Below are 117,270 nucleotides of genomic sequence, written 5' to 3' on the forward strand. Positions count from 1 at the left end.
CACACACACAGACCCACCTTTCAGCACATATATAACCAGATTATGGCTGCTCCAGCATGGGTACAGGGCAGGGGGAGAATGCGCAGGGATCCCATGCAGCAGACAGCCATCGCTGGTCTGCAGGCACTGGGGAATCTAAGGGGAGCTTGGTTTGTTCTGCCAGCAGGGCATCTTTGGGTAGGAGATGCCAGAGTCACGCCCCCCCCCCCCCACTCCTTGGCAGAGCTGTGCTGGGGCAGTGCTGATCACACCTGCTGGACAGGTGCCTGCTGCCCCTCGCACCTCCGGAGGCGTTCTGCCTTTCAAAGACAGCACCCGGGGCACGTGCAGCTCCTCCCCGGCCCAGCGTGACTGCCTCTGCAGAGCCACGGTTGTTGGTAGAGCCCAGGAGCCCCCTTTGCGCTGGGACTGTACAAACCCAGAACGAAAGGACTGTCCCTGCCCCAAGGAGCTTGCAATTGCAGTATAAGACCAGAGGCAGGCCTTGGAGCACAAGGAACCAATGAGACCGAGTTGGACAGCGGGTTGTTCGTGGATCTCCTGGCAAAGGAGAGCTAACAGGAGGGATTTAAAGGGGGATAAAGAGGTAGCTTTGCTGATGTTGACTGGGAGCTGCCCCCAAGCGTATGGAGCAGCATGGGAGAAAGCACAGGTGCTTGTTTGACCAACTGAGTCCTAACCTTTACTGGTGGCTGGCAGCCTGGACACCAGCAGCGTTTGAAAGGCTCACTGCTGTACAGCTTTCTCCGCTACCGGGTCCCTTTAACTTCCCTGACACCCCCCCCCCCGTCAGCCCGCTCCTCCTCTACGTTACATGCACCTGCCAACTCCTAGGTTCTGGACCTTGGGCTCTTCCTGGGGAGACTAGCGACACTAGGCCAAATTCAGTCCGGAAGTAAATGCCATTGACACCAATAGGGTTATGCCTGCTTACCCTAGCACTGAATTTGGCCCCTGCTGTCTGCTGTTTTCCCACCATTCACACACTTTCACTCCTGTGCAGGACACCCCGAAGCATTTGCTAAGTGGGTTTTCACAGACCCGAGCAACATGAAGGTACAGAACCCTGGCTCCTTTCGGTTCGCAAGAGCAGCGCCGTTAGCTGGAGTGTGAACTAGCCTTCCGTGGCCTGGCTGGGGTGAATCCCTTCGACAGGCCGAGCCATTCCCAGCAAACACTCTTGAATTATGAATACCTAGCTCAATTGGGCCTGTCAGTGCAAGCGTTGTCCTTGCTTTTCCAGTTCAGGGCTCTGGTGGAATAACAGCCTTTCGCACACGTGTGCGGTGTCTGCCGTTCGCACTAGTCATTTCCTCCATCCGAGCACTATCCTTGCACAGATTGGAGAGCCACCATGTACTGAGCCTGCTTCCCAATGCACGGTCAGAAACTATGACATTCGGCATCGACATTCACCATGTTAACCTTTGGAGTAAAGGGAATTTCTAATGTAGTAACAGCAGAGGCCAATGTACCCCCCCCCCCCACCACCTGCCCTGCATGTTACAAAAAGACATTGTCCTCCGGTGCTCAACGCAGCTGGCTTATGTGTGTTAGGCAACGGTTGCCTTGTAGCATCAGTCACAAAAGGCTCATTCATAAGGATCTTCATCTACATCTTTAAAGGAATTTCTGGAAGAAAGAAAATTGGGGAGGAAAGAGAGCGGCTACCACAGACTCTGCTGTAGATGCACCGACCTCCTTCTCACCTCCTGTTTCTGGTATCTCAGCAAGTACGTTAACAGAACAGAGCTTAGATAGAAACAGGTGAACTCTAAACCTTCTTTAGTGCAATATAGCCATCAATCCCCTACTACCCTGACGCTAGCATGTCCTGAGAGGTATCCGTAATGCTTAGTAATGAGAGCTTTCCCTTTTCAAACCGCTTTACAAACATTACCACAGCCCAGTGATGCAGGGCAGTAAGTAGTACTCTTCCCATTTTATGGATGGGTAAATTGAGGCACCGATGTGCCATTGCTGTTAGAGGCAGAGTTAGGTTCCTGGCTCCTGGGTGTGAGCACTAGACCAGGCCTCAAATGTAATAGCTTATTTTTAAAAAGCTAAATCTCAAGTTCCTTTATACAATGGAAAGTTCTGAAGTATACACTTGCGGTCCAAAGCCTGCGCAGCTGGCTTCAGGCCATGTTTGGGGTACCTGTTGCAATTCGATCTGACTGGGAGGCAATGCTTTTCCATCAGCAAAGCCTGGCTCATCCAAACAGAATATTCGGCAGGAATGGGACAATTCTGAAGAAACTGGCCAGGCTGGCTTGGAAACCGGCCTGTTTGCTGCTAGCTCCCCTGCCTGGCTCCTTCGCCTCCAGCCTGGCGGGCTGACTGGGAGTTCCAGCTCCCAAGCCTCCAGGCTCACAGCTCCTCAGCAGGTTGACTCTCGCTGTGTCTACACTACCCCAAATTCGACCCAGGAAGGTTGATTTTAGCGCTACTCCCCTTGTCGGGGAGGAGAACAGCAGTCGATTTTAAGAGCCCTTTAGGTCGGTGGGTCAGGGTTGGTTGTGTAGAAGCATTCATTATAAAATTGACCTACTGCGGCTAAATTCGACCTAACCTTGTAGTGTAGACCAGGCCTTAGATTCAGGGCAGTCCACCGAGTGTGTTGCCTTGGACTCAAGGCTCCCAGGCTACAGGACAGCCTGCTAAGCAAGACCTGGCTCCTCAGCGCCTTGCCAGTTCGCTTGGTGGGCTGCTGCAGACCCAAGGGTCCCAGGAATCTCTGGATTCCTGGGGGGTCCGTTGGCCAGTTCCCCACCTGGCCAGCTCCCCAGGCTGCCCTCCTGGGGGGGGGGAGGCAGGTTGACTGGGTTCCTGGCTGTGAGCTGGGCCAGCTGTTCCAATAAAATTCAGAAAAGTTTTTTTTTGGTTGTTCTGCAACAAAAGGCTTGGAGTTTTCCAGTGTTGCCAACCCCAAGCCTTCAAAAGTCATGAGTCAGGCCCTCAGAAATCATGACACTGGCTTAAAATACCGAGGTTTTTAAGAATAACAACTTTTGGGCTCCATTTATGGTCTGCTGGTGTCATAGCCTGGTGGTGTCGTAGCCTGCTGGTGTCATAGCCTTCCGGGGTCACATTTTCAAGCTTTTCTCTGCAGCCGCAAGGAAATTTCCTTGACTTGAAATGAAAGTTGAGATGCTCCCAAAACCTCATGTCTCCTGGAGCTGAGACTTGAAGAAAAGCACCAAATATTGCAAGAGTGACTTTCAAGTGGCAAGAACCAGCAGCACAGCTGCAGAGCACTGTCGTAGTTTTGTAAGCATTTTTTTCACTCAACGCCCCAAGAGCAAAGGTCAGAGGGACACAAGAGTGATGACGAGAATGGTCATTATTATGTTTAAATGGCACTCACTTTACTCCACCCCCCTCTGGCCTGGCCCCAGGTTGAGCGGTACTGCGGGACGGCTGTGACATCACAGCGTGAGGCATGCTGGGGTGTGACAGTGGGGGCTACCAGCCAGTCTAATCTCAGGAGACAGGAACTGAAATCCTAGGTTATGGGCCTGCTTCTCTGTTGCCCTGCACTTTGTTGAGTCATTTATCTCAGAGCAAAGGGTTTGCAAAATGCTACCCGATCTGAGCAGTTTTGTAATACCACAGGCACCACGCCAGAAGCAGGGCAGTGGAGAATCGAGCCTAGCGGTGCAGAACACCTGATGTAACCTGTCTCCTTTGGGACCTTTACACGCTAATTAGCTCATTCAAAAAAAAAAATTAATAATAAAAATCACAGGTCACCTTTAAATTCCTACGACTCGTGGCACATGCCATCTAGTGTCCAGGCAAGGTATTGCAACTTATTTAAGCCTCTCTATTTCACCCTCAGGAGAACAGACAGAAGGAAGTTGCTCTCAAGAAGTCTCCTTTCTCTTCAGGGAAGCACATCGGACAAACTGCCAGTGAGGTGATGTGTTGAAAACATCTGTGAAATGCCACACAGACTCTGTGGGAAAATCAGACATAATTCCAGGTAGGCTTGTGTGTGTCCAGGTGTGTTTGGAGGGGTGGGTGGGAAGGGGAAGGAGGTGGGTATGTTGTGAGGTGTCAGGTAGCATGCCCACAGCACATGTAGCTGGAGTGGCCAGGATACTAGGCTGCTGCCAGATTTGGTAAGTAGGAAGGGGAAGAGCTGTTGCTGTCACTGATCTTGCCCTTGCTTTTCAGATGTGAAATTACCTTAGCATGGTCTGAGCATGCCAGCAGCAGATGCCCATCATAATAAATGAAGTGACCTACCTCAGTTTGATCTTGAATTGTTCTGTCTGGTTAGCTGTCATTTCTAGTGCAATCTCAGCTATAAGCAGCTGCCTTAGACTGGAAAACACTTTGATTTTTTTAAACACGAGTACAGGTTGCCCAGCACAGGCTCTGTGTTACGCCATTTCCTATACAGGCAGCACAGACAGAGTTATGGGATTATTTTTCAGCACTGAACTCCGGCGGTTGTTGATTGATTTGCCAGTTCTGATTCTTAACTCTCTCCTCGGTCCCCTTTATCCTTTCCAAAGAAATACCTTTTCCCCTTCCTCGACACAATTTCATCTATAAGATGTGGATAAGAGGGAATGAATGAGAAGCTATCAGGATCCGGATGACACATGCAGTGAGCGCCTCCTGCGTCAGCTTCTTACTGCATGTCTTCACACATTGATAGAGAGAGATTTTTGTGCTGGGTGAAAAGAGCTCCTAAACCAAACCCATCGGTAAGCTGTTTTCCACCAGGTATCACCCTGCATGTATCATCTGCCATCATATTGCCCTGTTTTCCAGTTTTTTCAAGCTCTTCATGAGCTCTTTGCAAACTTCCCCGGGGTCTGATAACCTAAATTTGTATGCTCAGCCGTTTCATTAACACTCCCTCTCCCAGGTCACTAATAGATACATTGAAGAGTACAGCTCCCACTGAGCCACAGGGCAACCCGCTTCAAAGCACTCCCCATGCTGAGCTCGTGTCATTTATTTCTATTTAACTTCCTGTCTTTTAACCAGTTTTTAGTCCAGGACAGGTCTGTATATCACAGTCTGTGGTTACCAAGGGTCCTTGACAGCCCCTTCTGGGGCACTTTATTAAAATCCTTATCAAAGAGTTCTATATATGATACCCAGCCGTTCTACACATTTTATCCAGTTTTGCTAATAAATGATAGCCACCAATTTACCCTGCTGGCTTAGCCCTATCACACTGCACTGATCAGACGAGGGTTATAACTCTGTCTAATGATTTTCTCATTTAGTTTTCTCAGTACTTAGGTAGGGTTCACTGGTCTAGAATTCCTGGAGCTCCCTTCAGCATTTTAAAAAGTTACAACACTGATCAACTTCTAGTCCTCTAGAGTAATGGCTGGTTTTACTCATCACTCGGCAACTTCATTTGCTGGTACCTTCAGTGTTTTCACAGGCGTGCTGTTTGATCTTGGTGATGGATGGTAGCTTAAGGGGCTGATCCTGCAAACAGAGGCCCTGATTCAGGAAGGCATTCAGGACTTGTGTAAGGGTATGTCTACACTATGGAATAAGGGCGAATTTATAGAAGTCGGTTTTTTAGAAATCGGTTTTATATATTCGAGTGTGTGTGTCCCCACAGAAAATGCTCTAAGTGCATTAAGTGCATTAACTCGGCGGAGCGCTTCCACAGTACCGAGGCTAGAGTCGACTTCCGGAGCGTTGCACTGTGGGTAGCTATCCCACAGTTCCCGCAGTCTCCGCTGCCCATTGGAATTCTGGGTTGAGATCCCAATGCCTGATGGGGCTAAAACATTGTCGTGGGTGGTTCTGGGTACATATTGTCAGGCCCCCGTTCCCTCCTTCCCTCCGTGAAAGCAAGGGCAGACAATCGTTTGGCGCCTTTTTTCCTGAGTTACCTGTGCAGACGCCATACCACGGCAAGCATGGAGCCCGCTCAGGTAACCGTCACCCTATGTCTCCTGGGTGCTGGCAGACGTGGTACGGCATTGCTACACAGTAGCAGCAACCCCTTGCCTTGTGGCAGCAGACAGTACAGTACGACTGGTAGCCGTCATCGTCATGTCCGAGGTGCTCCTGGCCACATCGGCTGGGAGCGCCTGGGCAGACATGGGCGCAGGGACTAAATTTGGAGTGACTTGACCAGGTCATTCTCTTTAGTCCTGCAGTCAGTCCTATTGAACCGTCTTATGGTGAGCGGGCAGGCGATACGGATTGCTAGCAGTCGTACTGTACCATCTTCTGCCGAGCAGCCATGAGATGTGGATGGCATGCAGTCCTTCTGCACCGTCTGCTGCCAGCCAAAGATGTAAAAGATAGATGGAGTGGATCAAAACAAGAAATAGACCAGATTTGTTTTGTACTCATTTGTTTCCCTCCCTCCCCTGTCTAGGGGACTCATTCCTCTAGGTCACACTGCAGTCACTCACAGAGAAGGTGCAGCGAGGTAAATCTAGCCATGTATCAATCAGAGGCCAGGCTAACCTCCTTGTTCCAATAAGAACGATAACTTAGGTGCACCATTTCTTATTGGAACCCTCCGTGAAGTCCTGCCTGAAATACTCCTTGATGTAAAGACACCCCCTTTGTTGATTTTAGCTCCCTGAAGCCAACCCTGTAAGCCGTGTCGTCAGTCGCCCCTCCCTCCGTCAGAGCAACGGCAGACAATCGTTCCGCGCCTTTTTTCTGTGCAGACGCCATACCAAGGCAAGCATGGAGGCCGCTCAGCTCACTTTGGCAATTAGGAGCACATTAAACACCACACGCATTATTCAGCAGTATATGCAGCACCAGAACCTGGCAAAGCGATACCGGGCGAGGAGGCGACGTCAGTGCTGTCACGTGAGTGATCAGGACATGGACACAGATTTCTCTGAAAGCATGGGCCCTGCCAGTGCATGCATCATGGTGCTAATGGGGCACGTTCATGCTGTGGAACGCCGATTCTGGGCTCGGGAAACAAGCACAGACTGGTGGGACCGCATAGTGTTGCAGGTCTCGGACGATTCCCAGTGGCTGCGAAACTTTCGCATGCGTAAGGGCACTTTCATGGAACTTTGTGACTTGCTTTCCCCTGCCCTGAGGCGCATGAATACCAAGATGAGAGCAGCCCTCACAGTTGAGAAGCGAGTGGCGATAGCCCTGTGGAAGCTTGCAACGCCAGACAACTACCAGTCAGTTGGGAATCATTTTGGAGTGGGCAAATCTACTGTGGGGGCTGCTGTGATGCAAGTAGCCCACGCAATCAAAGATCTGCTGATATCAAGGGTAGTGACCCTGGGAAATGTGCAGGTCATAGTGGATGGCTTTGCTGCAATGGGATTCCCTAACTGTGGTGGGGCTATAGACGGAACCCATATCCCTATCTTGGCACCGGAGCACCAAGCCGCCGAGTACATAAACCGCAAGGGGTACTTTTCGATAGTGCTGCAAGCTCTGGTGGATCACAAGGGACGTTTCACCAACATCAATGTGGGATGGCCGGGAAAGGTGCATGATGCTCGCATCTTCAGGAACTCTGGTCTGTTTCAAAAGCTGCAGGAAGGGACCTTATTCCCAGACCAGAAAATAACTGTTGGGGATGTTGAAATGCCTATATGTATCCTTGGGGACCCAGCCTACCCCTTAATGCCATGGCTCATGAAGCCGTACACAGGCAGCCTGGACAGTAGTCAGGAGCTGTTCAACTACAGGCTGAGCAAGTGCAGAATGGTGGTAGAATGTGCATTTGGACGTTTAAAGGCGCGCTGGCGCAGTTTACTGACTCGCTTAGACCTCAGCGAAACCAATATTCCCACTGTTATTACTGCTTGCTGTGTGCTCCACAATATCTGTGAGAGTAAGGGGGAGACGTTTATGGCGGGGTGGGAGGTTGAGGCAAATCGCCTGGCTGCTGGTTACGCGCAGCCAGACACCAGGGCGGTTAGAAGAGCACAGGAGGGCGCGGTATGCATCAGAGAAGCTTTGAAAACCAGTTTCATGACTGGCCAGGCTACGGTGTGAAAGTTCTGTTTGTTTCTCCTTGATGAACCCCCCCGCCTCTTGGTTCACTCTACTTCCCTGTAAGCTAACCACCCGCCCCTCCTCCCTTCAATCACCGCTTGCAGAGGCAATAAAGTCATTGTTGCTTCACATTCATGCATTCTTTATTCATTCATCACACAAATAGGGGGATGACTACCAAGGTAGCCCAGGAGGGGTGGTGGAGGAGGGAAGGAAAATGCCACACAGCACTTTAAGCACAGCACTTTAAAAGTTTACAACTTTAAAATTTATTGAATGACAGCCTTCTTTTTTTTGGGCAATCCTCTGTGGTGGAGTGGCTGGTTGGCCGGTGGCCCCCCCACCGCGTTCTTGGGCGTCTGGGTGTGGTGGCTATGGAACTTGGGGAGGAGGGCGGTTGGTTACAGAGGGGCTGCAGTGGCAGTCTGTGCTCCAGCTGCCTTTGCTGCAGCTCAACCATACACTGGAGCATACTGGTTTGGTCCTGCAGCAGCCTCAGCATTGAATCCTGCCTCCTCTCATCACGCTGCCGCCACATTTGAGCTTCAGCCCTGTCTTCATTCCGCCACTTACTCTCTTCAGCCCGCCACTTACTCTCTTCAGCCCGCCACCTCTCCTCCCGGTCATTTTGTGCTTTCCTGCACTCTGACATTATTTGCCTCCACGCATTCGTCTGTGCTCCGTCAGTGTGGGAGGACAGCATGAGCTCGGAGAACATTTCATCGCGAGTGCGTTTTTTTTTCTTTCTAAGCTTCACTAGCCTCTGGGAAGGAGAAGATCCTGTGATCATTGAAACACATGCAGCTGGTGGAGAAAAAAAAGGGACAGCGGTATTTAAAAAGACACATTTTATAAAACAGTGGCTACACTCTTTCAGGGTAAACCTTGCTGTTAACGTTACATATATAGCACGTGTGCTTTCGTTACAAGGTCACATTTTGCCTCCTCCCACCGCGTGACTACCCCCTCAACCTTCCCCCCTCCCTGTGGCTAACAGCGGGGAACATTTCTGTTTAGCCACAGGCAAACAGCCCAGCAGGAATGGGCTCCTCTGTGTGTCCCCTGAAGAAAAGCACTCTATTTCAACCAGGTGACCATGAATTATATCTCACTCTCCTGAGGATAACACAGAGAGATAAAGAACAGATGTTGTTTGAATGCCAGCAAACATACACTGCAATGCTTTGTTCTACAATGATTCCCGAGTACGTGTTACTGGCCTGGAGTGGTAAAGTGTCCTACCATGAAGGACGCAATAAGGCTGCCCTCCCCAGAAACCTTTTGCAAAGGCTTTAAGACTACATCTAGGAGAACCGCAAATGCCAGGGCAAAGTAATCTTTTCACATGCTTGCTTTTAAACCATGTATAGTATTTTAAAAGGTACACTCACCAGAGGTCCCTTCTCCGCCTGCTGGGTCCAGGAGGCAGCCTTGGGTGGGTTCGGGGGGTACTGGCTCCAGGTCTAGGGTGAGAAACAGTTCCTGGCTGTCGGGAAAACCGGTTTCTCCGCTTGCTTGCTGTGAGCTATCTACAACCTCCTCCTCATCATCATCTTCTTCGTCCCCAAAACCTGCTTCTGTATTGCCTCCATCTCCATTGAAGGAGTCAAACAACACAGCTGGGGTAGTGGTGGCTGAACCCCCTAAAATGGCATGCAGATCATCATAGAAGCGGCATGTTTGGGGCTCTGACCCAGAGCGGCTGTTCGCCTCTCTGGTTTTCTGGTAGGCTTGCCTCAGCTCCTTCAGTTTCACGCGGCACTGCTTCGGGTCCCTGTTATGGCCTCTGTCCTTCATGCCCTGGGAGATTTTGACAAAGGTTTTGGCATTTCAAAAACTGGAACGGAGTTCTGATAGCACGGATTCCTCTCCCCATACAGCGATCAGATCCCGTACCTCCCGTTCGGTCCATGCTGGAGCTCTTTTGCGATTCTGGGACTCCATCATGGTCACCTGTGCTGATGAGCTCTGCATGGTCACCTGCAGCTTGCCACGCTGGCCAAACAGGAAATGAGATTCAAAAGTTCGCGGTTCTTTTCCTGTCTACCTGGCCAGTGCATCTGAGTTGAGAGTGCTGTCCAGAGTGGTCATAATGGAGCACTCTGGGATAGCTCCCGGAGGCCAATACCATCGAATTGTGTCCACAGTACCCCAAATTCGAGCCGGCAACGTCTATTTAAGCGCTAATCCACTTGTCAGGGGTGGAGTAAGGAAATCGATTTTAAGAGCCCTTTAAGTCGAAATAAAGGGCTTCATTGTGTGGACGGGTGCAGGTTTACATCGATTTAACGCTGCTATATTCGACCTAAAGTCCTAGTGTAGACCAGGGCTAAGTCCTATTGAGTTGTGCAGGTGCCATTGACTTCAGTGGGACTTCAACACATGGTTAAAGTTAAGTGTGTGCTTAAGTGCTTTCCTGAGTAAGGGTGGATTCAAGCATATGTTTAGGTCCTTTTCTGAATCAGGGCCCCATGCAGCTGGGCGTGGAAGGTGGTGGGCTACTCTTAGTAGCGAGTGCTGTGCCCATTAGGGATTCATCGTCGGATTGGGCCCTCGTTTCTCAGGTTGTTCCATCAGCCCTTTATTGATCTCTCCGCCTCTGGCCAGGCCCCACCCCTCCTGCCTGGCAAGAGTAATCTGGGGTAGGTGTTTCTTTGTGGTGAAGACTGATGCAAAGAACTAAACTAGTTCACCTGCAATCTCTGAGGCCACTTTGGCTGTTCCCTTAGTATCCACAAGGTGCAGTCACAGTGTTGGTTCTCCAGCAAGTTTCTACCTCCGACATGCCTGCAGAATTCCTCTGTTGCTGTCTTGATATCTTTGGCTATTTGTTCACCATGTCCCCTCTCAGGCCTCGCAACATCTGCTGCAGGCAGTTCTGTGCTATACAAGGTACAAGGCAGTGAGGGATCTCAGCAATAGCAGAGGTTTCCCCCACAGTATCCACCAGCACCTTGCTGTCTCTCAGATGGCACTTTTCATCGATAGATCTCAAAGGTCTTTAACAGAGGAATTCATTATCACTATCCCTATTTTACACATAGGGAAACTGAGGCACAGGGCAGTGAAGTGACTTGCCCAAGATCACCTAGCAGGCCAACGGGAGAGCCAATAATATCACCCACAACTCCTGAGTCCCAGTCCAGTGTTCTGTCCACTAGGTTACATTTTTTTCCCCTAATGTGCCCTAACCCTGATATGGAAGATCAGTGACTTCGCTAAGTTTGCCTGGCTGTAAATGAGGGCTGAACTGGCTGTGGAGGGACCACTTCCAGTGCTGAGAAGGTGCTTTCTCTGCATACCGTATTCTCCCTCTCATCACTGCTGTGGCTGTCCTCACTAGGAAAGGGGTTGCGTTGCGGTTGGGTTTCGGTAACGTGGCTGCTACGCCCAAATCAACTTGACAGTTTTCCCAGTGTAGATGCCGGTGTGACACCCTGGCACCCCAGTATGCACCATTGTCATATAATTAGGATATGATTTGCACAAAGTATGCCTTGTGAGGTGTCATTCTAAAAAGTCTTGATCTGCTAGACAGTAGTATCTCGTTGGATTGTACGTGCTACCGTCCTATGTGAAATTATGTTTATTTACTATGTATTCTGGTTTGATCTGTTTGCTGTCCCTTATAATCACTTAAAATCTATTCTTTTGCAGTTAATAAACCTGCTTTTGCTTTGTCTAAAACCAGTGTGCGTGGAAATCATAACTCGGGGCAGGAAGCTGTTGTATATTTCCTCTCCACATTGAGCGAGGGGGCTGTACAATTCTCTGTGCAGCGCAAAATGGTATAATTTTGGGTTTACACTTCGGAGAAGAGGTGCGTGTCTTAGGAACCGGAAAGTGCCCTACCTGTGCCTTCCTGTGCAGGGGCTGGTTAAAGAACCTTTCAGCATGTAACTGCAGCTGGCTGTGTCCCTACCTGCATGTGTGCTGGAGCCTGGCAGAGGGCTTGGCAGGCGGGTCATAGCAGTACAGTGTAACGGGAGCCGAGGCTGGTGGGTCAGGGGGACTCAGTGGTACCTCAGTTCCAAGTCACATCCCGGGGGGAACCTGTCAGAGCTGGGAAGCACCTTGTAGCTTGACTCAGCTGGTTGAATTCTAGCCCGGGCTCCTGCCTAGAATGAAGGCAGAATCACTGCTGTCGCATGTAATTACCAGTTGAGAAATTACAACATGATTTTAATAAGCTGAGAGTAACTTAATTTGCCCTGACATAACAGCCTTTCTATCAAAACAAACTAAACTAAAGAGCCGGATGTGCTTCAGGATATGCTAAGCAGCCACATGCTACATGCACCTTCGACACCAGGCACTTTGGGGTGTGACGCTGGCAGCCTGGATGCTCATGTCTCAACTGAACATTGACAAATACATAGTGGGAACCAGCCTGGCCCACCTGGGTGGTAGTGTTGTTAAAACAAGCATTTGACTTTAGACTTTATGGAATGCTTGGAAGTTACTGCCGGCATTAATCTCACTTGTAACATCTGTACCCTATTATCAGGAAATATCTGAGCATTTGCATTGTAAGCCTCTGTAACAGTGTAAATCACCAGACAGGAGAGAGATGTTAACTAGGTGAAAAGCTGGTCTCCAACCGAAGGTATTCTTTTCTGCCCATCCAGGAAGGCCAATGGACACCAGACAGACTAGTGTGGAATGTTAAAGAGGACAAAAGACTTTTTTGTTTACTCTCCCCTCCCCCCATGAAGGTAAGTCATGCAAGTGAATTCTTTCCATAGCTGAGGTTTGCAGCCCAAAACAGAAGGGAGGAGGGGGGGGCAAAGCCTGATAAAGAAGGAACTTTTTTTGTATGCTGCTTAGATGCTGGGGGGCAAGGTTTGCCAGGCATAAGCAAAAGATCCGCAATGTTTAGCCTGGGTGAGCCATAAAGGACATATAGAGCTTACTTATTATAGAAGTCTTTATTACTTTTTGAAACTTAAGATGGGAACTCATTTGTGCATATATATGTTTACCTGCTTTAACCTTGTACATAACTCTCTTGTTTCCTTTTCCTATATAATAAATCTTTAGATAGTTTATTACAGGATTGGCTACAAGCATTGTCTTTGGTGTGAGATCTAAGGTGCAATTGACCTGCGATAACTGACTGGTTCTCTGGGATTGGGAATAACCTAAATATAGCTCCTTAGAGACTAACCAATTTATTTGAGCATAAGCTTTCGGTTAGTCTCTAAGGTGCCACAAGTACTTCTTTTCTTTTTGCGAATACAGACTAACACGGCTGTTCCTCTGAAACCTAAATATAGCTGTGACCATTGTGTAAGGGACCATCTATCACAAAGGCACACTTACCTGGGTGACAAGATAGATCGGAGCACCCAAGGAGACTGTCTGTGACTCCATGTTAAGGCTGTTATAGTCCCTGAGGGGTTTACAACTTGATAACTGGTTGGTGAAATCTAAGTATAGAATTCACAGCCAGTTTGGAGTTTGTTCCCTGTTTCCCAACAGTCTGCCTGAGGTTGGTACCCACAATCCTGAGCCACTGCAGGGCAGCTTGACACAAGCATCTCCACACCGGCCTTCCCTGGGCTGTACTCATGTGGAGCTCTTTGGGAATCTCAGCGGGGAACTGCCTGAGTGAACACAGAGTGAGCGCCCTTTAGATGCACTTGTATCAGAACTCCATCAACGGGCCAGATCCTGGGATGAAAACCCAACAGATTCCTGCAGGGTGGCTGTGGATTGGGGAGTGCTGCCCTCTCTGACCTCACAGGAAGCCATGTGGAGGGGAAGGATGGCGGGATCCATGAGGATCCAGATCTGGGAGTCCAGGGGGACAGGCAGGCAGTGGGAAGGGGAGATGAGCACTGTCTGACACATCAACTCCCACTGTAAATCCACACACATGCCTGAGTGCTTCTCCACTCCTCACAGTGGATCTGGACCCTTTGGGGAGGGATCTGGTGGCACTGGCTGGTTTGTGCTGGTCCAGGGCTGTAAGAGGGCTGCTGTGGGTAGAGAGCAGGTACAGAGGCACTTGGCCTCTGTGCATCTCAGTCCTGCCTACTGGGGGATCGCCCGAGACCTATGCAGATCTTGGGGATGCATGAATTTGGAAGACTAAGCCCTCCAGAGAGCTTTTTTGTTGTTTTGTTTTTGGAGAGGGACAAGCCAGACCAGGGGATCCCTCCACAGCTGCCCAAAGGGATTTAGTACATTTCAGTGCACACATTTGCATACTGTTTCTATCAGCCTGTGAGTAGCTGTGAGGGCCCCAGTCCGACAGTGCAGGGGTAGGGGCTGGTTGTGTTGTGGCAGCTGGCTCGGAAGTGCAGGTGTCCCTGGCACACTGGCTGCCAGCTACTCGCAGCCCCAGCAGTCTGTAAAAACAAGCAGCAGTAAAATCCTCCCCAGAGATCCCGTTACAGCCTGGTAAAGAGGTCGCCCCCCACCCCCCGGCAACGGGAACAACAGCAGCAGGCATGGATCAAGACAGGTGAAAAGCAGCAAGAGTTCTCTGTGGCACTCACCCCAGAGGTGGGGCAGGCAGGCTGTTGAATTCAATGTCTCTGCAGCAAGCCTCCCCCATGGAAGGAGCTCACTGGCATAGCTGTGACTGGTTCAGGGTACCGGGCCTGCTGACAGCAGCTTGCTTAAAGGCGATGGGGCTGTAGCAACTTCTTTTGTGCTCAAAACAAACCGCAAAACCCAGAAAGGAATGTTTTCATGCATGGGATTGACAGTGATGGGCCTTTATTCAATCCAGTGCTGGCTAAGAGCAGGCACTCTCCTGGCTCCTCCATTGGTGAGCAACACACTCACCTCAAACTCACTGCACCCCAATCTTCGTGGGACCCTGAACCGTTACAGCACCGCTGTCAGTCCGTCTGCTCACCCGTGGTGCTGTATGCATGTGCTAAATAACAAAGGCAGACCTATCAACTCGGGTTGCAAGCCCTTTGGGACAGAGACTGCCTCTACTCGCTGGCTCCTGGGCTGCTCTGTACAACTGTTAAATAAATCATAATACAGGAGATGGGAGATTAGACAGGCAGATTCTCTCTTCTCCTGGTCCGCATGTTATTAGTGTGTGAGGCTGGCAGGAGCACTCAGTGCTGCTTTAGTTCAAAAGGCCCTGGGCTGCCCCTTGGCCAGGGGAGCCCTACCCATATTCCCATGTATGCATTAGCACTTGTCCATGCTGCATGCTCTGGTAATGTTCTACCCAAAGGAACTGGCCTGCTGCAAACACCCAGCCTGACTGGTCTGTCCAATCAGAACGATGTTTAAACGATGTTTAAACGTTTAAACGCTTTGGCCCATTATCCCCACAATCTAATTATCCCCTCTCCTGCCACTTTAGAACAGGAAGGTGGCAATGGGAAGAGGAGCAGTTTTAACCCTTTCCTATCTGTATCTATAAACTTCATGGTCACTATCCCATTTTCACACCAAATCATCCAATTGTGTCAGCAGGGGTTTAGGGCCCACTGAAGTCAAGGGGAATTAAGCATGTGCTGCAAGTTAAACACGTGCTTAAGTGCTTTGGCCTTGGTGGTGAGTCTGCCCCTGTCCCCTGGTGCAGCCCGTCTCTCGTACTGTTTGAGGACGTTGGCAGAAAACTCAGTCTTTGTTCGCTATGTGCTCATCCTGCTGCTTATTCCCTTTCTAAGGTCATCATCTTTTGATTCTGACACCACAATACTTTCCATAGACACTAATTGTGATAGATTGACCTAGAATAAACTAAGTGAGGTGTAACTACCATCCTATGGGCAGTGTTAGTAGCAGGAATGAACTTTTCAGAAATAAAGATCCTCTTTAATGCCAATAGCTCCCGTCAGAAAGAATAAGGGGGCGGGAAGTAGGAATAAATCTTCATAAAGCGGGAATAAAGAGGCAAAAACGTCCAGCTCATAGTATCTGTGTCCATTCAGGTCTTGACTCTGCTTCTGGGACTGAGCATAATGGGGTTTATTGGTTCTTGGACAGAAAAGAAAGTAGATTTGTGTAGCTACCAAGAGTGGACTTTGGTTACTTATGGAAATAGCCCCCATTACTCTGGGTTCAGCGCCCTCTCACCTTAGTAGACTTTAACAGGAATCAGTCACCAAACAGCTCCTTACCGCAATCAGATAGTTTGACATTAAGTAGCAAGTACTTTGAACTTCTTTTCAACTCTTTTGCTGCAATACAATGTGGTGTCGTTCTGCATGAGGAGTCTGAATTGTCTTCATGCTTTATTAATTTCTTGTTTACACTGGAGGAGAAACCAAGCCATAAGAACCAGCAAAAACAGCCCACACAGCTCCATGCATTGTGCAGTCAAATCACAGCCAGCGATTTCAGTTACCATTTCCAACTTCGTCTGGGTTTAATGTATGTATTAGCTAAATGCCAGAGAGAGGTGTTGTCTATTGACTGGAGACAGAAGCTTTTGAGTTCTGATTTCAGCTCTGACACTGATTTGCTCTGTGGCCTTAAGCAAGTCATTTTAATCTTTTTGGTCTCTGTTTTCTTGTTTTTACCATGGGGATAATGATACTTATCTCCTGCAGTGTTATGAGGATTAATCGACCCTGTCCGTAAACAGCTTTCAAGATTAAAAGTGTACCAAAATGTACAGCTTTGCTATGATTATCAAAGGAATGGGGAGATGGACACGTGGCATTTGGGGACCCACTTCAAATTGTTTAAACCGCTTTAAAAAATAATCAGCCCTCCCGTGCACCCCTTGCAGGCAGTTGCACTATTCTGCACTTCCTGCCCAAGCTGGCCCGTGTGGCCATGCACTGTCACAGCGGCGTTCCCCCGTAGAGACAGCTAGAGTTCCGTGGTAGGGGAAATGATTCCTTTCCATATAGGGCTAAGACATCTCATCTGCTGTGAGGCACGGAGGAGATTATACAAATGTACTTACTGGCCAGACTGCCTGGTAAGCACATAAAGCAGGAACAGAGTCATAAGAAACATCATCTCCCTCTGCCTCGAAGTCTACCTCTGCCCGTGTGTGTGATTTGGACTCTCGCTGTTGTGTGAGGGAGGGACCAGCCACAAAGAGCAGAGCTGGGAACACCCACTCTATGTAGCACCCTCCCCAGGCAGTTCTAGTTTCGGCATTCAGCAGAAACCCCTGGCCGGTGCCTGCCCCTCCTTAGGATACTGCTGAGCTGGGAACGAAGAAGCCTGTTAAGGGCTGTGTAAGTGCAGCCCACCCACTTACACTTACATCCAGGTGTGTTACAGAGCTCTGTGCCCTCCCCACAAAGCATCTGTCTGTCACTGTACAGCGCAGTTCATGGCGACTGCACCTGTATTCCCGCTCTGTGGCTCAGGAAGGGTTCCTGGCTCCTGGCCAGCACCTCTCTTGGGCAGACACCTGTGTCTCTCTCCCTCCTGAGCAGGGTTTTAAGGCTGCACAGCTGCCTGGATGACACAGTGAGGTACCCAGGAAGCCAGACTGACTAAACAGGCCAGTGACTGTGGTTTGCTCGCTCTCTCTCAGGTCTATGACCAGTGTATTGCCTGCAGTTACAAGTTACCACAGAGTTCCTTCTAAGCAAGCACCTTTATTCCTAAGGTGGAAGCATTACAGAGAAAATATGTAAAAAAAAAAAAAAGACCCTATATGCATGCTAAAAGCTCACAAGCGGCTACCCAGCCGTCTACGGTTCCCAAGAGTCACATAATACAAGGGACGTCCCTTATTTAAATAGAAAATTGCCTGTCCCATACTTCATCCCTGTACAGCAAGAGGGGGAGTTGCAGAGTGCTGCAAAAAAGCAGCAAGGAATACCCCGGTGAATGTGAGTGCTGATAATTATTATTATTAATAATAATTAATAGCTGGAGGTGGGGTGGGGCAGGGGTACTAAGAAAACAGTCCCTTATTTTTGAAAGCCAATGCTGGCAACTCTACAGCATTCTTATGGGACCTGGTAGGACAAGCCTGTCCAACCCATCCTCAAGGCTAGGGCTCCTCCTTGGGCAGAAGGGTCTGTGTGTTTGCTGGATCACAAAGGAGGCCCTGAGTCAGTTTAAACTCAGGCTATTCCTAAATTCCTTTGTGTGTAGGTTTCTAGATAATCTAGTTTGAATTAGTATATGGGAGCCTCCCCAGGTGGTGATACCTCTCTGTGAGGTAATCACCAACCACTGTTTTTAGTTTCTGGAGGAGCTGTGATAACCCTCCCCCCTGCCCCACTGAGTAGAAATGGCTCCCCAAAGATACTACATGGAGTTGCAATATCTGTCACGTCTCCCCCCAGAGAGATTACATACTGTCCCACCCCTCAATAATATATAAACTTAATACAGTACAGGCTTTCAAGGATCTTTCAGGAAATTGCTATATCTGTCACATCTCCCCCCTTAAAAAGTGATTGTAACTACGGTGCTTGACTGGCATCCTGGAGCAACCCATTAACTTACTTCCTGGACAGCATTTAAGCCATTACCTTTCATCCCTTCATATTTCAACGATGAATATAATAAACATTCTGCTAGAAAGGCAGTATGCATTTGTGACCACTATGGCAATATCCTGGACAAACCTTATTGAATTAAGGTTAGGTAGCTTAGGAGGCCATTGTATTAAAACTGCAAATATATATGTATTATTGTGGCATTGCATGGAACGTCTCTAGGGAGGAGACCTGCCTAATTTAAACTGTGAGATGTGTTATGCACTTCAGAAGACTATTTTAAATACTGTGACCTTTTAAAGGTAAGTGGATTTTCCAGGATATCTCTAGGCGAAGGTGTGTGCAAAGGTAACTCCCCCGGTTATGCAAAAGCCCAGCCTTTGAAGCTATGACCCTCAGGAGAAACCCAGTGTCTATGAATTATCTATGAATTATCTATTCACAGATCAAAGTTGTTTAAAGGAGGGACTAAACTTTTCATGGGGGTGCTCGTTCGTAACCTCCTTGACACAGAATATGTAACCACAGGAAAGCACCTTGGTGGGGTTTGAAGGACTGTTCACCTGCCAGAGCCCTTTGTGAAGTTGGAGTGATCCCTGGTAACCTTAGTTGCCTGCATGTAGGTGCTTAACATTTTTTTTTACATGTTTTCTCTGCAATGCTTTCACCTTAAGAATAAACGTTCTTCTTAGAAGGAGCCTTGTGGGCTTTAACCATGAGCATTGATGCTCTGTATAGCCTCTGAGGAAGGCAGGCAGAGCAGGCCTGTTTAGGCAGTCTGACTTGCTGGGGCATTCACAATGTAGGAAGGGAACTGTACAGCCTGGAAATACCCAGGTCAGGAGGGGGAGAAAGAGAGAGAAATGTGAGTCCCCGCCCAGTAGTGGTCACTTCACTCTCCTGGGCAGAGACCCGCATCTCACTCCCTCCTAACCCTGCACAGCTCCCTGATTTACACTGTGAAATCCCCAGCAAGCCAGACTGCCTAAAAGGCCAGTGGTTGTACATTGACGGCTGTTAGAAAGAGCTGTGCGATCGTTTGTAAGCAAACCCTTTTATTCTTAAGGTAAAAGCATTCCAGAGAAAATGTAAAAAAACCCAACCCAGTAGAAGACCCTACAGGCATGCTAAAAAGCTTATGAGAGCTCACTTCCAACCTCAGGTAGCTGTCAGTCCTTCAGACACACACAACTAAGTTGTCCTTGTTGTTACTAGTTCTTATCAGGCTTTAGAGCAGGAACCAGAAGGAAGGCTGGGTGGGTCAGTCATTTCGTTATACAGCTTAGGTCTTAGATCTTGGTCTTTTGTAACACGTAATCAGGAAAAAAAGACCTTCTCTTCAGGGCCTAGCTTCAAAAGGCTAGTTTTTTTCATAACTGGACTTGCGGAGTCAGGGGATAGCTCAGTGGTTTGAACATTGGCCTGCTAAACCCAGGTTTGTGAGTTCGATCCTTGGCCATTAGGGATCTGGGGCCAAAATTGGGGATTGGTCCTGCTTTGAGCACCGGGTTCGACTAGATGACGTCCTGAGGTCCCTTCCAACTCTGATATTCTATGACTCTATCAAGGCATTTTACATTAGGATAACTGAGGCAGCAAGAGAAAGTGTCTCACCCAATGTCAGAGTAAATCAGGGGTAGCACCGGGAATTCAGGTCTCCTGAGTCATAGGCTTGTACAATGGCCAGCAGGCCATCCTCCCACTTAAGGACATTTAGGTCAGATGTATGGAGGATGTTGTTTATGCCATGTGTATAAGCAGTGCTGTGCAGTATGTAGGATGTGTCACACAAAGGCCATAAACCCTACCCCAAAGAGTTTATAATGAATGGGTACAGGGCAGCCTGGTGCTATGTAGGTAAAAACAGAGGGGTACTGGCCAGTGTAGCTGGATGCCTTTTTCTATACGAAGTCTATGGTTAATGGTAGTAATGAGAGAAGTCCACAGCAATCTTCATGCCAAAGCTGATTGCGCACTGGGTGTGATCAGCATTCATTACCCCACTGGTTAATAAGGGCCTTGTCATCTGTAGAGGTTCTTGGTGTGAAACATCAACATCCCATGGCCAGCTGGGTGAAGCTGTTCTCAGGAACCCTGGGGAGATGCAGCTAGACTCAACTCCAGGTCAGTTGAACTGTGTTTCATTTGAAGGGATGAAATAAAACATTTAGACTACTCTTGTGTTAGTCACATGATGCAGCGTGGGGACAAGGTTAACTTTTGGAAGCCCAGGTAGATTAATGGATACCAGTCCGGGCAGAACAGCCGTATGGTTTCAGAGTGCCATGGGGTCTCTCAGACTGCTGGGGGAAGGGAGATGGCAGCATTGTCTCTGACTGTGGAGTAAGACTCCATTCTAGAGATGGAATATTATGCAGGGGCTACTCCACAGTCAAGGTTGCAAAGGAGTTTCCGTTATAATCCTGACGTTTTTTGCCCCCAACCTACTCCTCTGCCACTAAACTCCACAAACAAAAGGAATATCAGCCTCAACTTTGGCAGGTTAGGTCTGGGACTGAGGTTGACGTTGACTACCCAATGTGAAGGGAATTGGACAAGGCTGTCCAGAATTATTACAATCCTCTGAAATTACTGCATCCAGGTCTTCTAACCTCCTTGGAGCAGAAAGAAGAGAAATAAAACTTTATAGGACTCACTTAATTGTGTCCAAGACTAGTGATTAGTTACTTAGTTTTTAGTTTTAAAAGTTGTTAAGATTTTGAATACTAACATCAGATAGGCAGAGTGGCTCCAAGGCACTGAAAATAGGGTGCCAAATGACCTCTGGAGAGCTACGCTTTCATTTAAAAAAGTAAGGTTCTAGCCCTATCAGTATGAAGTGACTGCATTTTAGGGTTGTGCTCGTCTCAAGGCCCCAGCAGAGATCAGGGCCCCATTGTGCTAGGAGCTGCACAAATACGTAGTAGGAGAGGGCGGGCCAGATCCTCCGATGGTGTAGAGCAGCACAGTGCTGTGGAAGTCAACGCAGCGACTCTGACGTGCATCAGCTGAGGATCTGTCCTCATGTTGGGGGGGGGGGGGGGGAGAAGGGGCTGCGGTGAGAACCAACTTACTCTCAGCCTTATCTGCACCTGCCCCAGATCTTTTTCCCTGGGAGTATCGTGCATTCGGTTAGTCATTTCTCAGCAAGAAAAAGCATCAGGAGCAACAGGGCTCTGAACCCAGAGGGGCTGGAACAATTTGTGTAGTGGGGGTGCTGAGAGCCATTGAATCAAACTGTCAACCCTGCATAGGATGGAAACCACTTCAAGCCGGGGGGTGTGGTAGCATCCCCAGGACCCCTAGTTCCCGCACCTATGTCTGAACCTGCTAAAGTCCATGCAGTTTGTGTGGCACTAGCCTTCAAAATCTAAGACAAAGCCTCCAGTAAGGGACACAACAAAGCCATAGAGAAGGAAACTGAATTATTTATAATCAGGGGGTGGAGCGGTTCCTTGGGGGAACCACCCCACTGTCCATGGGCAACAACACACCTCTGGCTGAGACGGGCCGGACATGTCTCTCTCTGGAGCGGCTCCGAGCACTGTCCAAGGCAACACATGGACGCTCAGGCAATGCCAGGAGCCGGCCTCCCCTCAGGAGTCACGTACACTGCCCCTCGCAGCCCAGGGAACTCGGAGCACGCCTGGGCCTGCGCTCGGCTGTGGCTGCCCTAGGCCCATCAGTCTGGCCCCAGGGCTGAACTTTCCCGCTGGCTGTGATGAGCAGTGAGCAATGGTGCTCTATGCCCCACTGTGGGGCAGAGCTCACTGCTGTCAGCATGTTGGCCACAGCGTTGCAAAAACAGCGCGTCCAGCAGGGCGTCAGCCCTGGGACAACATGATGCCAAGGAACCACCCCAATTCAAGTGAGACCTTTTACCTTTCTCTGTGCTATATTCCACTTTCCCTGCCGTGAGAAAATACAGCCTGCAAAAAGTCTAACTGCTCTGTTCTCAGCTTTCTCCTGTGAGCAGTAAATCACCCAGGGTGGGAAAAGAAACCCAAAAAGAGCAAGGGAAAGAAAAACGGGCAGGGAAGCCATTTTCCAACACCACTGCAGGTGTTCAAAGAGCTGCAAGTTCCTTACATCAGACTCTGGAGTCACTGCTCTGTTTCTGACCACTCCCATTTATAAAGTTTAACAGCCACTAACCCCTGCCTGGAAGTTCTTACTTCTGAAATCCATTTGCAAGCGTGGACGAGGCGAGTGGGACGAAAGAGCCGTCCTTTGTGTCACTGGCAGAAGGTGAACAGCTCCCAGCTACCATCCCAGCTTTCCCGAGGGTAAGCAACCACATGGCTTTATTTTCCCCCCACTGATCTCTTATTTTTGGTTGGGTTGTGTCCTGGTCTTGCTCCTTGCCTTTAAACAAACCCCTTCTCTGGCTGGTTTCATAATGTTTTGTTACAGTGGCTTTGCTTTCTAAACAACTGGGTCCTAGCTACCTGTGTGTGGATCAGGATGTGAAGAGAGGGAGTGTGTCTGGTTTAGCAGGATTGTGTCTCTTTACAGAGAGTAAAGGAGTACTTGTGGCACCTTAGAGACTAACCAATTTATTTGAGCATGAGCTTTCGTGAGCTACAGCTCACTTCATGTGAGCTGTAGCTCACGAAAGCTCATGCTCAAATAAATTGGTTAGTCTCTAAGGTGCCACAAGTACTCCTTTTCTTTTTGCGAATACAGACTAACACGGCTGTTCCTCTGAAACTTTACAGAGAGTGTGGTTAGATTAGGGAATGGGTGTCATGTCCTGTGGTCATTTCTCAGCTTTGCTACTGACCGGTTGGGTGAGCTAGGGTAAGCCATTCAACCGCTGCATGACGCAATTTACCCATCCATCCGTTGTTAATAATAGTAATTCCTGCCTAGCTCATAGAGGAGTCATGAGGCTTCATTAATAAATATGTGTAGATGAAAGGCCCTGTAGCAGTGCCAGGTTTTTGTGTATGACAAACGCAAAGGGCACCGCCAGAGGCAGTAGCACTAATCTGACCGGGGGAGTGAGAGGAGACAGCCCAGTGAGGCTGAAGAGAGCTGCCCCGTGGAGCAGAGCTGGCCAAACCGAATTCTTGGGTCAAAAATCAAAACTCTTAAGGGCAGAGGCAGGCATGCATGGCTGAGAAAGCATTGCCTGGGACCGGCCTACAGAGGGGCACTTGGCTGACAAAGCATCCAGGAAGCAATTTACCGACTGCAAGAACAAGGTGGATCCAGAAAAAGCTCTCGCTGATCCCCCCCCCAACACGCACCCCCACGCATGGCCTCGGAAAGGCTGAGGGGCCGGCCCCATCTCACCCCTAGGGTATCTCAGCCACGTCCCACTCTGCCTGCTGCGCCTAACAAGCCATTTGACTATTCTGCTGGAAAAGCTATTCACAAAATCCCCTTTTCACAACCCGCCCCCACCCCTCGGCGTCCTACCTGATGTGTCACGTGTGAGCCTCTCGGACAGGGACTGTCTTTGTGCAGTGGCTGTACAGGGCCTAGCACATGCCAAACAACCGTCACAGGGACACGTTCAAACCTCCCAGGAGTGGACGGACAAAACAAACCAGAGCTACTTGTAAAAATCGTCCTAGTAACCAATTCCTTTAACCACACTCTCTGTTACAAGTGCTATTAACTGAATACAAGTCCCCAGAGTGCCAGCACCGGAATAGACACCGATGCTAGGAAAGGAGGGTATCTTTGGCGAGGCCTTTCAATCGGACGATTGACGGGCAGCCTGCTAGTGGGGGCTAGAGGGGCTGCAGCAGGGCCTCTTTCCCCCTATGGTTACTGACTCCAGCCACACCCGCATTTCCATTTTCCCCTTTTTAAGTCCCGTGTTTGGGAAAGTACCTGCGTAGATCCCATTAACTTCAATGAATGTGGGATAGATTTAAGCAGGTAGCTAAGGCCCAGATCCACAAAGGTATTTAGGCTCCCAATGTCCATTGGAATCAGTGGCAGTCAGGAGGAGCCTAAAAACCTTTGAGGACCTGGGCCTAAGCACTTTCCAGACTCAGGGCCTGAGCACTTTTCCACTGGGGTCAGTGGAAGCCTTTCCGTTGCTTTCAGTGGGTGTTGGATCTGTCCCTCAACCCCGCTAATTATTCTTAAATCTGCCTCTCGTCCCTGAATCAGGGCTTGACAGGCCAGCAAACAAATTACTTGCTGCTGTGACAATGTTTTAAAAGACAAACCGTCAAGCCCAAGAGAACAAAAGAAAGACGCAAATCCCAAAAGCAACAGCATTCTGCCTTCTACTTTCCCTGCAGCTTGCAGGGCTGGTGGGAGATGTCTGCTGGGGAGAGGCCCCCCCCCCCATTTGCTGTCTCACTTTGTTTCTATTTTTCTTTTAAAGCTAGTGTGTGCTCGCTTTCTCTCCCTCCTGTACTTATTCTCTCTCACGTCTGCCTGTCTTTTTGCTTTCTTAGAAAAACCCGCTCCCGCGCCCGGGTTTCTTAAAGAACTGTAAGCGTGAGGAGAGTTCTGTGGGGCTGCACATGTGGCCCAGGCTAAGGCTGGCTGTGGTTAGCACAGGCAGGCTCACAGGCGCTGAGAAAGCAGTGTCCAGAGGGTTCAAAATGGTGAAGAAGGGGTTAATAAAGCAGCTTGGGGAAATTGTCCAGCAGGCAGCATTTCAGAAAGTACAGCACATGGCCTAAAAAGCAGGAGTAAATAATGAACCCAAACACCTGAAGAGTAATAATTATGAACTGCCAGGGAAAGTGATGGAAACACAGAGGACGTGAGCTCAAGGGACACCGGCACTTGCTTCTGGAAAGGAGGTGTTAGAGCAGTCTCAGGGATGGGGTTAAATCTAATCAACAATGAGCTGTGGAACAGTGTGTCAGTCACCCCTTGTGGCTGGCAGGAAAAGGGTTAAAATCTCATCCGATGAAGTGAGCTGTAGCTCACAAAAGCTTATGCTCAAATAAATTGGTTAGTCTCTAAGGTGCCACAAGTCCTCCTCTCCTTTAGCAGATACGCCTTCATCACCTGCCTGACTTTACTACCGGGAGCCCAGTCCTGGGGGCTGGGCTCACCTTGGGTTAATTACCCCATTAGAGAGGAAATCCAGGGCTTATAAATGGAAGCACATGGAGTGAGCTACTCTCTCAGGGGCTGGATTACTCCTGGAATGAGGGAGTGACTCTGGTGCTGAGATACTCTTTGTTTATTGAGCTGTGGTTCTAGGGCCAGTGGGTTGTTCCTCTGAAGCCCTTGGCCTCAGTTGGCTTTGCCCTCTCCCAGGCCAGAGAACCGTTTCATCTTGCTAAAATGTCTTCTCTCTGCAAGTTCCAATCTGCTGACCGCTTGCTTTCCAAAGCGCTGTCAGCAAAGCTGCCTGCTTCTGTGCTCTGAGGCTCAAAGGCTGTCCCAGGTTAGCAAACACTGTCCTTTTATCGCCCTGATACAGGAAAGAGAACCGCAGTCTGTCTGAATAGTGGCCCCTCGGCTGCGTTCATCTCTTTCTTGTCAAATACAACACGGGTTGGGTTTGGATTTTAAAAACTCTTTCCAGCTCTCTAGGGAGAGCCATGGGGGCTCCAGCAGCAGGTTAGCTCTCAGAGACTGGGATCAAATAATTGCCAGGAGGCAAGCGGCAGACAGCTGTTTAATGCAACAAATCATTAGGAGGCTGAACATTGGCTTTCTGCTTCCTTCCCAGTCACACACAGCCTATGGGCCTGATTCTGATGTTGGTTGCATGGGTGAAACTCAAACTCAGTGGTTTGAGTGCAGTTGCTCTTGGATTATACTGGTATAAGGGAGAGGAGAAGTAGACCCTAGAAATCTCCAGCAGCTCAGCCTATGTTCTGCCTCTAAGAGGACTTCACAACACATGGCCACACTGCGGGGGAAGGAAGCCTGGCAGCAGCATGCCCCAGGCTGGAATGAGCTGATCTTTACCCCTTGTAACCTTCATGTTGTGCTTCTCATGTAGCAAACTATTAGGGTGGCTGCTAGGAGGCTATTCAATCAGACCTGGGGGCTTCAGGAGGGAGGTGTGTAAGTCTTCTAAGCGACCTAATATGAAAAGGCTTTAGAGTCACTCAGACAATCTAGACAGACTGAGACAGCCGTTTGCCTGACCTCAGCCTAAACCCGCTGCTCAGCCAGAGTGTGTTCTGATAAGACTAAGACAAAGCTTTGCCCCTGTACAAAGGGGAGCTTCCCCAAATAACCTCATTCTTGACTCTGGAGAAAGAAAGCCTCTATAAGCTCCCATAGAACACTTTTCAGATGTCTGGCTTGTGTTCACCAATCTTAGCCACAGCAGTGGTCTCTAATTTAGCATGCGCATGGGCTGACACCATATAGAACAGAGAAGGATGATGCCTTGCTTGTGTCCGAGTCTTGTTTCTCTGAAGGTGCTTCTTTCAGATAAAGTCTCTTAGACGTTTTGCCAAGGCCTCACCCAGTATTTTAACGTAGGCATGTTTTTGCTGTTTATTTTAAGATCTCTTATCCTTATGTTCAGGTCAAAGGTCCCTTATCTTGAAATTGAATAAGAGCCGATTACGATGTTGGGCAGGTTAGCATGTCAGAGGGGAAAGGTGCCTCATGAAAGAATGAAGTCCTGTTTCTTAAGCACAAATATCTGACAGCTGACTGTTGGGGCAGAAGGTGGCAATGACTCGGCAATTGGAGGACAGAGACTTTGTTGTGAAGGCTCTGTTCCTGTCTCCCCTTCTTTGCCGAGACCAGAAGTTCTGTTTACATGCTAATTCTTGTCAGGTAGGGTGACCAGATGTCCTGTTTTTATAGGGACAGTTCCGTTTTTTGGGACTTTTTCTTATACAGGTGCCTATTGTCCACCACCCCCATCCCGTTTTTTCACAGTTGCTATCTGGTCACCCTGTCGTCAGGGATCCCAGATCGTGCCTCTTGGAGTTTCTGTGGTGAGATCGGTCATGTCAGATTGATTAGAGGTTGCCGAAAAGCAGCTATGAAAAACTGCAGGGATGAGAACCTTGCAAATGGATAGGGAAACAATTTAAAAACATCACTCCAGAAATGATCTCCAAGGTGCTTGTATTTCAATGTCAGCAAAAAGAAAAGGAGGACTTTTGGCACCTTAGAGACTAACTAATTTATTTGAGCATAAGCTTTCGTGAGCTACAGCTCACTTCATCGGATGCATTCAGTGGAAAAAACAGTGAGGAGATTTATATACACACAGAACATGAAAAAATGGGTGTTTATCATGCACACTGTAAGGAGAGTGATCACTTAAGATGAGCTATTACCAGCAGGAGAGTGTGTGGGGGGGAATCCTTTGTAGTGATAATCAAGGAGGGCCATTTCCAGCAGTTAACAAGAACGCCTGAGGAACAGTGTGGGGGGGGGCGGGGAATAAACATGGGGAAATAGTTTTACTTTGTGTAAGTTAATTGTATCCAATTTGCAAATTAATTCCAATTCAGCAGTCTCTCCTTGGAGTCTGTTTCTGAAGTCTTTTTGTTGAAGAATTGCCACTTTTAGGTCAGAAATCGAGTGACCAGAGAGATTGAAGTGTTCTCCGACTGGTTTATGAATGTTAAAATTCTTGACATGGTGTGTGGTTGCCCAAAAAGAAAATAACAGAACGCCACTAGCCGTCACCTTCAGCTCCCAACTAAAACCTCTCCAACGCATCATCAAGGATCTACAACCTATCCTGAAGGATGACCCATCGCTCTCACAAATCTTGGGAGACAGGCCAGTCCTTGCCTACAGACAGACCCCCAACCTGAAGCAAATACTCACCAGCAACCAAACACCACACAACAGAACCACTAACCCAGGAACCTATCCTTGCAACAAAGCCCGTTGCCAACTGTGTCCACATACCTATTCAGGGGACACCATCATAGGGCCTAATCACATCAGCCACACTATCAGAGGCTCGTTCACCTGCACATCTACCAATGTGATATCTGCCATCATGTGCCAGCAATGCCCCTCTGCCATTTACATTGGTCAAACTGGACAGTCTCTACGTAAAAGAATAAATGGACACAAATCAGGTGTCAAGAATTATAACATTCATAAACCAGTCGGAGAACACTTCAATCTCTCTGGTCACTCGATTACAGACCTAAAGGTCGCAATATTACAACAAAAAGACTTCAAAAACAGACTCCAAGGAGAGACTGCTGAATTGGAATTAATTTGCAAATTGGATACAATTAACTTAGGCTTGAATAGAGACTGGGAGTGGTTGAGTCATTACACAAAGTAAAACTATTTCCCCATGTTTATTCCCCCCCCCCCACTGTTCCTCAGGCATTCTTGTTAACTGCTGGAAATGGCCCACCTTGATTATCACTACAAAGGGTTTTCTCCCCCCCCCCCCCCCCCGCCCCACTCTCCTGCTGGTAATAGCTCATCTTAAATCAGATGTCAAGAATTCTAACATTCATAAACCAGTCGGAGAACACTTCAATCTCTCTGGTCACGCAATCACAGACATGAAGGTCGCTATCTTAAAACAAAAAAACTTCAAATCCAGACTCCAGCGAGAAACTGCTGAATTGGAATTCATTTGCAAATTGGATACTATTAATTTAGGCTTAAATAGAGACTGGGAGTGGCTAAGTCATTATGCAAGGTAGCCTGTTTCCTCTTGTTGTTTCCTAACCCCCCCCCCCCCCCCGCAGATGTTCTGGTTTAACTTGGATTTAAACTTGGAGAATGGTCAGTTTAGATGAGCTATTACCAGCAGGAGAGTGAGTTTGTGTGTGTATGGGGGTGGGGGGGATGTGAGAAAACCTTGATCTATGCAGGAAATAGCCCGACTTGATTATGTAAAGAGTTGTCACTTTGGATGGGCTAGCACCAGCAGGAGAGTGAATTTGTGTGGGGGGGTGGAGGGTGAGAAAACCTGGATTTGTGCTGGAAATGGCCCACCTGTTGATCACTTTAGATAAGCTATTACCAGCAGGACAGTGGGGTGGGAGGAGGTATTGTTTCATGATTTCTGTGTGTATATAAAGTCTGCTGCAGTATCCACGGTAAACATCTGATGAAGTGAGCTGTAGCTCACGAAAGCTCATGCTCAAATAAATTGGTTAGTCTCTAAGGTGCCACAAGTACTCCTTTTCTTTTTGCGAATACAGACTAACACGGCTGTTCCTCTGAAACCTCTCCTTACAGTGTGCATGATAAACACCCATTTTTTCATGTTCTGTGTGTATATAAATCTCCTCACTGTATTTTCCACTGAATGCATCCGATGAAGTGAGCTATAGCTCACGAAAGCTTATGCTCAGATAAATTGGTTAGTCTCTAAGGTGCCACAAGTACTCCTTTTCTTTTTGCGAATATAGACTAACTCAGCTGCTACTCTGAAATTGTCTCCTAAATCTGATCCCTAATGTGCTGACAAATATTTTCCTCTGGGAGAAAGGGAAAGTAGAGGGGACCAACTTGCACATCCTGTTTCAATGTAACCTGGAGATCTTGGATTTAGAGAGATGGCAAAACCAGACAGTTTAACTTCATATTAATGTTTATGGTGGAGGAAGGAAGGTATTTTCTGCTGGGTATTTTCTTTTTCTAGTTGATGATGACCAGGAAAACAACAATGTTTCTGTGTTGATTTTTGTGGATTTTAAGGTTAGCTAACATCTTATTCAGTGTCAATCAACCCTATTTCTTTACCCACATGAAAATATTTAGTTACCTAAGGGCTGCTATTTGTGAGGTTCAAAACAATCACTATATGTATCACTTAAAAATCTCAGAACTAGAAATTCCAATGTAAGGTTGGGTTTAGATTGAGTTATGTAACTTTAACTCCTTATGGGCATACGCACAGGCCAGTTAACAGAGCAATTATCACTGACCAGAATCCAAACAACTTAATTCGGCCTCTGTAACAACACACTAGCAATAGCCACAGACTAAATCAGCCTGTTGTAGAAACAACACAACTGTTCCATATCAACATGAAAACTTCCAAACCTTAATGTCAGTGCAGAAGTGTTACAAAATCTGGCCTTTTAAACAACCGTACATAACTCTCACTGTGTTCCTATAACAACTGGAGACTGTAGAAATAAGCTACAGACAGCAAATCTTTCCCCTGAGCAAAATAATTCCATGAACCCGCAATTAGACACATCACTGGAGTTGAAGCTAGGACACAGTTGAAACCTAAATCAAAGGCAAGATCAAAACTATGTCTTTGGATTAAAACACCTGGTGTTAGTGTTGTTCCAAAGCTGAGATTCATTATATCACAGGTATGTGCATATAAGCTAACATATAGAAAAAGAATTCTGTACAACAAATCACAGTGTAAATTCTCCACCTAGAAAGTATACTCCATGTTGAATATAAAGGACTAAGAGACGTACAGGGGTAGAGCTTAAGTTGTCTTAGTGCTGTTTCTCCTGCAAATTTAAGGCTGGAACAACCTGGCCTGTGTAGTCATGATCAGCTTGTCCATCATGTAGACTTTAAACAGTAAGTACACATGGACTGAGTTTGGTTGATAAAAGTAATAGTGTATCTTTAAATCAAGACTGGATGTTTTTCTAAAAGATCTGCTCAAGGAATTCTTTTGGGGAAGTTCTCTGGCTTGTGTAATACAGGAGCTAAGACTAGATGGTCACAGTGGTCCCTTCTGGCCTTGGAATCTAATGACCACAGGCACCAGTCTGGATACTGATGGTTATCAGTGCTCTCACTCACTACCTCTCATCCTTCTCAACCTGCAACATGTTAGTTTCTTACGGGTCAAAATGTGGGTCTCCATTTACCTACCTTCCAAAAGTTTCCTTTGTCTTAGCCTGCTCTTTGGATCTCTTGCAAACACCTCCCCACACACTGAAATTATTCTTGTATTAGAATCAATAAGTGTAACAAATGGGAAGCTTTCGCACTTGTGATGTACTATAGAGCATGAGGCCTATATTGGAAGTTAAAAGCCTATCCTATGTATCTTAAGGTATTCCAAAGGGTTTACATACCTTGCAGGGGACTTCTGTGCATCTCCGAGGCTAAAAAATAGATCATATTTCAATATTAATAAGCTAATATAGATGTTTAGTGGAACTTAAGGGTGGGTTTTTTTTCTACCTTTGGTGGTGGTTTCTCTCAGGAAAGGAATAACACCTTTATTTTAGGAAGCATAGAACCTTATCGGGAATTACTTTTTTATTGTCAAACTACTTTAATGTTTCAAGTTAATACAGCCAGCACGTTTTTTATAGTGGCTCATGCCCTGAGGCAGGAAAACTTGGGTCACAAGTAGGAAGAGGGCTGGCTGGCTGAGGGATTGATAATGAGATTTTTGGGGTCTTTAATGATTAAGTAGGTGGTTGGTTAAAATCGTGTCTGTTGCTAAAGACCAAAAATTAACATCTGATGGCATGAACTGGCACCCCTGGAAAGCTGAGCAAGGAGGCAAAGAAGTGAAGTGCTCATGTTGCCAGAGGAAGGAAGGTCCAGGGGTTAGGACACTATGACTTGGCACAACTGGTTCAAATCCCTGTTCTGTCACTGTGTGACTATGGGCAAGTCACTTAGTCTCTCCCTGCCTCAATTCCCAGTCTGTTTTTTTTTTAATAACAATATTTCCCTACCTTGCAGGGCTTTGAGGCTAAAGGCACTAAAGACTTGAGTGGTTCAGATGCCATGGTAACGAGGGCCATATATATATACCTAAGAAGATTCTGAACACTCTCCATAGGAGAGGTCCCTCTTAATCAGAAGTCAGACATACTGATTAACTCTTGGTTTCATTTATAAATAAGGACTTCAGCCTGCAGGGCTCTCAGTATGGTGCTTTTCATGAGCACTAAATAAAGATTGAAAGGGGTGAGTTCTTGATTCTTCAGTCAATGTTTAACTAATGTCCTCCTCTGAGGCTGTTAATTGAAAAGTAACTAGATGGAGGGAACTCAACTTCATGAACAAGGGAGTACAAACATCAGATACTGGGAATTCCTCAGAGTGCTTTTCAAGAGAAATATAATTAATTATTGCTAGTGCTAAGTAGATACTTTGGCACTTGGAAGAGCAATTACTGCTACTTGGGAAATTGCATGACAGGACAGGAGCTGATAAAGATTTTCAACACTTGTGAGAGCTAAGGGGGAATTAGAGAGGTTCTGTAGCAGATGATCACCTGGGACCTACAGGTCCCAAAGCTCTGTCTGTGGGATTGCTTATCGACAAGGGAACTGCAGATTTGCCCTCCATGCCTCCCTTGAATGCTGGTAAGTACATGTTTCAGAGTAACAGCTGTGTCTGTATTCGCAAAAAGAAAAGGAGTACTTGTGGCACCTTAGAGACTAACCAATTTATTTGAGCATGAGCTTTCGTGAGCTACAGCTCACTTCATCTGATGCATACCGTGGAAACTGCAGCAGACTTTATATACACACAGAGAATATGAAACAATACCTCCTCCCACCCCACTGTCCTGCTGGTAATAGCTTATCTAAAGTGATCATCAAGTTGGGCCATTTCCAGCACAAATCCAGGTTTTCTCACCCTCCACCCCCCCACACAAATTCACTCTCCTGCTGGTGATAGCCCATCCAAAGTGACAACTCTCTACACAATATGCATGATAATCAAGTTGGGCCATTTCCTGCACAAATCCAGGTTCTCTCACCCCCTCCCCCCCCTCCCAAAAACCACACACACAAACTCACTATCCTGCTGGTAATAGCTCATCCAAAGTGACCACTCTCCCTACAATGTGCATGATAATCAAGGTGGGCCATTTCCAGCACAAATTCAGGTTTTCTCACCCCCCCACCCCCATACACACACAAACTCACTCTCCTGCTGGTAATAGCTCATCCAAAGTGACCACTCTCCCTACAATGTGCATGGTAATCAAGGTGGGCCATGTCCAGCACAAATCCAGGTTTTCTCACCCCCCCACCCCCTGCTGCTGGTAATAGCTCATCCAAACTGACCACTCTCCAAGTTTAAATCCAAGTTAAACCAGAACATCTTGGGGGGGGGGGGTAGGAAAAAACAAGGGGAAATAGGCTACCTTGCATAATGACTTAGCCACTCCCAGTCTCTATTTAAGCCTAAATTAACAGTATCCAATTTGCAAATGAATTCCAATTCAGCAGTTTCTCGCTGGAGTCTGGATTTGAAGTTTTTTTGTTTTAAGATAGCGACCTTCATGTCTGTGATTGCGTGACCAGAGAGATTGAAGTGTTCTCCGACTGGTTTATGAATGTTATAATTCTTGACATCTGATTTGTGTCCATTTATTCTTTTACGTAGAGACTGTCCAGTTTGACCAATGTACATGGCAGAGGGGCATTGCTGGCACATGATGGCATATATCACATTGGTGGATGTGCAGGTGAACGAGCCTCTGATAGTGTGGCTGATGTTATTAGGCCCTGGCTGATGTTATTAGGCCCTGTCTGGATTGTCCTGCAGGATTGTCTGGCTATGTAGACTCCCTCCTCAGGCCCTACACTACCAGCACTCCCAGCTACCTTCGAGACACCACTGACTTCCTGAGGAAACTTCAGTCCATCGGTGATCTTCCTGATAACACCATCCTGGCCACTATGGATGTAGAAGCCCTCTACACCAACATTCCACACAAAGATGGACTACAAGCCGTCAAGAACACTATCCCCAATAATGTCACGGCTAACCTGGTGGCTGAACTTTGTGACTTTGTCCTTACCCATAACTATTTTACATTTGGGGACAATGTATACCTTCAGATCAGCGGCACTGCTATGGGTACCCGCATGGCCCCACAGTATGCCAACATTTTTATGGCTGATTTAGAACAACGCTTCCTCAGCTCTCGTCCCCTAAAGCCCCTACTCTACTTGCGCTATATTGATGACATCTTCATCATCTGGACCCATGGAAAAGAAGCCCTTGAGGAATTCCACCATGATTTCAACAATTTCCATCCCACCATCAACCTCAGCCTGGTCCAGTCCACACAAGAGATCCACTTCCTGGACACTACAGTGCTAATAAACAATGGTCACATAAACACCACCCTATACCGGAAACCTACTGACCGCTATTCCTACCTACATGCCTCCAGCTTTCATCCAGACCACACCACACGATCCATCGTCTACAGCCAAGCTCTGCGATACAACCGCATTTGCTCCAACCCCTCAGACAGAGACAAACACCTACAAGATCTCTGTCAAGCTTTCTTACAACTACAATACCCACCTGCGGAAGTGAAGAAACAGACTGATAGAGCCAGAAGAGTTCCCAGAAGTCACCTACTACAGGACAGGCCTAACAAAGAAAATAACAGAACGCCACTAGCCATCACCTTCAGCCCCCAACTAAAACCCCTCCAACGCATTATTAAGGATCTACAACCTATCCTAAAGGATGACCCAACACTCTCACAAATCTTGGGAGACAGGCCAGTCCTTGCCTACAGACAGCCCCGCAACCTGAAGCAAATACTCACCAACAACCACATACCACACAACAGAACCACTAACCCAGGAACTTATCCTTGCAACAAAGCCCGTTGCCAACTGTGCCCACATATCTATTCAGGGGACACCATCACAGGGCCTAATAACATCAGCCACACTATCAGAGGCTCGTTCACCTGCACATCCACCAATGTGATATATGCCATCATGTGCCAGCAGTGTCCCTCTGCCATTTACATTGGTCAAACTGGACAGTCTCTACGTAAAAGAATAAATGGACACAAATCAGATGTCAAGAATTATAACATTCATAAACCAGTTGGAGAACACTTCAATCTCTCTGGTCACGCAATCACAGACATGAAGGTCGCTATCTTAAAACAAAAAAACTTCAAATCCAGACTCCAGCAAGAAACTGCTGAATTGGAATTCATTTGCAAATTGGATACTATTAATTTAGGCTTAAATAGAAACTGGGAGTGGCTAAGTCATTATGCAAGGTAGCCTATTTCCCCTTGTTTTTTCCTACCCCCCCCCCCCAGATGTTCTGGTTTAACTTGGATTTAAACTTGGAGAGTGGTCAGTTTGGATGAGCTATTACCAGCAGGAGAGTGAGTTTGTGTGTGTATGGGGGTGGGGGGGTGAGAAAACCTGGATTTGTGCTGGACATGGCCCACCTTGATTACCATGCACATTGTAGGGAGAGTGGTCACTTTGGATGAGCTATTACCAGCAGGAGAGTGAGTTTGTGTGTGTGGTTTTTGGGAGGGGGGTGAGGGGGTGAGAGAACCTGGATTTGTGCAGGAAATGGCCCAACTTGATTATCATGCACATTGTGTAGAGAGTTGTCACTTTGGATGGGCTATCACCAGCAGGAGAGTGAATTTGTGTGGGGGGGTGGAGGGTGAGAAAACCTGGATTTGTGCTGGAAATGGCCCAACTTGATGATCACTTTAGATAAGCTATTACCAGCAGGACAGTGGGGTGGGAGGAGGTATTGTTTCATATTCTCTGTGTGTATATAAAGTCTGCTGCAGTTTCCACGGTATGCATCCGATGAAGTGAGCTGTAGCTCACGAAAGCTCATGCTCAAATAAATTGGTTAGTCTCTAAGGTGCCACAAGTACTCCTTTTCTTTTTGGTAAGTACATGATCTGCCATGTGGATACAGAGACTGACCAGAAGGCCAGTCCTCTCATTTAACTAAGCATAGATCTAGTCAAAATCTTCTGACCCAATGGAGGGGAAAGCTTTTGAACATCTGGCTTCATCAACATTTTCCAAACATGTTGTTTTGATGAAGGCTTTTGACTTTCCAATTGGGGAAAATCAAAATAAAAATTAGTTTTGAATCAACATTTAAAAATGTCATTTTGGTTTTTGGATACTGAAGCTTTTATTTTTATACTTCCAGTCTTTAGATTTTTGGGGGGCCACCCAAGGGGAAAAGTTGGCAAGTAGTACATATGAAAAGTGGATTTTCCCCATTTACTACCTTCTCCCATCTTTTTTCCTTTAGAAGTAAATGGGGGAAATTTATATTAAAGAACTAAATTTGCATTTTAAGTCAAAGCAAAAAAAACAAAAAAACAAAGAACCAGTTAGATTTGAAACTAAAATTCGTGCTGGAAAACCCAAAGTCTCTGCTGGAAAACTTCAAATGATTATTTTTAGATGGAATTTTCTGGAGGAGGGGGAGGAAGGGTTGGTTTTCCAGCTAGCTTAAGCTTTCTCTGCATCCATTACCCTCAAGTTCTCTCCAGATTGTGAAGTTCAGTCTTTGGAAGGCCTAATATTCCCTTGGAGGGGTTGCAAACCCTTGTCTGCCAAAGCACTCTGAATGAGCTGTGCACACAGACTATAACCTACTGCTCCTGACAATGTCACGGCCAGTTAGCCATACTTTTCTTTCAGCTGAACTGTATCATGTTCTAGTCAAAATGTATCAAGAGGGGCAAGTGGTAGGTCCTCTCTCTTTGGGTTTAGGGCTCTGCTAGCTGCCCTACTTAAGGAGGGGAGACCTGGGCTTCATTCAGACCTATACTTCTCCAATATATCTGCAAAGATATTGGACTATGTTCAAGCCCTAGACTCAAGACTGGAAGAGATGTGTGACACTGTTCAGGGCAACTGAACCTGTCTTCCCCTTCCAAGGTCCCTGGGCGAAGACCTATGTCTCTCCCTCCTGAGCGGGGTTTATCCGGGTTGCACCGTGCCTGCCTATGCTGCAAGTTCCCCAACAAACCAGACTGCCTAAACAGGCCAGAGCCTGTGCTTTGCTTTCCTCTCAGCGGCTATAAACAGCATAGTTGCCCACAGTCGTAAGTTACCACAAAGCCCTCTTTTAAGCAAACACATTTATTCTTAAGGTGAAAGCATTCTAGAGAAAACATAGTAAAAACATAATAGTTCCTGTACACATGCTAAAAGCTTTCTAGCACTCAGGCTTATGGGCCTCAGTAGGCCAAAGTCCTTCCCACCTTCCTCGGAAGGCTTGGGGCCCCCACTTGGACCAGAGGGCCTGTCCATTTGCTGGATCAGAACAAAAGCCCTGAGTCAGTTTAAACTCAGGCTGTTTATCCAAAAGGTCTTTCATTGTCTATTGGTCTCTGGAGAATCCAGTTTAAACCAGTATATGAGAGCCTCCCCAGGAGGAGTGGCACTTCTCTGGAGTGTTACAGCCTGTGTGAATTTGCCTAATCACCCCCCTCTGTTCTTAGTTCCTGGGGGGCTGGTGGGGTGGGGGTCACCTCCCACATGGAATTGCATACAATCCCTGGCCCACAATAATATGTAAAGTTAATCCAGTAAACGCTCCCAAAGATAGTCCAGGAAATTGCCAGATCTGTCACAATGTCCAAAATGCTAACAGAACTGAGGCTGTGTAAGAAGGAGACAGTCAGCAGGCTGTGCAGCGTATGATGCCCATTGTTCACTCAGTTTAACTGAGCCCTAAAGAACTTCCATTAGATTTCTTTCACTGTGAAGAAGGGTTGTAAGGTTGGTAGCTGTGTTCAGAAATGGTTTGATTTGAATTGTGTACCCATATTGAACTGACTGAAATGCCTGAATATTAGGTCAAAGACACCTTCTGATAAACCCTGGTTATGTAAACCTTATCTGTTACTTTCAAGGAAAGTTAATCTATGTGGGAGAACAGACATATGGTCTCCTCGACATTCTTAAACATTTCAAAAATTTTAAGAAGAGGAAAGAAGACCAAGTACACCCTTTCCCCTTCCTTTCTCTGCTTAGATTTCTACTTTGACACTTTGGATAGCTCTGCTATCAAGTTGATACATGTGTAAAACGGGGAAAAAAGATGTAACACGCCAAAGATCTCAAAATGTTTAATCCCAAAAGAGATGTTTTAATGCCTTTTAAAGGGCTGTTTAGAAACCAACCTAAATAACACTGTGATCTGTAGCCTCTCTACAAACAAATGAAGGATACTGCTAGAAGTGTTCAGGCACACATTGATGCATTGTAAGTGATCCTTGTCAGCCAGATGTTGAAACCACAAATCTACAGCTATTGCTGAAAGGAAACCACTTCTGATTGATTTTTGAGAAAGTTTTCTTATCTCTAAACTTTCCTCTAATTTTAGACACCTTTTTAAAGACTTGCCAGGAAATTAGCACAGGAATCATCCCAAGCATGTTCCCAGATTTCAGGATTAGACAGACACAACTAGTGTCTCTTGCCATCCTGAAAACAATCAATCAATAGACCAAATGGATTATATGTGGTGGTACTGTTAAGAATCGGTGACTTTACTACAAATTCCTTCCTTGTAACAAAGCACGGAACTATTAATTAAGTATAATTAATGTGTGACTAAATTTGTTACAAATGAAGATTGTAAATAGGCATCCTTATTTTAGGAATAAGAGTTACTAGCAAAAGTGAGTGTTGAAATGTTTATGCACGTACTATTGAATATAGGAATGTTAGAGATTTAAGAGTAGTAATTGATAATTTAGCATAAGATATTGGTTAGAAATCATGTTCCTTGTTTATATTTCTGGACATTATTCTACATAATGTCAAAAACAGAACAGCTAGAGTAATCAATATTAGGAGCTAGGGTCATTATTTTATAATGAACTCTGGAAGTTATTTGAAATCAAATTTGGGGAAGAAAATCTTCCTACACTTGAAGGCAGGATGGGAAAATTTTTCCTCAAATTAAAGCTAATAGCAAAAAGAATGAAGCATAAACTTTAAACTTCACAATTAATGAAACGTTGAGAAAATAATCCCGAAATTTACAACAGAATGTGACTGTTCATTGTTTCACGAAGAATTAGCAGAGAACCAAACTAAAAACTTCTGAGATAATTTTGTTAGTATTATACACTTATAATGCCAAGTAAGAATTAAAAAATTCCAGGAAAAAATTGCAACTACATGGGATAACTAACTTTTCTGAATCGTGGATGCCACCTATTGGATGGGTAAAAGAGTGCAATGACACCAGACCTGCCACAACGATGGATTCACCTGTAACCTGAAGATGGGACAACATCACATTTTGGGGATGACCAATAAGAAGGCACAAAATCATGACAATGATCTTTCTGAGGGATGGTTCAACTCATCAGTCCATCTGAATGGAAGAAGAATGCATAAAAGATGCACCACCACCAGTTGAGTAGAAGCAGCCTCATTTGAAGATCAACAGATCCTGAGTGCAGAGTTGTCTTGATCTCACCCAGAGAGAGTGGCTACCCACTTCAAGCAAGGAATGATTAGTCATTTGAGTTTCTTTAAATGAGTCCTTCACAGACAAAAACCTTTGGGTTTGGCTTCTGGGCCCAAAATTCCAACTATAAGCCCAGCTTGGGAAAGAGGAGGCTTTCCTGAAGATCAGAGACACTGAGAAGATCCCACCACTACTAAAGAAAACTCCAAAGACAGCTGAGTTAAGGCTGTGACTATCCTAATCTGCTCAAAGAGTGGAGGGACTGGGAAATCAATATTTATTGCTAAAATATTCCATAGGGAAATTCTGCACTTCAAAGGTAACACAGAACTTGGCCTTGGAGAGCAAACATTTTGCTAACTTTTGTTATGCGCTTTGTCTTTGAGAGACATCCTCTCTTCTCTGTGCAAATTGACTTGGATGGCACAATCATCCCCACTGCATCCAACTCCAGCTTTTCCAGACAGTGCTCACTTTGCCTGACTTCAGCTTTCCCCTTACACACTGCTTGACTGAACGGCTTCATTATCTCTCACCATTTTAAACACACATTAACACACAGAGCTAGAGGTACACCATCCACTCTGTATTGTTATAACAATCTTCAGCTAGGTGTGTGTACGAACACTCCATGACTTTAAGTAGTAATGTCCAATGATCTTGATATTTATCTCTTTGAATCCTGTGCTTAGTCCTAGAAATACCACTTTCTTAAACCAGGATTAAAACAGAATTGCTAGTTTACTTTACTAGCCTTTCACTGACACTGCTCAGCAGAATCCTGTCTATCTTGTTAGCTTGTATCTTGATTTTTTCCCCTGTAGTTTATATTTTTGGGCTTAGACAGATTAGATTTTTGTCTGTAAATGTGGATTTCATCATACACACAAACTGATGGAAAAAACATTTCCCTCTACGATAATGTAAACTTTACAGTGAGGCCAAGTAAGAAAAATGCTGCTTGAGGACTTAGGACATCTGTCATTAAATAATTCACCCCCCCATTGTCTGCCCTTCCATAATTTCCTGCATCTGTGAACATTTAAAGAGATAAAAATAAGAGAACATAAAATAAATATATTAGCCACTGAAATTATAAAAAAAAATCGGATTCAGCCAAGCCTAGATATTTTTTATAATAAGTTGAAGTCTAGTATTGTTTTGTGACATAGTTTAATTTATATCTGGTTATATGGCAGTAGTCCTTTAATTATGGACATTGAATTATGTTACCGGTGCCTGACGACTATCTCAATTGAATAGAAATACTCTTTTGAAGCAACAGCATTCCAAGTAGACAACTGAATGCCATTGTGTTTATACTCCCATCGTATTAGTCCTTCGGACATAGCTAATCAAATTATCTTTTTTTAATTTCCTTACATTCTAGAATTTCCCACTTGACTAAGATGTTGCTCTTTAAGCATTAATACCTGTTTATACTGTAATGATTTACATACTCTCTTCTGGTGGCTGGTTTTGTTTTATTTTTGTCAATAATTTTTCAAAATCAAGTTTCCTCTGTTAATTTTGGTTGGCATCTGCTAAATTCTAGGAAAGTAACTCTTGTTGACAGAACATAGGATCAGCTCTCTGGAATAATCTCATAAGTAATGATTATCAATACTTCCATCTGTTTGTGTTTTATTTTCGCTGAGCTAGTCCTACGAGAATCAATTAGTTAATAAGTCCATCTAATTGACTTTTTTTGCAGCTTTCAATTTTGATTTGGGTTTTTTGGTGACTTTAACTTTACAATTACCTGGCACTTCACCCTGTGTCAGCCTCTCCAAGGGAAGAAAGGAATTTAGTTTCTGCTGCTAAGGGCTTCGTAAGATGTGGGAGAGACCCGGTGTGCAACATGCTGGATGAATTGAAATGGGTGAATGCCATAAGAACTACCCTGAAGACCAAGAAGTCCTATAGACAGAGACTTGTAATAAACGGTGAGGTCACATTTATCTGTGCTGTGTGTTTAGGAAAGGCTGGTAGGTAAAGCAGAAGCTTCCCAATTTAGATCCACTGGACTGCTTGACTGTAGCTGGAAAAGAGTATCTGTGTCTTTTGATTTATGGGATGATTCTGATTCTCTGTACAATAAATATTTCAAGTCTGGGATACCTGGTAACAAATCCATGGCCACCTTGGACTGGATGGCTACAGCAGCAACAGAGAGCACATTTCCTGTTTCAAAGGCAAGGTACCAATTGTACTGAAGGGAATTTCCATTATCTGCTAGCAATATTGGGCCTATGACCTACAGCTGAGCTATTCTGGTTTCATTGAAGGGCAATGATGTGTATGTACACACTCACCAGTTCTTTTCAGTGGTACATGAAACAAGACCCTTATTGTTCTGGGTAATGTGTTCACAACCTAGGAGTTCTTAAGCAACTCTATCAAACTACAGTGTTAAAGGATCCCCACAGTTACGTCTACTAAGGATTGTGTAGCTTGTGTAATAACACCCCTGGAGAAGTTGTTTGTAGGGACTAATCTTGGGAACTGCAGAGCTAAAAGCATAAGCCTCTACTGCTTGAGCTAAAAGACCAACCAAATCTGTCAGCTCAGAAGCAGTAGCAGGCTCATAAACCACTAAGCACGATCTAGCACTAGAGAGGGACAAAGACCATAGCAAGTTAGTAGAGGTTCTTCTAGGATAAATCTTAGCAAAACCACTAGAAGCAGGTGTGTGTGAATAGAGACTAAGCAGACTGATTATTGTTTAGGGTTCAAAAGAAACAAAAATCTTGAATGTTTTCTGCACAAAGGAAGTGGAACTAACACCTGAAATCACTGTCATCTGAACCTGCCGTGGACACGGTCAATATATTCTCTGCCTTTACTGCAGTGGTTTTAGTTTTCTTTTTCCCATTGCTAGAAGGCGTCCTGTGGAGCAAATAACCACAGTTTAATGGGCTGTACAGAAGTGATGAGTTGGGATGTTGTTGCACACAGAGTGTGTCTGCTGGCCCTGACCCTACTAACAGTTGGAAGAGAGTTTGGGTGAACGCATAATTAGACCCGCAGCTTCCAAGGATATAAACAATGGCTAACTAGGCTTGAATAAATCACCCTAGCGATGATCAAGGTTTCCAAGGCTGACGAAATCAATTAGCTTTCTCTGTTACATAGAGGTAAAGTGAGTTCATTGGCTGACATGTGAGCGAGGAAATGATGGTTTATTTAGCTTAATGGCTAAACCTGCCTTTAGGGGGAGAATGAAAAGAAGTCATACATCAATCATGAATATCATCTGGTACCCTAGCAGCTTATTGGCAAATGCTGTAACCTAAGTACAGAGATGTATGGGGAAAAGCACTGACAACCACGACTGAAGGAATGGTCCCTGGGAAACAAGGGATCCTACTCAACTGGTAGGCTGAAGGCAACATGCTGCTTCGGAAAGTGATGGGATCTGGCTGCGCCCTCTTCCTATGAGCTGCACTGGTGTCTTGGGAGGAGAGAATCCAGATATCTTTCTGCCTGCGAGATTTTGGCTAATGGACAAATGTTGGCTGCTGCTACTCTGCACTGTGCTAGAGAGCACTGCTCGCTGCTGTGATTGAAATGCCCATCTAAGCTATGATAGCCCCACTTTTCTGACCACTTAGACTTGCAGGGGTAGTCCATAGGCGGACTGTGGGCCAAATCCGGACCGCCAGACACTTTTGGATGGACTGCAACATCTTTTTATTTACTTATTATCACCAGTATTGTTATTGGTTTTGTGTTCTTTTTCTCCTGAGTCTGGACCTTGACGATACCTTGACCGAGGAATTTGGACCGTGACAAAAAATAATTGAGTGCCCCAGTTCCTGATCTGGAATGCCTTGTCTCTTGGGCCACCGTGACCCGAGACCTTAAACCAGTGGTTCTCAAACTTTTGTACTGGTGACCCTTTTCAAATAGCAAGCCTCTGAGTGTGACACACCCTCTCCCCCCCGCTCCTTATAAATTAAAAACAAATTTTTTTAAAATTAAAATTTTTATATATATATTTAACACCATTATAAATGCTGGATGCAAAGTGGGGTTTGGGGTGGAGGCTGACAGCTCGCGACCCCTCATGTAATAACCTTGTGACCCCCAGAGGGGTCCCGACCCCCAGTTTGAGAACCCCTGCCTTAAACTACGTGCATTAGGAAATTCTGGCCTCCAAGGGAAAATACCAAATTCTGACATGCTTAGCTTTCTGGAGCAGGGTGTGTGTGTGTGTGTGTGACTGTTTCAGCTCTTCCAGGTGGTCCTCCAGAACCCTCTTAATGTCCCCCCTTCTGTTCTCCTCATCCTGCTTCAGTTCTCAGGGCAATGCAACCTGCCTTCTGGCACAGGGGGGGCTTTGCCTCCCTTCAGAGCCACTCATTGCTGGTCCTTCATGTGGCCAGAAGTGAGCACCATGAGACCTACTCCCAGCCCCTGGTAAGTCCGGCACAGCAGTCTGAACTTGAATCCCCCTGCCTGGCAGTAACTAGGCTGTTGTGCTGGGTTTTTTAATAAAGCTTCTGTATGTTTAAGACTGTTAAAGTTGTGACACAAATTAACACAGCTCACTGGTAAAATTGCTCATCCACCCATAACTCTGTTGTTTGCTGTTCTTCCCCTTCATGAATTCAGATAGGTCAGACTTGGCTTTGAATTTCCTGCCTAGCATTGGACAATGTCACAACCCTGATGTCTGAGAAGTAATTGTAGTGCCTTTAATTACTTTATAGCCCCTCCGTCTTGGTCTCCTGCTGCCGACTTGGTCTCCTGCTGCCGAGAAGCGCTGTCTGACTGAAACACTAACAAAGCTTCCCCAGAGCTGCATTTGGCGAGAGGGTTCAAAGGTTAAAACCGCTTGCAGAACACAGCTTGCTAGAGAGTTCCAGCACTCGCGGCTTCAGGTGGCAGCACACAGTAATTGTTCTGACTAGTCCCACCAATAAATCCTTGGAGACAAGAGCCAACTTCAACAGGGAAAAACTAGGCTGTCCACTTAACACACCCGGTCTCTGCCACCTAGCCAGAGGCATCAGGTAAGTACTGAGATGTTGGTCATAACATCGGCCAGTACTTCTTAAACTTCATGCATCAACATTCACAGGCTTCCTTCCTATCTTCAAAGCTGCAATGTAGTGGCTCTTGTGTGTAGGGGGGATGTTGCCCTGTAGTGGTGGGGCCTACAATAGGCTTGGGAACCTAGTCGCTTTCCTTTAACTCCGGCAGTAAAGACTTAGTGTGTTCTTGGCTCTGGTTCTAGTCCTGGCTCTCCTTAGGATTGCCTGCTTTTCCTGTAGCTCAGTCCTCTAGCTTCCTACAGGGACCAAACTTTTTCTCTTGCTCTCTTCCCTGACATGATCCGTCTCACGCAGCTGCGTTTTGTCGAGGTGGCTTCTCTTTCTTCCGGCTGTAGGTCCACGTCTATTCAGTGTCCTGGTTGGCCCTTCCAAGTGCATGATTTTTCTTCCTGTTTCCACAGGACTTGGGCACAGATTATACTAGTTAGAAACAGAAACGTACCTCTTAGATCACAGGAGTTGCTGTGAGGCTGGGGACCTAGTCTCCTGACAGAAGGTGCGTTGGATGCTCCACTTATTCCAAGCCTAGAGGACACTTGGGAGCTGAATTCTGAGCTGAGAGTTAAGCTGAAACACTGTGACACTTGAACACAGAGTCCAGCTCTCTGATAGGCACAGCCCTGCTGATGGGGCCTTGCAGAGCTGCACAGCCCCTGCAGGAGCATGGGGGCGCTCCCTCCCAGGTATACAGGCTGGGCACTGACACAACCCTTCCCTGTGTTTTTCCAGCTGGGCTGCGCTAGGGCGTGGGAGGTCATGTCCTGGTCTTAGCCTTACCCTCTTTGGGGTGGCTGTCATCTGCAGGGGGACTGGCCGGGCTTGACTCCCATGCATGGGGCTCAGGGGGTCAGAGGCTCTGTAGGCTGTGTGCGGTCGCCTAGCAGCTGGGCCCTTACTGGTCTGGGATGATGCCCATCACTGTGGTACTGGGTAACTTGCACTGATTATAAACAGTGAGAAACAAGAAGTCCCTTTTAAAATAAAGGGCCTCTGATAACCCCGCCTCCCCCATTGTAAGAATGGGCCACCTATCTGTCAAAAGCCTGGCTGGATAGGTCAGATAAGTCTGACACTGTGCCCCACAGCTTCTTGCCAGACCCAGGACGGTCAGGCCACAGAGCACCGCTTCCAATGATGCAGAAGCTCCAGCCTCGGGACTAGTGATCATGCCCTGTGCTGCGGGGTAAAGGGGTCATCCTTCAGATGAGCCACAGAAAAGGAGACCTCCTGCCTGGTGACAGATCCTGTGGCACTTTCTGTAACACGCCGAGGACAGCCAGGCCAAACTCGTGGCCAATAAACAAAACTGTCTTTAAGGGTCAAGGCTGAGTGAGCTATTGTTGGAGACATAATGGCTGCTCTGTTTCCAGGCACAGTAACTGAATGACAAGTATGCCACTGATTTTTAGGACGGTCCAGTGTAAAGCAAGCTGGGAACCTGTACGGAGAGGCTTCACCCTTTCCCCGCCAGCTGCCAGTCATTAAGATTCACATGCGTAAGGGCACTGGCAGTAGATTAGTTTTGTAATGAGCGACGAGGCTTAGAAAGCTTTCAGTGCATGGGTGCCAGGAGCAATGCAATGGCCACTAATAGACAGAGGGCCAGGACGGCGCACTGACCTCTGTTCGGCTGGAGTGATACGTGTGTGCGGGGGGGGTGTTCAGCTAATCTCCTCCCTGATGGGCTAATCTACCCTCCCTGCTTCCATCCTGGCTGGCCTGCTCCCTCCAGTGACCTCTGCACTGGCTCCCCCCATAGCTTGCTGGTACGCATGGGCCTCTGCCACAGGGCAGCGCGAGCTCGTCTGACCTGGCTGGAAATCACATCCTGCCTTGGGACCGTTACATCACTGGAGAGGGTCAGTCCCGTCCGCTCGTCACACGATGCCTCTGCCTGGTTTCTCTCTGCGCACGGCAGATGCTTTGGGGAGGTACCTGGGTAGCGTGGCCATTGCACTGTGTGTGCTGGCTGTATTAAATCTGCAAGAACCTGCACTGTTAAGGATGCGGGGAGGGGAAATCAAAAGCAATTAGAAGAAGATACATTACCCAGTACCTCCAGTGCAGCTGTTTCTGGGGAAATAAGGCCCTGACTACTGGGAAAGTAAATGGTTTCTGTTGCACCTAGGAATAGGATAAAAGACCCCTTCTGAGTACTCTCCATGTCGTACCACTTAGAGTGGGTTGTGCCTACATTGATATGTTGCCTCTAGCGGGACAATGTGCTCAGAATGTCAGGATTGAAGGTGTATATCATGCAGGTCGATGGCTACCCCATGACCTTGCACAGAGGGAGGGCAGCTGCTTATTCTTCGGGTACCTTCGCTCTTCCACAAGTGACAATAGCTGGGGATAGTTAAAGTGTAATTGTGTCTTTGAATTGCTTTGATTCCAGAATTTGAAAACACAGCGTTTCTCCTGTGAAGTCATTGCCAGACATTTATCATTTATTTCATCTTAAATCAAGTTCTGTACCTGGGGCTTTTCCTGACCCTGCCTCCTCTACTCTCTGTGGAACTACTTACTTGCTACAATGTGAAGTAATCTACCCTAGATGCTCGCTGTGTTAATTACTGCATCTTGGCCTGCTCCTTTTGAAGAAGGATGGGGCAGCTCTTGCAAAACTGTTCGCTGGCTTAAAATCTTAGTAAAAGGAGCAGGGTTTGAAGGGCTCTGTGCTTATAAACTGGAACAATGGTGATGCTATATTAATAGTAAATAGAATTATCTGGGCCGAGGGGGTGGAGCTCTGTTAACAGAGGAGGAGGGAGAATTCTGTAATTGTTCTAAAATGCTAGAATCCCTGATCTGCTCCTTGTAATCAATGCTCAGCATGAAGACCCAAAGACTCTTGGAGGGACACAATGAAGTAGTGATGGAATCAATAGACTATACCTGTGAATGAAAAATAAATCTAGGGTAGGGAATACTTGCACTTGCTGCAGATCAGTAGGGCCAGGGTTGTTAGCTAATTGGTTGACTGAGCTACTGGCAATTAGGTTTGAATAGCCAGGGAGACCTGATTTAAAAACCAGAAGGGAGAAAGGGGGGGACTTTCTGTGAGGGGAAAGGAGGAAAAAAGAGCAATTCTGGTAACTGCCATCCAGTAAATCGAACTTCGGTCTCTAGTGAAAAAAAACAAACAGTGGCTCAGCTCCTGCGAGCAGGAATGTTTGTTTCCATTATTCCCCAGGCGCTCTCATGAGCAGGAAGCTGCAAGAGACCAGCTACGCCAGACAGCAATGAGCTTTTTAATGTTGATCGAATTACAAACTGTTGACTGATGGGTCTCAGGGACGTAACAGAGTTGGAGTCTGTCACAGCATTTGATAGGGCTCCCCAAAGTTAACTGAGACGGATGGCATCTGAACACTGTCCCACTGACCCTGAGGACTCTTACTCTCACGCGACTGCAAGAACAGGCATGCCCAATGATTTCGTTATGCTTTTTGGCGTGGGGGTGAGTTTTGAAAGTCAAAAGGGGTAATTAGGCTCCCAGGTCCTAACTAAGGCAATGAGAGTTGGGTGCCCATCTGCCCAGGGTGCCTTTGAAAAGCTCCTCGCTATCTACCTCCCTTCCAGACGGAGTAGGCTGAGTCTCTAATTTCTCTGAATGGAATGCACCTTTGGTGTCCTTCAGTTGCTCTTCCCTGGACCTCCTCTGCTTCAATTGGGAGTCGAGAGAGGAGACAAGCGGTGAGAACCCAGAGTGTGAAACTAGTTAGGTGGACATTCATGTCCAGTGTATTTGAAACAGGCTGCTGGAAGCAGCCCACTGGTACCAGGTTCAGCGATTGCCTGTAGGCCCCGTGGGGATTGCCTGCTCATAGTGTCTCTCTCCTCAGAAAGATGAAGAAGCGCTATTTGATAGTTGGGATTCTGACTGGCTTCCTGGTGGGCCTGGTCCTTTTCTTGGGGTTTTTCTTCGGACTGCGCTCAGCTCTGCAGCCCCCAGCGCAGGATGGACATCTCTACAAGAAAGCAGCTGTAGCCACAGATGCTGGGCCGTGCTCAATAATTGGAAGGTATCTCTCTTTACTCATGTCCGTACATTCTCTTAGCTATTGTTACAAGTCAAGGACCCAAACTCTTCTATTTGCTTTCGCTCAGGAACTGCTCTGCTCGCTCTCTGCCTGTGGCATGCACTAACTAGTGCTCTGTAATCTGTCATTAAGGTCAGGATACCAAAACGGAGGAGTCTTGCAATGCTTGGTTTGCTCTCCATGCCTGGGAAACATGGTTGCTGGCAATCTAAGCTATGTACAATGGGTCCACAAGGATGGGAATCGCATAAATGACTGAAATAAACTTTTCAAGCTGCTTTTAAAATCCATTTTTCCAGTCTCCATGGGGATTTTCAGTGGCCAATTCCCACTTTACATTTAAATGGGAACTGGACATCTAAATGCCATAGGCAGCTCTGGAAAACCTCAGCAGGGTTTTCAAGCTGATCTTAATGCAGATCTGTCCAGCCCACACCAGCAGGAGATGGCTGCTTTTTAAAAATTACTCCGTAAGATGGGGGACGCTCAAGAGTAGAGGATGCTACCAAGGGAGAGCTCAGTCGTCTGCAGGCTTCTTCCCTGTGAAACTGAACCAGGGTGCATCTTTGTCATCTTGAATAAAATGCTGAGAAGGCGACCGGATGCTGCTTCTCTCCTGCCTCTGTGCCGAATCAGGCAACCCCTTGAGAGCCTGGGCACAGAAGGAGGGAGTGGCGGTTGTGATGGGATGCTGAAACAGTCTTATAATGTTCAGCCACTAGGTGATGCCATGGGTAACGATACCTTATCTGAGCCGCTGGCCTCAGAGAGGGCAACTCATTAAAGTACCTCTTAGACAGAGAACAACTCTCGTGTCTCACTCTATGGCGGAAGCTCTGTGGCCAGTCCACATCTGGTACAAAGGCCTGACTGTCTGTAGCTGCTCTGCGATCGACCCTGTACAAGGAGGTCCTGAAAGTGCTGGAGAAGAGGCCTCTGTGCTGCCGCTGGACTATAATTTTGTTCTCTTTTGCCGGTTCAGGGATATCCTTCAGCAAGGAGGGTCTGCAGTGGATGCTGCAATTGCAGCTCTGCTCTGCGTGGGCCTCATGAATCCTCACAGTATGGGAATCGGAGGGGGTCTCTTCCTCACCATCTACACCAGCACAGGTAAGAGGGTCTGTCATAAATGATGGGCAGCACTTCACTTGAGACATGGCTCTGTCTAAAGCAAAGTTGTTAATTCTATCCTAGCACAGGGCGGGTCTGATAGACATCATGCCCTACCAACGCGGGAGTTAGCTCTCAGGGCTGTAGGGCTCTAGTTCAGAGGTTCAGTAACACAAAGCCAGTGTACTGTGTCTAGAGTGAAGAGCTGATGCCAGCCTTATTCCTTATGTCTTCAAAGGGAAAGTAGAAGTCATTAATGCAAGAGAGGTGGCTCCAAAAAATGCATCCCTGGACATGTTTGGGAACAACACAGAGCTCTCCCTTAAAGGTAAGGAGACGTCAGGTGGTGCTGACATGTTGATTCCAGCCAGTGGATCCTTGGGCTGTTCAAACTTTAGCTACTGTTGCAATATCTCCTGGGTTCAAAGTACTTCTGATTGTTCTGCATCTTGTGGCTGGAGTTGGCCCTACCCAGCCACCTGGGATTCTCACCTTCTCAATTGCCCCAGAAATCTCTTCCTCCTCCTGCTGATTGGTGCTGTGTATCGTCACTTGTCCAGGAAATCAGAAGGTACTGTCTTGTCCAAGACAGTCAGTCACAACAGTGCCCATTGTCTCATTCATACAAAGAGCAATGTAAAAAATCAATCTTAATACACAACTGTTAAGGGGCCATATTTTGTATTGCCATGAACAGCATAGCATCTGCCACTGTCGTCCCCATGCTCTGATAGACAAGAGCCCCTGCTGTTAGATCTCACCAATGCTTGTGTTGCCCTGAGAGCCATCACTCGACTGTCTTATTAATGGTGGCTCCAGTTGCAGACCTAGAGGGTCCAGAGGAGAGGCAGAAATTCTCCTGACTGGAAACAGAACCATCTCTAAAAGACATGAAGTAGCTAAACCAACTGACTTCCCAGAGTGCTTTGAGGGACCTAGGAAAGCAAGTTCTTTTGCTGGGGTACATCTGTATTTGAGAGGGTGGGGGGAGAGAGAAAAGTCTCTGTGGGGAAAACTGGTATCCGAGGACTACGTTACAATTTGGGGAGGTGCCAATAAAAATGGGACTGTCTCGACGAGGTGCACGTCATTGTACCAACCCATGGACTGAAATCCCATTCGCATGGGTTACTTGTACAATGCCACATGTCCACACCCAATAGCCATCCCAGTGCAGGTGGGTGCAATGAGGGTCCTATGGTTCAGCTCTGGTTTATTTGTGCCTTTCCTACAGTCTTTCTCCCTGTTTTTGGATTGGAAGCCATAAGCTGCTTCACCAGTTCAGCTAGCTCCAGCGACGCCATCCCAAGCTGCAGGGCCTCGTGTTGGGTAAAAACCCCAAACCCCTTGCTACCAGCAATTGCTTCAAGAGTTCCCAAATAAGTACAGGGAGTGGCTGGACCAAAGCCGGCTCTGTCACACAGCGTGATTGTACAGGTGGGCTGAAGTGTTGCAAAGGCAGGAGACGCGACCACCCATTTCATGCAGGCGATTCCCATCAAACAGCTTCCTTGCTAAGTGAACATGAGAGCCAGGCAGCGTTTTTCAGACTAAACTCTTCTCTGCCAAAAAAAGCAGTTTTGCATCAACTGAAACTGTTCGAATTCAGGCTGAATTCAGCAAGTAGCTTCAGCTTAAAAAAAAAAAAAAATTCTGCATGCTTTGATTTGACACTTCTGAAATGAAACATTTTGACTTTTCTTCTTGAAACAATGTTTTCATTTAGAAATGTAGCTGGATTTACTTAAATAGTAAATAAACACACAATAAAAACCCCCATATGTTTTGGATTGAATGAAATGTTTTGTTCAAAAACAAAACTTTGTTTTATTTTTGTTTTTTCGGTTTGGTGAGAAACTCAGCTTCCAGTCCAATTTTTTTCCTGGTTTCTCTCCCCCCTCCTCTCCCAGTTTGGCCACTGAAGCAAGAAACCAATTGATTGCTCAGCTCTAGTGAAGACCTGGCCATGGAAGGGGTCCCCTTCACTTCTTATGGAAATGAGTAAATATAAAGACGACTCTGTCTTTGCTCTTGCTTAGTGTTTGTTGCCCAATGGCCTAATGTATTCCCTGTCTGCTCCAGGGGGCCTGTCCATTGCGGTTCCAGGAGAAATTCGTGGCTATGAAATGGCTCATAAGCGGCATGGCAGATTGCCATGGAATAGCCTGTTTCTGCCCAACATCAAGCTGGCGAGAGAAGGGTTCCCAATTGGGAAAGCTCTAGCAAAAGTCATCAAGTCAAAAGAGAAAGCGATTGAAAGCAACCCCTCACTGTGGTAGGTAGCGCTTTGGAGCCTACATCGGTGCTATTCTAATTGCCCCTGCTTGGACTGGCAGTAAGCTTTGACTGCAGAAACTTCAGAACCAGCAGTATGAGCCTCTGTCATTTGAGCTCAAGGACAAACCCCCATTCCTGGCTTCTGTGGTAGCTTTGATCTCTTATGTGGACCAGCTACTAGTCTATTAGACAAAAAGAGCCACTCTCCACTAGTGTAGGTTACACTCAAAGTGCTGAGCCTTGAGTTTGTTTTAACTCTGAGGCAGGAGTTCCTTGTGTGTGTTGTTCAGTGAGCATGCATGGCGTTACTGTCTTCGTACTTGTGTCTGGGGGACCATGTGAATAGCATGTCTTCTAACTCAGCAGTCCTGGTTTTCTCTTGGAAGCTGTTAGCCTGAATACTGTGCAATTCAAAGCCAAAGATGTCTGTGGTGAAGCTCAATGTCTCAGCAGATTCACTCACTCTCTTTTCCTTTCCCCCTCAGTGAAGTGTTCTGCAGAGGAGGAACGATCCTACACGAGGGGGATGTCATCAAGATGCCCAAACTAGCAAACACCTATGAGACTTTAGCCAATGAGGGAGCAGATGCCTTTTACACGGGGAGTCTGGCGCAGCAAATTGTCAAAGACATCAGGGAGGCAGGTGAGAAGCCAGGGGCTTGAGTATCTTTTTTTATACACCCCAAACGTATTCATCAAGAAGAGCTGCAGAAGCTCCGCTTCCATGGATGAAAATCTTTCCTGTGATACCAAGTCTCTGATTTAGCAAAACTTCTTATAATGGCCAAAGAAAGTGAAACCCATTAGCAGCTGGCTGAAGTTGAGTCATTGGTTATAAGTCAGTAGTCATGGGGCTGATGATTTAGAGCAGTGGTTCTCAACCTTTCCAGACTACTGTACCCCAATCAGGAGTCTGATTTGTCTTGCATACCCCAAGTTTCACCTCACTTAAAAATTACTCGCTTACAAAATCAGACATAAAAATGCAAGTGTCACAACACACTGGAACTGAAAAATTGCTCACTTTCTCATTTTTACCATATTACTATAAAATAAATCCATTGGAATATAAATATGGTACTTAAATTTCAGTGTATCGTATATAGAGCAGTATAAACTAGTCACCGTCTGTATGAAATGTTAGTTTGTACTGCGTTTGCTAGTGCTTTTTATGTAGCCTGTTGTAAAACTAGGCAAATATCTAGATGAGTTGATGTACCCCCTGGAAGACCTCTGCGTACCCTCAGGGGTATGCATAACCCTGGTTGAGAACCACTGATTTAGCGTCTTATTGGAGATAAGCAATTTTTTGGGGAGAATTTTTTGTGCCCGATTTAAATTTAATCTTGGGGGAACAATAAAACAGTGAAGACTCTTTTCCAGCCAGTAAATAACCTTAAGTGAAATCTCTGATCCAAAGATCTTTTGCTTTTAGACTCATGGGAAGTACTGACTTCCCATAGCAGATCAGGTTCTGCTGTCTAATCTGAGATGCAACCACTGATAATAGTTTATACCTAAAAACATAGGCCCAAACCATGTGGCCTTAATCTATTCTGTCTGTGGGAATAGGGCTCTTACCCTCTGTAGGCCACTAAATGGTGACAGAAGCATAGGCTTAGCTAGTATCTTGTACATAGCTCTGGAATTCGCAGAACCGTAGTAACCCACCTATTGTGTTTGTCCTCCTGGAGCAGTGAATTCCTCCAGCTGACTATATACTGTTTTTTGTTTGTTTGTTTTTAAGCAATTCCTTCAATTGGTTGTAAATGCTCTGACACTTAACATCACTGAGTTGTGTCCCGTCCCCCCCACCGCCCCATTCTTGTATTATGGGATAATGATCCACAGCTTATAGCGCTTTTCATCAGATCTCAAAGCACTTCACAAAGTACGATGGGGAACTTGAGGGACAGAAGGGGTAAGAGGAATGGCTTGGTTTTGACAATATCAGTACATAGAAGCCACCAGTCTCTTCTGTCTTATCCTTTCTGTGCTCAGTCTAATCACCTTCATTGCCCTTCTCAGGAGCTCTGTCAGTTTTTACTGTATTTTTCTTAAGATGAGGTGATCAGAATTGGATGCAGCCTCTAGATAGGCCTGGGCCACCTTTGCATGTCTTGTCCCTCTTCTGTCACTTATCAGACACATCTCTGAACACCTAGGGCCAGGGACACCTAGTTTACCCATTTTCCTTCAGTTCTGTCTGGGGGCCTGTCAGCTCGTGGGGGTAAAACTCACAAGAGTTTGTCTAGCTCACACCATGCTCAGCACTCTGGTGCCTGAACTGCCAAAGTCCAGTTTATCAAAAGTGCTTGGCACCCACAACTGGGGCCTGCTCTTCAGAACTGCTCTGCACCCCACCTCCCTTGTTCTCAGTGGGAGCTGCTGGGTGCTGAGCTTTCTTGAAAATGTGGCCATAGGTTCTAAAGTGCCCTTGAGCTAAAATAAATTAAAATCACTCACTGTTTCTCGCCTGGGTGTATGGTCCACCTGGCTGGGCTCCCTCAGGAATGCTCTCTGAATGCATCCCTTTCTGGGGACGTAATACAGCATGGATGAGGCTCCCCAAAAGCAGGGAGGGTAGAGACAAATAATCCCTGTTCACGCAGTGTTGGCCACCTCTTTCCTTCACTGCACTCTGAAAACCCTGCATCAGTTCCCTTCCTGTGAGGCTGGAAACAGACAGTGCCAAGTACTCTGCTTGTGGGGGGCAGAAAGCAACTGCATCCACCCCAGCATTTTTCCTCCTTTTAAAACAAGAGGATTCTGTGGCTCGCTTCCGGATGTTACCAGTCTCCCACAACGAGAGAAGCAGATGGCCAGAATCCTGGCTGGTATAAGTCAGTCCAAGAGTGATGCAGATTTTTGCAAGCTGGGGATATGGCCCTGAGTCAGAAAGGGATAAACCCATCTCCATTCACACATCCCCTTAACTCAGTAAATCTGTGGAATCTCACTGGTTAGATCACAGTCATGGTGAGTCCACTGCATTCCCACCACTGGCAGTCACAGCAAGGATGGGGAAGGGGGAAGATAGGTTCTTCCTCCTACTGGAGATCATGTAAACCCAGGGCCACAAATGGCTTTTCTCTCTGTTCTAGGGGGCATCATTTCAATGGAGGACCTAAGAGACTATACTCCAATCCTGAGTGAAAATCCTTTAAACATCACAATCGGGGAGTTCACCATGTACACACCCAGTGCCCCCGTGAGTGGCCCGGTGCTAGCACTCATCCTCAACATACTGAAAGGTAAGAGCAAGCCTCAGTGATCCACACTGTGACAGGCGATAGCAGCCTTGGGATTCCCAAAGACTGTGGCTGTTCAGCTGACTTGCTCTGCCATAGCAATCCTTGGTAGATAAACAGCAGCATTCTTAATCGACCTCAGTTCTGAAGTGGCGAGTGACAGAAGGCTGTTAGCAGAACACTTTGTACATCTGGGAATCAGCCCTCTAATTCCATAAATGTAGGGTATGGCCTTAGCATATGAAAGAAAAGGCTCAAGAACGAAAAAGATTCTCTTGATGGGTGTCCTCTGATACCTGCATTTGTGGAAATGAAAGGGACACTGCTCTTTGAAATGTGCTTACCTGCCATTCTTGCGAGTAACACCTAAGGTCACTCTAACAGAAACTAGAGGACATGTTCTCTTTGAAGTGCTTACAGCAATCTGTATTGTCAGTGCCTGTTTTTTCCGAATGGGTCTTCCATGCAGCAACAGCAGAAAAGGAAAAACTAATGGTGACTGTCAGACCCCAAGCAGTGGCTGTGGGGGCTCAGAGGCTGGGGCAATGCCTGCTTCTGAGTCTTTTCTTAAAATTACTAGATTTCAAGTTGACCATCTTTCAGAGCCAGTTCCTGGTTGCCACCCACTGGCCATGTGCTTTCAGATGTGCTCACAATGTACTATCTACTATTGCCAGGATTTAATTTCTCCAGTGACAGCATCACGACCATGGAGAAAAAGGGTCTGACTTACCACCGCATTGTGGAGGCCTTCCGCTTTGCATATGCCAAGAGGACTTTACTGGGAGACCCAGCATTTGTCAACATTACGGAGGTAAATAGCAGAGAAGTCACTGTATTCCCTGTCCTAAAAGCAAGATCTTTCTGCATGTCCAAAGCATTATGAAAGCCAAGTGGCGACTGGCTTTCAGCTTCCAGCAGGGGACCCCTGATAGTTCCAAGGACACTTTAGAATTCTGTTTGCCATCCGCAAGTTGATGAAACACAGATCTGAATCCAAATAAAAGCCATATGTTACCACTGATCCATGGCTGACCTGCCAGGGATATAAAAAGGAATTTCCCCTGGTGTTTGTGGGCAGTGTGCAGCCATTGGTTTGCCAGTAGAATTTACAAAATATAGATAATGCTTTGCACTTCCATAGCATGTTATGTGTTCAACACGCTATACAGACAATAACAGACTATGAACAAGGATAACTCCACTTGTCTGCCTACCTCACGGGGATGGTGACAAGGGACTTCCATAAAGTGTTTTGACAATGAAAGACGTGAACTGGCCTCAGTGATATTAATGTCAGTGTGTATAGCCTTCTCTTTATGACAGCTTGAAATGCTAGCAGCATGGGGGTTCAGCTTTCTGTAAGGAACAAAGAATTTCAGACAGTTTTCAAGGTCTGATGTGAGCCATCTCACATGGGTTCCAGCATTCTCTAATTAAATCTTTAATTGAAACTTATTGGTAGCACTGAGCTGAATTTGTCTCTCCCAACAGGTGATCAGGAACATGACCTCTGAGTTCTTTGCAGATAACCTACGGGGGAAAATCAATGACAACACAACCCATACAGTCGACTACTATGAGCCAGAGTACTACACTCCAGATAATGCCGGTACATCCCATCTCTCCGTCGTGGCTGATGATGGCAGTGCTGTGTCCGCCACCAGCACCATCAACCAATAGTATGAGTTCAGACGTTACTCCCATGTAGGCCTCTGCCGCCTTCATAGTGGTTCTGTGGTTGGTATCAACATCACTGGACTGGTATCTCCATAGTGGGTTAGTCGTTGGTAGAGGAATTGCTGACTGGAACTCCCTTTACTGGAGTCGTGTAGGTACCACTGTTCTGGTAAGACTGGAACTGGACTTCTAGATTCTATACTTTTCGCTGGTCTAGTCCTGCCAGGTGCTGAGCACCCTCCACAGTCATTGAAATCCGTGGGAGCTGAGGGCACATTACAGGTCAGGCCCCTAATGCTGAGTCCCACGCTATTGAGTAGGACACATAAGATCTAAGGCCTCCATTATGCTGCATTCAAGTCCACTCTTGTTTAATTTTGCCGTGACCTATTCCAACCCCTCTGTCCCTGAGCTTTGCTGTCTGGGAATCCCCTACCGCACTCAAGTACCTCTTTTCAATTAATGTTTCCTTAAATTGTCAGACTCTTCCTGTTCCTTTCTTTCCTTCTGTCATCACAAAGGAAGTATAGTTACTTCAGCTGCTCTCCCCATTATTGGCACACTAAGTGTTGCACTGTTGTTGGCTATTAAGAGAGTTCTTTAGTTAGTGAACAGAGGCTTTATCCTTATTTACCAGACTGCAGCCAGGTTGGCCTTTCGTCCCCCCTGCTCAGAGTGAATCTTTCCTGCCTGATTCTCCTGGTGAGCTCAAATTCAACCTATCAAAATGCCTGTGACGTGTCAAGTGTTGGGCTGTGGCATCACTGAATGAATCGGGTGCAAGACACTAGCTGGTTATAAAGACGATGGCAATTTATTCAGTTGCCGAGTGATTTAATCAGTAATGAGAAAATCAAACAAAGTACATGATGCTGCTGTGGCGTTCTGGTGAAATACTGCCTCTGTTCTGGTAGAGATGGGTCTGGATCTGAGCTTGCAACTCAATCCTATCTCCATGATGCATCTCTACCCCTAGGGCGGTTTGGATCCGGAGTTCAATCTGCACATTTAGGCACGTTTGGGTATTTGGAGGTTTGGTTTGGCTCTGGTATGGGAAATCTGGGTCCTGATTCTCTGCTGTCCTCACACCTGGGATAGTTACACGTGCAAAGTGTCTGTAAATAGAGTTTCCCACTCATGTTGGTGGCAGCGTCTCCTGTACAGAGAAGGTTACTACACAACGTGAAAGGCAGAGGAGAAATGGTTCCCCCAGGTTAGATCCAGAGGTTGGTTAATGCCCCTCTGTTTGTCTGCCAGGTGCTCTCTGAGTGCAGGCCTGTCCCTTGTAGGGTGGTGAGGTCTCACTCTGAGATACAATAGTTTCATGTAGGGCTGTCAAGCGATTTAAAAACTTGTGATTAATCGCACTAACAATAATAGAATACCATTTATTTAAATATTTTGGATGTTTCTACATTTTCAAATATATTGATTTCAATTACAACACAGAATACAAAGTATACAGTGCTCATTTTGTATTTATTTTTTATTACAAATATTTGCACTGTAATAAACAAAAGAAATAGTATTTTTCAATTCAAGTACTGTACATACAAGTACTCATACGAGTACTGTAATGCAATCTCTTTATCATGAAAGTTGAACTTACAAATGTAGAATTATGTACAAAAAATAACTGCATTAAAAAATAAAACAATGTAAAACTTTAGAGCCTACAAGTCCATTCAGTCCTACTACTTGTTCAGCCAATTGCTCAGACAAACAAGTTTGTTTATATGTGTGGGAGATAATGCTGCCCTCCTCTTGTTGAAAGTGAGAACAGACGTTTGCATGGCACTGTTGTAGCAGGCGCTGCAAGATCTTTATGTGCCAGATGTGCTAAAGATTAATATGTCCCTTCATGCTTCAACCATCATTGCAGAGAGCATGCATCCATGCTGATGATGGGTTCTGCTTGATAACGATCCAAAGCAGTGCGGATAGATGCATGTTCATTTTCATCTTTTGAGTCAGATGCCACCAGCAGAAGTTTGATTTTCTTTTTTGGTGGTTTGGGTTCTGTAGTTTCTGCATCTGAGTGTTTCTCTTTTAAGACTTTTGAAAGCATGCTCCACACCTCATTCCTCTCAGATTTTGGAAGGCACTTCAGATTCTTAAACCTTTGGGTCGAGTGCTGTAGCTATCTTTAGAAATCTCACATTGGTACCTTCTTTGTGTTTTGTCACATCTGCAGTGAGAGTGTTCTTAAAATGAACAACATGTGCTGGGTCATCATCCGAGTCTGCTATAACGCGAAATATATGGCAGAATGCCGGTAAAATAGAGCTGGAGACATACAGTTCTCCCCCTAAGAGTTCAGTCACAAATTTAATTAATGCGTTTTTTTTTAACGAGCATCATCAGCATGGAAGCATGTCTTCTAGAATGGTGGCCAACACATGAAAGGGCATATGACTGTTTAGCAGATCTGGCACGTAAATACCTTGCAATGCTGGTTACAAAAGTGCCATGCGAACGCCTGTTCTCACTTTCAGGTGACATTATAAATAAGAAGAGGGCAGCATTCTCTTCCGTAAATGTAAACAAACTTGTTTGTCTGAGCAATTGGCTGAACAAGAAGTAGGACTGAGTGGACTTGTAGGCTCTAAAGTTTTACATTGTTTTGTTTTTGAGTTCAGTTATGTAACAAAAATAGACATTTGTAAGTTGCACTTTTATGATACAGAGATTGTACTACAGTATGTGTATAAGGTGAATTTAAAAATACTGTTTCTTTTATCATTTTTACAGTGCAAATATTTGTAATAAAAAATAATATAAAGTGAGCACTGTATACTTTGTATTCAGTGTTGTAATTGAAATCAATATATTTAAAAATGTAGAAAAACATCCAAAAATATTTAATAAATTTATTTGGGATTCTATTGTTTAACAGTGCGATTAAAACCACGATTCATTGTGATTAATTTTTTTAATCGCGATTCATTTTTTTGAGTTAATCACGTGAGTTAAATGCGATTAATCAACAGCCCTAGTTTCATGTAATCTACAATTTACCTGAAGCTTGTCCTTGACCTAGAGTCTGGGTTTGACGTGCCTTCCCTTCTGCTTGTTCTATTTAGCTTTGGCTCAGAAGTTCGCTCCAACGTGAGTGGAATCATATTTAACGATGAGATGGATGACTTCAGTTCACCTTACATCATCAATGGCTTTGGAGTCCCTCCCTCTACTGCAAACTTCATCGAACCAGGTAGCACTTCACGCCCTCTCCTTAGCCAGTATCATGGCTGCCTTTTGCATACCAAAGTGATGCTGACTGCCAGCTAAAGAGCAGCATCCAACTGACCTCTCACTGACTCTGTACTGACATGACTGACATCATCCTCTGACCTCTCACTGAGTCGAGGTCCCTGTCACATGTCGGAAACACCTATGTTCTGTATACTGCATCACTGATAAAAGCTCATTAACTACAGATCAATTTTCCTTACTGTGATCTGTATGCACTGGCTGGCTGAGAGGAACACAAGCATTTGTAGTGTTGAGGAAAACACCTGGGACTTGCTTATCCCCAGCTGTCTGAAGCCCTCACAAAGGTGAGCTCAAAAATCACTCCAAGTGCAATGCTCCACAACTGCAGGAGAGCCTTGGACATCGCTGATCAGGGAGGCAGTAAGAGTGAATGTGGGAGGCCCTGGGAGCGGTGCACAACCATGCAGCATTCCAACAATCTGCGGGCTGCAAGTAATTTGCATAAATATTTAAAATGCATTTGTGTCCATGTGTATGCTCTTCCTCCCCCACAATACCTTTGGAATACAGCTCTGAAAAAAATACACTGTCTTTTTCTAACCTTTAAACCCAGGTCTCTTCCCTTTGCTTCCCTGGTTTCCATTTTTTTACAGGTGAAGTGGAGTCAGAGGTACACTCCCCTTTATGTAAAAGCTGCCTTTTGCCAATGACAAGGGTGGATCATGGGGCAATGAAGATGAGATGGAGGCAGCCTGGCTTCCTCAGGGGGCAATTTAAAGGAACTGGGGCTCCCAGCAGTGGCTGGAGCCCCAGGCCTTTTAAATTGCCTCCAGAACCCCGCTGCTGGAGCCCTGAGGTAGCAGCTGCGGGGCTCCGGCGGCTCTTTAAAGCCCTGGGATAGCGTCTCCGGCAGCTATTTAAAGCCCTGGGGTAGCAGCTCCAGGGCTCCCCTGCTTCTACCGCCCAGGAAAAAGCTGTCACCCTAGTGCTCTGTTTCCTCTGATAAAGGCTGTTGCTGTCCCTCTTTGGGCACTGCAGTGATAGGGGGTATGTGTGGTCTAGATACAGAGAAGTGCAAAATTCAGACACTAACTTTGAATGCCCTATGGTTTTGCCCTTTTTATTTACAGACAGAAGGGCTCAACTGAGCAATTGGGATCTGGGATTCTGAATTCCACCTCTAAAGCACAGCCGTGTTGGGCAGGATCTATAAAGATGCTCAGACCCACTGCAGTGCTGCTTTTGTGGTCCATTCTGCTTCCTGCTTATGTTTTCTCTCTGTAAATATTTATCCTCTGAAACCTGTCATTTATGCTACAGTGGCTCTGAATCACCTGAGCAGCCCAGTATACTGGGGTGATCTCCTGTGTCCCGTTCAACCATGTTTAAAGGCAGTATTGTATGGGTAAAGCCTAACATGCTGAGGAATCTGGCTGTCTTTCACTGCAGTATTTTGAGACACCAATGTCCAATTTCTCCAGGAGCCCCCACTACCCCAGGGCTCTGGGGGCTATTTAAAGGACCAGGGCTGTAGAAGCAGGGGAGCTGCAGGCCCTTTAAATAGCCCCCCAGAGCCCTGGGGTAGCGGTGGGCTCCGGGGGCTATTTAAAGGGCTGGGGCTCCAGCTGCCTCTGCCGCCCTGGTCCTTTAAATAAACGCCCAGGGCTCTGGCGGCTAATTAAAGGACCAGGGCAGTAGAAGCAGGGGAGCCCCGGGCCCTTTAAATAGTCCCTGGAGCCCCGGGCTGCTGCTGCTACCCTGGTTGGGGGGGGTAGGAGAAAGGGGGGCACTTACCTTACAGGGTGGGCTGGGGCTGGCTCTGACCCCCCATCAGCCCCGCCCCTTCCGCCCTAGGTCCCGCCCCTTCCGGGGGCCAGAGCTGGTCCCAGCATACCTGTAAGTCACTCAACTTACTTTCACCCCTGGATGGGGGGCCAGGGGTTTAGTGCAAGGGATCCTCCCCAATCAGATCTAGAGCTACAGAGGTTCTCACCCAGACAGGAAAGTGACCAGGAAGGGCCCATTCCTCAAGGATGAATTCTGAAGCGGACCCCTGGCCTCCAGTGTATGGGTGCACACATCTGGATAGCTGGCACACTGAGGTGTGCCCATATGTCAGGGACCAGCTTAAAGCCCTTGTAGTTCTCACTCCCACCCCCTCTACAAAGCCAACGACAGGGGAGAATCCCCTTGGCAGCTGAAGAGAGAGACTTGTGCGCTGAATCAGCAGATCTGGGATCTGCAAAAGACCATCGGTAGCAGTGTTCTGTATTTCTAGCCTAAGCAAGCTATGGCGGTGTGGGCTCAGATGCTGAGCATGTAATTAAGTACAAGTTAATGTCTGTGTGCACTCTTACAGGTAAACGGCCCCTGTCCTCCATGTGTCCATCAATCCTAGTGGATAAAACAAATAAGATCAAGATGGTGGTTGGTGCCTCTGGAGGAACAAAAATCACCACAGCAACAGCACTGGTATGTGTCACTGTGGGATGGATAAGGAGACAGATAGTAGAGGCCAGACAAGGTTGGAGAGGTGGCTGAGTCACTCCATCCTGCTTCTCATTGGGAAGGCTCCCATGAGATTGCCTTGAGATTCATAAATTTTAAGGGTAGAAAGAAACATTTTGACGATCTAGTCTCACCCCCTACAAAATGCAGACCCTCACCCAGTAATTTCTGCATCAAGCCCATAATGTCTGTGTGAACTATAGCATATATTTTAAGACATCATCTGGATATAAAGACTGCAAATGATGGAGAATCCACAGCCGCCCTGTGTAAGTTCTTCCAGTGGTTACTTGCCGTCACTGTTAAAAACCTGCACCATAATACTAGTCTGAATTTGTCATTTCCAACCATAGGATCCCATTTTGCCTTTTCCTGTTTGGTTAAAAAGCCACTTACTGACTAATCTCTTCCCCATGTAGGTAGTAATAGACTGTGATCAAGTCACCTCTTAACCTTCTCTTGGAGTAAACTCAATGGAGAGATTTAGGAAGCTCAGTCTATGAGGAGTTTCAGAGTAGCAGCCGTATTAGTCTGTATTCGCAAAAAGAAAAGGAGTACTAGTGGCACCTCAGAGACTAACCAATTTATTTGAGCATAAGCTTTTGTGAGCTACAGCTCACTTCATCGGATGCATACCGTGGAAAATACAGTGGGGAGATTTATATACACACAGAACATGAAAAAATGGGTGTTACCATACACACTGTAAGGAGAGTGATCACTTAAGATTTCTGAGCACGTGAAAATTTGTATCTGTCTCTTTGCATTTTCCTGAGTGCAAAAGGGTGAATTTTTTTTAGGCTGCTGAAGGAGTTAGTGGGTCAATAACACTTGGTTAGCAAATACAATAGTCTACTATCCTTGGAGGTAAGGAATCCAAGTCAGATTTGGTACAATGTTCCAAGCTTCTGAGGTAGCTTTCATGGTGTGCCCTGCTTTGGGGTGATAACGGTCCAAGTTTCAGAGGAACAGCCGTGTTAGTCTGTATTCGCAAAAAGAAAAGGAGTACTTGTGGCACCTTAGAGACTAACCAATTTATTTGAGCATGAGCTTTCGTGAGCTACAGCTCACTTCATCAGATGTAACTTCATCAGATGTAACGGTCCAAGTACATTTTAACAGAAGACCAGCAGAGGCTGCTGTTGAGCCTCATTCAGTATAACTTATTGACAATTAAGGGGACAATCTAGGTCACTTACCTCACAGGCATGCAAAGTTATTAACTTATCCAATATTTATGTTTCTGAGAGCTACATGGTTTGCGTGGGAACTGCTCCTTCATGCATTTCTCCACATGCAGGACTCTCAAATGCCAGCTGTGCTGCACAGCTACAGTTCAAATTTACTGGAACTCTGAATGCATCTGATGAAGTGAGCTGTAGCTCACGAAAGCTTATGCTCAAATAAATTGGTTAGTCTCTAAGGTGCCACAAGTCCTCCTTTTCTATTTACTGGAACTCTAACTTGGCTTAATTTGAGTCCACTTTAGAAATGTGGATCCTCATGATTCACTGTACAAACTTCTTACAGAAGCAGCCTTACGAAGTGTTTATGGTTATCACAGGAAGAAGCTGTCACCCTAGTGCTCTGCTTCCTCTGATAAAGGCTGTTGCTGTCCCTCTTTGGGCACTGCAGTGATAGGGGGTATGTGTGGTCTAGATACAGAGAAGCGCAAAATTCAGACACTAACTTTGAATGCCCTACAGTTTTTCCCTTTTTATTTAGAGACAGAAGGGTTCAGCTGAGCAATTGGGAACTGGGATTCTGAATTCCACCTCTAAAGTACAGCCATGTTTTGGCAGGATCTATAAAGACACTTAGACCCATTACAGTTCTGCTTTTGTGGTCCATTCTGCTTCCTGCTTAAGTTTTTTCTCTGTAAATATTTATGCAGTAGTGGGTCTGAATCTCCTGAGCAGCCCTGTATACTGGGGTGATCTCCTGTGTCCCGTTCAACCATGTTTAGAGGCAGTATTGTATGGGTAAAGCCTAACATGCTGAGGAATCTGGCTCTCTTTCACTGCAGTATTTTGAGACACCAATAACCGATTTCTCCAGGTGCAGGTCATGTACTAATGCTGCGGCTTTCTGCTTCATCCAGACAATCATCAAATCCCTCTGGTTCGGGTACGATATGATGAAGGCTGTGGAAGACCCTCGACTTCATGATCAGCTGTTTCCCAGTGTCACAGAGCTGGAGCAGAATGTAGAGCAGGTCTGTCTTCTCTGGGAAGGATTGAGGTTGGGGGTATGATGTCACACATGATCCTGGTCTCCGCAGGCACCGTGGGAATGTCTTCCCTTTGTTCCATTGCATAATGTTTGTCTGTTTATGAACATAAGAATTAAAGCTGGGCAAAGCTTTGGCCTTAGTCCACAACAAGGAGTTCAAGGGCCCACCCATGGGGGTTTGCACTTGGAATTTTGGCTGCAAACAAAGCCGGAAATGCCAGTACTACAGAGCTGCCCTTGGATTTGCCTGGAGGGAATTTAATGCTGTCCTTGGCCCTGCATAGCTTAAAAACTTTTTAAAATACTCAGCCTGGGCTCGGCATGAAGTTTGTAATGACTACAAACCCAGTGAATTTCAACAGGCTTTGTCTCTTAATGTATTACTCTCTTCGTGATCCTGAAGAGTTGGGTATGAAGCTGAGTCATTCTATGGCACCTGAAGGATGGCCAAGGAGCTATTCATTCAGTGCTGAGATCACCCTTGGAAATCCATAGAAAACTTCCACTTACATGGGACCTTTGCTGTCCTGTCAATGCATTGTTACACTGGGGTAAAACCTGCCTTCAGTCTGGATTCAGAATGGCAGATACCACTCCACTCAAGCCAGCAGACCTGCTTCTCTGACTCACTTCTCTGATACACTAATCTGTCACCCTAGTGCTCTGCTTCCTCTGATAAAGGCTGTTGCTGTCCCTCTTTGGGCACTGCAGTGATAGGGGGGTATGTGTGTCTAGATACAGAGAAGTGCAAAATTCAGACTTTGAATGTCCTAGGGTTTTTGTCCTTTTTATTTCGAGACAGAAGGGCTCAACTGAGCAATTGGGATCTGGGATTCTGAATTCCACCTTTGTCATAACCATACAGCTAAGGGTAGCATAAAATCCCTCCTTTACCTGTAAGGGATTAAGAAGCTCGAATAACCTGGTTGGCACCTGACCAAAAGGACCAACAGGGGAAGAAGATCCTTTCAAATCTGTGGGGGGAGGGTTTGTTTATGTGGCCTTTTGTTGTTCTCTCTGGGACAGAGACGGACTAGGGCAGGAAAAACCATCTCCTAAAACCCTACCTGAAATAAGCATCCAAGAATAAAACAATTAAGGAAACGCATTAGTTTATCTTTTGTTTTAGCTTGTGAATTCTTCCCTAAGAGGGAGGTTTATTCCTGTTTTTTGTAACTTTAAAGTTTTGCGTAGAGGGGAATCCTCTGTGTTTTAAATCCTATTACCCTGTAAAATTATCTTCCATCCTGATTTTACAGAGGGGCTTCTTTTACTTTTTATTTATAACAAAGTTTTGTTTTTAAAACTTGATTGGTTTTTAGTGTCCTAAAAACCCAAGGGCTCACCTTGTTTACCTATTTGGTTGGTATATTATTCTCAAGCTTCCCCAGGAAAGGGGGTGAAGGGGCTTGGGGGGGATATTTTGGGGAAACAGGAACTCCAAGTGGTCGTTTTCCTGAATCTTTGTCTAACTCACTTGGTGGTGGCAGCGATACTGTCCAAGGACAAGGAAGAATTTGTACCTTGGGGAAGTTTTTAACCTAAGTTGCTAGAATTAATCTTAGGGGGGTCTTTCATGCAGGTCCCCACATCTGTTCCCCAGTGGGAAGGGAATCCTGACATCCTCTAAAGCACAGCTGTGTTTGGGCAGGATCTATAAAGACCCCCCAAACCCACTGCAGTTCTGCTTTTGTGGTCCACTGTGCTTCCTGCTTATGTTTCCTCTCTATACAAAGCACACCACTGAATTGCACACATCATTTTCCCAAGCTCATACAATGTGCATTCCTTTGCCTTTATCCACATTGAATGTCATCTGCCATTTTGTTGCCCAGTCACAGAGTTTTGTGGGATTCCTTTGTGACCTGCTTTGGCCTTAACTGTCTTGAATAATTGTGTATCATCTGCAAATTTTGCCAACTCATTGTTTATCCCTTTTTCTAGATCATTTATGAAAATGTTGAACAGTATTGGTCCCAGTATAGACCCTTGGGGGACACCACTATTTACCTCTCTCCATTCTGAAAACTGATCATTGTTTACTATCTTTTAACCAGTTACTGATCTATGAGAGGACCTTCCCTCTTATCCCATGACAGCTTGCTTTGCTTAAGAACCTTTGGTGAGGGAACCTGTCAAAAGCTTTCTGAAAATCTAAGTATACACGATCTCCACTGGATCACTCTTGTTCACATGCTTGTTGACACCCTCAAGCACTCTATTTAGATTGGTGAGGCATGAGTTCCCTTTACGAACAATCATGTTGACTCTTCCCCAGCAAATCATGTTCATCTATGTGTCTGACAATTCTGTTCTTTACTATAGTTTCAACCAGTTTGCCCAGTACTGAAGTTAGGCTTGTAATTGCCGAGAGCGCCTCTGGAGCCTTCTTTATAAATTGGTGTCACGTTAGCTATCCTCATCTGGTATAAAAGCTGCTTTAAATGATAGGTTACAAACCACAGTTAGTAGTTCTGCACTTTCACATTTGAGTTCCTTCAGAATTCTTGGGTGAACACCACCTGGTCCTGGTGACTTATTACTATTTAGTTTGTCAAGCTGTTCCAAAACCACCTCTAATGACACCTCAGTCTGAGACAGTTCCTCAGCTTTGTCACCTAAAAAGAATAGCTTAGGTTTTTGGGAATCTTCCTCACATACTCCACAGTCAAGACTGATGCAAAAAATTAATTTAGTTTCTCCGCAATGGCTTTACCTTCTTCGAGTGCTCCTTTAGCACCGTGATCGTCCAGTGTCCCCACTGACTTTTTGGCAGGCTTCCCGCTTGTGCTGTTACTTTTTGAGTCTTTGGCTAATTGCTCTACAAATTCTTTTTTGGCCTGCCTAATTATACTTTTACACTTGACTTGCCAGAGTTTATGCTCCTTTTCTATTTTCTTCAATAGGATTTAACTTCCAATTATTAAAGGATGCCTTTTTGTCTCTAACTACTTCTTTTACTTGGTTTAGCCATGGTGGCATTTTTTGGTGCCTCTTACTGTGTTTTTTAATGTGAGGTATAAATATAATTTAAACCTCTATTATGGTGTTTTTTAAGTTTCCATGCAGCTTGCGGGCATTTCACTTTTGGGACTGTACCTTTTAATTTCTGTTTAACTATCTGCCTCTTTTTTGTGTAGTTTCCCATTTTGAAATTAAATGCTACTGTGGTGGGCTTATTTGGTGTCCCACCACCTCCACATGGATATTAAATTTAATTATGTTATGGTTGCTTATTACCAAGTGGTTCAGCTATATTCACCTCTTGAACCACATCCTGTGCTCCTTTTAGAATTAAATAAAGAATTGCCTTCTGTCACTTAGTAGCAAAACTCCTTGGAAAGCCGGAAAGAGGAGGTAGCTGGTTGGAGGAGTGGGAGGGTGGAGATGGTGGAACAGGTTTCTGTGTGGAGCTACCAGCAGCAGAGGGGACCTGGCAGTGGGGGCAGCTCAGGGGTACAGTATACTTGTGCGTTGCATGTGAGGTACATAGCATATACTGTGTAATCTCTGTCTGCATCCTTCGGTGCCTCTCCTGTTGTGTGTTTACCCCTTCTCTCTGCATTCCAGGGCATAGAAGTGGAACTAGAGAAGAGGAAACACGATATCAAGAGGACTAACAGTAGTGCCGTCGTCCAGGCCATTCTGCAGACTGCTGATGGCTGGGCTGCTGTGTCTGATTCCCGGAAAGGTGGCTTCCCAGCAGGCTACTGAACTCACTCAAGTTGCTCTGACAGCCTGCTGCTTTGCGGAACTAGCAACCAGCTTACATGTGGGGAGAGGGAGGCAGGGAATACTTGAGCACTGCAACTCAGGGACTGTCACAGGAAAGAATGAATTTGCCTGTGGTTCTGCTAATAGATCTGGACAGATGTTTTTGAGGGCCATTATTGAAAAGTGCCTTTCAACAGATCAGTGTGCTAAGAAAAAGCACAAATCTCCCAGAATATACAGCACCTACCTAAAGGGTCTAGTCCCTACTCCTGCTCACCAGGGATTGAGTGCACAGCATTTGGAAGGTCCAAAGCCCCAGCTGCAGAAACTGTTCCTTTATTTTTCAGCTTTATCCAGCCAGTGGCTGTCCTTGCCTGTCTTCTAGCAGTGACCGCATTCCCAGGAGAAATGTGTGATGGCGTGTGAATGGGATGTAAGGTGCTGGCCACTCTACACTGTAAACTAGTACATCTGAGCTACAGTCTGAAGAGTGATTGGGATAACTCTTCTCCACAGCCTCACCAATTTTTTAAGACTATCGTCTTGCTTCTCATTTCAGGAGTTTGAGGGATGATGGGGTAGCTGAAGAAGTGATGGTGCCAATGTCTTTTGTTTGTTTTTTATCTGTTCAAAAGCTGTAAAGGGAAGACAGAGGCTACCTGTTTAATTTATGCTGAAAAAGAATTACAGGCCTATGGAGGTAAACATCCCTGCTTTCACCTGTACAGTACACGTGTCCGCAAGGAACCAGGAGGCTCTATATGACTGAGGCTCTGCAGCAATTTGGCTCCTTGGTGCAACTCCTTCACGTCCCAGAGAATAGGCACATCTATCTACCCCCTTATCTATGATGAGTCTTCCCTTCTCCCTGCACCCCAATTTGTCTCTCACGATTATCCTTTCTGACAGCATGCAAGAGTCCAAGGGAAAAAGGAAGGAAGCATTTAAAGCTGAATATCATAGTATAAACCACTGCCACCCAGGGCAGCATGGCATCTTGTCTTTCAGTTACAAAGCATAACTTCTGAGGGGTCAGTTTGGTTATATCACTTTGATGTGGTGTCTAGAAGGTGAAAAAAGAATAAGGGGTGGGGAGGTGCAGGGTGCCCATCCTTAAACTCCAAATTTGATGCAGTTGAATACATAGATTTTTCTTTCTTACCTGCCACTTACCCCAAAGACTTGAATATTACAGAAGTTGTGTCTTAGATGAGTGTGAAGCTGTGGTTTCAGCCAAGTGTCGCCCTTGAACTTTTGAGTTGCTTGCGACTTTCAGCCATCTTTATAACGGAAATAAGAACATTCCCCACCTTCAGAGCTCGGGTTCATTCATTTGGATTTGAGATGCAAGGTGGGTAAATAAGGCCCAAGCACCCTCGCTGCCTACTGAAGTCTCCCCACCGGGAAACCCTGTGAAACTGGCAGCCTGCTCCTCTCTCCATTGTCTGTTGGAGTTGGATGAAATCCAAGAACTCAAATATAACTGGTCTAAACAGGATTTTAAAAATCTATTCGGTTGCAATAACTGGTGGCATTAGTAACATAAACAAGACTGCATTGAAAATGAATGTTAACCTGAAGTAGCTCTCTAAAGAACAAGCTCAAGTATTTGTTCACCTGTATTTTAAAACAAGCAACCAAAAACAAAATCCACAATAAAACAACTAAATGAAAGTCAGGTCATTCAGAAAGTATACCCCAAAGGATTTTGGAGCACAATGGCAATTGTGTTCCTAAATCCTTTAGGTGTGGAGCAGGTCAGGAACTGACTTTTTCCTTCGAGAATTTCTGATGAAAACAAATGTTTTCATCAATTGTTGCTGAAAATGCTCAGATTTTGCAGTTACTGAAATTTAATTTCTTAAATGTTTTGGGATGAAAACTTGCTTTTCCAAACTCCTTTTTTTAATGAAAAATGTCAGTTGAATTCATTTCCTGTCCCATTCTATATAGGTCCTTTGGCGACAGGGCAAGATTCTCAAACTTCTTCCACAGTATGTCAAGGTTTAGCTGTCACGGTGTTGCTTTGATAATACAGAAACCGCAATATGAGTTATTTTCTAGCTGACAAACAAGTGCCAAAGTATGGCCTTCAAAGATTTGACCTGAGTTGCACTGATTGTTTAAAATAAATAAATAAATCCATAACTGTGCACTGACGTGGCATGATTTAAAGTCCCAGTAGAGGAAATTAAGTAGACCTTGGGAACTATTTTGGAACGCACCAGAGCAAATCATTCTAAAATGACTGCTTTAGCGTCTCCAAATCTTTATAATGACACCAGTTTTCTCACAGCACTCTAATTAAAGGAGCCTGATAAGCTCCTTAGCAAGAGTTAGGCTGTTACTATTTCACAGTCATTGTGGTGATTTTCAGACCCACCCCACAATTCAGTGCATAATGCAGGACCCAGGGATCAAGCCATGCGAGCACAGTCCAGGCAAAGACACCCTTGTTTCAGAGGTGAAGTGGAACATGTGGCTGTTCAAAACCGCCTTGCTGCTATTGTAAGAAATGCCAGAATGACTCGGGATGGTAGAGAAATGGAAACCACACTGCTGGTTCCATTCTCTAAGAACTGATCAGTTGGTGGGTGAGGTGGGTGAGGCAGGCTAAAAATTCCCAGCATCTACAAGCCATTTGTAAAAGTAGTTTATTAAAAATATAGCTTTGTAAAACAAACTTCACCTGGAAAATAGAAACATATCCTCTGCTCACAGTGTCATGTAAAGTCTATGGAAGGTGGCAGTGTGCAGATAAATTGGCCCCTGCCCTTGGCAGCAATCAGCCTGGGGGAGCCAAACATTGGAGAAGCCCAGGGCTAGACCTGAGTGATGCTGGGGTCAGGCTTGAGGTGTAATATGGTAGCAAAAATAGCTCCTTCCTCCTTCCAGTCAGTTCCTCATTTTTAAACACACTAAGCAACATTCACCCAGCCAAAAGTAATGACCACTCTAGCGCTACTTCTGTTCAGTTTATCTGCCTAGTGTTTTATGGTTCTACGTGACAGTTCTGCTGGCATACAGTCAGTGGGCCTGCTCTTGAAGAGTTGGGTCCATTTTTGAAATGACTGTTTTGGGCCTATGTAATTACCCCAGAGTGGCAACTAATTGTAGTCATCAGTGCTACCACTGAGATGTCAGTCTACCTGCAACTCAGGTCATTTGACTTCTAAATCACAACTGCAAGCACCAGACTGTCACGAGTATGTAGGTGACCTTAAAGAAAAAGCAGGGCCCCTATCATGCTACATACTATAGAATGAGTGTTCGCCAAGCAGCAACATTCTTTTATCCTGTACCATTCTGCCACACTTACATTTACTACTTGTTCAGGCAAGCACTTTAAAACGTAAGCCCCGCTTCAGGAAAACACATGCTTTACATACTTGTCAGAGTAAGAAAAAAGAAATTTGTTTTCCAGACAAAACATCAAGATCCTGTTGTGGTTCTAGTGTAACTATATTGCTGTATGAGCCAACAGTAGGATGCAGCAGGAGCTGCTCATGGAGGTTGATGCCATAAAGACAGTTTCTTGGTGTACAATTCCTGAAGGAAAACAGCTCTCTCTGTAGCAAGTTTCATTTTCAACAGCACTGAAATACATCTATAGGCTGACTTTGTTTCTCCAAGTTAATAGGTTTCTAAGTGGCTTGCATTTTATTTACATGATGGGGCTTATGGGTAGAAAAGGCAGGCATCCAGCAATCTGGTTTCGTAAGATATAGAATTTTTTTTAAAGGCATGTACTCAGCCATTTGTGACAAAACGATTACAGTGAGAAGGGTTTGCGGAGACATGAGCATGAGTTTAAAAAAAATGGCGGAGGGATAATGCGACTGGAGTAAAAAGACTAAGGTCTGACATGAATGCAACTGTTTTCTTTTCTGCATAAGATGGGTTAACAGAATAGGGATCTATTAATGCAAAAAAAGCCAATATAAATCTGTTACAGGCAAAGCTTTAAAAGCATATAATATTCTCAAATTCCTGTATGCAAACAAAGGTTTCTGTTCATGTAAGTGACTGCAGGTGAATTTATAGAGGCATGCTGAATCTTTGGTCCTATGAATTTTTCTAAAGCCCATCAGTGTACAAATATAAACAATGTGACTGCATGCCCAATCATACTTGTGGCAGGGATGAGGCACAGATAACCCCCAAGGCTGCTCATATCTGCCATTTAACAAGCACTAGGCTGCTCCCCTGCTACAGGGGTATTAGCTATGACTGTTCTTGGACATGTTCCTACACTCCTCTCCTCAAATTCTCTGAAAAACTTAGGTCACTTACAGTAGTTAATCAGGGGCAAGTAGTTTTTTGTGGAGCACAATTCTTCCCAAGGATACAGGCGTCAAATAGTCACAGAACGCACAGCACCGCTCTAGAACAGGCCGCATCATGTCTCACTGCGTTGGTGGGCGCTGTAACTGTTCCAGTTAGGAAAGGCTCATTGCATATTTGTGAAGATGTAACAGAAATCCTGCTGAATTACCCTACTCTTACCTGCACCCTTATTTTAAAGGGTCCTCCCAGAACCCATGTCACTCCTGTTTTGAAGCAATATTAATTTCCTTCTCTTGTGCATCCTCACTTCAACTCATCCAGGGGCCTGGCTTCTGCTTCACTATGGAACACGTCTCGATAAGGATGAGCAAGGAAATCTGGTGAAGGCTTAGGAGGGCTTCCCACCCCCAAGGGAGAGGTGTAAGACTGGAAGATTAGCTGTAATAATATGTCATCAGTTCCTTCCAAAGGAGAAAAGAATTCACATTATCCACCCTAATGCACAGTCACACTTTGCATGGCTCATTTGTAGGGACTCCCTCTTATGCAGGGCCTAAGAAACCTTCAGTGCTGCTACAGAGGTGGCCCTCATTCCTACAGTAGCTGACTGCCGCAACAGACGCTGTAGTACATAGACCAGGTCTGTGCTAATGCTAATGTCAAATGATACCCATGGGCCAGGCAAGGGTCCTGGGATTGCAAGAACTAGACAAAATGTTGTTAGACTCACTCCCTTAGTGTGTGTCCAAGCAAAGCTGTATCTTGCAGCTCTGCTGTGCAACTTGGTGGTGCTGAAATACACCTGAGCAAAGAAAGTCATCTGTGATAACTTCCTATTTCACGTGAATGGTGTGGCCAGAAAGCACATTCACACATGGGGGGTTTCCAAAGCCAGAAAGAAACCAATCCCACTCCTATCTGAGGCTCTTCAGACTCTAGGGAAGATAGAGTCAGGTCCCTGAGGGCAGCTCCCACTGGCACTGGGCCTGGTTCCCCTTTCCAAATTCCCACTGCTTGGTAAATTCCTGATTTCTGGATTCATATTCTAAATAGCTGCTCTGTTCACAAAATATATTTCTATATATCACACAAGTGCTGGTCCATTGTTCTCTGGACCCAGCTAGCCAATATAATAAATGGAGGGTATGATTCTAGCCAAGACTGGCTGACTAGTGCCTGTAACAGCTTGAAGGTAGCTTGCCATATATTGGAGGGTCAGTTGTTACTATGAGTCTCACCCACTGCTCGGTGGCTTCAAGAAGTCCAACTGGTACAGGAGATGTCAGGGGTGCTTCCAGGATAGCTGGTGCTCTGGACCCAGTTATTTCATACTCTTTTTAGCTAGAATAAAATGTTTGCTACAGCACTTCTTCTTAATACCCAGATGACTTTCCCATCTTCCTTTGATCAGAATAAGAAAAGATGCATCTTCCTTCCTTTGAAATCCCCTGCACAACATTCAGGAATAAGAGGGGTTTCGATTCACGGTGTCCTCTGTTCAGCAATCCCAGCTTAACATCCTGAAAGGGAAGGAGCAGAAAAAATAAAGTAAGTCTCGCCGGGGCCTCTGTTGCATCTGGGCTTATTCTCTTATGGGACGGAAAGATGTTGTGCAACTGGTCCGGAGACTGGATTCAAATAAAAGGAACATCAGCTGGAAGTGGGACCCTCCTAGCATTTGGTGTGGTGACAGACACGGCAGCACTCAGTTGCCTGCCAGTTATATTTGTAACCCACACCAAGGACAAGAAACAAGTGCAGGGAGAACCAATGGAAGTTGCTCACCTCATCAAATTTTGGCTCGAACTGGATGGAGTTGTTTGTGGAAGCATGGAGAACTGGCAGAGAGATGGCATGCTCCAGGTCATAGCCAAACCAGAGTTTGTTCATGATTGCCTGCAGTGGAACAAACTCAGCAGTTAATGAAGGTGAAGGGTGAGCATCTGGGTCAAATTCTCATTTACACTCGTGCAAACCCAGAGCCACTCCTTTGAAGTCTTTGGGCTATAGCCTGCTTGTATGGCAGCATAAGTCTGAAGTAAATCTAGAAGTTACAGATTTACACCAGTAATATTTAGGATCAAGTGAGAGTGACTGCTCTCCCTAAGTCTGGTTGAGCACCTCTGACAGCTTTAGTTCTTTGTCAGGCCTCTTGAACCTGGTCAAACTAGTATATGCAGTTTCCCCCACAGGGCGAGTCTTCTCAAGACTTGCTACCTACCTAGGGATTTCCATTAATTACCCTCCAGTGATGTTGGTTCCTCCAGGAAACCCTGTAACTTCCTCACAGAGCCATGAAAACACCTATAGGGTTGCTACACTAGTCTTTTGCTATGTGCCCATATCTCACATAAACAACTGGCCATGAAGGTGCTGTGCACTATACCAAGGGAAGAACAGATTATTCCCCAAACCTGTTGCTCCATGGGCCCAGGATGGCTAGACACAGTTTCCTTCAACAGACGAATACTACCCTTGAAACAGGTGGAGGGACAGGAACAAACACACACAGATGTTCCCTCCACACCCCAGGACTCCACAGCACTGACTGGTTCAAATGAAAGGGACAGAGTTTGAATCTGTCTTGATTCTCCCTTGCCTCGTCCACAGCAGCACTTTGTGATGCTGTCTGAACATCAGCCCAGCTGTTATTAAACTATTAAGAACAATATCCAGCGCTTTAACAAGCTTCAGGGATGAGTCTTTTTGTTACTGGCAATCAGGCGTTCATTTTTCATTTAGCCTCCTCTAAAAACAGACTACACACTAGAACAACAGGCCCTAAGGGACAGGAGATGGGCTAGAAGGCTGATGTTGCCCATCCCTAACTGCGGCCATTCAAGGCTGGGTCAACACCTTAGCCTACAGTGACTTCCTCCATTTCCTGTCAGAGAGGCCTGAACTAGCAAAAGAGGGAGGCAAAAATGAATGTGACTCAACATCCAAAGATGATGGTTCCAACAGTGAAGGGGAGATGTGCCTCTCGAGCTGGCCAGAGCGTGACTATGAAATCCTTTACCCCCCCTGGAAAGCAACCTGGGGACACTTTGGCCCCAACCTCTATGAAGAGGAAGTGATTTTCCTGACCCCCCAACCTCTAATGAGAGGAGTTTTTAAGGACAGGACTAGCAATTGCATCAGGTTTGTGGAAGAGGACATGGAGTGTGCAGGATGGCAGGAACATTCCCTATCTGGTCTGGGAGATGGTACCAGCGATACCAGTTTTAATAAGCTCCCATTTCATCCTCTCTACCTCCAGTAGACACACCATCTCATGCTTTTAGCAAGAAAGTCTAAGCCATCCCTGTGGGGCAATGACAGCTTCCATGAAATAAAGGAAACTCCAGTTCATGGTGATGTTAAAACCCACCTGGGCTAGTGTCCAGTGTAGTCACAAAGGCTGGGGTGCCTGCAGCACCCTCAAACAGTATTAATAACACCGACAAAAGGAGCTGCGGCCCCTTCTGCCCTGCAAGTAGGTTTATGAACATTTCACACGTTTAGTAGGAGGAAACTCAAATGAAGAGCAGTAACTTTAGTGCTCCCTCCCCTGCTATGCGGTCACTCGCTCACCAAGGCAGTGGCGCTGATAATCAGGTCCCCTCCTGAGCCTCCAATCACCAGCTTGGAGTTATCATCTTTGGAGATAAGAATGGAAGGAACCATGGCAGAGGGGGGTATCTCTCCTAGAGAAGATGGAGAATGAGTTATTGGCCCATCTGGCCATAGGGGGAAAAAAACAAACTTTGTTCATTACAAATCTCTGTCTGTCTCCTCCCTGTCCCACACTGAACCTCACCCGTTCCCCTCAGCAATTCAACTTTCCATCAGTTGTTCCAGAAATACAAATCTTGGGCATTTGCTTTTGTCTCCCTTAGCCAGAGGCAACTCCTTGAAAGCCCAACCTGCACTACAGGAGGCCTGTGACTATGAAGATGCTCTCACAGTCCTGCTTAGCTCTGTAGTGTGCTGCAGCCTCAAACTTCTTTGGGAACTGCTGGAACTAGACATCAGTGATAGGCACAACCTGGGCACACCTATATTTGCAGTAGGACTATAGTCACTGTTCTGTCAACCTCTGGCATAGCTGAGCCATGGAAGAGTTCCTTGGGGTGAAACTTATCTGCCAACGTGGAAAACAATGTGCCAATAGCCCCAGGCTCACGCACTTTATATAGACCTATAGGGTTGTACAGCTATAAATACACCTCTGGCACTGTAATAAACTATTTAAATTCTTGGTGGATGCGTATGTCTTGTGGGGATTATTATTTTCCCCGCAATATGAGTATTGTGAAGTCACTGGGAGCCAAGAGTAAGCACGGCAGCATTTATCCCTATATGAATAGTAGTTACTTTTCTGAGTTCAGCTTCTCAGCATTTTGCCTCTGCTTTGTATGCCCTGGCCAGAAAATGACTGAAAGAGTTTTACAGACCCAGGTACTGCACTAGTTAGAACAAACTCACATCCAGTTCTGGTCAGAAAGGGATCAGGGAGGAAGAGTAACGTCTGACCCTTGGAATGTCCTGCTGGAGATCATTTCCCAGGGTGCACTTCAGGCTCAGAACTATGAGCTGACTGTTCAAGATCTGGGAGCACACCCAAAGGTTTGTGGATGCTCACAGCACGTTCTGGCCTTTTGTTAAGATAAGAGTCGACAGCTCTCACCGCTAGTGATCTTGTTTCTTGGCTTCTTCTTGCAGAAGTCAACGAGCTCGTTATTTAAAATGATCCCAGTTTTTGGAGAATATACCATTGAGCCAAACCTGAGTGGAGTGAAAGCACATGTGAGATGTGGGAGTCCAGGACTGTTATGCCAAAGATCACCGACAGACAGAACAGCAGAGAACCCTTCGGGAATTACCACTGGCCATGCTGCGCCATGCCAGCCTAGCGCTGCCATATACAGAAGCCCACAGAAGACTCTGTTAAGCCCATATTCAGCACAGAGGTGATTATACCACTGTGCCAGTGCCTTAAGGCTGGGGTACCTTTATATTTACTGTTGTGTGGCCACAGGCTGTGTGGGTTGCTGAGTCCACTATCTGTAAGGAGAGACAAGAGAGTTTTACCTTTTGTATGGCTAAGTTTGAAATCAGAGTAAATATTACGCCCCTGTGCTGGGCCAGAGACATCACTGAATGGGCGACAAAACTGAGACACTTCTACTTCCTAAGCCAGCTGAGTCCAGGTGCTTGTAAAAGAGTTGCTGGCTGTCACTTTCTAGGGCACCTCTCAGTAAGTGGCTCAGTAGCAAAAACTACTGAGCAAGTTGTTTGTCCCGTCTGACTCCTGAGTGGACGTGGCAGTAGGTGGATTGGGGCTACATCCCTTGATCGCACGGGCAGTTTCACTGCTCCAGCTGGGAACAACCAAACTCAGATGGCTGGCTGAGAAAGTGTAGGGAAGCTCAGAGGAAGGCTGTCCTGTGGGTAGCTACATCCCTGCCCCTGCCTTGCCTATTTCTGGGAAACTGAAACACAGGCCATTGTATTGTTCATAACCAGCTTGGGAGCCAGGTTTGTGCCAGCTTGTTACTGGAGAGTAGGATTGTGTGTCAGTTTCAATACAGACCCAGGCCATCTGGCCCCCTCCCTATAAGGACAGCACAGCAAACCCCCCCCCACACACACACACCCCCTCCCCCAGAGTGGCAACCTGCGAAAGAGTGAAGGCTGGGGAGAGACAGGGGAGACCTGAGACTGAAGCCATTTCCCAAGAGTCACAAGTTGGGCAGCAGCTGGCTTTCAGGTGGCACTACCCACGCTCATACACTCAAGGAGCCCCATGAACCTGCTCAGCAGAGGCCCAGTCACACTCCCTCTGGCCGACCAAATCACCAGGCTCTGGTCACTTACGGCTGGTTGATAGTGCTGGTGACAGACACGGCACTGCCATCTTCAGCGAGAACGGAGATGTGGGAGGTGCCGGAGCCTATGATGCTTGGCTGTGAGAGATTGTAAAAATTGTCTGGATGGTCACCTCTGTCATCTATACGGTTCTTGACAAGTTCCGCAAAGGAGTTGGACAACAGTTCCTGAAAAATCACCTAGGAATAAGGCCAAGGGCAGTGAGATGACCCTTCCAGAGCAAAGGGATGCTGCTGCAGGCTGAGGAGGAGGTCATAGGGTGATGAAATTCAGAGAATCTACATCACCACTCAAGCACTGTCAGCATCTGTCGCCCACCTGCTCCCCATAACCTGCCTCCTCAAACAACACTAAGCAGAGCTATCAGTGCTTAATAACCAACTCCTGAACAAATGAGAACACTCTGGCAAACGACAACGGATGACGCCTGTAATCCAGATCCTCTTTCCTGCTTCAGTTGATCTGGTGAGCTGTAGCTCACAAAAGCTTATGCTCAAATAAATTGGTTAGTTTCTAAGGTGCCACAAGTACTCCTTTTCTTTTAATCAAAACACTGACATTGAGACTGTCTGAGAACACAGGGCCCAATTCTCCCACCCTCAGCCAAGCTGAGCAGTACTGTCCTCCACAAGTTGTCCCACTGATTTTACTTCCTCCCCATTGCAACAGGACTACACAGTATAAATTCCTACTCAGCACGAGTAAGCATGAGAGAAGTAACATTTAATGTTGCAGTGTGGTGTTCTAATGAACCTTAAGGGGAACTGGCAGGTTGTTTGGAAGGTTTATTATAGGGAGTTTATGACAAAGAGGTTTCAAAACAGAAACAGCAGCCCTGCATCAAAGCTATAGAGAAGGCAGGAAAGGAGGAAGGGGCCCCAAGATAACAGCTGTTCTCCACGACAGTGTTCCCTATCAACTATCCAATGGACAGTCAGTACAGGAAGCCCAGGTTTGCACATATTCATCTTACAAGTAAGAGTCCTATTGAGATGAAGATGCACTTGGACCAGTGAGCTGTGAAACTTTATGGGGTTTGGGTACTTGAATCTTATTAGCAAGGAAACATTGACTGGACTTTAAAATACATGGACAATTAACAACAAATTGATTTCCATTTCTTCCCTTCCCCCCCGATTGTGCTGCAGGTGCGGTCTGAGATCTGCAATGGCATTTCTGGCTGCCTCATGGCACTGTGCCGGCTCACCTGCTCTATGCCAGAGAACTGCGGGTCATCCGATTTTGGCTTTTGCCCGTTGCCAAACTTCAGGGCCTCTGCAATACGATGGTAGGTCTCAATCTTCCCATCGGTCGACGTCAGGGACTGTGGCGTGAATTTGAACTCTTTGGTGCAGGGTAAACCAAAGGGATTAATGGAGTAAGGAAGACAGCCAGCTGCATTATATCATGAGTCCTAATCCTATCTACTCTTTCTGTCCCATCCCTATTCTTAATCCATTTCTTCCCATCTGAGAGACTTGATCCCGCAGACTGAGCATAGGCTGGGAGCCAGGAACACCAAAGTTCTAATTCCAGCTCTGAAACCAATTCTCTTTGTGACTTTGGGAAAGTCAGTTAACCACTTTGCCTCTGTTCCCCTAGCTGTATAATGGGGATAATGATGCTTCCCTACCTCACAAGGATGTTTGGAGGATTAGTTGGTTCATATTTGTAGCATGCTTTGAAGATAAGGGCCAAGTAGTGTTATTACATGGCTGTTTCTGATCTCATCCTGCCCCTCCACCCACTGTCACTGCCAGTGCCCTTCCTGTCCATGTAGATGGTAGATGATACAGAAATCTGCCTTTCATTTCACAGATTACCTTTCAGTACGTTGAGGATGAAGAGAAGAACAGCACCCCCAGCAGGTGCTGGAGGGGAATACATTGTGTATCCACCCAGAGAAATATTCAGGGGTGTCATCACTTTTGCCTTGAAATTCTTGAGGTCACTCAGCATCAGACTGCCATCTTCAAGAGAAGACAAAAGAAGCACATGCCATTGGCGTGATAGCTTACTCTACAGGTACCTGCCATAGGCAGAGAGAACCAGATGAGTACCTGCAAGCCTGACGAATACTTAGTACACCAGCCCCAGCATCCCCCCACCTATCTTTTGCCCTTCCTCTTTTATGTGTCAAACCCAAGGACAGGAAAAGACTGATACAGCTGGTGAAACAACTGCACAGTGACCCTGGCTAAATGACAGAGCAGAGGCTGGGTTTCAGGCTCCACTCCTGAGGCTGAGCCAGATCATGTCTGCCCCCAGTGGAAAGGGAAATGGCATGAGTTGCCCTGCTGTAGAACCCTCAGCTGTATCAAAGTCAAGGCTACAGCTTTCCTGAACATAGACCTATTTTCTTAGCTGAAACCCCTATTGCGTATAATCCTAGGCATCAGGGCTCAAATCCAGGCCTGGTGTAATTCCGTAGAGTCAGCTGAGTTGCACCAGGAAGAATCAGGCCTAGCATTTTCACCAATACTTGTCATGATGCCAATTTTTAAAAAAGGTGACTAGTGACTTTGAGTGCCTCAATTTTGGGGGCCACAAATGGAGTTCTTTGCATTTATCTTTACTGAATTTCATCCTGTTGATTTCAGAATAATTTTCCAATTTGACAAGGTCCTTTTGAATTCTAATCCTGTCCTCCCAAGTACTGTACTTGCAACCCCTCAGTCTGATGTCATTGCCAAAATTTATAAGCATACTCTCCACTCCATTATCCAAGTCTTTAATGAAAATACTGAATAGTACTGGACCCAAGACTGACCCCCTGCGAGACCCCACTAGCTATGCCCTCCCACTTTGACAGTGAACCACTGATAACTTCTCTTTGAGTATGATCTTTCAACCAGTTGTGCACCCACCTTACAGAAATGTCATCTATGAAGTATAACTGTTACCTACTTTCATGCTTTATGTCGTTCACCAAATCCTGTGCTATCTTGCCCTCATAAAATTCTCTGGCTCCCTTCTCTGCTACAACTTTCAGTGTATTCAGCAGGGCTGGCCAGAAGATGATTTCATCAGGTTTTAGGACCTCACCATTCTTAAAGAACAGCTTGCTGTTAAGAGAGAATGTCCATCAGTTCAGCTTTATAGCATGCGTGTGATTATTTCTCTCCCCTAACAGAGTCCCCATTTGCCAGCCAAAGCTTGTTTCTTCTGCGTACAGTTTGTCCTGGTTCTCCAAAGCTCCACTCCATACCACCAGGGGAAGGCCTGTCTTCATACAGTAACTGTCCCTTGGTGAGCATGTCTCCATATCAAGTCCCACACAAAGATTCCTCACTCTGGGCCTGAAGCTGCAGCCTTTATTCAAGTAATCCCAGTGGGAATGCTTACACGAGTAAGACTGCAGGTTTCTGCCCTGTCAGCGGACAGTTGCAACACTGTCAATGTCTTCACACATCCAGTCCCCCATCTCCTATTCTCAACGTTCAGTTGCACTTACTAAATCATCCCTCTGTGCAGAGCCACTCAAGAGGTGCTGACAAAGCAAAGATATTTCTATTATATTCCCCCATCCTCCCAAAACAGATTTTTCTTTCAGCTGCAAAAATTGACCAGTTGCCAGCAGAGTATTCCGAATTCAAGCCCATTCAGTGGCACATTCTTGTCTCACACACCATAGGCGCTGACTCTGTGGGTGCTCCGTGGCTGAAGCACCCACAGGGAAAAATTAGTGGGTGCTCTGAGCCCACTGGCAGCCAAGCTCCCCTCACCCTCTACCCCACCTCGTCCTCCTCCCCTGAGCGCGCCGCTTCCCTACTCCTCCACCTACCTCCCAGTGCTTCCCGCCCGGCTGCCACCAAACAGCTGTTTGGCAGTGTTGACACGGTCCGGGAGGGAGGGGGAAGAGCGGGAACGTGGTGCACTCAGGGGAGGAGGCGGGGAAGAGGCGGTCCCAGGGCGGGGATTTGGGGAAGGAGAAGGAGTTGGAATAGGGGCAGGGAGAGGGCGGAGTTGGGGTGGGGACTTTGGGGAAGGAGTTGGAATGGGGGCAGGGCAGGGGTGGGAATAGGTGGGGCAGGGCCTCATGGAAGGGGTTGAGTGGGGGCAGGAGCAGAGGGGCGGGGGTCGAGCACCCTATGCTGCACACCCATGTGAAATACAACTTCTCTTACCACAAGGATGACTTTTTCAAAAAGGTCTGTAACATCGGGTAACTGAGAAATTTGCTTAGCACTTTTGGCATTCTGATTCCATGTGTAAGGAGCTTGATGGTTGGTTCAAATAGCGATTTCCATGGCAACCGCCCATAGCGCCTGTGAGCTTCTTCATATCCACGAAGCTCCCCCGGGACTGCAATCCACTGGCTCCCTGCACAAGCAGTTATGATATTACTCATTGCAGTAACCCCTCCCCTCATACATTAATCACATAATTCCTGGTCACATCCATCTGGAGGCCACCACTAACAGCTACGACATGCTAAGAATAAGGGAAGCAGAATCTAGCACCAGGAATTTCCAATGGTTTCAAGGCGTGGTCCACCCCCTTCAAACCCACTGGTGATAGCACAGGCCACCCCCACCCTCCTTATTCCATTAGAGATAGCACAGACCACTTCCTCCTCCCTGCCCATTACTGATAACCCTTCCCCAGCCACCTGTCTCATAAGCGATAGCTCAGCAATTGCTTACATGGAAAAACAATGTCTATCTAGCAACTGAGCAGCGGACACAAGTCAGGGAGCCAGCATCATGTGGCCAGCCAATTCACCACAAAATGGCAACAACTGCCCTCAGATGATCGGGGCACAACCAGAGTTTTCCCAGAGTTCTCCCCTGCTCTGCACCCACTTCCAACCTCTCTTCCCCACATGCTCTCTCTGCTCTCAGCCCCCCAGCCGCTGCCTCTGCACCCAGCCCTACACACACTCCCTTCCTGCTGCCCCACACCCAGCTCTGACCTCTCCCCCCCCCCCCCGCACTCAGCCCCAGAGACCTCCCTGCCCCACAACCAGCCCCGAGGCTGTCAGGCTGAAGAACACCACCTCCACCAGGGGCCTGGCATTTCTGGGAGCCCCAGACCACATCCTCCTCCTGCATCTCCACTACCCAGTAAGCTCCAAAAGCCTGGATCCAATTCTCCCACCGTCCTTGGCACTGGGAGTTCCTGGTGCCCCTGCTCCATTTCTCCCTGGGGGTTGACAGAGGAGCGGTCAAGCTAAAGTTCCAGCTCCGGTCAGGGGCCAAGAGGGGGCCTGGGACCTCTGGACCCTCCCCCTCTTTGCGCCCCTGCAGACCATCACTATAGGCTACAACTTGCCGAAAGTCAAACAGTGAGTCAGTGGCAGAGCTGAGAATAGACACCCCAACACACTCCAGTTTCCTGTCTTATGCCCTATCCAGCAGGCCAGTGTTTCTCAAGCTGGGGAGCATGTATGGGGTCTTCTCCACATGCACCTCTGTACAGATTCCAGTGACATTCACAGCCTGGATGCTGACCTGATCCTTGAAGGGATGGAGCAGGAGCTGTGATGATTAGTGGAAAGGGTGATGTAAATACCTAGATAGGGAAATAGAGGCTGTACCCTCTTCAAGGAGCCTATTCACCCGCACAATGCCTCTTGGATCTCCTGTTGGGACAGCTGAGCTCTGTTCCTTTAAGAAACAATAATGGCTTTAAATTTTCTGTTCCTCCGCTTATCAGTCTGCAAAAGAGGGACTCGAATACCTCCTTCCCTGGAGTGTCCTGAGGCTTAATTCACTAGTGCCTGTAATGTGCTCTGAGACCCTTGAATGAAAGGTTCTAGGGAAGGAGAAGCATTTGCGCAAAAGCAGGGTAGATCTCTTGGTCTCTTCCTAAACAAAAGTATCTGCAACCCAAGTTGAAGAAGCTGCTTTTCTATTAGCTGGTAGTAGTAACAGCACGTGTATTCTCTTTACAGAGCAGCGTGGGGGTGAGACAGAAAAGGTAGTTTCCTGGTTATGGGTTTATATTGAAACTCAGGAAACCTGGATTCAATTCCTTTCTCTGCCACAGATGCCCTGAAGGATCTTGGGCAAGACACTCAGGGCTTGGTTTTTCAGAGGGTCTGAGCACCCACTGACTTTAATTGTTCTCAATGGGAGCTGCTGGGTGCCGAGCGCTAGGAAAATGCAGTCCTACTTTGAAGATTACATATAAAAGGCACCTCCTTACCTAGCCGGCCTGCCCTGTGTGTGGTCAGTCGCCTCTGCCAGCTTTAATGACAAAACTAATTTTTTAAAATGATTTTTACTACTGCAGAGTCAACACAGCTACGAGACAGAGTGCTGGACTCTAGTCCCTGTGCATCAACACCACTGCTTGCTAAGTTCAGTCATAGTAAGATCTGTGCAAACCCACTGACAGCAAGGGAATTGCCTGGATGTCACTGAAAGCAGAATCTGAGGACAAGGACATTTGCACCACCACAGGGGGCCTGATTTGGCCTGTAAAACTTTTGCTCCTGGTAACAATGCAGGACAAGAAAAATCCTGTTCTCAGATCTCTGGCTGAGTTTAGTGGGAAATCAGTCAGAAAGACAACCTCTCTTTCCTTGCAAGCTTTGCAGTCTGATACGGCGTCGCTGAGACACAAACATGCCCCCACCATGCCATTTTTGCTGTCATTTTTCAGAGTGGAACTGCACATTGAGCCACAGACAAGGACAAGAACAATGAAGTACAGAGCTGTCAGCTTTGACTGACACATAATGAGTCTTGCTTTGGAGCCTGATCCTACAGGACATTACAACAGCCTGCAGCCCTATATTGACGTAAAAGTTTAACCAGTAAACTGAAGAGCTTGATGCTTATCAGTTTCTAATAACAATTAAACTCCACTGGGGTCCCAGCTGTTGGCTGGCGCCTGGGGCTCTGTTACTGCCTGCACCCGGTGTTCATCTAAGCATGCTCAGTACATCGGCTGAAGCCACTGCCCTTCACCCTGCCCTTATTACCCGTAAGATTCTGTGGACTGCTTTTGACAGGGGTTAAAAAGTGGCAAAGGGGGGTGAATCAGAGCAGGGGGGTGGCCAGGGTCTGAGCAGGGGGTGGAAATTTACTGGTCAGGGGAGTCAAGCAGCTGGAGGCAGCATTAGGAGAGGGGCTAAATGGCAAAATCGAGGATAAGGGGGGGAGGAGGCAGAGTTAAACCCAGGGTGAGGCGCTGGCAGAGGGTGTCGGAGGGCAAAACCCAACACAGGCAGGGGCAGAGGGGGTAGCAGTTAGCCCAGTGGGACTGAGACACTAGTGCTTGGCAAAATAGTTGGTTGTGGGGCAAGAGGCTTTTTTATTTGAGCAAAGTGGCTTTTTTGTATGGTCACATGAACTGAGCATGCTCAGTAACATCTGCTGAAGCCACTGCCCTTCACCCTGCTCTTATTAGCCATAAAAATCTGCTGACTACTATTTACAGGGGTTAAAAAGGGGCAAAGGGGGCGAATCGGAGCAGGGGGGTGGCCAGGGTCTGAGCAGGGGGTGGAAACTGACTGGTCAGGAGGGTCAAGCAGCTGGAGGCAGCATTAGGAGAGGGGCTAAATGGCAAAATCGAGGATGAGGGGGGGAGGAGGCAGAGTTAAACCCAGGAGTGAGGTGCTGGCAGAGGGTGTCAGAGGGCAAAACCCAGCACAGGCAAGGGCAGAGGGGGCAGCAGTTACCCCAGTGGGATTAAGACACCAGTGTTTGCAAGGGGCTTTTTTATTTCCCCCTCTCACACAGACAACACCTCTCAGCATGGGCTTACCAGGGCTGGGTTCTTAAAGGCACAAGGCTGGGTTCTTAAAGGCACAGGCATCCCAACGCCTAGTCAATGCAGCTCCTCTTTGTCTGATCTAACCTACTGAGGCTATGTCTACACTACAAAGTTCAGAGCGCTGCCGTGGGTGCCAGTGCTCCTGGTAATCCCCCGCAACGAGGGGATTAGCGCCGACCACTGGGAGCCAAACCTGTCCACTAATTTTATATGTATCAAATACATCAGTGGTTCCCAAACTTTAACAGCCTGTGAACGCCTTTCACTAAATTGTGAAATCTTACAAACCCCCCTCCTAAAAATGAATATTTCCAGGGATTTAAGTTTAAATTTCCTCCGCACTCTGCAATCCGTTGGGCTCCTGCTGCTGGACCCCGTTGACTGCCCTGGTCAACTGAGCTACTCTGAGCTCAGGCTGCAGGTCCTGCTGACCGCCGGGGCTCAGCTGCCAGCCCCAACTGCCCGGCCCCACTCTTCCTGGGGCTCGGGTTGCCAGCTCCACGTGGAGCGCTGGGTTTCAGGCTGCTGGCTCCCCCGCTGACGGGGGCAGGGCTTGGGCTGCCAGCCCCAACTGCCCTGCCCTGCTCTCCCTGGGGCTTGGGCTGTCTGCCCTGCAACCGGGTCCCATCTGCTGCCTCCAAAGCCCGGGGTCCTCTGCCTGCCATGAGTGAAATTTTTCTGGCAAACCCCGGTTTGGGAACCACTGCCATACATAAACGTATACATAATGTTTACACCTTTTTTTCTAAACCCATTAACCTGCCTGGCCCTCCTCACTGTCTGCCACCTCAACAGAATCATAGAGCTTGCATGGCTCTGCACTATTGTCATGAGCGTTTGCACCCAAAGGTGCCTGCTCCTTTACCATTTGCAGATCAGCAAACATACATGTGGGGTGTGACATTATACTCTACATTCTTTATGAAAATATGCTTATGATATGGATATGACATAGCTAAAATATACTTTATGCCAGATGACTGATGTGGGGTAGCTTCATCACATTGCAGTGTTACAGGTAGCACATCCCTACAGTTCGCAGTTTCGTACACATGTATGTGTGTGTGAAAATGTTATCTGTAGGACCGTGCTACCTGCAGCAACGACAGGTCCTACTTTGCTAAAAAAGGTATTTCAAGCAGTCTCACATGTAAAACCAACCTGATAGCTTTCTTGAACAGTGTAACAAGCCTACAAGTGGTAGATATGGTATATCTTGCCTTTAGTAAGGCTTTTGATATTGTCTCCCATGACCTTCTCATAAACAAACTATGGAAATGAAACCTAGATGGAGCTAAAATAAGATGGACATAACGAGTAGGGTCACCAGGGATCAGTTCAGGATATGTTTCTATTCAAAATCTTAATGACTGAGATAATGGCATACAGAGTACACTTATAAAGTTTGTGAAAATTTAAGGTCTAGAAAACATGACCTACGAGGGAAGACTGAAACATGATAACAGTTTTCAAGTATGTACAAATAAAGTAGCATCTTTTTACTGCACCAAGCTGTCTGAAAGGAAAACAGTCCAATTCCAGTCCTTACCTACTTGGAGAGAGCTTGTACATTGATCTAACAAGTCTTGTTTGATATTTTCTGGAGCTGTTTCACGAGCGTTAATCACCACAACCTCTCCTGGAAATAAGAAGGGAAAACACATAATAATCTCTTCCCAGTGTCTGGTACGTTTCATTCATCACAGTTAGAGGAGCAGAAAGCAAAGTGCTGGAGTTTATGCTTTTTTGTGGAAACTAGTGAGGGTTGGAGTCCCACTGGATCATGCACTGTGGAGTCCATGAAGTCCATCACCAAACCGGCCAAGCTCTCATGTTATGTTTATGAACTCTGCAGCAGGGCACTTTCCTTCTGCAGAGTTTACGTCTTCCTAACATTTTAAGAACAGTACATCTCATACTGCTGGTCCCTTTGACTCTTTGTTTGATCTGAAAGTGAGATCATGATCCAGGATATACAGATGGGTTAATTCTGGCTCTATTGATCTTAAAAACTGCTGTGGCCCTTTTATGGTACTTCAGTGGTGCAAAGAGGCACACAGTTGGCTTAACCAGTTAACCAGGAATTCTCATCTCTACATCGCTCCTGCACCTGCTGCAGGGGGCCTGGTTGCAAACTGCAGTCAAGTGGCCATTCATTGGCGTATTGCAGAGGTGGGCAAACTACGTCCTGGAGTGTCCTGCCTGGCCCTTGAGCTCCCGGCTGGGGAGGCTAGCCCCTGGCCCCTCCCCTGCTGTCCCCCCTCCCCTGCAGCCTCAGCTTGCCGTGCCACCAGTGCTCTGGGTGGCGGGGCTGCGGGCTCCTGCCGGGCAGCGTGGCGAAGTGGCTGGCTCCGGCTGGGCGGTGCGGTTGCCAGTCCTGGTGCTCTGACCCGCATGGTAAGGGGGTGGGGAGCGGGGGGGTTTGATAAGGGGCAAGGGGTCCCAGGGGGCAGTCAGGGGACAGGGAGCAGGAGGCAGCTGGATAGGCGTGGGAGTCCCGGGGGGCCTGTCAGGGGTCCGGGATGTGGATAGGGGTCGGGGCAGTCAGGGGACAGGGAGCAGGGGGAGTTGGATGGGGGTGGGGTTCCAGGGGGGCGGTTAGGGGCAGAGAGTCCTGGGAGGGGGTGGTCAGGAGCAGAGGGGGTTGGATGGGTCGGGGATTCTGAGGGGGGCAGTCAGGGGATGGGAAGTGGGAGGGGGCAGATAGGGGGTGGGGGCCAGGCTGTTTGGGAAGGCACAGCCTTCCCTACCCAGCCCTCCATACAGTTTCGGAACCCTGATGTGACCCTCAGGCCAAAAAGTTTGCCCATTCCTGGCGTATTGGAACCAGCATGGAACCTTCTCCATCAGACTCCACAGCACCTTTCCTCACAGGAGGGCACTAGACTTTGAGAAGGATGCATTTCAAAGGTTCACTGGACTATAAAAGAGGGGGGCAAAGAACCCCAACTTATCTTTCACTTTGAAAGACAAAGGACCTGAGCACCTTGGACTTTGTGGGAGATCCTGACCAAGGGGTCAGTCAGCTGTCTTGCTGGGAGGAAGCATAAGAAGCTCACCTTGAAACAAGACTGTAGCTTGTTTAAATCTTAGTCCTTAGAAAGCATTTTTCACTTTTATTTGCTCATAACCATTTCTGATTTTATCCCTTACACCTGAGCTCACTTAAAATCCTCTCTTTTCATTAATAAACTTATTTTTCATCTAAACCAATCCGGTGCTGTGTTTGAATTGAAGTAATCATGAACTCTAGTTAAAGTAACAGACTGCTGAGGTTTTGTCTCTTTAAGGGAGCAATTGACTGTATTACTTCCCTAAATGTACCAACAGAGGGCTGGACATTTCAGGGCAGACAGTTTGGGGGAAATTCGGGAGTAGGGGTGGCTTGGCTAATAGTAACCAAGGCTGCTGGAGACCAGGGAGTGGCTGTGGTATAAAAAGCAGGCTGCTGGAGTTGCTGAACCAGGGTGGCTTTTATCACACGGATACTCAGTGCAGGCTTGTATCCTGGCTGGGAGCACCCAGACAGGAAGCTACAGCAGCAGAGCATTTTAAGGCACTCAGAGTTATACAACAAATGGTAACACAACCTCATACTGGTGTGGGTTGCACCCCAAAATGTGACAACCATGCCCTCTCTTATTCTCCTCTGTCCATACAAGTCCCTGAAACCATCTAATACTCCATATTCATCTGCCACTATCAGAAAGACACTCCATTTTCCCAGTGCAAGTCAGAGAGCAACACAACCTTAGACATGCAGCACCATATACATGCTTACAGACTGGCTATTGATAATCCTTGTACCTGAGGCAGGCTAAGAGGCAGGGCATGTGTGCACATTATATTATTATGCAACAATAGACCACACTACTGTAATTCATATCTGCAACAGAGAGTGCTTAAGTCCCTTTCATGTGGCAACGACTGGGATTCTCCCACCAGTAAAGGGGGAAAAAAGTGAGGTGAAACAGTAGACTTTAGGAGGGTGTTGGAACCACAAATGAATGTTGCATTTTGGGATGGCAGCTGGAGTACTGTCTATACCATATCAGTATGTGTATGCCCACACAGCCACTGCCAGTACACTGGCAGAGGGTTACGATGTTCTGAACAGGAGAATAACTATGTCAGCAACAGTGGAATTTGGTTGGTAGGAGACAACACACCAGGCTGTGCTGAGAAAAAGGAAAGTTTTGACAGCACAGCTTTCTAATGTAGGTCAGTACTGCATATTTCCAGACTTTGTTACTTAGCTGGCTTGTTTGCTTTAAACTACAGTATTATTCTTACTGCTAATGACTATAGGCTACGTCGGCTGGGATAAGCTCAGGCACTGTAAATACACTGAAGCAGGAACATAACAAAACTTTGAGTTCTAAAAGCCAAACAAACAGACAAGTCTTATGTCAGGGCCTGAAAGTGGCTAGACTTGAGCATAGCTAGATTGCCAAAGGGAGTAAATTGCAAAATTAGAAGGCCTGAGTCTCCGCAAAAAGAAAAGGAGTACTTGTGGCACCTTAGCGACTAACAAATATATTTGAGCATAAGCTTTCGTGAGCTACAGCTCATTTCATCATAAATTTGTTAGTCTCTAAGGTGCCACAAGTACTCCTTTTCTTTTTGCGAATACAGACTAACGCGGCTGCTACTCTGAAATCTGAGTCTCCACAGTCTGTTTCTTTGTGGAGTCCCTAACACCCACACAAAGTACTGTTCTGATCTGGCAGCCTTTTGCACAGGCATATGGTAAAGGACACAAGGTGTAAACTTGCCACGAAGCAATTGGTCCAAGGTCTCACCAGACATGGAGAGTCATATCCATCCCTCAGCACAGTCACAACAGGGATGAATATGGCCCAGAGTATTTACACTTAGATTCTCATAACAAATGCTTCCCTTCTGATCTCATCTGCATTGGCTGAGCATAAGGTGAGCACCAGCCCTTCAGTTAACTGGGATTCAGGCCATTTTGCTCTAATGCCTGCCTAAAGTTCAGACATGGTTGAGTTTTTCACCTTAACTCCAACATTCCCTCACCTCCACGAGATTGCTTTTTGAATTACTGCGATACCCTACTCACACTGTTGTGAGTTAATGGATGTCTGTTTACAGCCATCGCTCTACGGGAACGGATAAGTAGGTCTGGGAATACAATACCATTCTAACCAGGGAGTGCAGCTTTCATTGAAAAATGCTTCGCCTGAACTTCCAGGACATTGGCTTGTGCAAGGCCACTGAATGAGCATGCTGGTGAATAGACTCTAAACGCTATGGGAGAATTACCTGAGAACGGACAGGCCCTCACCATACCTGTGGTTGCATTATAGATGGTAAAGATGACACCTCCTCCCAGACCCATACTCTGGGGGTTCAAAACTGACGTGCAGACCAGAGCAGCAATAGTAGCATCCACAGCTGAACCTTTACGTTGTAGGATGTCCCTGTATGAGAAAGGAAGAGAAAATATTGTGAAAGGCCAGGCAGCACAGAACTGAGCGGGCTCATGGAAGATCCTTCCTGCTTGTAATGCAAATGATATTCAGGTGGTAAGTTGGGAGAAGTCAATAGTTACGTGGACTGAAGCAGCTGGGGTGATTTCACAAAACTGGGGGAAATGAGTTACAGTGGTGGGAAAGGAAACTGGACAGAGAAGAGAGAACCTCTGAAAAAAGAGGTAGCAATTCTGTGTGAGGATCTAAAAGCTGCACAAGGAAATGACACAGCTAGACCATGCCTACCAGCCAGAAGACTTATTTAGGCTGAGCTGAAGGATGAAAACAGAGAACAATTATCGGAAATTTCTATGGCTTTTTAAGCCATAGCAACAAGGCAGATCAGGAAATGATCATACAAAGAGGAAGAAAGCTACTGAAAACCAGAAGCCCCCCCAGGAGAGCACAGCACACTCTATAATGCAGAGACGAAGTCTTCACAAATGTCTTAAGTAATGTAAGTGATTTGTGGCTAGTTCAACTGCACTACTTTCCAGCTTCTACGACAATTAGACAAGGCACCATTTGGTCATGTGGGGGGAAAGGGAGAAATATGAGTTACAGGTGAGTGGGAAACAAGCCCCTGGATCTGAACACCAACTCTGTGGAAATTCAGGGCCGGATTCTTTGCTCGTTAACAGTGGTGTAACCCCACTGGTTTAAGTGAAGCTACTCCAGACTTACACCAGAGTGAACGAGCTCAGTCAGGGCACTGGATGCCAATCTAGGCTTCATTTCAAGCTCCTTCCAGTATGCAGTCCTCACTATGGAGTGGTGACCAGTGCCTCCAAAGCAATGGCTGGATCCACAACTCTGTTCCATATCGCACTGAGCTTGGAGGAAGCTCAAATCCCCACTCACTGCAGGCCAGGCATGTCCATATCTCTATTTGTCACATATTCTGGGGCCCTCTGACCATCTTCCCAACACTAATGAATTTAGCCTCACAACACTCCTTGCACACACGGACGTATTCTTCCCACTATACAGATAGGGGAACTGATGCACAGAGAGGGATTCTGGGACCTGCCCAAGATCACACATAGAGTTTCTAGCAGAGCCAAGAACAAAATCTAGATCTCCAGTCCGGTGCCCTACCTACAAAGCCACCCCTCTTGTAGCATGAGTTTAACCCCTTATATAATGAATGATGTCGCTGCTGAATGATTATGAAAGTACCTTGCTCCCCTCAGATGAAAGGAGCTTTAGAAGTGTAGCTCAGTGGGCCAGCTTACCTCTATTATATTCATTGCTTTGCATTATATTCTGCTTTATTATATTCAGCAGTAATGCAAGGAACCTACAGGCTTGTATCCTGTGAGACACTGGCTTCAGCAGTTAGCATGAGGCCTACGAACTTATGTAACACATATGTTTTGGGAAACCGGACGTAGAGTGTAGGGGGGGATTTTGTCCATAATATCAGCTCACCACAGAACATGAATTGAAACTGGCTTCTGGATGGAATATCTGACTGCAAGAGTGCCCTGGCAACAAATTGACGTATATGATAATGGGGTGAAATCATAAATACACTAACTTATAGAAGGATACCTTAACTCAGGTAAGGAGATGAAATGCAAATAAGGAAGAGGGGAGAAACCCCTACTGAATATGCATTAGAGATGCGTAATGTCAGCATAACATGTTATAAAAGTGGCATCCCAGCCTGGGGGCAGTAGGGAGAGGTAGCCCTTGGGAGGGGCCAGAATGATGGCCACTGGTGAAGATGAAGAAGGTGACGGTGATGAGGAAGATAATGGCTAACATTTCAGGTTGTTTTGCAAGGGATGGTATAAGTATGGATGTTCAGATGTACTTTCTGTATTATCTCTATCTACCTTACTGAGTTAGTGTGTGTGACTTTGCTAAATGTATTAATAAATTATTTATTTGTAAATATAAAAGAGTTCCTGTAGTGTGAGTGTTGCACCTGTGCACATCGGGGATCCCAACTATATAATTTTAATAATACTTGGCCTGATCTTGGGACAAGAACCTGTCAACCCTCAAAGTGATACAGTAACTGGGAATTTTTATTCATAATCTATAGATCAGGCTACAGGAGTGAAACATTATTAAGATGACGTATTTGCATGGAGGCTAAGCAACAGGAACTACCCTTCTTACTACCGCACCCTCGTACAACTCCAGATTAACCTCAATTGACTCTCTTAGTGGCAGATTCAACCACCCCAGTTTTCAGGACTGTTAATCCTAAATGTTCAAAAGGCATGAATCAGGCCCCCCAAAATCATGAGATACTATTGAAAACCCTCATGATTTTTAAGCCTAACACATGTGGATGCCATTTATTTCCCTTCCGGTTTTAGTGTCTTTAGGGTGCACTTAGGTTCTGTTTTCAAGCTTTTCTCTGCAACTGGGAGGGCTAGAAACTTCTTTTTTAAAACGAAAGCTGCAATTCTCATCGAAGCACACACCTCCAGAAGTTGGGGCTTTAAGAAACACACCTCATACCACGACAGTCGGCAACAGTGAGGTTTGTTTTCAACCACTCCTCTGCTGGCCAGACAGGGACGCCAAGCAAAGAAGTCGTTAACTCCACTCCTTGCCCAAAACCAAAGCATGTCGCCTCCACAACACACTTCAGACAGTATCTGGTGGCTCAGTAATCTGAAGTTGTTCAAGTAGTTGCAGACCTGTGTTCCGCACAGGTGTGTGCACACCCAGCGTGCCGGTGCCAGAGACTTTGGCCTACCAGTGCCCATAGAGGGGCCGTGCTTGCGCCTCAGGGCTGCAGCCCCTCTCCTGGCTATATGAGGCGGTGTTGACCCTCCTCAGTCCCTTCTCACCGACCGTGGCTGGAGTTGAAGATCTGTCTGTGACTGTAGTCTTATAACCTTGCATTTACTCTAAGCCTAGTTTACTGTACATAAGTAATTAGTCAGTAGTTAGATAGCATTAGTAGATAGTGTTCTCCCCCTCGATGCCCTCACCAGGCTTTAAACACGGTCCTTCGTGTGGAGAGGCGATCCCCAACAGCGACCCCCTCCGCCCCATGGTGCGTGTTTTGTCTCAGCGAGCCCCATCTTAAGAGTACTGTTTGATCTGTAAATTATTTAAAAAGCAGACTCAGGTGGCACGGGACCTTTGCCTGAAGCAACACCTGCTTCAACAGGCCATGCGGCCCGATCGGTACTAAGGTCCTCCTCGGCCAAAGATTGCCCTCAGGCTTGAAAAGTGCTGCCGTCTCTCATTCTGGGGCAGGCACCTCGCCGAAGAGACGGAGGAGCCACTCTCCATTATCGACATCAAGGAAGATGTCTCATAAGACCAATCAGGACCATTCCAGGTTGTGGGGCAACTCCTCTGCTTCCCCCAGGAAAAGTACAGACTGGCACATGGCTGGTTCTGGAACATGGGATGGCACAGGTTCCTCTGACCCTTCCCTGGTACCGAGTGGAAAGAGCAGAAATCCTGTGCCATTGACTCCGGTTCCAGCCTCTGAGCATCCACTGAGTCTGGTACTGACGAGGGAGATGCCGGTACCGGTATCATTGACAACCCAGGCAGCTGCAGACCTTCTCTGCCTTTCGGTCCCTAACTCACCATTGGTCCAGGACTCTTCCAGGGCTGTGCCACTTATGGTCCCTCTGATGGAGCGAGCCACTGAACCTGTGTGTTTGTCAGCACCGCATCCAGACCCTTCCCTTGCCATGGTGGGGATGGAGCTGGCACCGGAATCAGTGAGGGGGACCATGGCACCAGGACCCTCTTTGGCCCCGCTGCATTTGACTCCGCAAGTGCTCTCATATCAGCTCTCACCACCCTCAACATTGACACATTCAGGCACTCTGGTACTGATGTTTGTGTGGAGACCAACACTGCCTATGGCATCAGCACAGAATCACAGAATCGTAGGACTGGAAGGATCATCTAGTCCAGGCAGGGAGAATGCTAGGTTGATTGGGACACCTGAAGCCAATTGGGGCTGGCTGAAACTAGTTAAAAGCCTCCCAGTTAGTCAGGTGGGTGTGCATATCAGGAGCTGTGGGAGGAAGCTGCGCTGTTGGAGAGGCTGAGTAGTACACACAATATCAGGCACAAGGAAGGAGGCCCTGAGGTAAGGGTGAAGTGGAGCTTGAGGAAGTGAGGGCTGCTGTGGGGGAAGTAGCCCAGGGAATTGTACATGTCATATTTCTAAAAGGTCAGCTACCATAGCTGATACTATTAGGGTCCCTGGGCTGGAGCCCGGAGTAGAGGGTGGGCCCGGGCTCCCCCCCCACCTTTGTCCCCTGATTAATCACTGAGACTGGGAGACAACAGAGACTGTGCAAGGAAGGATAATTTCTCCTCACCTCCCTTGCTGGCTTATGATGAAAATGGCTCAGTAGACTGCGACCCTTATCTCTAGATAAAGAAGGGTTACGTGGAGGGTCACAGTGAGCCTCTGAGGCTAGCGAAATCTGCCAGGAAACGCGGGACCCACAGAGGCAAGGACAGAGCTTTGTCACAGTACTTGAAATTTATGACACACTCATTACTATGCTTGACACCACATTGCGTTTGTTCGACCATCTGGGACTCATTTTAAACACTGCAAAGTCAACCTTGGCTCCCACACAACAAATCAAGTTCACTGGGTTCCTATTAGATTCCAGGAGGTCAAGGGCATTCCTACCGACGACCACTTCCAAGCAACTCAGCAGCTCTGCCTTAGTCTGCAGTCTCAGCCATCCATGACAGTCCACGTGTGTCTAAGCCTGTTGGAGCTACATGTCTGCTTGCATGCAGGTGGCCTAGTTTACCAGGCTGCACTTTTGCCCTCTTCAGATGTGGCTCAGGATGGCTTATCTCCCTGCCTTCTCTGGGCAGGCTGGTTCCCCTTTCCTCCATCAGTCCTGGATTCCTTGCGCTGGTGGGAGTCCCTCCACAATGTAGTGCCAAATAGTCCCCTTCGCTCAGCCCTCTCTGACAAAGTCAGTGGTTATCAAAGCTTCCCTTCTGGATTTGGGGGGCTCAGCTGAACTCATTAAGTGTGTAGCGCTTGTGGTCGGTACAGAAAACCTCCTTCCATATCAATGTGTCGGAACTTCAGGCCATCCACAATGTATGCCATGCCTTCTGGGACTGCATCAGACACTCAGTGGTTCACATACTGAGGGAAAATACCACTGTAATGTACTATGTGAACAAGCAAGTTCCAGGTTACTCTGTCTGGAGGCGATCAACCTGTGGCAGTTTTGCATCGAGGAAGACATCACTCCAGTAGCAATCCATTTGCTGGGGGTGCAAAATTGTCTTGCAGACCATCTCAGCAGGGTTGTCTTCACAACATGGGGCATCTCCATGATCAACCTGTTTGTGACAAGGGAAAACAGAAAGTGTCATATATTCTGCTCCTGGGAGGGCTGCAGGCCAGGCTCCGTCTCTGATGCCTTCCACTGCAGTTGGCAGTTAGCTCTTCTGTATGTCTTTCCACCTATTCCATAGTTCATCAATGCGGATGGGGCCAAGCTCATCTCATTGCTCTAGTGTTGCCGAGATAGTGCTGGTTCCCAGAGCTCCTTGCTCTGTCAGTTCAGCCTCCCATACCGTTTCCTCTCCATCCTGATCTGCTCACTCAGGTTTACGGCCACACAATCCATCCTGCGCTCAGCTCCTTGAACCTTACAATGCAGTGGCTACATGTCTGAATGAAGAGGAGGAGCAGTGCTTGGCAGCTGTCCAACATGTCCTATTCAACAGTAGGAAGTCCTCCACTAGAACAGCCTACTTAGTGAGCTGGAATAAATTCTTGGTGTGGTCCTTGACCCGTGTGACCCAAATGACAGGGGCTTCCATTAGGACATCTTAGAGTACCTGCTACATCTTCAGAAATTTGGCTTTGTGCTCAGTTCCCCGAGGGTGCTTTTGGCAGCAATATCTGCATTCCATCCCCCAATTTAAGGGAAGTCAGTTTTTTCCACTGCCATAGTGATGAGATTTCTGAAGGGGCTTCTCCGCTTACATCATCTAGTCCAAGAACCAGTGTGGGAGCTAAACATGGTCCTGGCAGCTCTGATGGGCCCTCCGTTTGAGCCCCTTGAAGCCTGCCCACTGCCCCTCCTGTCTCAGAAAACCACATTCCTGATAGCAATCACTTCAGCAAGGGTGTGTGTGAGTTGCAGGTCTTAATGGCTGAGCTGCTCACTTTGTCCTTGGGGAGCTGAACGTAACACTGCAATCACAGTGGGCTGCTGGAACAATTTTTATAGTGGGGGTGCTGAGAGCCATTGAACTAAACTTTGTAAACCCCATATATGATGGAAACCACTTCAAGCCAGGGAGTGCTGCAGCACCCCCAGCACGCCTAGTTCCAGCACCTATTGATCACACCCAAAGTTTTTATCCAAGGTGGTCTCTCGGATTCATCTGAATCAGGCGGTGTATTTACCTGTTTTTCCCAAAGTTGCACCTCTTCCCCAGGAGGACAGCGCCTCCATAATCTGGATGTCAAGCGATGTCTAGTCTTTTATCTAGACAGGACTTAACCGATTCGTGCTTCACCTCACCTGTTCGTGTCATATGCAGACAGCATGAAGGGACAAGCAGTTTTGGCACAGACCATTTCTAGATGGATAACATCCTGTATCAAGGCCGTGTATGAAATAGCTTCACCTATGCCTCCTCAGCGGATACGGCTCACTCCAAAAGAGTACAAGTGAGATCGATGGCATTCCTCAGTGATGTTTCCATACTGGACATTTGCACGGCTGCCACGAGGTCATCTATACATATGTTTACAGACCATTATGCTATTACTGCATCTTCACGAGTGGATGCAGGCCTCGGAAGGGCAGTTCTGTGATCTCTATTGCGTAGGCTCCAAGCCCTGCCTCTAGATTGGGGTACTGCTTGTGAGTCACCTAAGTGGAATACACGTCTGCATCTATTCAAAGAAGAAACGGTTACTTACAGGAAGTGTGGTTCTTTGAGATGTGACCCACCCTTCATCCCCTCTGCACTGGAGTCTCCTCTCATGGGCTTTTAGTGCAAAGGAACTTTAGGGGGGGTCAGGGTGGTGCCACTTCATATAGCCAGGGGAGGGCCAAAGTCAGGAGGTGCGATTCACTGTCTTCTATGCATACTGCTAGGCTAGGCAAAAGTCTCCGGCTCCAGCACATTGGATGCACACACACGTAAGCGGAATACATGTCTGCATCACATCTCGAAGAACCACAGTTACATTAAGCCACCGTTTCTTTTGTCATTAAAGTGGGTCCGCCCCCACCTCCCCACACTGGCCCTAGTTGCCTTAGCACCAAGTAGCACATAGCTAAGGATTAGCAACAGGATGTGCTCAATATTCCCTGGATGCTACTCTCTAGGAAGAGTAAAGCCTAGTCTCCACTAGAAATGGTTTCCCAGTATAGTTATATTGGTAAATCCTCTCGCCTAGATGCAGTTTATACTGGCAAAAAGTGCTTTTGATGACAGAGCTTAGTTCCCTGAGTGAAATAAGCTATCCCAGCAAAACCATGTTTATGCTGTATAACTGCCCCTACACTAGGGCTTTTACCAGTATAGGAATGTCACCTGCAAAAAATTCACCCCCCTAATCAGTCTTACTCTACTAGAAAAAGTTTCTAGTGTAGACCTGGCCTAAGAGAAAAGGGAATTGCACTTAATCTTACCCACTGATCACGAGCCACCTCAGCTTGTGGGGGCTTGTTTCGCAAGTACCTCTCAGAAACACATTCGTTTAGATCTGCAAGAACATTTTTTGTGTAAACAGGTGGCCCTTACAGTTGGGAATTTTCCATTAACATTATCTTGACTGATGTACTTAAGTCATGCTAAATTACTCTGATAGCTGATCCCAACACAGCCAAAGCCAGGAGTAAAATATCAGATTAGGACACTAGCTGGGGCATGCCTGCACAAACAGCTCTGTGAAGGCATCAGGCTCTAAAATTGGGTCCCTATGTGTAGCACTATTTATATTTGGTTATTTGCTCTGAAACATCCAGGATTAGCCACTACTAGAAACAGAATACTGAACTAGATGGGCCTCTGGTCTGCTCCACTGGGGTTATTCCAATGCTCCCACAGAAATCCCTGGAATATCTGCTTCAGAGACCAGGTTTCCAGCCTGGCTTTATCTCCCAAGTGGAACAAATCTGCCACTCTCCACTTGTTCCCCGAGAGGATCTTCCATGTGAAAAAGCAGCAGCGAATGCAGAGCCCTGGGGTGGTTAAAGACGTGCTGAAAGATGTGTCTCTCTTCCCTACTTCCGCCCATTATAAGAAGTTCCCTTCACTGCTGGACAGGTGTGGAGTTTTTTTTCCTAGCACAAGAAGTTTTAAGGGAGTAGGGAGAGGATTTTAAATATAAAAAGCCCATGACCATCATATGAGCTGCTGACCCTTCCGAGACCACAGATTCCAGCACTTGAGTTTACACCTATATTTATAATTTATGACAATGTTTGCAATTCCTATAACCCACATTCACCATTGTCCTATGGCCCCTTGGCCAATATCTTTTTAAAGCAACACAGATAAATCACTCACACCCTCCTGAACATTTAAAATTATGTGAGAAATACCACAACCTAAAGAACCCCTAGGCCCTCTTCATTCACACACTACAGTGGTTGCTTATTTTTGCCAGAAGATGAGAAGTTCTTGCATTATCCCAGGAGATACACTGAGAGTTTACCCTTCATGGACAATTCTTTCCACCCGATCCAAACACACATGGGAATTCAGAGCCAGTGCCCTCTGCATTTTAAATGCATTAGTTCAGTGTACTCCTGTGACACATGGCCAGAAAGGGTTACGCAGCTCGCAGGCTGAATAACCCAGATTCAACCTTTAGAAACATGTTACAAAACTATGTAAATGGTAATTAGGGCCATTTCATGTTAAATGGGCTAGAATTTTGAAATGCAATCATGTATCGTTAGAGAATTAGAGGTGACCCTAATCGCATGTGTTTACTTATATCTTGTTAGATGTTAGCCATGTAAACAGACAGTTCCTGTCTATTACTATAGCTATTGATTCAGAGATCAAAAGGAAATATTAATATTTAGATGAAATGTGAGTGAAATAATGTCATTGTCTATATGTCTCTTTAAAGTTTGTGGTAAGCTGTATATGAACTACTTAATGGATAAATTACCTTATGTTAATACATGTAGTTAATTACTGGTGATATTTGGGAACCAGAAGGTTACATCAAAGGCCTATTTTTCACCCAGGACTGTATGGTCAAGAGGCTGTCAGAAAACTGTATAAAAACTCTTGAGACCTGATCCTTTCATCTCAGATCTGCTTGATGCTTTATGCAGGGGAACCTTGACTGAGATCTCCAGTCCCATCGGTATCACCCTAAATATTAACATTGGACTATATAACCTATGGACTAATTCTGAAAGAACTCTTTGCAACTACAAAGCTCACCATCATATGAATGATCTCAGAACTGCACTCATGTCTGTACGCATACTGATCTTTTAAGCAATACTCTCTCTCTTTTCTTTTTAAATAAATTTTAGTTTAGTTAATAAGAATTGGCTGTAAGTGTGTATTTGGGTAAGATCTGAAATATTCATTAACCTGGGAGGTAATGTGTCTGATCCTTTGGGATTGGTAGAACTTTCTTGTATGGTGAATAAGATTTTCAGTAATTTTCATCATAGTTGACTTGGGTGTCTGGATGGAGACCTACTGCTGGGTTGCTTTAAGGGAGCTGTGTTTTGGTTTCTGGGTAACCAGTATGGTATTGCAGAAGCTGTTTTGAGGCTAGCTTGGTGGATCTAAGTACTGGAATGACCACCAACTTTGAGGATTGTCTGCCCCATTCTTTGCAGTTTGCCCTAATTAAGTAATCTCAGTATGGCTCCCCTGGGACCACGGTCACAACTCTGTCAGCAAGTTGGAGTCTATAAGTCACACACATGCTCCCAAGGGCCTCAGTCTGCTGCTTAAAGCTTTTAAATTCCCAAAAAAAGCAACATTTACTTAACAACAGCAACACTGTGTGATAAAACACTATTTAATTACTACAAACACTTCTAGGGCTTTATAGAAATGCCACATATACAAAATGGTTAGACTTCAGTGTATAGTAATGCACTCTCTCTAACACAACTTGACACAAGTTAATAAAACTCAGGCAAATTCAATGCTTTAAAATGTGATTCCAACTGAGGTCAATGGGAGGTGCCCGGAGACAGGCCTAAGAATGAAAATAAATAATAATTGTACATTAAATAGTCAGGCTGTTCCTGATATCAAAGACTCATCTTGTGGATCCCACTGAAGTCTAGTTAGAACTCATGAGAAGTCCACTCTTGACTCATGAAAAGTCACTACTCATGCTTATTAACTGGAATAAGTAATTCACAATCCAGGCCAATGCTGATGAATGTACCTCACTAACCTGGGGTGTGGCAGCAGAGGGAGAGGGGGAACAGGTGGAATCTTGTCTGCCATTGGTTAGGCAAATGATGAGCTGTAGTTTCTGCTAAAAGCTATTCATTTTATATGTTGCTTCATCCTTCCAACCCACCCCAAACATCTGTCTGTTGCATCGTATCTCACATGTTGTGAGCTCTCTGGGGTAGGAACTGTCTTCTTTTTCATGTCTCTACACCACGTAGCACTAGGACTGGAGGTTCTAGGTGCTACAATAATACAAATAATAATAACGTTGTCAGAACTAAGTAGGAAGCGATTCCTTTTAACAATCTGCAAGAGGATCATGAATCTTCCTGTCAAAGTAGAGCACGTTTTAATTTTTAATCCATTGTTTTGTTAACACACATTAACCATGTTATGAAACCTACACTAGATGACCATGAAAATATGCAGTGTTTAATGACTCCTAATGCTTTACGTACTCTTTTTACTGACTGATGAAAACATATGTAATAGTGACTTTACCCATTCTGAAAATGCAACCATCTCTGTGATCAAATACAGCATCTCTCCAAAAGCACATAGCACTTCTTACTATTTCTCAACAGAAAGGTGACATTTCAAGAAGCTCAATGCCCCTCTCTCTCAACACTGTATAAGGGCACTGGGCTGATATAGAGGGAAGGTTCATAGAATCATAGAATATCAGGATTGGAAGGGACCTCAGGAGGTCATCTAGTCCAACCCCCTGCTCAAAGCAGGACCAATCCCCAACTAAATCATCCCAGCCAAGGCTTTGTCAAGCCTGACCTTAAAAATATCTAAGGAAGGAGATTCCACCACCTCCCTAGGTAACGCATTCTAGTGTTTCACCACCCTCCTAGTGAAAAAGTTTTTCCTAATATCCAACCTAAACCTCCCGCACTGCAACTTGAGACCATTACTCCTCGTTCTGTCATCTGCTACCATTGAGAACAGTCTAGATACATCCCCTTTGGAACCCCCTTTCAGATAGCTGAAAGCAGCTATCAAATCCCCCCTCATTCTTCTCTTCCGCAGACTAAACAATCCCAGTTCCCTCAGCCTCTCCTCATAACTCATGTGTTCCAGTCCCCTAATCATTTTTGTTGCCCTCAGCTGGACTCTTTCCAATTTTTCCACATCCTTCTTGTAGTGTGGGGCCCAAAACTGGACACAGTACTCCAGATGAGGCCTCACCAATGTCGAATAGAGGAGAACGATCACGTTCCTTGATCTGCTGGCAATGCCCCTACCTATACATCCCAAAATGCCATTGGCCTTCTTGGCAACAAGGGCATACTGTTGACTCATATCCAGCTTCTCGTCCACTGTAACCCCTAGGTCCTTTTCTGCAGAACTGCTGCCGAGCCATTCAGTCCCTAGTCTGTAGCGGTGCATGTGATTCTTCTGTCCTAAGTACAGGACTCTGCACTTGTCCTTGTTGAACCTCATCAGATTTCTTTTGGCCCAATCCTCTAATTTGTCTAGGGCCCTCTGTATCCTATCCCTACCCTCCAGCATATATACCTCTCCTCCCAGTTTAGTGTCATCTGCAAACTTGCTGAGGGTGCAATCCACACCATCCTCCAGATCATTTATGAAGATATTGAACAAAACCGGCCCCAGGACTGACCCTTGGGGCACTCCACTTGATACCGGCTGCCAACTAGACATGGAGCCAGTGATCACTACCCGTTGAGCCCGACAATCTAGCCAACTTTCTATCTACCTTATAGTCCATTCATCCAGCCCATACTTCTTTAACTTGCTGGCAAGAATACTGTGGGAGACCGTGTCAAAAGCTTTGCTAAAGTCAAGGAACAACATGTCCACCACTTTTCCCCTCATTCACAGAGCCAGTTATCTCGTCATAGAAGACAATTAGATTAGTCAGGCATGACTTGCCCTTGGTGAATCCATGCTGACTGTTCCTGATCACTTTCCTCTCCTCTAAGTGCTTCAGAATTGATTCCTTGAGGACCTGCTCCATGATTTTTCCAGGGACTGAGGTTAGGCTGACTGGCCTGTACTTCCCAGGATCCTCCTTCTTCCCTTTTTTAAAGATGAGCACTACATTAACCTTTTTCCAGTCGTCCGGGACTTCCCCGGATCACCATGAGTTTTCAAAGATAATGGCCAATGGCTCTGCAATCATATCTGCCAACTCCTTTAGCACTCTCGGATGCAGCGCATCCGGCCCCATGGACTTGTGCTCGTCCAGCTTTTCTAAATAGTCCCGAACCACTTCTTTCTCCACAGAGGGCTGGTCACCTCCTCCCCATGCTGTGCTGCCCAGTGCAGTAGTCTGGGAGCTGACCTTGTTTGTGACGACAGAGGCAAAAAAAGCATTGAGTACAATTAGCTTTTGCCACATCCTCTGTCACTAGGTTGCCTCCCTCATTCAGGTTGTCCCATACTGTATCACCAACACCATTTCTTGCAGCATCTGGGGTTTTCCTTAGGTCTCCCATCCAAGTACAAACCCAGACTAGCTTGTGAGTATTGCATCTGATGAAATCATAGTATTAGATGGCTTGGTTTGAATTTTAGGAACCTTTTCATACCTTGGCAACTGCCAATATCCTGTTCTGTTACTGATTTATGACTGTGAGGGTTGAGACACTTGGCAAACACAGCTCTTTTAAAGGAACCTTTCCTGTAACTAGGGTAAGTTTTGTGGTTCCACTGATCCTGGATTTCCATCATAGGCTGCAATTCCCACCATCTCTCGTAGATGCCCTACACATGCCCCAAGACACTAGACTCCTGCCCAGTTACACATTTCTCTCTGCAATTGGACTTGTAGCATCAGTTTGCAAGGAAGGCAGCAGAATTCAAAGGACAGGCACCATCCAGAGCTTCGAAGCAGCATCACTAATATCAGGTCTCCAGTCTATTCTCAGCAGCACCAGACAGTGAGCATTGACCCTTGGAGGGTTCTCAGCAGCAAGAGCAGCAACTGAGGAGCAAAGGTCTATTACCAGGGAGAGACTGTTTAGAGTTTAACAATCCCTTCAGGGGGGAGCAGCAAAGGAGAGTAAATAAGAGCCTGGCTCCACTCCACGCCCACATTTCATTCCAGTCTGTTAAAGCAGCCCCAGCCAGAGAAGCTCTTGCAGAGGAATCCAGAGGGATTTCTTATGGTGGATTCAGGAGACCACAGTGGAGAACAATCACAAACAAAAAATCAAGCCAGCCTCTTCCTCACAATGCCAAATGGTTGCTCCCAGCAGGGGTCTTACAACCTGGCTTAAGGCTCTGTGTAATTGCATTAAAAAAAAAAAAATTCTCAGCAGTGTCCCAGTTATCTGTTTTACTTTCATGGGATCCGAACGGCCACCAAGGCCCTTCCCCCCGAACTGCTGCAATTTTCCCAACAGTGGGGAGGTGAAGCCAGGCATCCCTGCTGAAGCCATGGCTGCATTTGTAACCTCTCCCATCAGCTGGTTTTACACCTGCAAGGACTTGTATGGTGCACAGCAGAGGAAGCAATATCATTCTGCATCAGAGGCTAATTGTGTGCACGGAGGTCAGGTGAAACATTGGACATAAGCCTCCACATAGACAGGCTGAGGTTCAAGCACAGGCTAAAAAAGGTCTGGGCAGATAATGACCAATTTTAAGGAGCCAAGGATTAAACGTGAACACCTGTAATTAAAAACGAAGTGTTTAGATATGTAGGCTTTGCTGCTGCTAGGCAGGGCGAGCCTGCTGGCCTCACAGCAGCTCTCCAGTCTCTGCAGTATCACACTGCTCTGCACATCTGTCCTGCTTATCCATTTCTACCTCACACTGAGATGACAGGAGACATGCTGCTGCTGCTTTCGCTACCGTCCCTGCCCCCTCCCTGTGACTTTTTTTCCCCCTTTTCTATTTTTACTAAAATTGTAAGTTTTCCCATTTTTTGCCACGTCAAACAATCAGGCCTAGTTATGATGCAGGAGGCTATAAAGCTTCTAGAGCCTCCTGCCTAAAGCCAGTTAACAAACAACTCCTGCAGTAGTAGCAGCTAAACATAGAGACAGCACAACTCTCAGATACCAGGGGGTTAAACTCTGGCCCCACTGAAGTCAAAGTCCGTTCAGTTCTTGACTTCATGGGGGCTGTGATTTCATTCTGGGATGATAAAAGAAGGATCTCTGCTGCTATTGGGTAAATTCTGGAAATGTAAAGGCATTAAACACTCTTGGGAAATATTTCTTCTTCTTCATGCAAGCTTGGGCCTGAGATGATACCAGCCCTTGACTTGGCTGACTCAGATGGCTTATCAGGAGTAAAGGAAACAGCCGTTTCTATGGAATGTTTAGTGGCCAAGCTGATAATTCTTAAACTAGGAGGAGATCCCTCGGGATGCAGAGAAAGATTAACAAGAAACACCGGAGGTCTTCAAAACTGCAAATGACTTTTGTAGGGTATCCTTGGCTTATGAACTGGGTTTCATATTAATGTGAATATCACTTGGTTGTAAAACGTTTGGCCTTCCCAGCTCCCCCATCCTTTAGGGGCTTAGCCACAAGGAAACTAGCAAATCTCTTGGGGGATGCTGTTTCAAAAGAGACTAGTTTCCAGTATTCTCCTTAGTATGTACTGGGGAGGTTGCAAGATTGATGGCTGCTGGGAGGGAAGGTCAAGTCAAGAGAGGATTCCCGGCTGCAGTGATTCCCAACTGGCCCTACCTTTCCTCTGCTAGGAACAAACTCTTCTTCTGTGGTCTATCTTTCCAAAATCCTCTGTCACCCCCTGTTGCTGGCTCATGCCCCCACTTTCAGTTTCAGAAACAATAGCAGGCAAAACAGCACACTGCAGTGGTGATGGTTGGGGCGGGTGGGTTTCTGCCCAGAGCTCTGAGCAGGCAGCCCCACCAGAAGGTGGATGGAGGCAGGTAGGGATGGGAATACATAGTCCTTTGTCTGCTTGGGAGGAAAAGCCTCTTCTAATGCTCACACAGGGGTTTATAATGACCTAAAAATGCAGTGAAGGGAAAGGATGCACTGTGACTGGGAGATTCAGGGCATGTGTGGGGGATAGTACCTGGTCTGAATACACCTCCGTGCAGAATGCTAAGGATAAACAGATTCCTCAGGGTTCATGTTTAGATACTTCTCCATCTGTACTCTTTGTGGGCCAAGCGGGAAAGAGACCCCATTGTTGGAGCTGGACTGAGGCCACAAAATTCACATCTGTGGATTTCAAACATCTATGGCTCCCACAAAGGAAAAGTTTAGGTACACTCAGGTTTCTTGCTCAATCTACTACAGATGCTCTCTGTCCAGGGTCTGTAGACTGGATTAGCAGGAAGAGACTCAATAATATAATAGTCCTTTCCCTCTCTCCATCCTCCATAAGCATACCATTATACCACAAAGGACCTAGTTGTCTTTCAGCACTGGAAATCCTTCTATCACCCAGAAGCCAGAGATGCTTTCTCTTAGCCACTGAGTTAGTAACAATAAACCTAGCACAGAATCTGTGAGTGATGCCAGTAAGGATAGTGAGACTTCCCATATGTACAGCTTCTTTCTCTAAAGGATATAAAGGGCTTTAGAAACATTATAGTGACCCAAGCCTCAAAAACATCCACAAGATGGAATTATTATCACCATAAATGGGGAAACTGAGGCACAGAGAGGTTGCAAGTTGCCAACCACAGGTTAGTTGAAGCACCTGGAGTAGAACCCTGGAGGTCTGAGTCAGCTTCCTCAAATCACTGAGTTATACTGCTGCCGAGGTTCAAATACGGGGGGCAGGTCAGTGAAGAAGACAGACTTTCCTAAGAGCATCCTCCTAGCTTCACTCACTGGTGAAGTTACAGACAAACACTTCACTAGAGGGGGAAAGAACAGTGCCCAAAGGGCTATGTCCTCAGGACAGCAGGGAACAGCTTTTCCTATTATAAGGGGCCCACTTCAACTCCTCTTGAAGTCAATGGAATCTTTCCTTTGAGTTTAATTGGAATTGGATGGGGCCTGGCTATCAAACACTATTAATCAAACACTCAGGAAGCTTGACAGATGCTGCAGTATGTAATGCCACAGGAATCTCATCTCCATTCATTAATGGATGCTCATTGTAAAGCATGTGGCAGATATTTTATTAAAAATATATTTTGATTGAAGAATAAAAACCAGCAAAGTTTCAAAATCTGGAAATAACTAGGTCAGGGTTCAGGAGAGCTGCTTCTACTTTAGGGATTTAGCCTTTGTAATCACTTGAGTCACTTTCATTCAGTACTGAAAGAGAAATCCAGGGATAAAAAACTGGATAGTGTCAAAGCGACATGGGCTGAAGGGAGCTCTGTGTGGGACGGCGGGGAAGAGGCGATGGCAGCTCGGACACAAAAGTGTGAGCCAGGAGGAGAGGGCAGGTTTCAGAGATGCTATAGAGGAAGTGGCAAGGGGATTTGGTGAGAAGCTAGATGCTAGGAGCAGGATGAGGCTCAAGGACAGGGGTGACAGTGAGCCAGTACGGGCCGGCACGGCGTACCGGTAAGAAGCCGGTACTAGCCCGTATGCAGCCCATGTTAATGCGCTGCCGCGGCAAAGGCATTAACTGCCGTGGCCGTGCTTTAACGTTGCTGCCCCTTCCCCCCCCGTTGGCAGCTCTGCCGGTAGGGACCCTACTGGCAGGGCTGCCAACGGGTGAGCCAAAAGGGGCAATGATGTTAAAGCGCTGCCGCAGCACTTTAACATCGTTGCCCCTTTCCGCGCCGCAGGCCACTGACTGGCGGGGGGAAGGGGGCAGGGGAAAAGGGCAGCTGCCCCAGGGCCGGCGATTTAAAAGGGCCCGGGGCTCCCAGCAGCTCCTGCTGCTGCGGCAGCAGCCAGAGCCCGGGCCCTTTTAAATCGCCGTCGGAGCCCCGGGTGGCAGGGGCCAGGCAGCGCGGATGGGCTGGCTGGGGGAGGCTGACCCCCCCCAGCCCCGCCCCTTCCGCCCGACGCACTGGCCCCCGTACCGGTAAGAATTTATTATTACTTTCACCCCTGCTCAAGGATCATACTATGTGACAGGGAGGGTGGTCCAGTTGCTGATGAAAAGAGGAACCAGAGAGAGGGGAAGGTTTTGGAGGAAAGGAAAGATCCACAGTTGTGTCAGAGGTCAGAGAGGGAGCTGAATGTGTGGGAAATGGGCAGAAGCAGGGAGTATGGTGTAGTGAGGTAGATTTCCCAGTCACCAACATAAAGGCAGTGGCTGAAGCCCTGGGAGCAGCTGAGGTGACTGTGAGGTGACTGTGGGAGAAAGCCTGGAGGGAGGAGAAGAGCAGACTGATACCTGTATACAACAGTCCCCACCACAGCATTGGCATCTGAATAGGAAAATCCCCATGTTAGCTGAGTTGGATACCTCATTCGTTTTCCCGTGGCTTTCAAGCATGTGCCCCAGCAATGCAATAGCCCTGCCCCTGGAGACTTTCCTGAAGCATGGACTCAGAAACACCACCACCAAGAGGGTTTTCTTTATTGTCCAGTCTGAAATGCTGGACAGAAAACAAAGAGGTGTGGAAAATACTCCACTTAGGAAGGGACAATCAGGTGCACATATACAAAATTGGAAATGACTGCCTAGGAAGGAGTACTATGCAAAGGGATCCGGGGATCATAGTGGAGCACAAGCTAAATATGAGTCGACAGTGTAACACGGTTACAATAAAACAAACATCATTCTGGGATGTATTATAAGCAAGGCACAAGAAGTAATTCTTCCGCTCTACTCCATGCTGATTAAGTCTCAACTGGAATATTGTGTCCAGTTCTGGGAGCCACATTTCAGAAAAGATGTGGACAAACTGGAAAAAGTCCAGAGAAGAACAACAAAAATGATTAAAGGTCTAGAAAACATGACCTATAAGACTGAAAATATTGGGTGTGTTTAGTCTGGAGAAGAGAAGACTGAGAGGGGTTTACAAGTACATAAAAGGTTGTTACAAGTAGGAGGGAGAAAAATTGTTCTTCTTAACCTCTGAGGATAGGACAAGAAGCAATGGGCTTAAATTGTAGCAAGGGAGGTTTAGACTGGACATTACGAAAAACTTCCTAATTGTCAGAGTGGTTAAGCACCCGGAATAAATTGCCTAGGGAGGTTGTGGAATCTCCATCATTGGAGATTTTTAAGAGCAGTTTAGACAAACACCTGTCAGGGATGGTGTAGATAATACTTAGTCCTGCCATGAGTGTAGGGGACTGGACTAGATGACCTCTCGAGGTCCCTTCCAGTCCTATGATCCTATTCTATTCTAAGTGAGGTTTGGATGAGGCTAGCTAGAGACCTGTCCTTGAATCCGTCTGTCTCAGGAACCTCTCTGGCCCCCATCACCATAGTACCTGAGCACCTCATGATCGTTAATGGATTTACCCTCACCGCACCCCTGTGAGGCATGGAGGGAGAACTGAGGTACAGTGAGAGACTTGCCCAAGATCACCCAGAAAGTCTGTGCTGAAGCAGGGTGTTGAATCCCACTCTCCCAAGCCACCCATGTAGCTCCCTAACATTGGGCCATCCTTATTCCAATAGCAAAGCAATGCTCCCTGACTGGCCATAGTGGCAATAAACGTGAGTCAGAGCTGGCTGCTAGCATAACACTCAGTGCAGGTAAGAGAAAATGAAGCCTTTGAAATGTTGCTGCTGTCATAAGTGGCTTGAGTCATGGGTCAGGGTCCAATCACATGAGGCACTGAGCCCTCACCTCCTACTGATACGGCTACTTGCTGAGCCAGGTGTCTCAAATTCCAAAGCTAGCTGCACCTCTATCCCCTTCATGGCCTCCTTGAGGGCATCCTACTCAAGTCTCAGACCTCTAGCCATCACCTTACTCAAGGAAGGAACCCACCTTTCCCTCCACACCAGAGATTTAGTCAGCAATTCTTCCTACAATTCACTGAGAGAACATATCCTGACAGCCACAGATTACATGCATACCTGTCACCCCTAGCAGGTGTCACCCCCCCTTCAATGTGGAGACCTTGGTGGGGTCCAAAGTCCTTCATACCCTATGTCAGGGTCTGTCCCACACAGTGTCATGAGTTCTTGGATCCAAGGAGAGTGACACCCCCTTATGACAGGCTGGTCACATTAGAGAGTTCTCCGTTCTTTGGTAGTCTTCTTCAATACGCACAAACCAGGAGATGCCATTTTCCCCAGAAGGGTGTTGCCTCTCCAGACTTGTTTACTTGCCTAGGGATTTGCTTTAATTCCCCACCCTTAGTTCTTGCAGGAAAATCCTGCATCTCCTGCCCCTCCTCCTCAAGTCCACACAGATACACACAACACAAAGTTGATACAATAGTCTGAGGAATCTATGATTCATTAGCTTCTACAGGTTGACAGTTCTTGATAGTTCATTCATGCTTATGTGACGTTGCCCCTCTCCTGCCCCAATCACTGCATTGCCTGTCTTGTTTCCAGAAATAAATTAATCCCTTCACACCCAGGCATAAAAATACAAAGTGAGAGGGGAAACTCAGTCATACCTGTTTCTATAAAGATCTATCCGAAGTTCCCCAGCTCTCCACACAAGGGATCTGGAGAGCTGCCTTTATTTCTTCAGCATTAAGATAATTAAGTGAAATAATTTCCCCATGCTTCCTTTTTTATGGATATAAAGGACATTTTGACCAGCCTGGGCAGTGCTGCCCACAAGCGTAGGTGCTCATCTTTCCTTGCAGCCTAACACCACTTCTCCCCCTTATGTTCTCCTCTTCACCGTCTCTCAGTTTGTTTCTAAAGTCTTGCTGCACAGAGATTACTGCCCAGTGAAGAGAGATTAATCTACTGCCTGCTTCTCCTTAAGAGCTGCCTTGTGGGTTCCAGTTGTAGTCACACTCGAATACGAGTGACAGTCATTATCTGCACCCTAAGGAAACAGACAGGTCTGCAGAGCAGCCAAACTTAGATGTGAGAGAAGGAAAAGGAATATCCTACTGGTATGTACGGCTAAGCATGTCTGACTTCAGAACTCCTACACCAGGAATGAACTTGACTTGACCTATGATCAGGAGCTTGTGCTCAGGTATCTGACATAACTCTTCAGACTGAGGATTAGGGGAGAGGGTAAGACCCAGTTCCTCCTGCTCAGTCACTGGGAAGTGCTGGTTTTAACTATAATCTCTAGTATCATCTACCTGTCTTTCACTCTGGCTCTATAGCTTGCACTACATACACAAGTTCCAAACAGAAAAGTCCACGCACATACCTGCCAATGTCTGAACAGATTTCAGTGTCAGCTGCTACAGCAGCATGCAGATAACTTCCAGGAGCACACTTGGGCAGCGCCAGGATTACAATGACAGAAACTGCAATAGCCAGGAGCCCTAGGACCAGCAGCACAAGACAGCAGATCTTCCTTTTAGACATGGCTATCCTGACCTTCCCCAGTGCAGCAGAGAGAGAGGATTTCAGTCCTGTTGTTCGCAAAGACTCGCGTCTGGCTGAGACTCTTGTCTTGTCTTGCTCTGGGGCAGTGAGAGCTATAGGAGGGAGCTTGCATTAACCGGCTCATTGACTGCCCCACAGTGGCTTTGACAGAAACAGTCTGTTAAGTGCCTTGATATGTCTGTTAAGAAATGTGTGTGCAGAACACTCTTACGCACACAGATCTCAGTAAAAGACTTTTTCCTCTCTTTTATGAGCATAAATTGCTTTTTTTGGCAGAACACTCCAAAGATTGCTTTGAAAGTTGAGATGAAAACTATTAACCCATTTACTCCTGGAGCATTTCTAGTGGAAAATCTCCAACCTTTCACAACACTTCCCTGCTTTCAGAGGCTTTGTCTACACTACCCACCTTTTAGCAACACAGCTTTGCCGCTACAGCCGTGCCACTAAAAGGCATGAAGTGTAGCTGCTGTTTGTCAGCAGGAGAGAGCTTTCCTGCCGACAAAAAACTTCCACCCCCAAAGAGCAGCAGCAGCTGCCGACAAAGGGCTGTTCACACCAGCGTTTTTCGTTGGTAAAACTTTTGTCGTTTGGGGTGTGTGTTTTTTTAACACCCTGGGAGGACAAAAGTTTTTCCAACAAAGTTCCAGTATAGACAAAGCCTAATTCTCTGCACATGCCAGCTGCAAACCTCCAAGCAGAGGTAGATGAAACAATATGGACCCTGTATCATGCAATCTCCCGGGACTACATCTTTGGGCTAAGCCCCAGGATCCTTACTTATACACTGATCCTGCAAACATGTATGTGCTTAACTTCTTCCATGAGTAGTTCCCATTGACCACAACAGGTTTCAGAGTAACAGCCGTGTTAGTCTGTATTTGCAAAAAGAAAAGGAGTACTTGTGGCACCTTAGAGACTAACCAATTTATTTGAGCATAAGCTTTCGTGAGCTACAGCTCACTTCATCAGATGCATACTGTGGAAAATATAGAAGACGTTTTTATACACACAAACCATGAAAAAATGGGTGATTATCACTACAAAAGGTTTTCTCTCCCCCCACCCCACTCTCCTGCTGGTAATAGCTTATCTAAAGTGATCACTCTCCTTACAATGTGTATGATAATCAAGGTGACCCATTTCCAGCACAAATCCAGGTTTTCTTCCCCCCCCACCCCCCACCCCCAAAAAAACCCACTCTCCTGTTGGTAATAGCTTATCTAAAGTGATCACTCTCCTTACAATGTGTATGATAATCAAGGTGGGCCATTTCCACCACAAATATTTACCTCTTAATTTTCACTGCAGTCATTAACAGAATTGCTAATTAATCAAATGGGTACAATAACTTTAAAAATCTTTTACTCATGTATCATTCCTCTTTTTGGAATTCTGTACCATCCTTCTCTCAAACTTTTTAAGATGTGTCAATTTGGAAATTGCTTACCAAACAGAAAATAGACATCTCTATGGATAATGAGAACATCCACAGTTACATTAGCTAGGGTACAATAACTTTCGAGAAATATAAGCCATTCTGTTTTAAGTGGGCTAAACAACCACTAACTGATGGAATTGGGAAGAAATTTCCCCTATGGGCAAGTTATTCCAAACTTACCTGTTATGGGATGTCTTCCACTTTCTTCTAAAATATCTAGTACTGAGCACTGGTAGAGACAGGATACTGGAAGATTTGGACCAGTGGTCTTACCTGGAATGACAATTCCCATGTTCCTATGGAAGAGTCTCTTCAGACCCCAGCTCTGCAGTACCCTGAAGAAGATACGTGCTGGCTCAAAAGAGTGCAGGATCCAAGACCATCCAATCCTTGACTTCTCACAGTAAATTTTCCTTCACATGGGCGCTGTAAAGATTAATTAGCTGATGTTTGTGAAGGTCTTTGAGAATGCAAAGTGATATATAATTGCCAAGTGTTATTAAAACTGATAAGAATAGAACACCTCGTCTATGAATACATCCTGGTGGTAAATATTTATCATATTTTCCATTGTAGGACAGCATGTAGTTCATTCCTACACCTTGGAGTCTATAACCTCTTTGCTGAGGAGTTCTACTCCACATAATTACCTGAACAAGATGTCACGTCCCTGATAAAGGACTCATCTTGTTAGTGGGTTTGTTTTGTTTTTGAGAAGACATTGAAGGAGGTTATCCATGCATGTGTACTTCAGTGTTGGGGTTTTCCAACAACTGTCTCAACATTGAATGGGTTGTGGGGAAGCTCACAGCTACTCCTGTCCAAACCTCTCCCAAAAGAAGACTCTACAGGGAATGGTGCAGGAGCAACTGGCTAGGAAGGAGCTTAAAGACTATAGGGAATTGTGTAAGAATGCTGAATATGGGGAGCTCACACACGACACGCAGTGGTAGCTGTTCCAATCCCAACCTCTAGGAGGCACTACAGAGAAGGTGCGGGTTCTGGGGGAGCCAACATCAGCTCATGCTAGTCACAAAGGCAGCTGGTCTGAGTGTTGGAAATACTTTCCTTGCTCCTTCCAGCAGCAGTATTTTGGACTAAGAACTCTGGCAAGCTCAGTGTAATTTTAACTGAGATACAAATATATCACTGACATGCTAATCTAGTCTCCATGAAAATTCTTTCTTTCTTAATGAGTCTCTTTTCAGATGGCAGCTTTTCAGTTTGCCTCTCTCGGAAACCATCTGTTTTATGAGAAAGGCAACCCTGCTCTGGTGATCCAGGGGGTGGATAAGAAGTGGGAAGGACTCCAGAGGGCAATAGGTAATGTTCTTTAGGGTATGTCTACACTACAGAATAAGGTCGAATTTATAGAAGTCGGTTTTTTAGAAATCGGTTTTATATATTCGAGTGTGTGTGTCCCCACAGAGAATGCTCTAAGTGCATGAAGTGCATTAACTCGGCAGAGTGCTTCCACAGTACCGAGGCTAGAGTTGACTTCTGGAGCGTTGCACTGTGGGTAGCTAACCCAGAGTTCCCGCAGTCTCCGCAGCCCATTGAAATTCTGGGTTGAGATCCCAATGCCTGATGGGGCTAAAACATTGTCGCAGGTGGTTCTGGGTACATATCGTCAGGCCCCCGTTCCCTCCCTCCCTCCGTGAAAGTAAGGGCAGACAATCGTTTCGCTCCTTTTTTCCTGAGTTACCTGTGCAGACGCCATACCACGGCAAGCATGGAGCCCGCTCAGGTAACCATCACCGTATGTCTCCTGGGTGCTGGCAGACGCGGTACGGCATTGCTACACAGTAGCAGCAACCCATTGCCTTCTGGCAGCAGACGGTGCAATACGACTGGTAGCCGTCATCGTCGTGTCTGAGGTGCTCCTGGCCACGTCGGCCGGGAGCGCCTGGACAGACATGGGCACAGGGACTAAATTTAGAGTGACCTGACCAGGTCATTCTCTTTAGTTCTGCAGTCAGTCCTATTGAACCGTCTTATGGTGAGCAGGCAGGCGATACGGATTGCTAGCAGTCATATTGCACCATCTTCTGCCAGGCAGGCAAGAGATGAGGATGGCTAGCAGTCGTATTGCACCGTCTTCTGCAGAGCAGCCATGAGATGTGGATGGCTTGCAGTCCTTCTGCACCATCTGCTGCCAGCCAAAGATGTAAAAGATAGATGGAGTGGATCAAAACAAGAAATAGACCAGATTTGTTTTGGACTCATTTGCTTCCTCCCCTCTCCTGTCTAGGGGACTCATTCCTCTAGGTCACACTGCAGTCACTCACAGAAAAGGTGCAGCGAGGTAAATCTAGCCATGTATGAATCAGAGGCCAGACTAACCTCCTTGTTCCAATAAGAACAATAACTTAGGTGCACCATTTCTTATTGGAACCCTCCGTGAAGTCCTGCCTGAAATACTCCTTGATGTAAAGCCACCCCCTTTGTTGATTTTAGCTCCCTGAAGCCAACCCTGTAAGCCGTGTCCTCAGTCGCCCCTCCCTGCATCAGAGCAACGGCAAACAATCGTGCATCTGAGTTGAGAGTGCTGTCCAGAGCAGTCACAATGGAGCACTCTGATGGGGCTAAAACATTGTCGCGGGTGGTTCTGGGAACATATCGTCAGGCCCCCGTTCCCTCCCTCCCTCCGTGAAAGCAAGGGCAGACAATCATTTCGCACCTTTTTTCCTGAGTTACCTGTGCAGATGCCATACCACGGCAAGCATGGAGCCCGCTCAGGTAACCGTCACCCTATGTCTCCTGGGTGCTGGCAGACGTGGTACGGCATTGCTACACAGTAGCAGCAACCCCTTGCCTTGTGGCAGCAGATGGTACAGTACGACTGGTAGCCGTCATCGTCGTGTCCGAGGTGCTCCTGGCCACGTTGGCCAGGAGCGCCTGGACAGACATGGGCGCAGGAACTAAATTTGGAGTGACTTGACCAGGTCATTCTCTTTAGTCCTGCAGTCAGTCCTATTGAACCGTCTTATGGTGAGCAGGCAAGCGATATGGATTGCTAGCAGTCCTATTGCATCATCTTCTGCCAGGCAGCCATGAGATGTGGATGGCATGCAGTCCTTCTGCACCGTCTGCTGCCAGCCAAAGATGTAAAAGATAGATGGAGTGGATCAAA

General features: G+C 46.5%; 2 protein-coding genes across 11 annotated transcripts; one reads left to right on the top strand and one right to left on the bottom strand.

Annotated features, from left to right (window-relative positions):
• Positions 1–3,861: 3,861 nt before the first annotated feature.
• GGT1 (gamma-glutamyltransferase 1) lies at positions 3,862–70,706 on the top strand. 7 transcript variants are annotated; one of them, XM_048821796.2, is made up of 14 exons: positions 3,862–3,985; positions 12,609–12,695; positions 48,376–48,555; positions 49,556–49,683; positions 49,922–50,011; positions 51,766–51,958; positions 52,446–52,603; positions 55,065–55,214; positions 55,889–56,025; positions 56,706–56,893; positions 59,975–60,102; positions 62,464–62,576; positions 64,714–64,827; positions 68,415–70,706. In XM_048821796.2, the coding sequence occupies exons 3-14, from the start codon at positions 48,380–48,382 to the stop codon at positions 68,556–68,558; spliced, it is 1,719 nt and encodes a 572-aa protein (XP_048677753.1). In that variant the 5' UTR covers positions 3,862–3,985; positions 12,609–12,695; positions 48,376–48,379; the 3' UTR covers positions 68,559–70,706. The 7 variants fall into 7 exon arrangements, with proteins under 7 accessions (XP_048677753.1, XP_048677750.1, XP_048677749.1 ...); XM_048821793.2 differs by lacking the exons at positions 3,862–3,985; positions 12,609–12,695 and adding exons at positions 22,523–22,663; positions 44,186–44,488; XM_048821795.2 differs by lacking the exons at positions 3,862–3,985; positions 12,609–12,695 and adding exons at positions 32,426–32,578; positions 44,186–44,488.
• A 490-nt stretch (positions 70,707–71,196) lies between these two features.
• Positions 71,197–114,554, bottom strand: GGT5 (gamma-glutamyltransferase 5). 4 transcript variants are annotated; one of them, XM_048821801.2, is made up of 12 exons: positions 114,411–114,554; positions 91,755–91,885; positions 87,991–88,080; positions 82,844–83,039; positions 81,624–81,781; positions 80,540–80,686; positions 79,924–80,060; positions 78,705–78,895; positions 77,515–77,612; positions 76,419–76,531; positions 74,631–74,741; positions 71,197–74,365 (listed from the first exon to the last, which is right to left on the bottom strand). In XM_048821801.2, the coding sequence occupies exons 2-12, from the start codon at positions 91,801–91,803 to the stop codon at positions 74,219–74,221; spliced, it is 1,437 nt and encodes a 478-aa protein (XP_048677758.2). In that variant the 5' UTR covers positions 91,804–91,885; positions 114,411–114,554; the 3' UTR covers positions 71,197–74,218. The 4 variants fall into 4 exon arrangements, with proteins under 4 accessions (XP_048677758.2, XP_048677756.2, XP_048677759.2 ...); XM_048821799.2 differs by lacking the exon at positions 114,411–114,554 and adding an exon at positions 112,515–112,866; XM_048821802.2 differs by lacking the exon at positions 114,411–114,554 and adding an exon at positions 111,793–111,970.
• Between the last annotated feature and the right edge of the window lie 2,716 nt (positions 114,555–117,270).

The sequence above is a fragment of the Caretta caretta genome, chromosome 15 (assembly GCF_965140235.1).
Source record: "Caretta caretta isolate rCarCar2 chromosome 15, rCarCar1.hap1, whole genome shotgun sequence".
NCBI lineage: Eukaryota > Metazoa > Chordata > Testudines > Cheloniidae > Caretta > Caretta caretta.

Coding starts and splice junctions, on each gene's coding strand:
- GGT1 (XM_048821796.2), top strand. CDS start 48,380: ATGAAGAAGCGCTATTTGATAGTTGGGATTCTGACTGGCTTCCTGGTG. Junction 52,604..55,064: donor CAAAGACATCAGGGAGGCAG/GTGAGAAGCCAG, acceptor TCTCTGTTCTAG/GGGGCATCATTTCAATGGAG. Junction 55,215..55,888: donor CATCCTCAACATACTGAAAG/GTAAGAGCAAGC, acceptor TACTATTGCCAG/GATTTAATTTCTCCAGTGAC.
- GGT5 (XM_048821799.2), bottom strand. CDS start 112,675: ATGTCTAAAAGGAAGATCTGCTGTCTTGTGCTGCTGGTCCTAGGGCTC. Junction 88,081..91,754: donor CATCTATAATGCAACCACAG/GTATGGTGAGGG, acceptor TCTTATTTCCAG/GAGAGGTTGTGGTGATTAAC. Junction 80,061..80,539: donor CATCCTCAACGTACTGAAAG/GTAATCTGTGAA, acceptor CCTGCACCAAAG/AGTTCAAATTCACGCCACAG.